General features: G+C 35.9%; 12 protein-coding genes and 2 non-coding genes across 33 annotated transcripts; 5 read left to right on the forward strand and 9 right to left on the reverse strand.

Moving 5' to 3' along the window:
* Positions 1-5,959: 5,959 nt before the first annotated feature.
* LOC136234204 (uncharacterized) lies at positions 5,960-10,730 on the reverse strand. Its single transcript, XM_066023993.1, has 10 exons — positions 10,357-10,730; positions 10,201-10,262; positions 8,524-8,667; positions 8,284-8,394; positions 7,948-8,152; positions 7,736-7,794; positions 7,085-7,143; positions 6,779-7,001; positions 6,488-6,596; positions 5,960-6,371 (listed from the first exon to the last, which is right to left on the reverse strand). Exons 1-10 carry the CDS (start codon positions 10,580-10,582, stop codon positions 6,109-6,111), a joined length of 1,461 nt encoding a protein of 486 aa, XP_065880065.1. The 5' UTR covers positions 10,583-10,730; the 3' UTR covers positions 5,960-6,108.
* Positions 10,717-10,789, forward strand: TRNAA-AGC (transfer RNA alanine (anticodon AGC)). The gene has a single exon. It is a non-coding gene; the product is annotated as a tRNA-Ala (tRNA).
* A 4,077-nt stretch (positions 10,790-14,866) lies between these two features.
* On the reverse strand, positions 14,867-21,248 carry LOC136232793 (signal recognition particle 19 kDa protein). Of its 4 annotated transcripts, none has more exons than XM_066022211.1 (5): positions 21,046-21,246; positions 19,528-19,723; positions 19,349-19,448; positions 17,228-17,410; positions 14,867-15,323 (listed from the first exon to the last, which is right to left on the reverse strand). In XM_066022211.1, exons 2-4 carry the CDS (start codon positions 19,705-19,707, stop codon positions 17,274-17,276), a joined length of 417 nt encoding a protein of 138 aa, XP_065878283.1. In that variant the 5' UTR covers positions 19,708-19,723; positions 21,046-21,246; the 3' UTR covers positions 14,867-15,323; positions 17,228-17,273. The 4 variants fall into 4 exon arrangements, with proteins under 4 accessions (XP_065878283.1, XP_065878282.1, XP_065878284.1 ...); XM_066022210.1 differs by having other exon boundaries at positions 14,867-15,328; XM_066022212.1 differs by lacking the exon at positions 14,867-15,323 and having other exon boundaries at positions 16,908-17,410; positions 19,528-19,742; positions 21,046-21,248.
* Positions 21,249-23,617: 2,369 nt separating this feature from the next.
* On the reverse strand, positions 23,618-26,667 carry LOC136233091 (uncharacterized). 4 transcript variants are annotated; one of them, XM_066022647.1, is made up of 11 exons: positions 26,340-26,667; positions 26,193-26,242; positions 25,916-26,072; positions 25,614-25,701; positions 25,430-25,498; positions 25,309-25,328; positions 25,159-25,211; positions 25,020-25,067; positions 24,851-24,929; positions 24,190-24,326; positions 23,618-23,973 (listed from the first exon to the last, which is right to left on the reverse strand). In XM_066022647.1, the coding sequence occupies exons 1-5, from the start codon at positions 26,563-26,565 to the stop codon at positions 25,447-25,449; spliced, it is 573 nt and encodes a 190-aa protein (XP_065878719.1). In that variant the 5' UTR covers positions 26,566-26,667; the 3' UTR covers positions 23,618-23,973; positions 24,190-24,326; positions 24,851-24,929; positions 25,020-25,067; positions 25,159-25,211; positions 25,309-25,328; positions 25,430-25,446. The 4 variants fall into 4 exon arrangements, with proteins under 4 accessions (XP_065878719.1, XP_065878718.1, XP_065878717.1 ...); XM_066022646.1 differs by having other exon boundaries at positions 25,588-25,701; XM_066022645.1 differs by having other exon boundaries at positions 25,159-25,328; positions 25,588-25,701.
* Positions 26,668-43,428: 16,761 nt separating this feature from the next.
* On the reverse strand, positions 43,429-49,136 carry LOC136232662 (uncharacterized). 10 transcript variants are annotated; one of them, XM_066021964.1, is made up of 15 exons: positions 48,961-49,135; positions 48,682-48,871; positions 48,376-48,486; positions 47,342-47,379; positions 47,035-47,094; positions 46,599-46,734; positions 45,765-46,002; positions 45,441-45,554; positions 45,281-45,349; positions 45,160-45,179; positions 45,010-45,062; positions 44,871-44,901; positions 44,690-44,768; positions 44,043-44,179; positions 43,429-43,826 (listed from the first exon to the last, which is right to left on the reverse strand). In XM_066021964.1, the coding sequence occupies exons 7-15, from the start codon at positions 45,937-45,939 to the stop codon at positions 43,770-43,772; spliced, it is 735 nt and encodes a 244-aa protein (XP_065878036.1). In that variant the 5' UTR covers positions 45,940-46,002; positions 46,599-46,734; positions 47,035-47,094; positions 47,342-47,379; positions 48,376-48,486; positions 48,682-48,871; positions 48,961-49,135; the 3' UTR covers positions 43,429-43,769. The 10 variants fall into 10 exon arrangements, with proteins under 10 accessions (XP_065878036.1, XP_065878035.1, XP_065878040.1 ...); XM_066021963.1 differs by having other exon boundaries at positions 47,289-47,379; XM_066021968.1 differs by having other exon boundaries at positions 47,289-47,379; positions 48,666-48,871.
* Positions 49,137-56,304: 7,168 nt separating this feature from the next.
* LOC136232938 (mediator of RNA polymerase II transcription subunit 21) lies at positions 56,305-61,908 on the forward strand. 4 transcript variants are annotated; one of them, XR_010690653.1, is made up of 6 exons: positions 56,305-56,592; positions 56,685-56,885; positions 57,455-57,532; positions 57,613-57,664; positions 57,797-59,239; positions 61,395-61,908. XR_010690653.1 is itself a non-coding variant. In XM_066022424.1 (5 exons), the coding sequence occupies exons 2-5, from the start codon at positions 56,688-56,690 to the stop codon at positions 57,871-57,873; spliced, it is 405 nt and encodes a 134-aa protein (XP_065878496.1). In that variant the 5' UTR covers positions 56,305-56,592; positions 56,685-56,687; the 3' UTR covers positions 57,874-61,908. The 4 variants fall into 4 exon arrangements, 1 of the variants encoding a protein (XP_065878496.1); XR_010690654.1 differs by having other exon boundaries at positions 57,797-59,218; XR_010690655.1 differs by having other exon boundaries at positions 57,797-58,261; positions 58,900-61,908.
* Positions 61,909-63,813: 1,905 nt separating this feature from the next.
* LOC136233460 (pectate lyase-like) lies at positions 63,814-66,388 on the reverse strand. The gene is made up of 3 exons (XM_066023129.1): positions 65,964-66,388; positions 64,316-65,465; positions 63,814-64,096 (listed from the first exon to the last, which is right to left on the reverse strand). Exons 1-3 carry the CDS (start codon positions 66,164-66,166, stop codon positions 63,872-63,874), a joined length of 1,578 nt encoding a protein of 525 aa, XP_065879201.1. The 5' UTR covers positions 66,167-66,388; the 3' UTR covers positions 63,814-63,871.
* A 5,539-nt stretch (positions 66,389-71,927) lies between these two features.
* On the forward strand, positions 71,928-75,206 carry LOC136232975 (auxin efflux carrier component 8). Its single transcript, XM_066022468.1, has 6 exons — positions 71,928-72,501; positions 73,744-73,924; positions 74,009-74,094; positions 74,187-74,344; positions 74,770-74,846; positions 74,924-75,206. The coding sequence occupies exons 1-6, from the start codon at positions 71,994-71,996 to the stop codon at positions 74,988-74,990; spliced, it is 1,077 nt and encodes a 358-aa protein (XP_065878540.1). The 5' UTR covers positions 71,928-71,993; the 3' UTR covers positions 74,991-75,206.
* Positions 75,207-81,217: 6,011 nt separating this feature from the next.
* LOC136233336 (mitochondrial outer membrane protein porin of 34 kDa-like) lies at positions 81,218-84,182 on the forward strand. The gene is made up of 6 exons (XM_066022970.1): positions 81,218-81,392; positions 81,481-81,548; positions 81,917-82,027; positions 82,650-82,736; positions 82,903-83,111; positions 83,644-84,182. Exons 1-6 carry the CDS (start codon positions 81,344-81,346, stop codon positions 83,942-83,944), a joined length of 825 nt encoding a protein of 274 aa, XP_065879042.1. The 5' UTR covers positions 81,218-81,343; the 3' UTR covers positions 83,945-84,182.
* A 765-nt stretch (positions 84,183-84,947) lies between these two features.
* LOC136232962 (hypersensitive-induced reaction 1 protein-like) lies at positions 84,948-86,456 on the reverse strand. The gene is made up of 5 exons (XM_066022454.1): positions 86,185-86,456; positions 85,971-86,091; positions 85,803-85,894; positions 85,636-85,732; positions 84,948-85,551 (listed from the first exon to the last, which is right to left on the reverse strand). The coding sequence occupies exons 1-5, from the start codon at positions 86,371-86,373 to the stop codon at positions 85,193-85,195; spliced, it is 858 nt and encodes a 285-aa protein (XP_065878526.1). The 5' UTR covers positions 86,374-86,456; the 3' UTR covers positions 84,948-85,192.
* Positions 86,457-103,058: 16,602 nt separating this feature from the next.
* On the reverse strand, positions 103,059-107,975 carry LOC136231867 (serine/threonine-protein kinase PBL34-like). Of its 2 annotated transcripts, none has more exons than XM_066020840.1 (6): positions 107,433-107,975; positions 106,417-106,754; positions 106,176-106,311; positions 105,123-105,262; positions 104,906-105,029; positions 103,059-104,099 (listed from the first exon to the last, which is right to left on the reverse strand). In XM_066020840.1, the coding sequence occupies exons 1-6, from the start codon at positions 107,635-107,637 to the stop codon at positions 103,582-103,584; spliced, it is 1,461 nt and encodes a 486-aa protein (XP_065876912.1). In that variant the 5' UTR covers positions 107,638-107,975; the 3' UTR covers positions 103,059-103,581. The 2 variants fall into 2 exon arrangements, with proteins under 2 accessions (XP_065876912.1, XP_065876914.1); XM_066020842.1 differs by having other exon boundaries at positions 105,123-105,259; positions 107,433-107,973.
* Positions 107,976-111,921: 3,946 nt separating this feature from the next.
* Positions 111,922-112,028, reverse strand: LOC136234550 (small nucleolar RNA R71). Its single transcript, XR_010691420.1, has one exon. It is a non-coding gene; the product is annotated as a small nucleolar RNA R71 (small nucleolar RNA).
* A 21,695-nt stretch (positions 112,029-133,723) lies between these two features.
* Positions 133,724-135,844, forward strand: LOC136233442 (AP2-like ethylene-responsive transcription factor At1g16060). Its single transcript, XM_066023098.1, has 8 exons — positions 133,724-133,965; positions 134,062-134,144; positions 134,276-134,284; positions 134,375-134,463; positions 134,548-134,621; positions 134,715-134,765; positions 134,840-134,916; positions 135,048-135,844. The coding sequence occupies exons 1-8, from the start codon at positions 133,748-133,750 to the stop codon at positions 135,590-135,592; spliced, it is 1,146 nt and encodes a 381-aa protein (XP_065879170.1). The 5' UTR covers positions 133,724-133,747; the 3' UTR covers positions 135,593-135,844.
* A 1,427-nt stretch (positions 135,845-137,271) lies between these two features.
* On the reverse strand, positions 137,272-139,520 carry LOC136232958 (uncharacterized). The gene has a single exon (XM_066022447.1). The coding sequence runs from the start codon at positions 139,438-139,440 to the stop codon at positions 137,407-137,409; it is 2,034 nt and encodes a 677-aa protein (XP_065878519.1). The 5' UTR covers positions 139,441-139,520; the 3' UTR covers positions 137,272-137,406.
* Positions 139,521-142,732: the final 3,212 nt, after the last annotated feature.

Below are 142,732 nucleotides of genomic sequence, written 5' to 3' on the forward strand. Positions count from 1 at the left end.
GACCAAGGTTGCTTTTGAGCCATCTTACCTACGGTCCACGACCGAGGTAATTTTTGAGCCATCTTACCTACGATCCACGATCGGGGTAGCTTTTGAGTCATCTTACCTACGATCCACGATCGAGGTAGCTTTTGAACCATCTTACCTACGGTCCACGACCGAGGTTGCTTGTGAGCCATCTTACCTACGGTCCACGACCGAGGTTGCTTTTAAGCCATCTTACCTACGATCCACGATCGAGGTAGCTTTTGAGCCATCTTACCTACGATCCACGATCGAGGTAGCTTTTGAGCCATCTTACCTACGGTCCACGACCGAGGTAGCTTTTGAGCCATCTTACCTACGGTCCACGACCGAGGTTGCTTGTGAGCCATCTTACCTACGGTCCACGACCGAGGTTGCTTTTAAGCCATCTTACCTATGATCCACGATCGAGGTATCTTTCGAGCCATCTTACCTACGGTCCACGACCGAGGTAACTTTTGAGCCGTTTTTACCCGCGATCGATTTGAAGACTAGGGTCGCTAGAAAGAGCTGTTTACCCGCGGTCGATTTAGGCTAGGATCCTTAAGGAAAACGTTCGCCGGCAGCCGATTCGAAGGCAAAGACGGAGGGGATCGAAGACGAAGCTGGAGCGCGCAGCGCAGAGATCAGGTATTCTTCCTCCTACTATATATTTCCATTGCATGTGCCGTGTTAGCAAAAAACGTTTTCAAAACACACACATCACTATCAAAATAGAAAAGTAGGGGCAACTGTAGACACCGAGTCGGAGGACCTGTGACGAAAACCTGTAACAAGACGGTCGAAGCGGTTGGTTCTGGAAGTTTTAAAACAAAAATATATAATAAAAAAGGAAGAAGTTAATAGGAGTCGCGGTCGTCGAGTGGACGGCTCGCGAGTGCTCAGCGACGTGGTGCGAACGCCTAGCGGCAGCCGACGCGCGTCCGATGACAGTTGGACGCGCGCCCGGCAGCACAGGACACACGCTTGACGTCCGCTGGGCGCGCGCGCCCGACGGTCGTTGGGCGAGCGCCCAACGTAGGTGGGGCGAACGCCCAACCAGCGTTGGGCGAACGCCCAACGACTGTTGGGCGTCCGCCCAACCAGGTTGGGCGTTCGCCCAACTAATCGGGCGTCGCCCAAAGTCTCCGGTGATCCGTGCCTATAAAAGGCACGGATCCCCATGCAAAAAAAGGAGGGAGGATTTTTGGAGCTTTCTTACTCTAGACATTTTTAGAGGGAGAAAGTTAATTTTTTTGGAGAAAATATTTTTTTTCCCAAAAAAATCCAAATTTTCCAAAGTTGAATATTTTATCGAAAACACAAAAACGCCGGAAAATCATAACTCGTGGAATCAAACGACTTCGACTGTCAGATACCGATCTTAAGGTATTATCCGAGGACTAGACTCGTTTTATTTTATTTAAATTATTTTTCTTTATTTATTTTTATGTTATAGTTTTTTATTTATTTAGTCTTTTATTTATCACGTTTTATTTATTATTCCGTATTTATTTAATTTTCGTCCCGTGTTAAATAAACGTTCGTTTTTGTTTTGAAATAAAAACCTCGTTTTAATATCCCAATACGAACCGTGATCCGATTCAAAGGTAGTTCGGGAATTAAAAAACGTTGTAATTATAAGTTTTTGAAAATATTTCTAAATAATGTTTTAAAAATAAAACGTCGTTTTAGGGATCTCCGTTATAGACTATGATCCAATTTTGGTAGTTCGGGGACCCGAAATGATAGAATAGATCTAATCTAAAGCTTTTGAATAAATCTGAAAAGTTGTGGACTGTTTCTGTAATTCTGTATTTTCTGTCACTAATAGCTGTTTACCGACGGATGTTCCGTCGGTAAATCTGCTGGAACCTTAAATATCCATTTTTGAACCTTTTTTCTTACCTTTTTGACATTTCTTCTTAAATATATCTCTATTTAGTTATGTAAAATATTTGATAAATATATTTTTGGTTTATATAATTATTATCTACATATTATATATCTACTTATGCTATGTTAAAAATTGAATTCATATTGATTTGGTTTTGTAAATTATATATAAGTATATATGTGTAGTTTTTGTGACTTTTTGGGATGATTAATTGGTTTTTGGGTTATGATGTAAATATTATTTTTGAACTAAAAGTTATTTTCTATATTTATGAACCATGTTCATCATTTTACATGTTTTAATTAAAATGAAAGTATATTATATCCAATATTATTTTTTATTACTACTTCTACTTCTTAATATGTGTTATTTTCTAAATTTTGTATTATTACTACCCTTTTTGTATATATGTATATCTATGTATATTTACTCTATTTTCATACTTATATATATATTCTTTCAAATGTATTTGGTTGGGTGAATTGAGATTAGATTGTTAATTGTTGTGATTATGTTCAAGTAAGGTTCAATTGAGTGAAAAAAGTGGAAAATAAAACCACAAAAAGAGAGTTTAATTTGCTTATTTAAACTTAAGTTTTCTAGAAGTTCCTAATGTAAATAACAGGTTTTCTTATCACTTTAAACTACTTCCTAAAACATCACGTATTAAAACCTTAATTCGTTCCAACGACGGATTAAGTGAACCTTGTAATTAAAATCGTTTTCCTTCTAAATAATAGAGTTTTGAATCGTCTTTCTATCTAAATGGTTTGTACAAAATAAATGGACTTGTATGCCTAATCACGTTTTTGGAGTTAAAGTTTTTATTCCACATTTTCAAAACACTCGAGTCGTTCCAACGGCGATTCGAGTCGATGCCATGTAAATTAACGGGGTTTTAAAACGTACCTAAATCGTTCCAACGGCGATTAAGGTACGAACCATGTAAATAAACTCGTTTTGGGGAATGAGATTAGCTTAGAGTTAGTGTATAATATAAAGCATAAATCACGTTGTAAACAAATCAATTCTTTCTTCTCTCCCTTCTCTCTCCTATGTATTTTTAATTCATGTAAATGGGTGATCCTTTACTAAAGTGGCTTTTAATGACATGCTCAAAACGATTTTCAAAGCGAGAAAGAAAAGGTTCCAAACGAATTTTAAACTTAAAGAAATATGCGATTAGTCCGTTATCGCCTAACACGCAGAGTAGGAGGCCGGTGGTTCATAACCGGACGATGTCGGGGTGCCTAGTAGCCTTTCTCCGGAAAGGAGCTAGCCTTCTCGGCTCGTACCTAAGTTTCTCGAACCCTCACCGGTCTCCTGCAAGGGATCGGTGTTCATTTTCCCATTCGTGGGTGGCGACTCTTCCATACTCCGAGCTCCGGTCCTGCCGAGCAGCTTGATTCCATGATTGGTTGCTTTTGGCGCCAATCACCGCTTACGTCGCCATGAGGTGTCCACCCCCCGGTCCGCCCGGGCGAAGCCGTTCGGCACCTTGTCTAACAGCAGCAAAGTCACGGCACACAAACCAGGGATACAACCAGCTCCAGTCGAACTCAGATAAGGACATTATCAGTAGCTAATGCCTTGTTCACAGCAAGGGAAATACCTGCAAATTCAGCCGCACCAGGACCATATCCGAGCATAAATAGACGACATCTTGAACCCATTCGAATTACAACCAAAGCACATGCAGTAGCGCATATTGACATATCAGAAGCACACCTAGCGGATGCCCAATAGTACGTAATAGCACACCAGCCAGCACGCCCTGCCCGAGCTCCGTCTATTTGGGCAACTCTGCCACCATCATTCATGAAGTGCAACACGGATGCTGCCAGGTTTGCCGACTCAATGCAAGTAGTAATGGGTGCTATTCTTCGAGATTCTATGGGACAGTTCATCACTGCACGTTCCTCACGCATACTCAGCCACCCGCGTGTGGATGAATGTGAAGCCATGGAGGTCCTACAGGCTATGTGATGGATTTGTACGTTGGGTTACCAGAGGGTTATTTTTGGAACAGACGCCAAATCAGTTGTGGAAACAATCAATTCCTCCACAAATAACATAAATGAATCTGGTGTAATCATATCCCAATGCCGGAATTTCCTTCTACAGAATGACACCTTCTCCGTCATTTTTGCAAGGCGATAAGCAAACGAGACGACTCATGCTATTGCTAGGTCTTCTCGCAACTATCCTTGTCCCATGATTTTTTATTATATTCTAAGTTTTTTTATTCCAAGTACTCGTAAATCCATACCTGAAGCAGTGTCAGACAACCCGTGATCTGCCCGCAGTCTCCTCTACTAGGAATACCTAAATGACGGTATAGATATGTTAGTGCAGCCGAACCCCATGAGAATCCAAACGCTCCAGCTGCCGAGTCCTGCACCTCCAGCAGGCAGGAAGGTCGAATGCGATCACCACTCTTGTCTACGAACAAGGTGGAACCGAGCATCAGCCACGTCCAAGCTCTAGCTTGGGCATCGGAAATTCGATCTCCTCGACATAACTCCATGACGGAAGCTGCCCGTATACCACCGGAAAAGTAGTGACCAACCATCAACTCTGCCTGAGTCAGCCCCAACAAGTCCATCACGCATGACTGCAGCTCCTCCGGACCGAGCTCAGCAGTCACCATAGCCCCATCTACGGGGATACGCAAAATCTGCCACACGTCATGCAACAGAATGCTCATCTCACCGAACGGCATGTGAAATGATGACGTGTCTGGCCGCCACCACTCCGCAAAAGCCGTAATCAGAAGTGCATCGATGTGGCCGTACATGATAGCTGGAAGATGGGCCAACCCAGATGACTCGATACGCGACTGAGGATGCCCCTAACACCACTGTGCTATAACACCAGCCTCCCGCAATAAACTAATCTGGTATGGCACCTGAGGATGCCCCTATCCTACCCGCTCCAGATAACATATGCAATATGTCCTAGAAAGCTCGGGATCACAGCTCCATCAACTAGACCCCTAGGGATCGGGGTCTTCACGACCCAATCGTCCTCTACAGCACTCCTCGAGCGTTTGCTGCTACCTGAAATTACAGTACACGAATTACAGAATATTCTTGTATTTCCTACTAATCATGAGTAAATCACATAATAATAACTAAATTTAGCTAATACAAGAACAAATATATAATGTAATTTTAAATTTCTTACTAGAAGACGACCCTGCTGCAGCAAAAAAACGTCCGTCTCGACCCCTCGTCACTACGCTAGGGGGTACTGGGACAATATCAGTACTCAAAGGAGGCATATAGTCATCTGCGTCCATCTCTACATCATCAGCCTCCTCCTGACGTCCAACACGTGCATCGTGTGCAGCGTGTGCCCTCTGGGCATCCCCCATCAATCTCTTCTCGGTCCGAATCCTCCGAGCAGAGGCAGTAACAACACGAGTGGATATATGCCGATGTCCAGAAACACCGTCAGCAATGTCAGCTTGTAAATTAACAAACAAACCAATTAACTAGATTTTTTATTTCCAATATTCAATTGTATGTTTTCAATTTTTTTTTACTATTTCGGGTCCGCCAACGGGATCGGCACCCATTCAGGCAAAAATTGCCGAGTTCCGTCTACGATTTCGAAGACGAAACTCGTGTTTTCGAACAAATTTTAAAAATAAAAACTTACCGGAATGCCCATGAAGCCTTTTCCCTTCCCGGCTTTTGGTGCCATTATGTTTTAGGTCGGGTTTTTGAAAATAAAAAAAATTGAGAGGATTTGAAAGGTTTGGGAATTTTGGGTTGAAATTATGAGAAGAGCAAAAATGTCAAAAGGGGGCGGTGATAAGTAATTTAAGGGCGGTAAATAACAGTTCACTAAACTAAAATGTATATAAATCTAAGAACTTGTTCACCAATGCAAGTGAAATGGGTCGTTCTACTTCTACCATACTCGTAGAGTAATACATCCTATCAATCAATTGGTGTCATTTGTTCTCTTTTAAAAGGTAGCTCAAAGGACCTAATTAAGCAATATGGTATATTTAACATGTCACAAAAAGTCTAATTCACTTTAAAACAGATCTTGAAATGAGAGGATTGTCTCCTTGTATAACATATCTAGAAACGAGAGGATTGTCTCACATATACAAAGAGTCAAATCTTATTGGATGGAAGTAGAACAAAATATTATAAATATGCAAATGTGAAACAAAACCTATTGTAGAATGAAGCTCACTGAAATGGGACTGGAACTCCTTGCTTCTTGTTCACAATAGCCATTGCCATATAGCGGGTTCCCATTCCAATCGGCGCCTCTTCATCAGCTTCCTCCCAAAACGGAGCTTCACCATCGCCCACCAGACGCCAGTATCCCGTTCTTAAAGACTCTGCCTGTTCATCTGTGCAGTTCTGCAATAATGCTTCCACTCGGAAATTTATGCCAAGAGAACCTAGAAACTGGGATTGAGTAATTGGACCATGCACACTAACATCATCTGAAAACATTTCAAAATCCAATTAGTTTCATCACGTTTTCTCTAATTAAGTTGTTTAACACCATTTCTATTCTATCTCTGCCTTTTCTTCTTTTCGAAAACGAAAATACACTTACCTGAAGCTTCCTCAGCAGAGCGTCTGATGGAAGGAAAATCAACGTAAACACTGAGATCAGCAGAGCCTGGATTGTCCAATATATCAACAAACTTGTGTTTCCTAATAGCCTGGATAAATGTTACCACAGGGGAAGTGTAATTGTGTCAAATAAGTTCAACACAACTTAACTACCTAACTTTATGAACATGCACCCTCAAAATTACAGCTATTCTGACTGCAACGAGTTTTCAAAACCTTCAGCGCTCATAATAACAGTCGGTAGATATAAAAGAAAAGAAAGACATCAGACCTGCAAGCTGTCCGAGACAACTCCATTTAGACCATAATCAATTATAAGGGCCCCTCCTCCATCAGAACTTATTCTCTTGGCAATTGAATGTGTCAAATCCATTGCTTTTGGGGAAACCTCAATTTGATTAAGCTTTTCTATTTCTTCAGCCCCAGCCCACTTGCACCGTTTCATTAGATAAAGGAGTGCTGGTGTTGGCCGAGGAGATAGAACAAAACGAAACCTGACAAACAGACAAATATGTAACAATTTACAATTTTACATAACTTGGAAAAGGACTGAATTTTGTAGATCAGACAAACAAACCCTTGCTTAGAATCTTCTGCAATATCAACCATTTTCTCACACCAACCACGTGAAGCCCTCTACAGCAATAGTCAAATTACAATAATGCAAACAAAAATTTAACCGCAAAGAAGAAACATATTATATCAAGGGTCAATAATAAATATCTCTGAACAGAAATGCATAACCAGACCAAATTACATGGAAAGACGAGAATTCTTTTTATCCATTGGTAGTTTATCAATGGGAAACAAATTAATTGAGAAATGAGGGTTATGATTTTCCTGTAGTGATCTTAAAGCTAATATGGCACACATTAATCAAGTCTCAAATGGCTTTGGGTTGAATGCTATCATGTTGTCATAATAATATAACAGTGTTTTCCTTATCCTCTGAATCAATAATTTCGAGACTACTAGTAATTGCACAAGCAAAATATGAACACGCAGGCAAGGCATGAATAAGGAGATCTGAGAGGCACTATATCATTTTAGATTCTTCATAAGATAGCAGCATGCAATGTAATCACAGAACTACATGGAGAAAAAGCAGGAACTGCAGATGATAATAAAATTATACGAATGATAGATATCATATAACTCTTTACAATTTATTCAAGTCAGATGGTGGTTATTAAGCTAGACACGTATAATACAACTCGAGTAGACAAACCTGAAACTGGTGAACAGGTAGGGCATCATAAAATTCATGGGCAATAATAATTGTTGGCACTGAAACATCAGCAAACAAAAAAATCAGATGAGTCACAGAAATCAGTATCCCAATGACATTTAAAATTTGAAATCAAAATTTAGAGTTCACGACTCAAAACACAATTCAAATGCAAGGTTTCATTGAAACAATTTTAAAGGATAACTTCATACATCCTGATGGAACCTGCTCCAGTGAAGTATACCATGATATAGGCGTTCCTGATAATGTACTGATTGTCTTCTTATCAACACTTTCAGAGGAACCATGTGCTTCAGTACATTTTAAGTTCTGATGTTGAAGCTTCTGTAGGACAGGACTGCATTCTACCATGTGTATATGCAAAGATTCTGTGAAGCTCTTAAACTTCGATGCACTCTGCATGCAAAATTTTACACTTAGTAAAGCATAACATTAAAAGATAAAGGACAAGTGTTGAAACCTAATATTTCTTCTGCATAACATAAGAAACCTGAGAAATTCTCATAATTAGAGTTGTGACATCATACACGCAGAAGATCAGCCATAAGAGTTCCCCGCCCTGGACCAAGCTCAACTAGGCTCACTTGTTTTGGTTGTCCCAATTGCTCCCATAAACACATGGCCCAAACACCAACCATCTAAGATTACATTAAACACGTAAACGTTAAGCAACAAGGAGAATAAAGTAAACAGTGAGCTTCTTCTTCTTCTTTTTTGAGCAATGGCTCCCCAAATTCCACATGAAATTAAAATATAAACAAAATTACCTCCCCAAACATCTGGCTTACTTCGGGAGATGTTATGAAATCTCCTTCAGCCCCAAACACATCTCGGTTAATGTAAAATCCAGCTTTAGGATTCGTCAGAACTTCTTCCATATACTCTGCTACTGTAATGGGGCCACCCCGGAACTGGAAACCATCATCACAAGATCAAACTCAACTAACAACAAACAAATCTTTGTGTGGAAAGCCAAGAATAGCAAAAAAAAACATACAAAATATTAGTTACCCTTCTAACAATAATAATCCAATTACAAAGGAAAAGCCTCTCTCCTAGTGTCCAGTTAGCACTAGGCTATAGCTAACTTTTACCCCTAACAATAAGCAATTGACAGCTGGATAACAGAAAATAGAATCAGTTCCCCTCTTTGCCCTTGCCCTTATTCCTCCTAGAATAAACCTTTAATTCTCTAGGTGTAGCTGAAGTTTGATCCAAATTGTTCCCCTCTTCCAACACATTCTATATCAGAGTTATCTAACTATAATTCTTTCTATGGCTTATTATCATGTAATGTTTCTAACTACAGTAATAAAATATCCATCAGTATAGAATTCACCAAACTTGGAGGAGGGTGATCGAGAGTGATATGAGTTTACTGGGAATTGAGGAAAATATGGTAGTGGATAGGACGGAGTGGAGGGAGCGAATTTGTGTCGCTAGCACGACTTGATTTCACGGTTTTATATGATGGTTCATGTTAGCCGACCCCGAATCATTTCGGGACTAAGGCTTTGTTGTTGTTGTTGTTGTTGTACTAAAAGCTTTCCCAGCTTCATAAATGAGTCGAAAGACATATTCTGAATTTTCTAAGTTGCTACATTTACTTATAAAAAGGTGCACTGTTTCCGAATGACCAAAAACCGAGTAATTTGCAATATGCATATCACCAATTATCTGATACACTGATCAACATTGTAACATGCCGACAACCCTGAGAAGAGACATAATTGGATCCTTCACTGGGTGAAGTAGTTAAAACAACAACTGTTACAGAAACCGAAATTAATAATTAATCTCAAAAATATATCGAAGAGCAAGACGAAAATCTCTTTTAATAATATTTATTTCAGTGTAGAATTCCAATTTTGAGGAGTATTCCACATTTGGACCATTTTCTTTTCTGAAAACAAGAAGACTACCACAGTATTGAATTCCAAGGTGAAGAGTAGAACATTCTACATTTCCATTTTCAGTTCATTTACTACTGAGATTTGCAATTCAGTTCAGATAACCTTTGCTTAGATGCGCTTACTTTATCAAACGTTCAGTTTGGAATTTGCATTTCATGTAACTTGAGTAAACTTCATTTCATAAATAAGACTACTAAATTGATCAGAAATCAGAAAGAAAAACTCAGAATCATTCAACAGTGTTTCAATTCTAACAAGCATGAGTATTTCCTAAACTTATTTTCTCAGACATTTCCTAGAGATTGAAGAATTATCCATAAGTACATGTCGTGTTTTCTTTATATTGTTTATCTGGAGAATGATCAATGACCCTATTTTCATACCCTTCTTTTAAAGTAAGAATTTGCAAATGGTCAAAAGGAAACATATAGGCATTTCAACAAACAGCTGAAGAACTTGCGCGAGACAATATAAAAATCATATGTCCACCCAGAGAAATTAAAATATAAGCACAAATAACAAATTTAGAACCTTGATAATCCCGTTGAGATGCTTGATAAGCTCCGACTCGGAAGCGGGTTCATGAGAATGCTCTGCAAATGATCATTAATAAATAAACAACAAGCTCTTCAATAAGTTGATAAACTCAAAAACAAGTACATAGAGAGAAAGAGATAGAAGTGCGACCAGGGGGATTGTGCAGGCCGGAACGGTCAATGGAAATGCCGGTGGTGGGTTGGGCATTTTGAATATCCACTTGTTCGACGAAATTACTACCGGCAAGGTCCGATTGGGAAGAAAAAGAGGAACGAAAACTGCTAAGCAAAGAATAAGAAGGAGATGTTGGTTGCTTTTTAGTTAGGAAATTACAGCAAGTAGATGCTTGTTTCAGCGCAACTCTTCTGAGCATCATTTCAAGGTTTCTCGCTGTTCCTTGCACTCTCACTATTTCTCCCAATCGGCTGAAAAGAAACTCCGACGACAAGCTGCGAGAATGCCGTACAACAATTAGATGATAAACTCTGAATATGCATTATTTATCAGCTTGGGGATGTAGCTCAGATGGTAGAGCGCTCGCTTAGCATGCGAGAGGTACAGGGATCGATACCCTGCATCTCCATCAATTTGAAAGATTTTTTAATAATTTTACATGTAAAATAAAAAATCAATTAATGTAGAGCTGGATAACACCTGTCCATTTGCATACTAAAAGGCGCTTTTCTTTTTTTTGTTAGACATTTTTTTCAAAATCAATCCCTTCTTATACGCTTTTAATTTTTTGTTAGACATATTTTTCAAATTAATCCCTTTCTTATAGACATATTTTTCAAAATCAGTCCCTTCTTACTAAATTTTCTTAGACAACCTCGTAACATATAAAAGGAGGTTAAGGTGCAAAAATACCCTAACGTTTTGGGTCAGGAGTAATTTTACCCCTAACGTTTAAAATGGTGCAATTTTGCCCCTAACGTTGAAAGTCAAGAGCAAGTTTACCCCTAACGTTAATAAATTGGATCAATTTCAGACACTATTATAAAACACAGATATTTTTGTTCCTTATTCAGCACCAATTGCATAACAATTCGCCCTAAAAAAAGATTTCATGTTTTTTATAATTTAATAATAGAATTTGAGATTAATATTTATAAATTTGGTGAATTTTTTGAATTTATTGTGTCTAATTTGTACAAAAAAGACAATATATTTTTTTTATTTTTTTCACGTCCCAACGTATGTTTATGATTTGTTACTGATAAAATGACACATGTATGAAGTGTAGATGACAAGATTCATGACCGAGAAGACAGTTTGATGAATTATTTCTCAAATTGACCCAATTTATTAACGTTAGGGGTAAAATTGCTCTTGGCTTCCAACGTTAGGGGTAAAATTGCACCATTTTAGACGTTAGGGGTAAAATTGCTCCTGGCCCAAAACGTTAGGGGTATATTTGCACCTTAACCCTATAAAAGGACTTCTATTTCTTTTATTACTAATTAATTTATTAGTTCCTATATTTTGACAAAACATACTGTTTAGTCCTTGTATTTTCAAAAACACATGGTAAGGTCTCTAACCTTTTTCTCAGTGAACTGTTTAGTCTTTCCGTCTGTTTGTTAGATTTTTTACTATTTATGACTTCGGAAATGACTAAATTACCCTTTACTGTTTACCTTCAAACTTTAGAAGAGAAAATCCAATTTAGAAGAAGAAGTTATTTGTATGGAGAACAAGAAAAAAAACAGACCCAATACTTACGAATTTGAACGATTAAGAAGAAAATCAAGAAGAAGAACACTTAAAGTTGATTTCAGATGCATTAGAGTTTAAAGAAAATGAAAATAAAGGAAAAGAAGAACGCAAATCCAAATTGACTAACAAAATCTTCATGAGAGTCTAACGGTAGGGTCTAAACAGTTCACCGAGAAAAATGTTAGGGACTAAACAGTTCATCGAGAAAAATGTTAGGGACTTTATCATGTGTTTTTGAAAATACAGGGACTAAACAATGTGTTTTATCAAAATATATGGACTAATAAATTAATTACCCTTCTTTTATTTTAGACTTAATACATAATTTTTTAATACATAATTTATCCTCTGAACTTGTCTAAAAAATTTGATTAGCCTCCTGAACTTTCAAAGTGTCCCGATAACCCTCTGAACTTGCATAAAATATTCAGTTAGCCCATTGAACTTGCATAAAATGTAATCAATTGATCACTCGGTCACAAAAAAGTAAGTCAAATGCAGAAGATGTATTCCACGTATCTTAGAATGTTATTACACATATTTTTCAAAATCAGTCCCTTCTTATTTAATTTTTTTAGACAACCTCGTAACATACGAAAGGACTTCTATTTCTTTTATTTTAGTGCCCCCTGAACTTGTCTAAAAAGTTTGAACTTTCAAAGTGTCCCGATAGCCCCCTGAACTTGCATAAAATATTCAGTTAGTCCCTTGAACTTCTATAAAATGTAATCAATTGATCGCTCAGTCACAAAAAAAAGTAAGTTAAATGCGGAAGATATATTGTACAGGTCTTAAAAAAGGTAAACGACCAAAATCGGGGTGTGCAGTTCTAATATTAGAGAAGACAAGTTATATAGTTGAGCAAGTAATAACTTCATTTTTTATTACATTCTAAGATACGTGGAATACATCTTTCGCATTTAACTTACTTTTTTTGCGACCGAGTGGTCAATTGATTACATTTTACGCAAGTTCATGGGGCTAATTGAACATTTTATGCAAGTTCAAGGAGCTATCAAAACACTTTAAAAGTTTAGAGGACCAATCAAGTTTTTTGAACAAGTTCAAAAGGCAAATGAGTATTAAGCCTTTATTTTATTTTTGTTAGACAACATTATTATTTAAATTCGTTATTAGCTATTGATATAGTTAAATTAATTAGTTAAATTACTGATTGTAATTAGGTAAGTTAATCTTGGATTAGGTAAATGTCATAAAGTACTGTTAGCGATATTTTTTAAATATTGCTAATTTCAACATTCTTACATATGGTTAGAGTATGCACGTGTTAGAGAAGTTACTTCTCAATTAATGTGTGTTAAGTTTATAGAGTTCGCGCTCCAAAACATGAAATCTAAATGTATCGATTGACGGTGTCGTTATAAACTTTACTAGATAATTAATATTTGTAAGCTATTGCGGATAAATACAAGACAATTAAGTATAAGAAAACAAATGTACGAAATTAACACAATATTTGATGAAAATTGAATATTTATTGATGTAGACAAAGGTCTGAATATAGGGTAAATTACATACGTGGTGTACAATCTTTACCTCAAATCACACTTTGGTGTACAACTAAAATTTTGTCACACTAAACCGTCCGAACTTCAGGTAACCTTTCACTAAAGTGTACAGCCGGTTTTTATGACCGGTCAACGCTGGTCAACTATGTCACGTCAGCATTTTTCATTGTAGAATTGAAAAAAGTAGAACCCACTCTTTATGGAATGACTAATATAACCTTATTCTTTATAAATTTACTAAAATACCCCCATCTTCCCCTCTCTCCCATTTCTCTCTCTACATTTTCTCTCTCCCAACCTCTTCAACCCTCTCCCATATATGCTAATGGAAACAGAATTAAATGGAAGATTTTACGACTTACCTTTTCAAAAAAGAAAGAAAGAAAAACTGTTTAAATGAGACAGATCACTACAGCTCAGGAATTAAATTAGATTGATTACTTTCCTCTTTAAAACTTTTCTCAAACAAACAATTGATTGATAGACAAACATAAAAATTGAATATCTCTTCAATCTTCATCACCAGAAGTACTGAGTCTCACCCAGCCAAAAAGAAAGAAAAAAGAAATAATTTTTATGAAATGTGAGCACTCAAGAACTCAAATAAAAAACCCATTTTTTAAGCCCACTCGTCTATAGTCCTTTCTTGACCAGCCATCAATTTGGAGAAGAGAAACAAACAAAGGAAAAAGGTAAGAGTTTCTTCTTGTTTGTAGAAGACTACATTTGATTTGATACGAAGAAGAGAAGATTTGAATCAGTTTAAGCCATGGTGGATTAGCGAACTGGAGGAAAAACACTAATTGGAGCAACAATTTAGAGGATTGTGATGATAGAATTGGGAATACATTCTTCTTTCTGACTATCACTTTCTATCACTTAGCCGACCATATTAACCATTTATGAGCTTCATACTGCTCTTTTATTTCCTTTACATTTTAAAAATATTTAACCTTTCCAGAAATATACATTTCAATACATAAAAATTTATTTATTTTTATTATGGCGTTTCAGCATTACGATTTTGTTTATTAAGAATTATCTTTTTTATTATGGGTTAAAGAGATTGAGAGAGAAATGGTAGAGAGAGGAGTGAGAGAGAAATGGGAGAGAGGGGTTGAAGGAAGAAGATGGGGGTATTTTAGTAAATTTATAAAGAATAAGATTATATTAGTCATTCCATAAAAGTGGGTCCCACTTTTTTTAAATTCTACAATGAAAATTCTGACGTGGCATAGTTGACCAGCGTTGACCGGTCACAAAAACCGGCTGTACACTTTAATGGGAGGTCACCTGAAGTTCGTACAGTTTAGTGTGACAAAATTTTGGTTGTACACCAAAGTGTGATTTGGAATAAAGGTTGTACACCACGTATCTAATTTACCCTCTGAATATATATGCTTGCGGACAAATAATTACAATTGAAATAAACTTATATTAATATGGTTAAATAATTGCAATAATTAAAATAAATACAAATCAATAACATGTGTAGTAATTGAATTGCAATATTCACAATAAAAGAAACAGAATTGAGAATTCAAACGACAAACTTAGAGCCACAGTTGGCTATCTCGGCGAGGCATTGAACTGATGTTAGCTTTGGATTCACGAACACCACGATCAGTCGATCAAGGAAAGGAGAACACTGGAGCTGATGCACTTTTTAAACTGCCAGCAATGGAATTTGCAGCCATAACTATTTCTACACTAGTGGGAAGTCTGCTTCCAGGGGTTGGGCTTAGTTGGACCAAGGATCCCCGCTACAGGTTATTATCAAGGACTTACAAGTAAGCACACCTTACAAGGGAACATACATATGGCGAGATTCTTTACTTTGAAGGAATGGAAGACTGGTAGTAAGGAATGATCCTGCACTGAAAGCTAAATTACTTTAGATGACACATAATTCAGCTATTGGGGGGACAGTCAGGTGTTTAGGCTACAACAATTGTTCTACCAGAATGGAATGGAAAAGAATGTGAGGAATTACATAAAGGAGTGCATGGTATGTTAGGTTCGCAAGTATGAAAATGTTAGGAACCTAGACCCGTTTCAACCACTCTCCACGCCTAAAGGCATTTGGTCTGACTTAAGCATGGATTTCATTGAAGGGTTGCCTAAAGCTAATGGAAATGAGGTTATTTTAATGGTGGTGGATAAACTGCGAGAGTATGCTTATTTTATTAGTTTGAGCCATCCTTTTACAGCTTTAACGGTGGCTCAAGTGTTCTTGGATAATGTGTATAAGCTTCATGGAATGTCTATTACAACTATTTCAAACAAAGATCGAATCTTTTTGCGCCCACAGATAGATGGACAAACGAAACTGGTTAATAGGTGTGTAAAGACCTACCTAAAGTGCATGACTGATGGAAACCCCAAACTAAATGAAGTGGTTTCCATTGGCAAAATTGTGATACAATAAAAGAAATTTCACAAATCAATCCAGATGACTCCTTATAAAGACTCTATAGAATATCACTCACACTGTACTTTCCTTATTTTCCTGGTGATTCAACAATAGAGTCAGTTAACCAACTCATAAAAGATAGGGACGTAACTTTGCAGGTTATGGAGTTTCAGTTTGAGTGAGCTCAACATAAAATGAAGCAACATGCGACAAATAGACAATTTAAAGTTGGTGATTGGATGTTTATACTATTGCTCATCGACCCAACCAGAAGTTGGCAACACTCTACTTTAGGCCTTATTTTCTGCTTAAGTGATTGTCTCAACCAATCTCCTTGATAGTGAAGTTTCACCCCCTATTCTTGTTGCCGTGCTAGATAGGAAGATAGTAAAAAAAGGAATCATGCAGCCAACAAAGTCACGCAATAGTCTGACATAGGCCATGAGGATGAGGAAGGCACCTGGAAATTCGCTTTTAATATTCAAAAGAGATTTCCCCGTGTGAACCTTGAGGTTTAAGATGGATGGATTAATATGTGAAGAATAAATGAAGTTGTAGTTACACGTTTCCTTATTTGGTGAAGTTTGTTAGCATCAGTCTCTACGTGCAACTGATATATTTTGTATTTGCTTTGGGAAGATTCACACTTCTTAGATCTAACAGGAACCGACTAAATTCACTTGGTCAGTCACTGACAAGGTAAAAACCACATTGCAATTGCATACAGAAAAGTTCTTATTCTTCTGTTAACTTCTTCCTTTCTCTGTGATTCTGGACTTTACCTGGTATCAATAATATAGCAGAACATGGAATGCATTTTTTTAAATCGATGCAAATTGACAATGACTCTAAAATTTCAAAACAATTCTGGATTAATCATATAAATCGTAAACAAAAAAAACTGACAGTGTAGGCAAGATAAGGTTTACATTAAATCGATAATGAAACAGTTCCACATTACAAAATCATTTAAATTAAAATAAAATAAAGAGCAATGAATGGCATAATTTATAATTATCGATAATTGACCATTAAAAGAATAATGTTTTAAAAATTTAAACTTTATAATGCAATTTTTTGTGATTTATGGTTCATGCTTCAAAGGCAACTAACTGGAAGCTGCACTGGAATTCCTTATTGTTCATTGTCAGCCTTGCAGTCATAACATAAAACCTCATATCAAGTTTTCCTTCTGATACTATTTTACTAGCCTAGTAGTACTAGGATAACTTATCACTTGATTTGTTCATTCTCAGTTAATAGATATTTTCATTCTTCCATAAAGTACCAGTAGAAGCTTCTCAAAAGTGATCAAAACAATGTGAAATTTGAGACATGGCAACAACATCACCGGAATTCTAACCGTTAAGTTCGATAAGGAAGCCTAGTAAGATGATCTGATGCAGATTCTATTTCTTCTTTTTCCCACCCTTGCCAGACTTGGATGTTCCTGCAGTTGAGGATGATGATGGTGCAGGCTCCTGCTTCTTAGTCCTCCCAGGATGCCTAGGCACTAACTCTGCAACATGGAGCATCAGCTGTTTTCCTGCAGTATAATCATACCATACCATATATACATAAGTACCCATACAATCTCGTATAATAAATCAACTAATCTCACATTTCTTCCTCTCTTTAACATCCTTTATTATCAGTTAAATATGAAAACACAACTCTGCATCAAGTATATCGCTTTCAATCTTTCTTTCAACTCATTCGGAGTGAACCACAAAATTGAATGATGATTTCTTTTATCAGAATAAAATAAAGGAATTTTATTGATAAAAAACCACCACAACAGGGTCCACAACAATCCAACTAAAACTACTATTAAATCAATCCCATCTAGACACTAGAAGCAACTTTATGAACAACAGTATTTACATCAAAAGTACACTGCTGAAACGCCAACTTATTCCTTGCTTGCCAAACTTCATAAGTACTAGCAGCATCCAATAATCTGTTCCAATCCAATTGGAACGCATCTTACTCCAGTCACATCTCTCCATCATCAAAATGATGATTGTTTAGGTGAGAGATCAACTTGATGTGCCTACAATTGTTGCAAGTCTCTAGCATATAAAAGCTGGTAATCCTAGAATGAAGTTTGGTGAAAATCCTAGAATAAAGATATAGTGTAAATCTTGTATAGTCCAATAATAATCCATGCCCCAATGTGAGCACAGAGCGGTGAAATTTCTTTTAGCAGAAATCAAATAGAAGGGAAACAAGTAAAGTATTATTTGCCTATTTCTTTTGATTAAGTTGCACTTGCTGGTAACAATTAACAAACAGCACCCACACACTCAAAAACTATCATCTTTTTCCCAAACAAAGATTCAAGAAGAGAATAGATAAAAGAACAAAGCTTCATAATGCAGGTGTCAACCCCAGAAAAGTATGCCAATAAACCAACAGCAGACTTCTATCTCACAAAAAGGAACTTAGTTTACCTAATAAAAGAAAGGAACAGAATGTATAAAATTATTAGAAATGTGTATTCTAGCGAATGTATGTACATGCTAAACCACAGAAGGCACAATAAAATTAATGAATCACAAACTGAAACAATAAACCAAAAATGTTACACTCCCATCACTATTAATTTGTTAAACAAAACCCTGATTATAGCTATGAAGCATGGACTCTTCCCATGGGTCGGAGTGTCGGTGTCGAACTCACCGGACATGGGGACACAGCCGGATTCGCACCCGACACGGCAAAAAACAGTGTCACATGAGTTTTTTTTAAATCGGACACGGCATGGACACGGCGGGACGATTCCTCTTCTAACTCTCTGCGATTCCTTCCTCCTGGTGGGATTCTTCTCTTCCTCCTGGTGCGATTCTTCTTTTCTCTTCCTCTGTGCGCAGTCTCTTCCTCCTGGTGGGATTCCTTCTCTCCTATTTTCTTCCCAATTATTCTCTGGTGTGATTCTTCTTTGCTATTCAATAGGTTATGTTATAGAAAAAATTGGGTTATGATTCTTCCTTGCTGTTCAAATAGGTTATGTAGAAATGATTGGGTTATGTAGGTTCTGCATAGTGGGTTATGTAACAATTGGATTATTATGTAGGTTATGCTTATGTAGAAATAATTCGGTTAATTATAATTGTGATTTATCATGTTTTGTAATGTTATTTATATATTTTTATATGTAATATATATAATTAATTATATAAAAATTTTCCGTGTCCCACCGCACCCGTCTCATATTTTTTTAAAATGCCGTTTGCCGCACCCAAGTTGGTGCTTCATATGGATTATAGTAATGTACCAAATCCACATGACAAGTCCTGCGTACGCGACACCCATCCCAGTTATCTTAACAACTTAAACCAACCAATAACAACCAGATTACAGATACAACTACATTCACATCATCACATAGTGAGTTGACTACAAAACTCTGAATTAGAGGCTGCAGCTTCGAATTGGAAACATGTAGAATGATGGAAACAATAAAAAGAGAAATTATACTCACTCGTAGCGATTGCTGGATTGTACAAAGTTCCATCTTCCCTCTTCAGCAATACCCTCACCCTCCCAACTTGCATGAAATCACGGGGATATGCTTTGTCAATCTACAATATGAAACAAAATGATAAGGTATCAACGGCCATTACACCCATAAGTGCAAGCAAAGATATTGTGGATTTAAACCTCAACGGCTTTAGGCAGTTTAAGATGAGTGCAGCAATCATTAATCTCAAGACAAGTTGGATTCTCACAAGCTTTGGTCACACAGATCCGCCTGCCCTCTGCTATGGTCTTCTTAGAATTTATATAAACAGGATACAACACTACCCATTTCTTTATATTGGGGACACTTCCGTCTGCCATCTCACTAGTTGAATTTCTGCAGGAAGTGGACTCATCTATGTTCATTCAACGGTTGCAATAATTATTCTTAGTGATATGAGAAAGTGAAAGAGGTAAAGCAAACAGGGAAGTTTTTCCTTATGTGGAAAGCTTCAAAATCTCCATTAAAAAACAGATACATTAAATGTATTACTATTTTATAGACTTAGTTTTATATATGGTTGCTTTATGGACTTTTCAAAAAGAATCTGCTTATTCTGCAAAAACCAAAACCCAACATCAAAAAGAAAAAACGGAAAGTCTTGCATAAATATGACTAAATGGCTTTGTACAGCTTGTCAAAAAGAGAAAAAACTTAATATACATACAATTAATTGAATGGCTAATAATAACTTAGTTATCAGGCCTTATTAAGTAGCTAGTGCCAATTCCCTAATTATATAAAATGAATGATATCCATTTCGATATCAACACAACAAGGCTTTATTTCTTAACTTAATAAACTTAATTAATCCCTGATCAGCACATTATTTGGAACATTTTAAACCTAAAGTTACTCTATTATTTGGATTCGTCCAAATTCCACTGCCACTACATATTCAGTTTTTTTTAAGGAATCAAATTCAACTTTAAATTCAATTGCCACTATATATTCAGTCCAAATTCAACTTCAACTCAACCAATTTGTTTTCCAACCATTTGAATTGGCTACAAGAATGACTCATTTCAATGTTTATTTTGACAAAAACTGAACGTATTATTTAATGGACTAAAATAAAAACCTGTAGCCACCGGCCACCATGACTGTCAGGGAAACTAAAAAGCAAACCCAGATGGTAAGATTAACATTCATTCTGCTAGTCTTAGATGTAATGCTTTGTGTGCTTCTGTTTATGTTGTTCAGAAACAAGGAATTTACTGTGTTTTCAACAGGTTCAACCGGATATTAGGAAGATGATTAGTGAGGTGATTACCAGTGGCGGAGGCAGGATTTCCGAATAAGGGGGGCTAATTTAAGCCCAACATTCAAAAAAAAAAAATCTTGCATATATGAAAAAAGTAAAATCAAACAATACAAAATGTTAATTGTATTGATAAATAAATGCTAAAAAAGTACTTGTTACATATACTATAAGGGTGGAAAATATACCTATTTTTTACAACAGATTAGCTATCGATAAATCCCCAAATCAAAACCCTAAATTAAATCCCCAAATTAGCTAAATTAATAAGTTTAAAACCCCTAAATTAGATCTCCAATCAAAACCTTTAATTAATTTCACCTAAATGAACAAGTTTAATTCATATCCCTAAATTAATTTCACAAATTAAAAACCCTAAAAAAACAAGAGAACTTACCTTGTTGTGGTTGTGGCCAGCGGCGGAAATTGAAGGAAGAGATGGTGGCCGGCCGGAAATTGAAGGAGGAGAGGAGGGGGAGAAGTAAAATTAAAAGAAATGGGGGGAGGAGGTGGGCATACACTCTCTCAAAATAGAAGAGAGCTGGGAAGGAGAAGGGATTGGGATCGATCTCCTGATTTCAATCCCTTTTTATTTTTCAATTTGCCCAGATACAAAACGACGTAGATTTAGTCTGGGGCAAATTTAAAAACGCTAAAAGAGATTTTTTAATTTGCCCAGCCCAAAACCACGTCGTTTTGAGTCTGAGTCTGGGCAAATTAAAAAGGGGTAAATTACAAAACTGGGTCAAATGGGAGGCCTATTTACATTTTAAGACCCATTATCAATCAACTTACATATATAGACTATGCCCTTAAAGCTTTCCGGAAATACCCTTCATATATATATTAGAACTTTTGCATTTCATCCCTAAACAATTCGCGAAACTTGAACGACGAACACCAAAAATATCGAACGACGAACATCTTCAACTCCTCCAATCTTTACATTTCTTCTTCAAGCGACTTCCAACCGATTCCAATGGCAAGAACCAGCAAGAAGGTATGTTATTGTGTGATTTCTGTTTAGGTTTTAACGTTTCTATTCTTATACTAAGGTGATTTTACTTCTGGAGATTTAGAAGTAGGTTTGCAAATTTATTGTGTTTTTTCGTTGGTTCATAGCTTCATTTTGTTATAATGATACTTAGAAATAGTTAAAATCAGTTGGGGGGACCAAATTTTACAGAATCGACCAGTTCGCGAATATGAGTTTACTTCGCGAAGAGCAAAATCTGCGAAGTAAACTCATGTCCACGAAGCAGTCGATGCATATGCTATTGTTCCGCATATGCGAAGTCGCGAATGCGCTTGTCAGTTCGCGAATTTCGTATGCGCGAAGTGAGTATTTACTTGACTAATTTTATATACTTTATGATTTGGAAGGGTGATCATTCTAAGTCTAATTCCAAAAAGAAGAAGAGGACATCAAAGACACTTAAGAAGAGTATCAAAGACACGTTTAGGTACCCCTACGCCTATGATACGAGAGCTACTATCACAGTTCGTTCTGATGCTGAGGTGATGAAGAAAGTGAAACAAAGATTATCCACAGTGCAGTTGGCCATGTTCAGGAAAACATGTTTTGGTCATTTGGTGGACTTCGAAGTGTAATCGTTGTCCTCTCCTCTATGCCATGGGGTTCTTACAATGGAGATCAATCCGAAAGAGGGTAAATCCGGAGAAATGTGGTTCCAAATCAATGATGTTGAAGTGAAATTCGGTCAGCGTGAATTCGCACTCGTAACCGGATTGAGACTAGGTGATCCGTTACCAATTTTTAAACGGATGAGCAATTATAAAAGGGAAAACAGATTGAGGAATCTCTATTTTGGAGGTAGAGAGAGCATAAATCACAAAAATATATTCGATACCTTCTTAGAGACTAATTGGGAAAAAAAAAATAACGATGATGCGGTGGCAATGGCTATGTGCTGGGCTGGACTTAATTAACCTATCTCCTTCTCCACAGAGAAGAAGGAGATAGGGCATGTTCATCTCCGGGGGGGCACGCAGCTCCGGCGCCGGGGGGCTCGAGCCCCCGGGCGCCAGGCTGCGTCCGCCTCTATCTAACACTACGTAGATATTATTTGCTTTAGTTCAAATCCAACATATTGGACTTGAATTCACGGTTTTAAAACGTGTCAACATACATTAGAAATCTACCAAATAAGCACAATCACTCTTTACATTCCCGATGTGAAATTTAGATCATTCCTTCTCACTTCCATCACAGTGGCAGCTCCTTACTCATATCTCATATCCCAGCCCGACACCATCCACTCCGAACCGAGTCATTATAAATTCTATTCTCTTAAAAGGAACACTAACAATTGTATTTATAAAGGATGAAAGTATCAAAATCTTGGATAAGAAGGAGGTGAGATTATATTTTGTTCTCTACAAAACAATAAAATCTAATATAAGCTTTGTTTCTTTTAAATGGTATAAAATATAAATCATAAACTGACTAAGAGTGCTATCAAGCTGAAGAATAAATGATGGGAGCAAACATTTAGCACAACTAGCAGTAGCATTTATAAGTATATTTCTTACTTTCCATATGAAGTTGAAAGAAAAAATAGACCTAAGGTCTCTTCTGCTAAAAACATCATCATGGCCAAATCTCCTTGCATCAATTTGTTTTCATGTATTAAGATTAGAGAAGCATTTTACAAAACATACATACTTCCTTCATATAATTATTCTACCTTCTCCAGTGCCCCATTGCCACTATTATCTGCAAATCAACCTCTGGACCTCGAAAGTCACCACATTTTGAAACATCTTCATCTTCATCTCCATCACATCAAAAATATAATATACTAATTTCCATCCAGGGAATCCAAAATAATCTGATGTTGCGACAAACACAAATATCTCCCTGAATTTTTCCCTGGCTTGTATTTCACAAAACAGTTTTGAACTTTTAAGCCACTTACATGGAAACATAAGCTTTAAGCAGACAGGAATGCACAAGTAAATACGTTTCCATAATCATTCAATCAACATTGTTACAACCACACATCCAAATCCAATGCTACGGAAATACGCGAATAACACAAGGACAGCTTTGCAACTTAAGATGTTCAAGCATTCACATTCACATAATAATAAAAAGAAACTGCTGAAGGTGGATTTTGTGATCTGATGTTCTCAGATTCAGAACATCAAACTGACTCCTCGGTTAGCAAAAGATCCAGATCTAACAAAACAATAAGCTTGGTGTTTGGTGCATCAGGCCACCCTTATTGAAAAAAGTTGGAACATGCTACTGTTTCTCACTAGCTGACACTTCATCCTCTTGGTGTGGCTTCAGTGACGCCTCCTATGGGAAAAAACAAAGAATATCTTTATAGCCTGATCATAGTTAAATTTCTATATATTGATCCCTCAATGAGCAAGGCCATCAATACAATAAACTATTGACAGCTAACTCACTCTCGGATTGGTCAAGCAACTAAGTGTTGCAGTTCCAGCGACAAACTCACTACCGACAACAAAGATGAGAAGAGAGAAGAGGATTGAAAGTCGATTCACCTACCTTAATACAAATATAAATATAATGGACATCAGGGTTCTTTCCCAATGCTGCTTCCACTGAGGCACCATCATCGTCATCAAGTGGAACAGGATTTGTCAATTCCCACTTTGGATGTTCAGATACTCCCACTCGCTTTTCTGCATATTACCATCAACATTCAGAAAATTTCATATTACAGTTCAGTAGGAAAAGGATTGAAATTTTAGAAATTAAGCAGGAATCGTCTAAGCCTAAAAATTTCACTGACACACACACATCTCTATCCCATTTGTTCATTTCTCAAGGGTGTCTATTTCGTGTGTCATGATTAAGAGGTTCCCGTTGAACCCAGGCACTCAATGATACTGCATATAGAAAGCCATATCAGAACCGCGACATTTTACCCACTTCCTCCCACACTCTTCTAAAATGTACCATGTTTATTTATTTTCCTTTCTCACTAGTATCAAATGTGAACAAACACACCCACCCACCAATACAGACACATACATAAACACAAATGAGTTAAGAGGAGAGAGAGAAGAAATGTCAATATGAGGGAAACAAAAATTATCGTCAGGACTATTGAAATTGCCAACCAGATTTTACCTTAAAGAGGGCAACACAAGATGTCTATTAATGGGACAAGCAACTAACAAGTGATAAAAGAAACATATTGTACCTATAACATGAAGTTTCGTCCTCCATAGGCATGAGTCTCTCAACAACCTAAGGCGATAAATGGGAGCTCCATATGTGACCTGCAACATTAGCATGGCTGGTAAAGGCATGCAAGAGACAAACAATATATCCCATCCATGTTGTAACTGTTGAAAAGTAATTGTACTTACTAAGATATACACTCCTTGATCCTTGAGAACCCTATAGTTTGTTATCACCTGCTTCAATATATGATGAACAGATCAAGAAGAAAAATAAAAACAAAATTGTGAAACAACTTCCATAGTTGTTTATAGTTTATTAGTTTACCTCCAAACCTCTTTGAGCATCTTGACAGCATTTTGCTCGGAATTAAATCCACACTAATAGAACAATGCATATCCAAGCAAGTAAAAGCTGATACTTTAAGTAATCCAATATTGGTAGAGTCAGGAAGAAGAAAACATAAGCAGCACTTACCAAGAGAGAGTCTAGAGTTCCTGAAACCCAAAATCAAACAAGCATGAGCAATCACTTCAATAGCTTCTTTTTGACATATTTAACTCGATCAGTGATGAGGAAAACCGAACCAAAAGGGTACCTTTATCAATAACAGCATCAAATGAACCTTTTTGAAAAGCACTCATATCTCGGACATCCATTTGATTGTCTGCAAATTCATTGCTGAAATGAATATACAAGCAACCAAAAAAAAGAGAGAAAACTCCCAAAACTGAAAAAACAGTTAATTTATAATACATTTCAGTTGGGGAGTATTAGCATACTTCTTCTGCATAGCTTCAATAACCACAGAGGATATATCGATATTTACCACATCATCATATCCATCATTCACCATACCTTCGCTAAATGCTGCATTTACATTTATTTCATAAGTTAACTTAACAAAGAAAAACAAAAATAAGAGAACAACTTTATGCATATAAAACAACAAAGAATCTGATTCAACTCGAATTAACAATACAACATGATTACAAAGTAATTGACAGTTTCATAAAAGGATCTGAGCCTCTGAGGCAAGAAAGGAGGTCTTAGGCTTCTGTGATGGAGATCACAAGAAACGTACCTGAATTTCCGCATCCAGTGACAAGGATTTGATGGTGGCGAGGGATGTAGAGATTGATGAGAGGTGCCAAAGAAGGGTATTTCTGATACCAATCAAAAGACCCTGATTGATTAGAGTATCTGTCTTCCCAATACCATGACTCGCCATATGCGTATGCCTGCGTCAATGTTCCCATTGTCATTTCAACAAACAGCTGAAGAACTTGCGCGGGACAATGTAAAAGTCATATATCCACCCAGAGAAACTAAAATACAAGCATAAATAACAATTTTAGAACCTTGATAAGCTTGATAAGCTTCGACTTGGAAGCGGGTTCATGAGAATGCTCTGCAAATGATCATTAATAAATAAACAGTAAGCTCTTCAATAGTAAGTTGATAAACTCAAAAACAAGTACATAGAGAGAAAGAGATTGAAGTGCGACCAGGGGGATTATATAGGCCGGAACGGTCAATGGAAATGCCGGAGGTGGGTTGGGCATTTTGAATATCCACTTGTTCGACGAAATTACTACCGGCAAGGTCCGATTGGGAAGAATAAGTGGAACGAAAACTGCTAAGCAAAGAATAAGAAGGAGATGTTGTTTGCTTTTTAGTAAGGAAATTACAGCAAGTAGATGCTTGTTTCAGCGCAACTCTTCTGAGCATCATTTCAAGGTTTCTCGCTCTTCCTTGCACTCTCACTATTTCTCCCAGTCGGCTGAAAAGAAACTCCGACGACAATCTGCGAGAATGCCGTATACTGATTACATGATAAACTCTAAATATGCATTGTATACTGACTACGGGATAAACTCTAAATAAACTCTAATTAAGATTTCCATTAAAATAATATTGTGTTCCATTCTTTTAGTTTGTATATATTCTTTTTGTCAAAACAATGATTGAGGTTTCACACTTTCAATAATGCTATTAAAACTATTTTTAACGATCTCAAAATGAAAATTTTCAAGAATTAAAGTTGTTTAATGTCATATTTTTTTATGGAACTACATTTTCGATTTTAGAAAATCAAATTTTTTTGGAACTCTCTCTCTAAACATTAACTTTCTCTCTCTTTACCAAACATCGTCTAAATAATTTCGAAATAAAAAAGTTGAAGAATTAAAGTTGCTTAGAATATTAGTAGTTCTTAAAATATGTCATTTTTGAAGTTGTTAAAGGTGATTTTAATAGTATCAATCGAAAAAGTCCTTATTTTGCTAAAGTTGAAAACCTAAGTCCTCGTTTTGATAAAAAGTAAATCACAGTCCTTTATCTGAAAATTAGTGAAACCACAGGAGTTTTATTTGAACTTTACCCTAAAATTTAGGAGTTATACAATGATTGATGAAAAAACAAATATAAGATTTTAATGGACAAAAATACTAATTAATTGTATTATAATAAATAAAAAATAGAATTAAATAAAAAGATAACATATAAAGTTAATAGAGGAAAGAATATAATATGATTAATTTAATTATGACGTTTAGTTTAAATTATATATATTTTATAAACGTTAAGCTTAAATTCGTATTATTTTATAAACGCTAAGTCTATATTTGTGCTATTTTGTACGTGATGTCTAAATTGATGCTATATTGTAAACGTTAAACTTAAATTGATATTATGTTGTAAACGTTAAACCTATATTGATGCTATTTTGAACGTTGAGCCTAAATTGGTACGTCCCCAAAAAACCTTAGACCTATTTTGGTACCTTATCCCTAAGAAATTCAATTAATCCATTTGCAATCCTTTTTTTTTTTTGTTAGACATATTTTTCAAATCAGTCCCTTCTTATAGACATATTTTTCAAAATGAGAGTCCCTTCTTATTTAATATTTTAGACAAGGACTTCTATTTCTTTTCTTTTTATTTTTGTTAGATTTATATTTTTTCAAATCAGTCCCTTATTATTTAATTTTCATACAACCTTATTATTTAAAGTAGTTATTAGCTATTGATAAGTTAAATTAATTAGTTAAATTACGGATTGTCATTAGGTAAGTTAACCTTGGATTAGGTAAATGTCATAAGGTACTGTTAGTGATATTTTACGAATATTGCTAATTTCAACTTTCTCACGTATGGTTAGAGTACAGACATGTCAGAGAAGTTACTTCTCAATTAATGTGTGTTAAGTTTATAGAGTTTGCGCTCCAAAACATGAAATCTAAATGTATTGATTGGCGACTCACGTTGTTATAAACTTTACTAGATAATTAATATTTGTAAACGATTAAGTATAAGAAAATAAATATGCGAAATTGACACAATATTTCATGAAAATTGGATATTTATTGATGTAAACAAAGGTGTGAATACATATGCTTATACTTAAAGACAAATAATTACAAAGGTGGTAATAAAACCGTTTTTATTCCTAACTTAGATGAGTTCTTCTTGAAAAAACTCTCTATTATAATTGAGAGCTTCAAAGGGGATTCCCTTGCCAAGTCTATCCAGAAAAAAGAGGTTCGTTTAGTGGGATGGAGCAAGCCGAGAGATGGAGTTGTGAAATTGAATACGGATGGCTCCTGCCTTATCAATGGTAAGATTGCTGCCGGAGGTGTTCTTAGGGATGCGGGGGGCGCCTGGCTTTCTGGGTTCACCCAGAATCTGGGGTTGGGCTCTTCCTTTTCTGCAGAGCTTTGGGGTATTCTCTCCGGTATCAAGCTTGCTAAAAGCCTGGGTGTGAAGAGGTTATCTGTGGAGTCTGATAACAGGGAGGCCATCGAAATGATTTCTGATAATCATGCTCCTTGTCTGAATAGCCGCAACCTTATTAAAGCTATTAAAAGGCTTTGCTCTTCTTTTGATTTCTTAAAGTTCAGTCACATTTTCAGAGACCAGAACCGTGTTGCTGATCGCTTGGCTGCGGCTGGCCATGAGGGGTTGTTAGGTGTTACTACCCTTTCTGATCCCCCTATCTTTCTCTCTTCTCTCCTTTTCGAGGATAGGATTAGGGTTAGCTTTCCTAGGCTGATCCCAGGATAGTTGTTTTTGTTTTTTTGTTTTCCTTTCCTGTTTCTACCAAAAAAAAAGACAAATAATTACAATTGAAATAAACTTATATTAATATGGCTAAATAATTAAAATCAATAAAAATCAATAACATGTGTAGTAATTGAATTGCAATATTCACAAACGGAATTGAGAATACAAACGACAAACTTAGAGCCACAGTTGGATATCTCGGTGAAGCGTTGAACTGAAGTTGGCTTTGGATTCACGATCAAGGAAAGGAGAACACTAGAGCTGGTGCACTTTTTAGACTGCCAGCAGCGAAATTTGCAGCCTTAACTATTTCTACACTAATGGGAAGTCTGCTTCTAGAGGTTGGGCTTAGTTGGACTTCATTGAAGGGTTGCCTAAAGCTAATGGAAATGAGGTTATTTTGGTGGTGGTGGATAAACTGTGCAAATATGCTTATTTTATTAGTTTGAGCAATCCTTTTACAACTCTAACGGTGGCGCAAGTGTTTTTGGATCAATTGTATAAGCTTCTTGGAATGCCTGTTACAATTGTTTCAGACAAAGATCCAATCTTTCTGAGCTCGTTTTGGACATAACTTTTCAAACTTTAGGGATAGAATTACTCAAATCCACGGTTTATCACCCACAAATAGATGGACAAACGTAGGTGGTTAATAGGTGTGTAGAGACCTATCTAAAGTGCATAACTCATGGAAATCCCAAACTGAGTGAAGTGGTTTCCATTGGCAGAATGGTGATACAATAAAGAAATTCACAAATCAATCCAAATGACTCCTTATGAGGGCTCTATAGAATACTACCCCCACTGTACATTCCTTATTTTCTTTGTGATTCAGCAATAGTCAGTTAACCAACTCATAAGGGATAGGGAAGTGGCTTTGCAGGTTATGAAGTTTCAATTTGAGTGAGCTCAACATAGAATGAAGCAACATTTATTACGTGACAAATAGACAATTTAAAGTTGGTGATTGGATGTTTATTAAACTGCAACCTTACATGCAACAAACTATTGCTCATCAACCCAACCAAAAGTTGGCAACACTCTACTTTAGGCCTTTTTTCAGAAAACAATATGCTTAGGATGCTCAGCCACGGCTACACAGCTTTCCTGACTCAAGTTCATCAAGCTACAACAGAAGTCACAGAAGTTCTAAGGCTTCCCAAGGAACTAAAACCATTGTTGGAGGAGTTTCACTTCATGTTTAATAAGATCACCTCCTTACCCCAATAGAGGTCTCATAACCACATAATACCCTTAGTGGAAGGAGCTTCACCAATCAACATCAAGCCCTATAGGCTTTCAACCTTGCAAGAGGATGCTTTTCAGAAAAGGGTACATGAATTGTTGGACAATGGCACGATAAGACACAATGTTAGCCCTTTTTCATCTCCCAAGTAGTGCTAGTCAAGAAGAAGGATAACACATGGCGTATGTGCATTGAGTACAGAGAATCGAATGGCAAGACCATTTAGGATAGATCCCCAATTCCTAGCAGTAGAGAACTTCTGGATGAATTGGATGAAGCTATAGTATTCACCAAAATCGATCTTCCTTCGGGATATTATCAAATAAGGATGCATCATGCTGACATCTAAAACATTGCTTTCACAACCTATGAGCGCCATTGTGAGTTTGTGGTGATGCCCTTTGGGCTTACTAGTGCTCCCTCAACATTTCAAAGCTTGATTAATAAGGTCTTTAGACCCTATTTGAGGAAGTTTGTATGGGTATTTTTTCATGACATTCTAGTTTATAGCATTGACATGGAATCTCATGTACATATCTTGATGGGTGTTTATCAAGCTCCAAGAGAACTAATTGTTGGTTAAGAGGAGAAAGTATACTTTTAGTAGCAGCTTTGCGAAGTACCTAAGACATGTGATACATGAAGGAGGTCTTTCAAATGATCCTAGGAAGATTAATGCATTGGCTAATTGGCTGATAACATCGTGATATTAACCCGAGGACTAAAAGGGATATTCACCTCAAGAACGCCGCGTAGTGATCCCCAAAGGGGAGCTGGCAGGCGGATCTCTACAGATCTGTTCTGAGAGATCCGCTGGCGGACCTATGAGGCGTGTCTCTTCATTCACCTGATTCGCCATTATAATGGTTGGCCGCCGACTCGGCCATAAAGATCATTAATGAGTTATCAATTAGCTAGCTGCCAGGTTAAAGATAACTCGTAACCGCCATTAATGGAGTATTAATGGAGACTTTCTAGTTACCTGAAGGTTACAACTTCTCAGCTATATATAGCCTGATTCCCTGGGTTATCAAGGTACACATTCTCACAACCTTTGTCAATTCAGTTTGTTTCCTTGAATCATCTCACTGACTTTGGCATCGGAGCTTCCCCCCGTCGAACCCAACGACGCCCCCACAGGGACGGAAGTTGATCAGAATTTCTCTACTTGTTATCAATTGGTGCGGTGATCGTGGAATCCTTAACCAAACAAAGGGTTTTTCGTTCACACTAAAAAACTATGACAAACGGAGATCAAAATCCCTCCTCAGGGATTGAAACACCATTAGTTACACCATCTAGTGCTGGCCGCACTGATTCAACTGCTCCTGCAACGCACGTCAAAAATAGTATGCCTCCAGATGCTTTCATCAATATGTGTGCCCAAGCAATTGGAGAACGGTTTGGAACCGAGACAGGGAATCGCCTGCGGTCATTTATGACCCTCCCTCCACATTGGAGCATGGCGTCCACATCGGCCGTATCATCTTGGCCTTTGTTAAGCTTTGGACCGGGCGCCCAAAGTTTTTCATTCCTCCAAGCTCACAACACGGATTCTATGATAACCACCACGACGTCGACTGGCGAACGGCAAATCAATCGTGAGTTATTTCCTGATGGCGCTGAAGGAAGTCAAAGAAATAATTCATCCTTACCGGGTGGATCCGCGGGACCTGGATTAAATCTGGACGGACCCAATATTCCTAGGCATCCACGGACGAATCTTCCCCCTGGCGGATCCAAAGGGCGAACACACAAAAAGCATAGAAAGGAGAAAGGCAGGCGGTCCAGGTCACCTTCGCCCCGACGACCGAGATCCTCCCATCGTGGTAGATCGCCCCCATCTACTGGTCGTGGACGGAGTAAAAGGCCAAGAGAGACACCCCATCCAAGTGGACCACCACCACCACCACCTTCGGGAACTGTTGGACACATCACGTTAGGAAGCCAGGGAGGGGGAAACGGGCCGGCTCCCCCCTGGCGGAGGAGGCGGAGGTGGAGGTGGCGGAGGAGGAGGTAGTGGAGGAGGAGGCGGACGCGGTAATGGGGGAGGGCGTTCGCCATCAGATCCATCGTCTGATTCAAGTTCTTCTTCTTCTTCTCCAAGCAGATCGCCACGAAGAGGTCGTCCCAGGGCGGATCCAGAAAATTTTGATGATAGAGTTAGGGCCTTGGTGCTCCGTATGAATGAAGAAATGCTAGGCATAACCCGTTCGCCAATAGGGATTCGCCTTTCGCAACTTGGATTGAGGCGGAGGAAACAGACAGAGCTTTTAAAATTCCCAATCTTGCAATATACACAGGAAGTGACAATCCAGAAGCTCACGTTAGAAAATATCGAATATTGCTTAGGCTCAACCGTGCCACCGAGCCCGTGCTCTGCAAAATGATTGTTACCACGCTGGGGGGCCCAGCCTATTTGTGGTTTCAATCTTTACCTCCAGGCTCGATAAACAGCTTTGATCAATTGAGCAGGGAATTTTGTGCTAAATTCGCCGGCTGTATTCCTGCAGTGGTGAAATCTGGGAAGCTTTTTGAGTTAAAACAGAAGGCGAATGAATCCCTTCGAGAGTATGTGGACAATTTCAACCAGCTGTGCATACAAATCGTTGATGTGGATATCTCCGTAGCTGTGGAGTGTTTCGTAAGAAACACCACCTGTAAGAGTTTGCAGGAAGATCTCATTCGAAAGAAACCCACCAGCAAGGTAGAGTTGATGGAGCGTTGTAAAGATTTTATAGAGGTGGATGACATTCGCCGAGGATCACCGTCGTCGCCTAGAAGGGACAAAGGCGAATCTCGTCCCCGAGATAGAGATAGGGACAAGCGTCAGGACTCTTCCTCTAGAAACCGGCGAAGAGATTCTAAGAGCAAATCAACGTTTATCACCTCTTTCACACCTCTCAATGCTTCTAAAAGTGAAGTCCTTATGTGGATCGAGAATAGTCAACACAAACGGAGCATTTCATACCCCGAACCGAAGGGAGGGGAGTACACCAATAATGGTAAAAATCCTAAAAACTATTGTAAATATCACAGGAAAAATGGCCACGACACTGACGCATACTGGGAGTTAGCTCGAGAGATCGAGGGTCTCATAGAGAGGGGCAAATTGGATCAGTTCATCCAAACTGAAGGCAAAAAAGGAGATGGTGATAGACCCAAGGAGGACCCAAAGAAGAAAGGAAAGGGTACCATCAATGTCATAGCAGGCGGACCTGGATACCAGCCAATGCTAAAAAAGGCAAGGACTGCGCCTTTGACAGGACGTCATTAAATCGCCCCTTTTCCGATGTAGGTCCTGAAATATCTCCCCATGCGGATGCACTGGTTGTCACTATGATGGTGGAAGGCTGGGAGATGAAAAGAGTAATGATTGATACTGGGAGTTCATGCAATGTCATCACCAGAGGAGCTTTCGCCAAACTCATGATTGATCCCGTTCAAGTAGAGCCAACTGTGGTCGATATCTTGGGAGTGACGGGACATACTATCCAAACAAAAGGCCAAGTCACTCTGGATTGTGAGCTTACAGACGATGATCAGGTCTGGAAGGGTGATCTGGAATTTTCTGTCTTGGATGGTCAGTTAGCTTACAATATCATCCTCGGACGGCCCTTTATCTCCGAAGTTGCAGCCCTTATCTCCATACGCCACTTAATACTTTACATTCCCACGGCCAAGGGAGGTGTAATGATCAGAGGTAGCCAAAAGGTGGCCCAGGAGACATATTCGGCATCACTAATTATTCGCCCACAATCTAAGGAGGAAGATGAAGAGGAGCGCGTCACAATGGCCTTGGGCGAGACCGAAATGTACCTTATGGCGGATGAAAAGCAGGTGCGAATGGCTAAAGGGCTCAAAGGCGAAATTAAAAATGCAATCACCAAAGTGCTCTGTGAGGCGGAAGATATCTTCGTATGGAAGGATGAAATTCTCCCCGGAATCAGTCCAGACGTGATCACTCACAAGCTCAACATTGATAAAGATGCAGTTCCCGTGGCTCAGAAGCGGAGAAATCATGGCCCGGAAAGACAGAAGGTGATAGAAGAAGAGATCACTAAGCTCCAGCGGGCGGATGCCATTGAAGAGGTGCTTTACACACAGTGGTTGGCGAACGTCGTTTTGGTGAAAAAAGCAGGCGGATCTTACCGCATGTGCATTGACTTTACGAATCTCAACAAAGCTTGCCCCAAAGACAACTATCCTTTGCCATGTATTGACATGCTTGTAGACGGAACTGCCGGTCACGCCATGTACTCCTTTACTGATGTGAAGTCAAGTTATCATCAGATCCCCATGGAGCCCTCAGATAGAATCAAGACCTCGTTCGTAACACACCAAGCCACTTATTGTTTCAAAGTTATGCCCTTTGGGCTTAAGAACGCGGGTGCAACTTATCAGAGGATGATGAACAAGATATTCGCAGATAGTAAAGGCGATAACTATTCTGTCTATGTGGATGACATGATCATCAAAAGTACGACCATAGAAAAGCATGCGGATGATATAAAGGAGGTACTGGACGTACTCCGACTCCACAACATTAAGTTGAACCCGGAGAAGTGCACTTTTGGTGCGACGTATGGAAAATTCTTAGGGTTCATGATCAACAAAAAAGGAGTTAGCCCAAATCCTGACAAAGTTAAGGCTGTCCTAGAAATGCAAGCACCACGGAATATCAGAGAAGTACAACGCCTTAATGGGCGTATCATAGCCTTGGGCAGGTTTATCTCTTGTTCAGCTCGCAGATGTCAGCCCTTTTACGAGGTCATTAAGAAGCAAAAGGCATTCGAGTGGAATGAGGATTGTGAAAGGGCCTTCGAAGGAATCAAGCGGTTCCTCACGGAACCACCCATGATGAGTCGACCTTTGAAGGGAGAGGACCTCTACATGTATGTATCGGTTACGGATAAAGCCGTATGCACGGTCATGATACGAGAGGAGGATGGCCAGCAATTTCCGATTTATTATGTGAGCAAGGTTCTGAAAGACGCCGAAACCAGATATTCCAAACTTGATAAAATGGCGCTGGCTGTTGTCACCACGACAATCCGCCTTAGACCATATTTTCAGGCGCATACTGTAGTGGTTCGAACAAATATACCAATGAGAAAGGTATTGCAGAAACCAGACACTTCGGGAAGGTTGATGGAATGGGTGATTCGCCTAGGCGAATTCGATGTAAGATATGAAAGCATGTCAGCTTTAAAGAGTCAGGTCCTGGCAGACTTTGTGAATGAATTCACTGATGAAGGGATAGATCATCCCAAGCCTCCAATAGAGGAATGGACAATGTACACCGACGGCGCTTCCTCGACGGAGGGAGCTGGTGTAGGCGTTGTGATCAAGGGTCCCCAATACATAAAATTACGGTACGCAGCAAAATTAAATTTCCATGCAACTAATAATGTTGCTGAATATGAAGCTCTGATATTGGGATTACGCCTACTCAAAGAAATCACTCCTGAGCGGATTGTGATCTATAGTGATTCTAAGCTAATGGTCAACCAAGTAATCAAGAATTACGAGGTGAAAGACGAAGTTCTAGCCAAATACGTAGCGGAAGTCAAAAAATTGTTGGATCACCTTGAGGCTAAGGAAACTAAATGGGAACTGATCCACGTACCAAGGGAGTCCAACACAGAGGCGGATTATTTGGCCAAAATGGCCTCTTATGAGGAGAACTGGACAGATCCGGATTGTCCCTTCGAAGTTAAAATAGCTCCAGCCTTCGCCTCAGAGGAAGTATCCCTACTCGCAACAGTAGAAGATGATTGGAGATCAGTCATCCGCCAATATCTGCTAAATGGAACCTTACTTGAGGACAAAGAAGAGGCACGGCGGATAGTTAGGAGAGCGGCTTATTTCTCCATGATCAATGACGGCCTTTACAGAAAATCCTTTAGCCATCCCTGGTTGAAGTGCATTCTGCCGGAAGAGGGACAACAAATCCTCAAGGAGCTACATGAGGGATCATGTGGGGCTCATGAAGCATCCGTCGCCATCTTGAAGAAATCCAGGTTAGCGGGTTTCTACTGGCCCACGGCTGAATTGGATGCCCAAAAATTGGTAGAATCTTATCATAGTTGCCAGATTCATGCGAATGAATCACATACTGCCAAACATATCCAGAGGCCCATCATAGAAGGACGTCCATTTGCCCTTTGGGGAATAGACATTGTTGGCCCATTTCCTCCGACTCGCCGACAGAGGAGGTACGTGGTAGTGGCGGTGGACCATTTCACCAAATGGGTAGAAGCCGAAGCTGTTTCCTCCATTACTGCAGAACGAATGGTGGAATTCGTCAAAGACAACATCGTGGGTAGATACGGTGTTCCACATACCATCATCACCGATAACGGAACACAGTTCAACTGTGGCGAATTCAAAGCTTTCTGTGAAGGGTTGGGCATCCTGAACAGATTCGCCTCCGTTTATTATCCCCAGTCCAACGGGATGACTAAAGTTACCAATCGGACGATCGTAAAGGGGATAAAGAAGAGATTGAGAGAGCATGATAAGAAGTGGGCGGACCAGCTGACAAGCGTTCTATGGGCTTATCGCACCACCCCAAGGACGACCACAGGGGAAACACCATTCGCCCTATCTCATGGTGTCGAAGCCGTGATCCCAGTCGAAATACAGGTCCCCAGTGATAGAGTGGCCTTTTATTGTGAAGAGGACAATGGTAAACGGCTAAGGGAGCATCTAGATCAGATAGAAGATCGCAGGGACCAATCCTATGTGGGCATGGCGGCATATAAACAGCGGATCGTAGCTTACCATGATAAAAACGCCAAGCTTGTGGATCTAAATGTGGGTGATCTTGTGCTCCGAAAGGCTGACAAAGTCCAGTCTCGAGAAGGCAAGGGCAAGTTAGGGCTCAACTGGACGGGTCCATATCAGATAGTGGACAAGATTGGATTCGCCACATTTAAAATCCAAGACATGGAGGGCAACACACTGCCACGCACATGGAACCTCCAAAATCTTCGCAAATATTTTGTCAGAAAATAAAGTGTACACACGGTCTTGAGTACTCTTTTTCCTTTAATAAGCTTTTTCCCATGTGGGTTTTCTTATTAAAGGTTTTAACGAGGCTCACCTATAAGACCTACTTGCTGTAATAAAGCATCTCTCCCATTAATAAACATCATTTGTTCTATTATCTATGTTCTTTTTAAAGTTTATTGCAGCAATATCAATATTCCAGTCTTAAAAAGAAGGGGGGCATCCAACGCTCTCCACATTTACAACGTATCGCTATCTTATAGCTACTTTCTTTTCGCCTTAAAGACATAAGAACATCAATCTTATGGGTGGATCCGTCTCTAAACGGATCCCAATCTCCAATAGAGTTAAAACGATCCTTGGACGCAAGGTCTTTACACTCTCTTATCCTTCCAGAGAAGGATTCACAAGTCCTACGGGCGGATCATTTCACCTCAAAGATAGGTAGCAAATTGATCCCCTGGGCAGCTTTACTTCCTCTAGAAGGAATAGAACAACTTCTAACCTTCACAAAGGTTCATACAATGGAGTATGGCTGGCCACCTACTCCAAATCCTAGATGCCTATATATATTTCCTTACGCAAATGTAAAGGTAAAATAACATAGCTTCCATAAAGGATTAAAACAAATTGTACTTAAAAGCGTTTTTACACTGTCACAAATAAAAACAAACTAAGTAACAATGGGAGCATCCTCCTTTGCGATTTCCTTGCTAACGGCGCTTGCTTGGGGATCTTCCTTCTCCACATCCACAGATACGCCAGTCGGAGATACCTCCTTATCCACAGAGGATGTGGGACCAAGGGGAAGAGTCTGGTCAAGAATCGGACCTTCATCCGCCTTAGGGGGCACCTCCTCAAGCTCATCTAACGTGATAGTAGTGGACGGCTTGGTTTCCTCCATAGGCCCCTTCATCCATCTCCGAACATAATCACGGAGGTACTCCTTAGCATCTGACATTTTGTTGAAATTCGCCACATCCTCTGGTTCGGGGACGGCGAATTGTGGATCTGTGAAATTAGTCTCAGGATGCGCCAGTGAGAAGTACGCCATGAGCATTTCGCCGTAATAAAAGGCTTGCTCACCCGCCATATATTCCGCTTCTCCAAGGGCGTCCTCGTGATTTTTGGCATTAGACACGATCTTTGCCTTTAACTTCTCAATTTCTGCGTCCCTAAGAACCAAGGCGGCTGTGGCGGAAGCAAGGTTTGCATTAGCGGAAGCGAGGTTTGCATTAACAGAAGCGATATTCGCATTGGCTTCCGCTACCTCTTTCTCTAACTTCTCGATGGTTGCCTTATCCGCCACATTTTGAAGGAGCTCTGTTTCCATGGTACGTATGCGAGAATACAACTGTCAAAAGCTCAACAATTCACTCAAAAAGCAAAAGGGAATGAAGGACCAGTATTTTCTGCAAAACGAAATCCTTGCTAAAGGAACTCACCATGAGGAGCTCCGTTTTCCCCTTTTGCGCATGAATGGAACCAGGAATCTTGTTATGGTTCCTCTGCACTTCGCCCACCTGACCCAAGGCCTCATCCAAATCGTTTAGGATGGATTCATTCTCGAAAGATCCTTGGGCTCCAAATTTGGCGGACCAGTATCCACCAATATCGGGCTTCGCCGTCTACACAAACGTTCAAAGATCAGAACTCAAGCCCAAAACTTGATGAACAAATAAAAATAAACGGTAACCTACCTGTGCAATCTCCCCAGCAGGCCTGGCGGGCCTCATGGCATCCGCCATAAGCTTAAGGCCTCCAGTGGTGGTAGTCTTCCTCCTCTTTAGTGGCGGCTCAACCACTGTTTCTGCAGGACGTTTTCCAGTATCCGCTTGAGGATTCTCCGCTTGATCTTTCTTGCGTGCTTCAGCCTCCAGAAACTTCTTACGCTTCTCTGCAAGAGCGTGATTGGCCTTAGATAAACCCCTGCCAAAGAAAACATTAAAGTAATTAAAGTTCACGAAGAAATGAAAGGTACCTTGGTCAAATTGCGTAATCTTTGAGTAAATGAATTGATCCCCTTCCCGGCGAATCAATGGAATATCACTCATCATGAAAGCTAAGGCATCCGCATATGTCCATGCATCCGCCTTGATCTGCTTCATGAGCTCCGCCACCTTCTCATCACTATCCGTTAAAATTCGCATATCGCCCGCCATATGTAACGGCCTGGGATTCCAAAATGAAGGAAAACCCAGTGGTTCGCCATCTTTTATCTTCACGTAGAAGAATCTCTCATCCCAGCAATGAACATTGGACATTTTGTCATTAAAGGGCGAATACACTCCGAATTTGGCGAACGAAAGATAGGATTCGGACTTCTATTTTGATGGTTTGTGAAAAGCTCTAAAGATACGACCCGTATATACTACTCCTAAATTTGAGGCGAGGTAGCAGTCTAAAGCGATATCCAACCAGCAGTTGGGATGTAGCTGGCTAACCGTGATGTCAAAATAGGAGAGGATGTCCGTCATCATCTTCGGAAGAGGAAGTCGGAACCCTCTCTCCACGTGACTACAGTATACTGTAAGGAAACCGCTAGGCGGACAGGAAGGACGTTGATGAGATGCGGCAAGCTGAGTCTCATAGTTCTTGATCCAGGGGAAGCGATTCGCCAGATCCACTAGATCCGCGGCGCTCATACGAGACGGAGTAGACTCCGCTCGGGGATTCTTTTTCTTAGGAGGAATTGAAGAAGAGGCCATTGTCCCCGGAAACCACCTAGATGCACCGGCCGGAGCGGCACCGGAGACAGAAGTAAAAGGAGTCGGGTTCCTAGTGGAACGAGTTTGGTAATGATTACGCGCCGAGTTACTAAACCCAGCTAAATCAGAGTTAATCGTGCCCTCGGAAGAAGAAGAGTTCTCCGATGACGAAGTGGTCCAACTAAAATCAACTTCTATTTCAGGAGAAGGGGTTGAATTAAAAAGTTCTGAAGTTGATCTAGAAGATGAAGACGAACTTCTAAACATCCAGAGAAAAGTTAAGCAAAAGAAAATGAACTTACATGAGAAATCGGAAGCTTGGTGCGAAACTCTGAAAAATTCCTGGAAAAAGCTTCGAGCAATGGAGTAAAAACGAAGAAGTGAAGAAGAAAGGGAAAGCGAAAGAGGAAGAATAAAGTTTTCTCCTTCCTGGGACAGTGCGACCACTACACGTGTCATTCATCCATTGGCATTGAACAGTGTGCTCATTAATGCAGGTGTTTATGACGGCGCGCGGGAGCTCAAAAGCCCTAAAGGACTTTAAGGGCATTTTGGGGGGGCTTCTGATAACATCGTGATATTAACCTGAGGACTAAAAGGGATATTCACCTCAAGAACGCTGCGTAGTGATCCCCAAAGGGGAGCTGGCAGGCGGATCTCCACGGATCTGTTCTGAGAGATCCGCTGGCGGACCTATGAGGCATGTCTCTTCATTCACCTGATTCGCCATTATAACGGCTGGCCGCCGACTCGGCCAGAAAGATCATTAATGAGTTATCAATTAGCTAACTGCCAGGTTAAAGATAACTCGTAACCGCCATTAATGGAGTATTAATGGAGACTTTCTAGTTACCTGAAGGTTACAACTTCTCAGCTATATATAGCCTGATTCCCTGGGTTATCAAGGTACACATTCTCACAACCTTTGTCAATTCAGTTTGTTTCTTTGAATCATCTTACTGACTTTGGCATCGGAGCTTCCCCCCGTCGAACCCAACGACGCCCCCACAGGGACGGAAGTTGATCAGAATTTCTCTACTTGTTATCATTGGCCAAAGCCAATTAATCTCAAACAACTCAGGGGATTCAGGGTTTAACATGATATTACAAGAGGTTCATTAGACAATATGGAGTTATCAACAAACCAAAAGACTTTTTTTTAGATAAGGTAGGAGTTGTTTTCCAAGCCTTGAAGATGGCATTTACAATTACACATGTTCTGGCTTTACCCACTCCTCACAAGTTGTTTGTAATTGAGACGGGTGCTTGTGACATTTGCCTTGGAGTTGTACTGGTGCAAGAACTTCATCGCATTGCTTACATTAGTCATGCATTAGCCCCAAGACACTAATGCTTATCAGTGTATGAGAAAGGCCTTCTAACACTAGTTTATGCTATCAGGAGGTGGGATCACTATGTAGCTCATAGGAAGTTCTTGATTAAGAAAAACCATAAAAGCCTTAAGTTCTTGCTTGAGCAAAGGATCACAACAAGTCATCAGTAGAAGTATATAGCCAAGTTGTTTAGGTACGACTTTGAGATATCTTACAAATAATGAAAGGAGAACATCGGAGCTGATGCACTTTTTAGACTGCCAACAACTGAATTTGCAGCCTTAGCTATTTCTACACTAGTTGGAAGTCTGCTTCTAGGGGTTGGGCTTAGTTAGACCAAAGATCCCCCACTACAGGCTATTATCAAGGACTTACAAAAAGGCACACCTTACAAAGGAACCTACATATGGCAAGATTCTTTACTTCGAATGAAGGGAAGAGTGGTAGTAAGGAATGATACTGCACTGAAAGCTAAATTACTCCGGATGACACATGATTTAACTGTTGGAGACACTCAGGTGTTTAGGCTACAACAGTTGTTCTACTAGAAGGGAATGGAAAAGGATGTGAGGAATTACATAAGGGAGTGCATGGCATGTTAGACTTGCAAGTATGAAAATGTTAGCACCTTAGGCCTGTTCCAACCACTCCCCGTACCTGAAGGCATTTAGTCTGACTTAAGCATGGACTTCGCCTGGACTTCATTGAAGGGTTGTCTAAAGCTAGTGGAAATGAGGTTATTTTGGTGGTGGTGGATAAACTACGCAAGTATACTTATTTTATTAGTTTGAGCCATCCTTTTAACAGTGGCAAGTGGTGTTGGATAATGTGTATAAGCTTCATGGAATGCATGTACAATTGTAAACTTTAAACTCAAAATTGGAAGTTAATAAAAGTAATGTAAACTTTTCAACAAGAGCTAACGCTTTAACTCTCAAACAAAATTAACTTTTTAATCTTTTATTTCCATCACTTTCCTTTCTGTTATCTTCTATCATATGTATTAACATCCACTCCCAAAACAAGGGCTAACATTCATTTAGTTGTAAACAAAGTTTATTTTTTAAATTGGTTAATTTAGATAGTTAGTGGGTGTGTAAGTTGGAAAAAATAATATGAATCTACACATGTTATAAAAAATCTCACTATTATATTTTATTAAGGTAATAATATGTGTCAAAATGTGTATGACAGTCTTCAGTATGACATGGAGGACTCGATGCTTAATATAAAAACTCGTAAATTGAAAGGAAACAAAAGTAATGACCGACACAAACTTGTCTCCAACCTTACACCATAAGATTTGTGTAACACATTCATCTAACACCACATACATATTATTCACTTTAGTTCAAATTCAACGTATTAGGCTTGATTTCACGGTTTTAAAACGTGTCAACATATATTAGACATATACCTATTAAGCACAATCACTCTTTACATTCCCCATGTAAAATTTAGTTCATTCCTTCTCCCATTTGCATCACAATGGTCACTCCTTGCTCATGCCTTATATCTCGGCTCAACACCAACCACTCTGAACCGAGTCATTATAAATTATATTCTCGTAAAAGGAAGACTAACAATTGTATTAGGTATAAATAATAAAGGATGAAAGTATCAATGTCTTGGATTAGAAGGAGGTGAGGTTATTTTTTGTTCTCTACAAAACAATAAAATCTGATATAAGCTTGGTTTCTTTTAAATGGTATAAAAAAAATATATAAATCACAAACTAAGAGTGCTATAAAGCTGAAGAATAAATGATAAAAAGAATATTTACTTTAACAACAATGGTACAGGGAGCAAGCATTTAGCACAACTAGAACTAGTAGCATTTGTTAAGTAAATTTCTTAATTTCTATAGACCAAGGCTTGGTTTCTTTTAAGGTCTCTTCTAGAAACATCATCATGGCCAAGGCTTTTTGCACCAAAAAGATCTATAAAAATTCATTCAGAAGGATCATCATGTATTAAGATTAGAGAAACATTCTACAAAATAAACACACTTCCTTCATATGATTAATCTACCTTCTCCAGTGCCCCCATGCCACTGCATATCAACGTCTGGACCTAGAAAGTCATCAGATTTTGAAAGGGAATCCAAAATAGTCTGATGTTGCTACAAACACGAATATCTCCCTGAATTTTACCCTGGCTTGTATTTCACAAAACAGTTTAGAACTTTTAAGCCACTTACATGGAAACATAAGCTTTAACCAGACAGGAATTCGCAAGTAAATATGTTTCAATAGTTATTCAATCAACATTGTTACAACCACACATCAAAAAAACTCAATCAACATTGTTACAACCACACATCAAAATCCAATGCTACGGAAATACGCGAATAACACAAGGACAGCTTTGCAACTTAAGATGTTCAAGCATTCACATTCACATAATAATAATAAAAAGAAACTGCTGAAGGTGGATTTTGTGATCTGATGTTCTCAGATTCAGAACATCAAACTGACTCATTGCTTAGCAAAAAATCCAGATCTAGCAAAATAATAAGCTTGGTGTTTGGTGCATCAGGCCACCCTTATTGGGAAAAAAAGTTGAAACTTGCTACTGTTTCTCACTAGCTGACACTTCATGCTCTTGGTGTGACCTCAATGATACGTCCTACAGAAAAAAACACAAGAATATCTTTATAACCTGATCATAGTTAAATTTCTATATATTGATCCATAATGAGCAGGGCTATCAATACAATAAACTATTGACAGCTAACTCACTCTCGGATTGGTCAAGCAACTAAGTGTTGCAGTTCCAGCGACAAACTCACTACCGACAACAAAGATGAGAAGAGAGAAGAGGATTGAAAGTCGATTCACCTACCTTAATACAAATATAAATATAATGGACATCAGGGTTCTTTCCCAATGCTGCTTCCACTGAGGCACCATCATCATCATCAAGTGGAACAGGATTTGTCAATTCCCACTTTGGATGTTCAGATACTCCCACTGACTTTTCTGCATATTACCATCAACATTCAGAAAATTTCATATTACAGTTCAGGAGGAAAAGTATTGAAATTTTAGAAATTAAGTAGGAATCATCTAGGCCTAAAAGTTTCTCTGACACACATCTCTATCCCATTTGTTCATTTCTCAAGGGTGTGTCATGATTAAGAGGTTCCCGTTGAACCCAGGCACTCAATAATACTGCATACAGAAAGCCATATCAGAACCGCGACATTTTACCCACTTCCTCCCACACTCTTCTAAAATGTACCATGTTTATTTATTTTCCTTTCTCACTAGTATCAAATGTGAACAAACACACCCACCCGCCTATACAGACACATACAAAAACACAAATCGGTTAAGAGGAGAGAGAGAAGAAAGGTCAATATGAGGGAAATTTTTTTTATCGTTCAGGACTATTGAAATTGCCAACCAGATTTTTCCTTAAAGAGGGCAACAGAAGATGTCTATTAATGGGACAAGCAACTAACAAGTGATAAAAGGAACATATTGTACCTATAACATGAAGTTTCGTCCTCCATAGGCATGACTCTCTCAACAACCTAAGGCGATAAATGGGAGCTCCATATGTGACCTGCAACATTAGTATGGCTGGTAAAGGCATGCAAGAGACAAACAATATATCCCATCCATGTTGTAACTGTTAGAAGAACTAATGAAAAGTAATTGTACTTACTAAGATATACACTCCTTGATCCTTGAGAACCCTATAGTTTGTTATCAACTGCTTCAATATATGATGAACAGATCAAGAAGAAAAATAAAAACAAAATTGTGAAACAACTTCCATAGTTGTTTATAGTTTATTAGTTTACCTCCAAACCTCTTCGAGCATCTTGACAGCATTTTGCCGGGAATTATTTCCACACTAATAGAACAATGCATATCCAAGCAAGTAAAAGCTGATACTTTAAGTAATCCAATATTGGTAGAGTCAGGAAGAAGAAAACATAAGCAGCACTTACCAAGAGAGAGTCTAGAGTTCCTGAAACCCAAATCAAACAAGCATGAGCAATCACTTCAAGAGCTTCTTTTTTGACATATTTGATTCAATCAGTGAAGAGGAAAACCGAACCAAAAGGGTACCTTTATCAATAACAGCATCAAATGAACCTTTTTGAAAAGCACTCATATCTCGGACATCCATTTGAATGTCTGCAAATTCATTGCTGAAATGAATATACAAGCAACCAAAAAAAAAAGGAGAAAACTCCCAAAACTGAAAAAAACAGTTAATTTATAATACATTTCAGTTGGGGAGTATTAGAATACTTCTTCTGCATAGCTTCAATAACCACAGAGGATATATCGATATTTACCACATCCTCATATCCATCATTCACCATACCTTCGCTAAATGCTGCATTTACATTTATTTCATAAGTTAACTTAACAAAGAAAAACAAAAGGGAACAACTTTATGCATATAAAACAACAAAGAATCCGATTCAACTCGAATTAACAATCCAACATGATTACAAAGTAATTGACAGTTTCATAAAAGGATCTGAGCCTCTGAGGCAAGAAAGGAGGTCTTAGGCTTCGTTGATGGAGATCACAACAAACGCACCTGAATTTCCGCATCCAGTGACAAGGATTTGATGGTGGCGAGGGATGTAGAGATTGATGAGAGGTGCCAAAGAAGGGTATTTCTGATACCAATCAAAAGACCCTGATTCATTAGAGTATCTGTCATCCCAATATGATGACTCGCCATATGCCTGCGTCAATGTTCCCATTGTCATGTCTGTCCCGACTCGTTGGTGTGTGTTCTTCACTTCTCCTCCGTGATCAGATTAACTACTTAGCTGCATCAGATGAAACATAGACAAAAAATGTCACTGTGTCAGTCATTGTTTGGAGTGTACCTCGCACCAATATCACACTATCTGAAGTTGCCTGAAGAAAGAGAAATGATTGATGACCCATTTCTTGGAATGCTTATGGAACTGAAGAAACTGTCACTATTCCACCTCTCAATTGCCTCAGAGATGGGGGAGTCTGAGGATGTCAAAGAGGTATCCTACTATGGTCGCTAGCAGGGGTGGAGGGAGTGGGTGCATGGGGATTGTTGTCCCCTTGGCCCATCACCAATACCTGAGGTTCTGGCTAAGGAAAGGCTGCTTTAGCACCCTCAACTATGGCTGCTTCAGTCCCGCATCTCCTTCCACACCCTAAGGATTTTTTCCTGGCTAACCTTGGTTACTAGAGTTCATTTTTAGTTCTAATTTAATTATAGACGTACTAGTTTATTTTGACATTTATTTATAGGATATTGTTATATATAATGTTAGGGTTTACATTTATGTTTTATGGCAGAGTTTTGATTAACCGCATAATATGCTATGCCTGGAATGAAGCGACGCATGAATCTCAAAACAGGACAGAACTGGACACTTACTACCTGGTTTAGTGAGAAAATTCCTGCTGCTTTCAGGCTAGGCCTGGATCACAGTGGTACTAACCAACTGCTCGTTTGGCGGCGAGATGAGAAATACCAGTCAAGCATAGTGTTGCGGAACGGGAATTTAAATCAGCACCTAAATTAACAAAAAGAAATTGTATAAATAATTTCAGGTTTGTTTCAAATAAGGATGAGAAATACTTCTCATACTCTATCAAGAACATGACTTATTCAGGTGGAATTTGGCCACAACAAGTACAATTAAAACTGTGAATATACTTTTCTCAAAAAAAAAAATATGTGAATATACTTTGTGGCCAATTTGCAAGATAGCTACCAATAGAGCACAAAACCAAAAATTTAAATAAGAAACGTTCAGTTCCAAAGCTAATACTTGAAAATTGACTCATGCTTATAGAAAGAAATCGAAACATACTCCCTTGAAATTGTAAATGAGCAGAAAGTCAGTTTGGGTGTAGTTCTCTAATCATCATAACTACGCACAGATAAAAGAATTGTACTACTGGTAAGCAAGGCTCAGAAAGCACAAGAGGTTAATTTTAAAGCAGAAAAATGATATACATCAAATTAAAGCTATAACTAAGAGGTAAAATAAATAAAACTATAAAAGTACTCTTTAACCATATTTACCATAGAACTTCAAACATTAGCCATTAACTACAAGGTTACCCGATATGGAAGAACACAGAGTCGAATTAGCAAAAAATAATGAGCAAAGTTACATTAGCATGCGGCAGAGCAACATTATCACCAGGGATACCTAGATTAGTGATCAGAAAGTCAGTTTGGGTGTAGTTCTCTAATCATCACAACTACGCACAGATAAAAGAATTGTACTACTGGTAAGCAATGCTCAGAATGCACAAGAGGTTAATTTTAAAGCAGAAAAATAATATACATCAAATTAAAACTATAACTAAGAGGTAAAATACATAAAACTATAAAAGTATAGAACTTCAAACATTAGCCGTTAACTAGAAGGTTACCCGATATGGAAGAACACAGTAGCAAAAAATAATGAGCAAAGCTACATTAACATGTGGCAGAGCAACATGATCACGAGGGATACGTAGATTAGTGATCCTTGAGTCCTAACATAAAAAAATATGCGAAAAAACTGCACTTTGGAAAACATTTCAATAAATCAGATTGCTTTGAGATAGTTCCTGGCAGTGACAATGCACCATATCTTTCAGAGTTAGCACAAAGATTGCAGGTTACAGATCATGACAACAATAAACATAGAAGATGAAGGATCGTAGATTCGTAGCTCATGAATACTATGAACTCGAATTTATACTCAAAGCTAACACTTGAGAAACCGAATGAAGAAAACATTTCAATAAATCAGATTGCTTTGAGATAGTTCCTGGCAGTGACAATGCACCATATCTTTCAGAGTTAGCACAAAGATTGCAGGTTACAGATCATGACAACAATAAACATAGAAGATGAAGGATCGTAGATTCGTAGCTCATGAATACTATGAACTCGAATTTATACTCAAAGCTAACACTTGAGAAACCGAATGAAGAAAACAAACCCAAAAAAAAACAAAATTATCAACACATACACTAAAGCATGAAGAATCTATAAAAAAAATTGTATAATTTCTAAGGCAGTGATTGATTGATCACACTTAAAACAATTAAGCGATGCATAATCAAAAGTCACACCGGTCAATCATGAATTGAAAAAAATAAAACAAGAAAAAGAAAAATTAAAACTGAAATCCAAATGGAGAATTAAGACTTACTGTCAAGGGCAGATGTCTTGAGGTTTCAACTGCAGAATCTGTTGAAGCAGCAGCTTACATCTCACCCCTACAGTCTGAGTCAAAATTCTTCTAAAATTGTTTCGAATATGCCTGCAAAAAGGCCATCAATTAAAAAATTGATTTATTAAAATTATTTATCATGCAAGATTATTTATCATGCAGAATAGATTTCAAATCCAAGAAGAGAACGAAAAGAGTAATAAACTCAAAATGACGGTGCAAAGGGAATGCATGAGGAATTGGAGGGAGGGACAGAAAAAGGAAAAAACCGTTCAATTATTAAACCTTCTGTGATCAATACTTGAGGAGCTCACGTCGCCGATCTCTGTTTTCACAACAAATGAAGAGGAAAGGGGAGAGAGCGGACGAAGAGGAGAAAAACAGATCGCTCCTTGAAGTGCTTATCACTGTCGCCGCCGTTCTCCTGTTTTGTTTATCACGGTCGATAAAGGTCAAGGACTCAAGAGTAGCAAATCTGGAGAAGATCTTCATCAACAAACTAATAGGAAAAAGAAATCGGAACAAATTGGGAAGAAATACCAGAAATGCAATATCAATTCAAACCTGATCAAGCAAATGACGGAGAAAATCTTGTCCCCTGGCCGTTCAAACCAGAGAAAGGTAAGGCAATAGAGAAAAACAGTGATCGGCACAAACAGAATTACCGAAATAAATTTTAAACTTGATGTCTAATTTTTCCAATAGTTTATAGGGTTCTTTACATACACGTTACAAAAACCTATAAATATCTAACCCCTACAACATAATCATTATTTGAAGTTTGGAAGTATTAAATAAATATATAAATTGAAATTTTTTAATCTTCTTAATAATTTTATATTATGCATATTTTAAATTAAAATATATTTTTTACTCATAATTCAAATAAAATAAAATTAATTTTAAAAATAAAAATTGATAAAAAAAAGTATAGAAACTTAATTAGAGATCAATAATTTATTTATTTTTAAAATCCAATTATTTGTCCCTACCAAAAAAACTAATTATTTGTGTTTTTTTCATAATTTTAATATTTAAATTTTCTATTTATAGAAATTTAATTAGAGATCAATAATTTATTTATTTTTAAAAACCAATTATTTGTCCCTAAAAAAACCAATTATTTGTGTTTTTTTTCATAATTTTAATATTTAAATTTTCTATTTATAGAAATTTAATTAGATATCAATAATTTATTTATTTTTAAAAACCAATTATTTGTCCCTACCAAAAAAAACCAATTATTTGTGTTTTTTCATAATTTTAATATTTAAATTTTCTATTTATTTTAATAGTATAATACATTTTATATTTTTCTAATTGAAATTTTTAAAACATAATTATCACGTCCGTTAGCTTTTGCCTATTTATTATACAATGGAAATAACGTCTGAATGATAAATATCACATATTTTATACAAGTTATCAGATTACCTATTATAACACGGATAACATTTGATGTGAGGGGGGAGGTGACGCAATATAGAAAGTGAGTGATGCAGCCGTCATCTTAGGTTATTCTATATATATTAGGTTAGACAACTTAATTGTCTATTATTATAGGAAGATGATAGGTTAAAATTGTAGCCTTATTTTCTTTCTATTTGGGTTAGGCCCACTCTATATATAGGCGGGCCTCTTATTCGGTCCAAACTCAAATAAGTCCAACATCTCCTATTTCGCATGTAATAAAACGTAATCCAAGTTTTTCTTTATCTCATTTCATACTTTGCAAATAGTTCATTCGATCTGCATACACCCGAGAGTTGTAGTGCATATACTCGTTGGAAATATATAACGTCTCGATGGGCATGTTTTAAAGCAAGTACTATACACTCATTGGAGATATATAACCTTTTGATTTGAACGTATATAATGACAGGTGGTACACCTTATCCCAGAATTCATCTCACAACCATATGTAAAACTTTGATCTCAATTATAATTTTCTATTCTCACAAATATGCACATAGTATAAGTGTCTGGATAGTGATAAACAGAAACTAAATGTGATCAAATGAAATTCTTTCCCTTTTACTTTGCTTTTTCCATCATGATCCAATTCACTTTAATAATCGGGTTATTTTACGGGTATGTATTATCTCATAACCTTCAGAACTTCCTTCCAAGATAAGTAAAGTTAGATCATACTTTCAAAATAAGTTAATGTCCTGGGGATAAAGTAATCAAGAATCCATGGCTTCATGATTTGAGTCTCACACTAGGAAAAGTTGAGATCCATTATGATTAATGTTTTTTCATCTGTGGTCGCTAATCACACATTATATGAAAACATGTGTTATGATGCTATATCCTTTTATTTTGAAAGGAGAGCATATCTTCTCAAGAAAAACCATATATAAGTTTCAGTTAAGATGTTCTAAAACATCTAACTTCAGCCTACAACATACAATGACTACTTCCAGCGGTAAAAACAGAGTATCTCAAGTTACTACTAACTTATGATCTTTATTACCATATAACTTTTTAATATGTCTATACGTTATAATATATCTATATATTACGTCTTATACTTTCAATGAAACTAATTTCATTCTTTATGCAATAAGACTTACGTTTATTGAGCTAGCTTTCGTTCTCTAAAAAACAACCTTATTCTTACTCCTTTTGTCATCGTTATGACAAAATATGGGCAAACACTCATGTGGATGAGCTATTTTTGTATTTGACATGCATTATATAACAACAAATATCAACATATATAACATTTTCATGTATTGAAAAAAGTTTCCAAAAAACTGTATTGATAATCATGTTTTTACAAGTATATGAGAAAAAATATGACCATACACAATCATTGGGATCTAATATGTTTTACATAAATATCTCTCTTGACATGTTTATTAAGCGGATCAATTACTATGTCATGAGTAGAAATATATTTCACACTAAATTTTCCACATGAAATTAATTCTCTAACAAAATGGTATTTGATCTTTATGTGCTTCGTCTTGCCATGAAACCTTTGATCTTTGGCAAATGTAGTAGAAAATTAGCTATCACTATTTATCATGACTAGAGTATCAAAGGTAGTAAGATTCCAATGATTCATAAATCAATTTAGCCATACTACCTCTTGTGTTGTAGATGAGTATGACACATACTCCGCTTCTATGATGGACAATGCTACACATGTAAAGAACAGAAATCACACCACCTTCCTAAATAAAGAACAAAGTGGAAATCACACTACCCTCCAAATTTAGTAACAATGTTGATAAGCAAAGAGCTCAAACTTAGAGAAAAGTGAAAGAAATCAACATAGTCAAATAAATCGCTTATTTATAATTGATCACGGAAGACCAACCGTCACTCACCTTATTAACCTTCATTAAATAAAAATGACAGATGCTTCAAAAAAAATGAGCCATTATGCCTAAAAAAAAATCCATGCATAAGACACATGTCTAGATGTGCTCTTAAAAACCATCAAACAACTACTCCACTCGCGCAAGACACGTGTCTAAAACTCGACATTTCATAGTCACCTTGCAATCGCAACCTGCAAGATATAAAAACAACATAAGAACTGAAGACCCATCATCCCTAGAAAGACTCACACCCATTGCCTCGTTACGACCAATCGAGGGGGGGGACTACTAATGGAGCATTTAAGCCTCAAGCCCACTGATAGTGCACCAAAAGTGGGCGCCTAGGAATAAATAGACCTATGAACATGATAAGGTACCCTCTATAGTCGCCCTAAGACCCAACTGAGGTGTCGTAGTCTGAGATAAGCCAAGGGCAGTAAGGTATTTCTCGATCCCCAAATCATGCATATAAATATGGGCGCCTCACTCCATAATAAATGATATTTTCTCTCTCTACTTTAAGCATATTCTCTTTCTATCACTTGATTACTAACTTGATCGTTAGAGCATATTCCAAGGATCCTCCCAGCATACGCGGACTACATAGGAAGGTAGAACACTATTCGATCCCAACATCTCATCAGTGGTTACACTATGTAATTAACAAAAATGAATTTAATAAAATTAATTCCTCATTAAACGAATTAATTCTTGAATGAGTTGAAGAAAATATATTATAATATTCTGGCTATAAGAGTGATTTTTGGCTCATTCAAGACAAATAGATAGTTCATTTGAAAATTTTCTCTATGCCAAATTTTATCAAGGTCTCCAAACTCCTGTTTCGATTCGTTTCTTTCTTATTCCTTTGTGTTTTGGTGATAATTCGACACACATAGTTAGAGTTTTACTCATTGTGGTAAAATCTGTGGGTAAATTATATCAATGGTACCTGAACTATATCCTAATTCACACTTTGGTACCTGAATTAAATTTTATTACAAAAATATACATCAACTAAAGGTAACTGGACAATTTAGTACGTTTAACCGGTCAACACGAGAATTTGACTTTTTTTTTTTTAAAAAAAAATTGACCAAATTTTTTCTTCCATTCTATCTCTCTAATTTCTTTTTCTCTCTTAAATTTTCTCTCTCTATACAGCCATGGAAACCACTCTTCTCTCCTCTTCATCTACTTCTTTGCCATCTCAATCTTATTTCAAAACAAGATTCAAAAACCCAATTTCTACAAACCCATTTCAATCTAATCCACAATTCCTGTCAACAAAAAAAAATTTTCCTGGCAACAAAAAAAAAAAAAGAAACCGAGAGGAAATCTGAATTTGCTACAATTATGGAGTTAAAATAGCATTTTTTTTATCATTTGGTTACAAAAATCAGGTTCACAAATCTGAATCTCTCTCCTCTTTCATTCTCTCTCTAATTATTTTCATCCCGAATCTACGATCGGCATTGGAGAAGACGCAAGAAACGTCTCTGAACTTCTTCCATCTCCTCATTATGAACAAAGAATCAAACAACTAAGAATTTGAGATTAGTGAAAGATTGAATAGCAAGTAAAGAAGAATTTATAGGTGTCGTTAGAAGGCTAGTGGCGAGTTTATTGGAAGAAACATGGAGATGATGAATAGAAGAATAGTTTTCTCTCTCTTTCTTTCTATTGACTTATCTATTTTGGATTTACCTTTCACACCTTCACCTACCTTTTAGGATTAGTGGTGAAAACGAATTTGTAATGAAAAAATGAATTTGTAATATAGAGAACTAACAGTGAAGATTTCATTATGTAATTTGTACAACATCTGGCATCTAAAAAACCAGCAGTTGGAGAAGAAGATTCATTGGAGAGAATGAATTTTGAGATAAAATTTAGTGAGAGAGAAAATCCAGTAGAGAAGAAACGAAGAGAGAGAATGGAAGAGGAAGAAGATGGAAGGAGATGGCAATATTGTAATTTTTTTTATGTTATTTAAGTATTTGTGGGTCCCAAATTTTAATTAAAATGGTCAACCTTCACGTTGACCGTCAGTGATCGGCAAAACGTACTAAATTGTCATGTCATCGTCAGTTCAGGTATATTTTTGTAAGAAAATGTAATTCAGGTATCAAAGTGTGAATTGAGGTATAGTTTAGATACTATTGGTGTAATTTACTCTAAAATCTGCCTTAAGAAGACTGATTTCATCAGATCTTATATTTTTATTTGTGGTTTGCCCAATTTGTAAATAGAGACATATGGTTTAAAAGTTACAAATAAAGGTCTGTGGTATGTTTTATTTACAAAATAAAGTATTACAATTATACGGTTAAGTTCTGATTACAATCAAAAACATTTTTATCTTAAAAAAATTATTCTTACATATCAACAAAACATAACCTCCGAAAAAACAATTTTTTAAATCAAAATAATAAATAATATGGTGGAATTTTACGTTTTTTTTACTAATATGACAGTTTATAAATTAAATTGATATTTAAGTTTATTTTACACGGTTGCAATTTGATTTTGATCTGTCTTTTGTCAATATATAAATGTAATTGAAAAAAAAAATTAAAAAATGATATCGATTGTTATCAATTACTTAAAATTTTAATTTTAAATACTTTGTTTTGTAAAAAAAGCATAATATACTTCTATTTGCAAACTTTTAAACCACGGACCTCTATTTGCAAATAAAGCAAACAATGAGTATTTTTTTTCGTACTTTGCCCTATTAACAAAATCAATGTTTTCTCTTTGATAATCTATTAACAATATATAAAAGGTAGATGATTACCACAGAATTAAACATCATTGATGAAATTCAATGAAATTAATATTCATTATTAATTCTATAAAATGTTTTAGTGGTTACATTATTATTAATTCATTGACACGAGTAAGATGACTTCTTCATTAAATGAATTAGTTGGAGGAAATCATTTCAATAGTCTTTCTATAAGAATTATTTTTGGCTCATTTGAAATAGGTAGCCAGTTTATCTGAAAATCTTCCTCGGTACCAAATTTTTGTTCAGCTACTAGAACTTCTGTTTTGATACGTTCATCCTATTTCTTGGTTTTCTAATTGGAGTCTCTAAAATACTGGAACCGCCCCAAAGAAGAGGATAAGAAGGTGTTAGAAAAATCTAGAAATATTTACTATTCCACCAATTTCAAACAAATGACTTTTTAAAGAAATTATTTTATTTAATAATACATGATGTTTTAATTTAATCCATATAAATTAATTAATTTTTTTTATCAAATATATATTTATTTAAGTTACTTTAAATGAATAATAAAATTAATATAAAGATAATAAAATCTTTTTAGTTAAAATATTAAATTAATTAATAATTTTTTTAATTATTAGGTATCTTTTAAAAGGCATTTGTTTAAAAGTTACTATCTATTATAATTAGGGCAAAATACAAAAAAAAAATTCTCGTGGTTTGCCTTATTTGCAAATAGAGGTATGTTGTATGTTTTTTTTACAAAACAAAGCATTTAAAATTAAACTTTTAAGTAATTGATAATTAACAATCAAGAGCATTTTTTAAACTTTTTCAATTACATTTATATATTGACAAAACACAGATCCCAAAATCAAATTGCAACCGTGTAAAATGAACTTAAATATCAATTTAGTTCATAAACTGTCACATTTGTAAAAACGTAAAATTCCACCATATTATTTATTGTTTTGATTTAAGAAGTTATTTTTTTCAGAGGTTATGTTTTGCTAATATGTAAGAATAATTTTTTTTTAAGATAAAAATGTTTTTGGTTGTAATCAGAACTTAACCGTATAATTATAAATAAAACATACAACATACTTTTATTTGTAAACTTTTAAACCACATGCCTCTATTTGCAAATTAGATAAACCACATATATTTTTTTCATACTTTCCCTTGTAATTATAATGGGCTTTATTATCGGGCCGGTATTTGAATATAAAAAACCTTTCGAGTCAATCAGCTCGGCTTTATTTCATTTTCAATAGAACCCGGACAGAAAATAGAGCCACATAAACCGAAAAAATCTGTTCGATTTTATTTTTTTATTTACAAGGATTAAGGAGGATTAGTTACACTTTAAATATAGAATTAAAATAACTAAATATTTTTTTTAAAGGAAAATTACAAAATTAGATAAAATGGAAGACTCATTTACATATTTAGCTCATTTACTCAACCTATTACCTATCTAGACTATATTTTTATGACTTTTCAAAAATACCCTTCATATATATATATAACACTTAGAAATTTCTTAGTCTTTTTCTTTCTCCTTCCGTCTGACTTCGCGTATGTAATAAGTTGAGTAAATGAGTTAAATATGTAAATGGATATCCCATTTGATCCAGTTTTATAATTTTTCCTTTTTTAAATCAATTGGAAATTTGCCAAAAAAAAACAAATTTCTACTAATAATTAATTAAACTAAAACTAAAAACGGTAAGACTTAAGTATTCACTTTATTTAAAGAGTTACTAACATTTATTGATAAGAAAAACATAAAAGCACTTGCATAAATTGTAAAATTAAATTTTCACGTAACTTCCTATCCTGGATCAGGTCCGACAATATCCGGATCCTAAAACAGACTGAGCCGGCCCGAGCTGAATATATTCTCCTCTCCTCAGTCGATTCTTGTTCACCTGCATCCTTCACTCCGCCGTCCACTTTACCGTCGATTTTTCAGGTCCAACCGCACGGGCATTATTGTCTTACTGAGGTTCAGCTTCCGAATCTTTAAACGAAGTGGGAACTTTCACTTAAAATCATAGATCCAGGACCATGGCGTGCAAGATTTGAAGGTATCGAAAGAATTTCTGATTGTTTCTCCTCCGTAAGGTGAGTTATGATTTCCTCCAATTTATGCTTCTCTATGAGTTCAATTTCTGTATAAATGTTGGAGTGCTTACTGGGTTGTTTTTTGGTCGTAGATAATGGACATAATCTCCCAATTACAAGAGCAAGTTGATATAATAGCTTCGCTTGGGTTTAATACGATCGGAACACTGCAAAGAGATGCTCCTCCGGTGCGTCTTTCTCAAAATTACCCTGAACCACCAGCTAATACTGCGGAGGATTTTGCTGAGCAACCCAAGCTAATGAGTGCTGCTCTCGTCAAAGCTGCAAAACAGGTTCATATCAAATTTATAACATAACACTCAGTCATTATTGATCTTTCTAATTCGAAAATTCTGTCGCGCTCTATTTTTCTTTTCCCCCTTTTTCCTAAAGAAATTTGTAATAGATATAATTTTGCTTAATCGAAATTAAGCATACGTTTGTTCTAAGAATCATTCTAATCTATGCATAAACGATTGGTAATCCGTGAGGATTTTGGTATTAGAGTCTTCTGAATGAAACCAGACTCGATATTCATTGCCTTGGAACTTCGATAGATATGATGCAGGGGTGGCAATTTCACATTTGGTGTGAAAAGTCCTGTTATGTTACATATGGTTATATATGTTGTCTCAGCTGGGTTGTCTCTATAAATCGTGTTGTCCTATAAAAAATTGTCACTCTGCATCTGTCATATTAAGCATATGTGGGCGCCCAACTTGATGTTTGATTTGAAGTGGAAGTCTTGTTGTCTCCAGCCACATTCTATTCATCCAATGCTAAAGTTGATTCTTTTAATACGCAATCAGTTATTCTGGGTCTTTCATAGACCAACCACAATGAACTAACTGCTGGATATTAGTTTGATGCATTGGTGGCGGCCCTTCCATTGGCTGAGGGAGGTGAAGAAGCTCAACTGAAAAGAATTGCAGAACTACAGGTATAGAGTTAGCATTCTACAGCTCTCTCTGCCTAACTCAAGAATTGTTTTGAAATGTTTATCTGGTATCTGTGTTTCAGGCTGAAAATGATGCTGTGGGACAGGAGCTTCAAAGGCAACTGGAAGCTGCAGGTGAATTCCTTATTGTTTATTACTGATAAGATGAAATCTCATATCAAGTCTTCCTTTTAATGCTATTTCGCTAGGATTCTCCTATCTGTTTAAAGGTAAGTGTCCATCTTGACTAGTTTTTGGTGGTTGTAGAGAAAGAATTGAAGCAGGTCCAGGAGCTGTTTAGCCAAGCAACAGATAATTGCTTAAACTTGAAGAAGCCAGATTAATGATAGTAACAGTTGGTACAGATGGTTCCAAGGGGACAACTGATGAGGACGATCAAGTTCAAGCTCAAGCTCAAGCAGTAGCGTTAATAACTTCAAGTTTGTACTAAGCTTCTTGATTTTTCCCCGATATTCCTAGGAGGATACCTATTGTACAATCTGTTAAGAGTCAGTTGAAACAGAGATGTAATCTTGTGCGCATAAGTATTCTTTGAAAGTCGAAATCATGTCAGACCACCCCTTCGTTTAAACCATTGCACCATGATGCTTGAGATGAAATTGCTATTTTGGATTCATTTGATGCTTCAAGTGACAGGAACCACATTGATGAAGGAAGTTTTCACAAAAGCACTACCTAAAGACTGATTTATGAAAATTCGACAAGTTACAGGTATGAGTAACCCTTGTTAGCAATAATATTACATTGTCTTGTGTAATATTTCGCTGTCTCCCAATTCTACCAGGATTCTGAGTTCCGTTATTGTCTTCATTTGTAAGTTCTACTGTGTTTAGAATAACACTCTCTATCCTAAATACTTATTTTCCTAGTGATTTTATCATTAATCCTGCCTTTCGTACATGGAAGCAAAATGATCCGCGTGTCAAAGCATGGATTGTATCCTCATTGATCGAAGAGGTTTTTCCTGTTATCACCAACTTGGACAATCCTAGGGCAATTTGGTATGCTCTTGAGCGTACCTATGGTACAGTTTTTAAAAACTGTCAAATGCAATTGATTCTTGAACTCTTTGAGCTTAAGCGGAATGATCAGCCTGTGGCTGAATACATTCAAAAAGTTAAAGCAATTGCGAATGAGCTAGTTGCTGCGGGCACCCCTCCATCCTCTGTACACCTCACAACTGTTTTGTTAAAAAATATGGCCCAGAATATCACAACATTATAGCACTCAATGTCTGGTGTGGGGCTTCTGTTGTTATATGATCAATTAATTCAACAATAAATTCTTTTGAAAAGCTCACAGATGTTTCCCATGATTAACTTTGCCCCTAAGTTTTGATGACTCCACAGTCAAGGCTGATCCAAAGAATACAAAAAAGAGGGGCTTCTGCTATTCGTGTGGCGGTGCAAGTCACTGGGCAAATAAGTGCTCGAAAAGAACCAATTGTGAGGGTTCGTCGCTTCAATTGCAATCAACCTCGTCCTCAGGCTAATTTTGCATGTAACAATGCCTTCCCGTGATATCCTGCCTTCAACAATACCTCTGATGCTGCTCAATCTTGGTATTTTGGCACTGGGGCATCACATCACCATGACAAATGAGAGTATCAGTTACAGCAGGTCATGCCCTATCAGGGCTTTGACAACATTCATCTCGATAATGATCAAGGTTTGCCTATCTCTCGCTTAGGTAACTCTGTTTTGCGTAACTTTCAACTCAAAGATATATTGCTCGTTTCCAAACTCACTGAATTTCTTTAATTTGTTCAAAAGTTCACAAAGGACAACTTATGTTATTTTGTAGGCAAAAAGCATATTTAAGCCCCTGAACTTTATCTGTTTTAAGGATCAAGCCCCTGATCAATTATTTTTCCACATTGAGCCCCTGAACATTGATTTTGTTATGGTTTAGGCCCTTATTTAACTTTTCTGTCGAGTTTGGACTGCATACATCGTTAGGGCGATTCGGCTTGTTGACATGGACAAATAAAAAAAAGGTTTCTTTGACTAGGAGAGATAAAAATTAAAAATTAAAACGAAATTATAGAAACTAATTTTCAGTATATTCTTCCAAACTTGATTTTCTTCTCTCCCATTTTGTGATTTTCAACATTAGAATTGCCAAATCGATCTTCTCATCTCCTAAACTCGAAAAAAAAGTTAAATAAGGGCCTAAACCATAACAAAATCAATGTTCAGGGGCTCAATGTGGAAAAATAATTGATCAGGGGCTTGATCCTTAAAACAGATAAAGTTCAGGGGCTTAAATATGCTTTTTGCCTATTTTGTATTTTGGCCTTTTATTTTTATTTTTTATTATTAAGGATCAGATCAGGCAAGAAAATCCTTTTATCATGCCCCCTGCACTAAAACATGCCCTTGTTAGAGAATTTTTATTGTTTGATCAGTGGCATGCTCTTCTTGACCATTGTCACCCTCACATTGTTCATCCGAATCAATTACCCTCTTTCAAGTCACCTGTGGCGTGCTCCTCTTGTCCAATGGAAAAATTATCGAGATTTAATTTAATGTATATTTCCCGTTCTAGTAGTTACTTATTTGAAACACTGCATTTGAATGTTTGGGGGCCAACTGCTATTTTATCTCATCGTTACTTTGTTATTTTTGTTGATTAATTCAGTCGATCTACTTGGATTTTTTTGTTTAAAAAATAAAAGTGATATTCAATTTGTGTTTCTTAGCTTCTATGCAATGATTGTTCTTCGGATTTTTGGGATGAGTTTTAAAGTTATTTCTTACAAATCGACATGTCTTCACACACACGAACAAAATGAAAATTCGGAACGCAAAATCAGACATATTGTTGACGCTACTTTAAACCCTCATTTAGGATTGTAATTGAGCCTAGTCAAGCCGAGTTTTAGCCTGTTCAAACTTGGCTCGTCAGAAAATTGACGAGCTTGAGCTTTAAATTTTGTTCGTGAAGTTCGCGAGCTTGTTAACGAGCTTGTTCAAGAGTTTTGTTCGTAAGCAGCTCGTTAATTTAGTTCATGAACTTTGCTCGCGAACAACTCATTAATTATGTTGATTTAAAAGTTCTTTAACACAAAACTACATAGTTTTGAAATCTATAAAACTAAAATTTAAACAAAACTAAGTTGTTTTACATTTCGCCATTTACATAAATGTTATTATTAAAAAAAATAATCGAACGGAGAATAATCGAGCTTGTTCATGAGTTTGTTCATGAATCTATAATCGAACCTGCTCACGAGCTTTCGAGCCAACCTTCGTCGTGCTCAAGCTCGACTCATTTATAAATTGAGCCGAACACGATTGAGCTTTTATCGAGTCGAACGCTGAACCGTTCATGAGTGACTCGGTTCATTTACAGCCCTATACTCACTGCTCACCATCCTTACCTCCTAAGTTTTGGAATTATGGGGTTCATCCCAGTGTCAAATTGATAAAAAAAATTACCCACAAGGACTATCAGCCTAGTATCTCGACATGACAACTCTCCTAGTTTTCTTGTGTATTCTCAGCCCCAACTACACATCGACATAGTCCCGTCCTCCCACTGTCTCTACGCCTTCTAGTGGAACATCAATGATGTGTGATTTGATGTCCATGACTGTCCTAGTTTGTCAAGAGCCTGAAAATATCCCTACAATAGCAGTAGATACGGTTGTCGTGCCTTGTTGTCGCCCGTTTTCACAGTAAAATCGAGTCATAATTTCGTTCAAACTTTAGTGTTAATTTGTGTTAAAATTCACTCCAATTCACAATTTCACACACTGTCATGTAATTTTAACTTAATTCACGAGTTTTTGGTTAATTTTTACACCCTCACGAGATTGACAATATAACGGAGTGAGTTACAGGGCAAGAACGAGGATGCATTACGTGAAGAAACGACAAAATGGCGATTTTTGGACAGTTTGAGCCAATTGCAACAGATTTGCACAGAAGCGTTGCAATAAGCTGGAAGAGCTGAAATTGCTCCAGGGCAGGTCTCGGCGAGACCTGCTGTCTCCAGCCACTTGCACCGGGCGGCTTCTCTTCTCTATTCAAGTCCATATCTCTCTTCAATTTTGACTTTTCAAGGACATTTAATGAACAAATTCAGTATTTGGGAGGCTACTAATTATCAAATTCAGAAATTCATCTTGATTGGAGCAAGATTTAGCTTATAAATAGATGAGATTTTGGAAGCCATGACACACCTTTTGCACCTTTTTATATAGTTTCTCCATTGTTGTTGTAGCCAAGCTTTGGACAATTGTCAATACTCTAGTTTTAGTTGATTTTTGTAGTTCTCAAGTACAATTTATTGCTTCAAAGTCATTTCCTTTTAGTTTTGTAAGTTGATTTCATATCTAATCAAAAGTTTGTTCATCTTCCGTTTCTTCATCTTCTATTTTTAATAAGTTTCACTTTATTTCAAGTTTTGTTTCCCCAATGACCATGAATTAATTTTTCCCTACTAGGGATGAGGGGAATCTTTCTAAGTTAGAAGTCTATTAGATAAACACTTGAAAGGAATTCGATTTATGTATTGTATAATACTAATTAAAAAAAAAAAGACAAAAAACCATTTTAGACGGAATTAATGCTCAATTTAAAAACAGGATTCCATACTCATTTCGTGTGTAATATTTTGGTCAGAAATGAGCTTCCTGACGGAATTAGTCTGCTGAGACTTTATTAAGTCTCTCATTCCATCAAAAATCTAGACAAAACAAATGTCTTAAATTTTGCCAGGACATTCTATGTACTGTTCCATCTGCCTTGCTGACGAAATGTCTTAAATTTCGTCATGTTATGTAGCACATTCCATCTGGAAAATGTCAGCAAATTTAGCATCGATGGTTTTAACCACGTTTTCTAATCAATCTCAATTTCGTGAATAAATCGACGGAAATAAAGCAATTAACGGAAATTTCCATAAGAATTTAGGTTTTTCTAGTAGTGGTTTAACGAGTTCTTATATTAAGCACCGGGTCTTCCATATCACTTGGAGGACCCCAATTCACATTTGGACACGTGTATTGTGACCCCATGTAATAATTAAAATAGTGGGACCTCTTATAATATATGTGGGTCCATGTTACACGTGTCATAGTATGTGTGGAAGGTCTTCCATTTGACATGGAAAACCTGATGCTTCTAATAATTTACCGTGGTTTAACAGGTTTCTTCGGTCATTTACACTTTAGTGGAGGTAAAAATTATAATTTTATTCGTATTTTCATTTTTTGACTTCCTTTAACGCTTTAGATGTTTTTCCTAACCCATATTTCACTTACCTTTTCTAGGTTGTTGAACATATTTTTTTGCCATTAGTTATTTTTTTGTTCTAAAAAGCTTCCGCCTTGAAGCTATAAATTTTTTCTTCTGAGATTTGAGAGAGATGTATAATATTAATAAGAATTTCGATTTTTACAATTTTAACGAACTCGGATCTATGAACGATTTTAATTTTTCTTGAGATATAAACAATTTGGATGAACTTAGATCTACTATGAACTTTTTTTTTAAATATGAAAAAACTTTTTCATTCTTTCTCCTCATGTTCTACCTTAGAATTTGCAATGGCAATGCATAAAACCAAATTTGTCATAAACCCAAACTAATGAGACAAATCAAACAACAAATTAAAAGAAAAGAAGGGTGCGATATAAACGAAAATAAAAAATAAAAATCAAGGAAGGATGGAGAAGAGAAAAATTAGGGATTAATTATTTTAATTAACCAAAAGAAGGAATTCATTATGTTATGTTTAGTCAGGGATTCATTATGCTAGAGCAGGAGGTCTTATTAGGGAGTCTAATGGGAGATGGATGAGTGGTTATATGCTTAATCCGGGGTACTATTCCTCTACTTTGGCTGAAATTTGGGGTCATTTCTTCGTGCTTCAGATGGCTTGGGATAAAGGGTATAGGAAGATCGTTCTGGAGCTGGACTCTCAAATTAAGAAATTGGAAAAAAAATGTGGCCGATATAAAATTCTTTATGTCACTTCACCATTTTAGTGTAATATAAAATTCCTGAGTTCTGTAAAAATACAAAACATAATCCTCGTTTTGCAATAAAAAAAAATTCACATATATCGATTTCATAAAACTTATAATCACATATTAAAGTCACAATAATTAAGGAAAAGAATGGTCAAAAAGGAAAATTGGGGTTATAAAAATTAGATGTTTTCCCCAATTGGTTTACAAAAACAACAAAAGAAAAGAATAATAAAGGTTAATATATGTTGTTGTGAATATCGATCCTAACATGATGTGAGATAAATGAAATAAAGTTCGGAGACTAAATAAAAATACATACATATATATATATAAAATTCTAATTAACATTTTTCTCGAGGTTTGCATTTAAGAGCACCCGCATCTCGGGTGAGCTTCGTAGCTTCATGGCCAGGCTTAGCTTTGATCAAATATTTCTTATGCGGTGTCATATGCACGTTTGGAGTCCCTGATTGCACAAAGAATGCTCCATTCATCATTGCATCTCCTTCTGATCTCCATATCCAATTCTTCCATTCACTTGGTTGTGCGTAATCTCTCTTCGTTACCTGTCCGAACCAAAACAAAATACTCGAGCTCAATTGAATGAAACCATTAGGACCGCTATTTTACCTACAGATTCCGTAGCTAATGCTATCCGTTTGAGATTTTAAATACACTGAAATTACGGACGAACAATATAATTTACCGACGAACCAGAACCAAATACCTAGAGATTTTTTATTAGCGACAGATAATTTCATCGATAAATAGCGAAATAGAATTACCTCTTTAAGAAATTGTTCGTCAGGCGCAATAAACCTGTTACCCTGGCTGATAATGGTAGGGTGCCTGCTACCACCAATGGCATACAACTTCCAGTGTGTATAATCATTGTTAACGACGTGGAAGAAACCCCATCGGCATCTCGGCATTCGCTGCACTAATCCCTGACCGAAATGGTTAAAAGCAACGGTTACTTGCATAAATTGATCTCCGGCAAAGCTATCACTTGCACCGAGCAACATCACATCATTATGGTGTGTGAAATGGCAATTTGAAATTGTAATTCCAGTTGATCCTTGAATAACATCAATCAATCCATCGGTGCAACGAGACATCGAAACATGATCAATCCACACATTAGTAGCTCCGAAAACCGAAATTCCATCACCATCACTCGGAGTTCTAAACCCGAAATGGTCAATTGAATCCCTTATAATCCCACCATTGGTAGCAATAATGTGGTGGATTTTCAGGTTGTGGATTATAACATTTTTGGCATACTGAATAGTGATACCGGCACCATATGATATATGCACATGTACTCCTCGCCCGTCGATTGTCTTATCGCACGCAACAAGCAGCTCATTCGTCAATTTTATGTTCATATTTTTACCAAATATGATCCACAATGGTTCCTTTTGGATCACCGCGTGCCTTAACGTCCCCGGAGCTGGATCAACGACGTTGTCGTCGGTGTTATCCGTCACTACATAGATCCGACCCTTGAGTCCGCCGGTGGTTTTCCTACCGAAACCAAGTGCACATTTGGCAAGACGTTTACGGTCTTTCGCCCAATTTTTCCTGCAGCGCCAGCATCGGTCTATGGGATTATTGGCATAACATGGTCCTTTATGTTTTTTTTTTCCTTGCCTCAGGATTCTCCTGTTTGTGCTATTTCCTGCTGCTTGATCATTGCCATCATCCTCCTGCTGCCCATCCTGGTCATCATCGTTGTCATTGTCATTGTCATTGTCATCATCGTCATCGTCGTCATCATCATCATCGTCGTCGTCATCGTTATCGTTATCATTATCATTGTGGCCATCCCCTTCCGGAGAGGATGCCTCTGAAGGAGAGGGTGCATCATAGCTACCAGATGGAGATGGAGACAGTGCAGAATCTGCAGTAAAATTGTTGCTCCATTCCTTGTCCCTAAACCCATCACATGAATTCATATATCAATGTGAAAAACTCAAAACATCAAAGGTTAAAGTGGTTTCTGGTTTTTGCTGATCGGTACATGTGGTTTTTTTTATTACAAAACAAATACTGAAGTTGACATCCTTACCCATTTTAGGTTGACTTTGCCAAATTTAGCAGATAATGACAAATTTGCTAACGATGTTCTCAGAGATTAATTGGGCCTTAACTATCATCTTAAGCTATGGTTTGTTTTATAAAAAGGCGGCCCGGTACACTACGCGTTCCCGCTAAGCGAGAGTCCTGGAAGGGGTCCCACCACAAGGGTGTACTGAGGGCAAGCCGCTCTAAGACTCAAACCCATAACCTCTCGGTCACACGACAACAACGTTTACAGTTGTGCCAGGGGCTCACCCTCTACATGGTTTGTTTTGTAATATAAAAAAAAAACCCATAGATACCGATCTGAAGAAAAAAAAAAAAAAAAAAAAAAACAGAATTAATAATTACAGGATAACTTGATCATTGAATTGATGAGTGACTTCAAGAGGGTCTTGAACATAAGTATCCAGCATATCCTTCTTGGAATCTTCAGCTCTCTTTTCCCAGACTTCATCAAACACTGCAATATCTGCTTTCAAACTTGGAACAATGGAGGCTAAACAAAACACCAAAATAACCATTACCATTACCTTATCCATATCCATATCCATTTTTTTTTTTAATTTTCTACTCTCTTTCTTTACCCAAAAACACCTAATAGGTACTTTATTATATTTTTTCCCTACAAAAAAATAAAAAAAGTCCCCTGGAGAAATGGGGGTGGTCTAGGGGGTTGAACCTAAGTGCTGATGAAGGAAGAAATGGGGTTCAGACCATACTAGACCAGAATTAAATAATGAACTGGACCTAAGTAAAATTTTGAGATATCAGAATTCCCTAAAGGTCCTGTTGAATTTTGCTTTTCAAACCATAAATATGTTTAAATACAACCTTATAACCTGTTTGTTTACTGTTTTCTATAGTTAGCTTAATTTACTATAATTAATTGGATTTTCTCTTTTATATCTGGATGCTATATTTGAATGTTTAGTGAATGGTTTATCATTTAATTCTAATTGGAGACTTGTTATCACCACAGGGATTTTGTATGGTTGTTGTTAAATTAAATTAGTGTTGGAGATTAATTTAATTCCCCCCTTTTAATAGGAAACAATCATTTAATCCTCTGGCTGTTATATGCGTAATGTTGTTTTTTTCTGACTAAATTTAATAATACAAAAATTTAAGTAGATGTTGACAAGTGTATTTCAAGTGTTTTTTTGGGTAAATAATTTAGGGAAAATTCTAATGGTTTAATTGATTTGTAAACAGAGAAAAATGTGGTTTTATTTTTTATTTTTTTGCAAAAAAATATGTGTTTTACAAGGTTAATAATAATAATAATAGAAAAGTTGTTGGTTAATGGTGTTACTTTTTTACAACATATGGAACTTTAATAATATGGCACGATGATTTGTTGGTTTTGCTGGTCGCGTAATGAAAAAATAATTTTCGCTGACATGACATTATTGATTCGGTAACATATCATGTTAACTAGATGATGTGTTTAATGACATTGTTAATTTGGTAACATATTATGTTGACTAGATGATGTATCAAACAGTGGTCAATTTTTTTTTGTTAATTTTGTAAAACATATACCTTCCTTTACAAAATAAAATAAAATAAAACTACATGTATACTTATAAAATTGATGAAACATATGGATTTTTTTTTGTATTTTTTCAATAATTTATTAGCACTTATGTTTTTACTAGCTACACTAGTGAATCTCTATATATATTTTAATTCTTAAGTTTTATCTTAGTCAATTTGTTAGTTCGTTCATTTCTTTTTGCATATACAAATACAAAAAATAAAGGTTTAAATCATACGAAACCTCATAAAATGGTCTATTTTGGTGACTTTGCCTCGAGACAACCCAACCCATTGACCACTCAAATTCTCTGAAAGTGACATAACATATCCCTTATTTTTACTCAGCTAGAGAAGAGTTTAACTACTTACCTTTTGATTGACTTTCCATATACAATGTGGATTTTTCCTTCAAACTTCTTTCATCCTCTTAGAGCATATTTTGCAATAGCATATCTAATCATTCACACTTTGAAATACCATCCCAAAAGACCATGTTGTAAATTTTTATGAAAGAAAAAGTTACATTGCATGTGAAAAGTCACCCGAAAGACGAGTGGTCCTCACGGGTCAACACCTTCTCCAATTGGAAAAAAAAATAAGGGACACATTAATTACTTCACTTTTAGAGAGTTCGAGTGGCTAATGAGTTGTCCTTTAAGTTCGGATGGTAAAGTGACCAAAATGGATAATTTTAGAGAGCTCCATATGGCTTAGACCTTATTTAAATATAAAGGTTGTTTTTTAGTTTTCATGTTTAATTATAATATTTTTAATGAAGTGTGTGTAGTATGTATACACATATATTTCTATACTTATTGATAAATAAGGTAGATTTCTAGTGGTTGGATCACATATATTACCAATCACGTTTCAATTATTTTGAAGTTAATCGGAAAAGGAATCGACAGATCCACAAACTAAGAGAGATTGCACGTGAGATAAAAAAAAAAGGGGGCGGCACGAGACACAATGGGAGAGACGGGGTAGATTTTTCTACTTCTCAACTTTACTGGAGTGCTTAGGGTTAGACAATAAATTGTTTATTTGTAGGGAGTGGTTGGAGCAAATCCTAGTCTCATTATCTCTTAATGGATCCGTTTATTCCATTCCGGATGGACTTTATATTCTATCCATATTTGAATATTTTTTACAATTCAAAATGAAGTTTTTATAGTTTTTTTATATCCACATTATAAACAATTTATTTTTAACCTGTTAAAATTATAATTTTTTCTATGAATAAAGCTTTTGTAACTGAGTTATATAATAGAGGAGGGGTTAATACACATATTTTCCTTTGTAAATTTACGGAAAAACAGATTTGCCCTTAAATCAAATAAAACCACAAAACTATCCCTAAATTTTTCATAAACCTGCAATTATACCCTAATCTAACAGAGTTGTTAAATGACGATGACATCAAACCTTCTTTGTCTCCAAAAAAATTGGATGACGACAATCAAAATTCATTTGGTTTCTTATTGTTTTCTAATGTTATTGCTTTTGGATTAATTAGGAGGTTTAGATGCCATTTTATTAGGTTGATTAACCTTTTATGAAAATGAATTTTGACCAATCTGTTCTTCTAACTTGCTTTTAATCGAAATTGAATGTGCATATTTTTTTCTGTTTGTGATTGGTTGTTCTTTTCTGAAGTTTTTCTAGAGACAAGCAGGTTTGATGTGAACGTCGTTTAACAGCTCTGTTAGATTAGAGTATAATTGTAGGTTTGTGAAAAATTCAAGAATAATTTTGTGAGTTTATTTGATTTAAGGATAAATCTGTTTTTTTTTTTTTTGAGAAACAGAAGGACAAATATGTGTTACCCAATAGAGGAGTGAATATATGTTTGTAAATTGATTGAGTTGATGGTATGGTATTTTGCATTAATGTTTGTAAGAGTAATAGAATATGGCGCACGTGGTAGGTTGGAGTATAACTCTAAATAGTTACATTTTTGGTGTGAAAAAATGAGCCACTTGCAGCTACTTGTTACTTTCAGTGTTCCCGACATGTTTCTTGTTCAGTCAGAGAGAGCATTCTCTTGTCTTCATTTGGAACATTAATACAACACCAATTTTATATAAATAAATATACAAGAATCCTATCCTATCCTTTGCTTCACCTTTTCTTCAACAACATTAATTAACATATAGTAATTTTCACTTGGCCGCTGATCATTAGGTGAATTTGATCAATTACACTTCGATATAAATGTATCAGAATTTTATGGTGAAATTAAAATTATAGTAAAATTTAAATTTATTGAGTCTATAGATTAAATTTGGTCAATCACTAAACATGTAAAAACCATACCACCCTAATTATTTAATAAAAAAACCACCCTAATTACATATATGTATACATTTTTATATATGACGAACGCTTACAACTCACTCATTATATATATATATAACCAAAAATTTTAAGGAGATTATTGGCTAGATTGGAGGATTAGGTGAACATTTTGAAGGGGTTAAAATCTTTCGTGTCCACCGTGTTAAAATGTATTTTGGGTTGACTAAGGGCAGTGTCTATCCACCATGCACTTTATATATGCCATACCAGCATCTTTTTGCTTTTTATACTGCTATCATTTAGTCACTATCATGCAATCTTTAAAAAGATGAATATGTTCTTCACATATAATTTCATCAATCACCCTTGCCATTATTATAAATCTTCAATTTTGATCCTTTCAGATTTTATGAGAAAAATAATTACAAGGTTTGTGGTGGAAGTGGAGGGCGAATTCTGTTAAGTGGAGCAATCCTACTAAGCTGGTTATGTAAATGCGTGTTTTAGAGTTTGATTGATCATTTTTTTGGAAGATTGATTTAGCTTTCACATTCAAAATAGTAATACAATTTTAAGTTTTATTAATGGAAGATAATTTTTTTTTTTTATGAATTGAAGATCTATAATTTCAAACTTTATTGAATTGTCAAATGTAAGAGGTTAGAAAATAATCAGGACATTGCATCTAAAAAAATCATTTCTCGTTAATAAAATTTGAAATCGCCCAATTTATCATCTAAAAAAAGCATTAAGTGAATGTTACTGTGATAACCATAACTTTAAATTTGCACCCTATAATAAGAAATATATTCTTTCTTCTACCTGTGGCATATGTAGAATTGATAACTATCCAAATCTTAGATGTTTGTTGTTTATATATATTTTTTCAATAATTATATCTTAGCTAAGTGATTTGAATTTGTTTAGATATTTTTATAGGACACCTTTTCCGATTTAAAATACTTCAAATCTCTAATTTAATTGATTAGATATGATGCCTATTATTAAGCCAATTTTACCAAATTTAGGAGGTGTTTGATAGTCCATTTTCATGCTCGTATTTACATGTTCACTTCAAAAATGAAAGTTTTAGGTGTTTGATTAGTGACCTCATATTTGCTTTTTACCCTTGAAAAATAGTTTTTTTTTTTTATGAAAATAGAGAATCCTTGCTTTTTGGAAAATCAGTTTTTTCCAACCGCAAAAAGCAAACCGTAACAGCAAACAACAAACAGTATGTAAAACAAACGAGTCCTTAATCAGTGTTTATTTTCTTTTGTTTGCGGCCTAACAAATACAACAAAAAAATAATTCTATATCTCTCCCATCATAATTAATTTTTTGGAATATTTACATAGAAATTATCTACACTTAAGTCAAACATTTATTTAAATTATGTCAAAATGAAAGATACATCTTTTCTAATTTGGCTGTTACGTAGAGGAATTCCTTCACTACGTTTTCTAAAAAATTAGGGGCCACTTTTGACATTTACATGATAAATTTATCATTTTTTATAGGCAGTGGATAGAATTTTTTAAATATGATTAATTTGTATTTATTTGACTATTTATGAATTTCCTGTAAATAGCTCTAATTTTTTTTAGTAAGTATACATAGGCAGTTGTTTATACACAGTAGCGTTCGATCAAATGAATTTGGTCACACCTTTAGATCTAATGATCATTCACGGTCCAGATCAACGCTTTTATGTTTATATATAGTAATATATATGCAAATATTAGTGATATACATAAAGTATCTGTTAAAGTTAATACAAAATGCAAGGCAGGTGTTATAGGCCAAATTTCATATTTTTAAAAAGTGAATTCCCCATTACACTTATTCTCATACTTTTGACCTTATTAACCAAAAATTCTTCCTCACCACTGTCAGAAATCATTTTGCAGTATTTCAATTACTTCTCTTGCAATTTACTTCTTTATTCCTCCCTCTCTTCTACCTCATAAAAATAAAATCATTGAACTCCTAATAGGTTTGTTAGAGTCGTTAAAAGTCAGCTTAAACTATAATTTTAAATTCGCTTAAGCTGTAAACTTTAATCGAGAGAGAAACCACTTAGAAAATTCCGGACTTATAAAACAAGATGAATAAAGTAATTACTTTCTCGGAGACCTAGATGATATAAAAGATAAAGGGTAGTGTAGTGGGGATGTTCTTAGAGTTTAATGTGTCAGCCTATATAGCTCTCTTTTCCCAAAAGAAACCAAAGAACCACAACACATGACAAGAAGTAAATGTTGGAATCTAGCTTTAGATTATTAGATAATTAGATGACCAAAATACCCTCACCTCTCAATAATGACAAAGATTTTTTCTCACATTTACATGGTCAGCATTTGTACAAGTACAATCATGTTAATTATATACAAGGACAATCTGGGAAGTGAGAAATAAATGTACTATTTGAAGAAAAGCTTGTATTGATTGGGAAAAAATCTAAGTTTTGTATAATATGCCAAAGCATAAAATAACATAACAGATCTATCAGAATTGTGTATTGTATTGTGTAAATTAAGAATGATATCCTTAGAAGATGTGTATCATGTGGTGAGTGCAACAGTTCCATTATATTTTTCAATGATGTTAGCTTACATCTCAATGAAATGGTGGAGGCTATTTACAGCAGATCAGTGTGCAGGAATTAACATGTTTGTGGCTAAATTTTCAATCCCACTTCTGTCTTTCCAAGTTATATCTAATAACAATCCTTACAAGATGAATCTCAAGCTTATATTTGCTGATTTTCTTCAAAAGTTGCTTGCTGTTTTACTGCTTATGGCACTCACTAAAATCAGCTCTAGAGGGAGGTTGAATTGGGTGATTACAGGGCTTTCTTTATCAACATTGCCTAACACTCTCATTCTGGGGATTCCACTTGTGAAAGCTATGTATGGGGTTGAAGCTGAGGCTCTACTTTCTCAGATTGTTGTTTTACAAAGCTTGATTTGGTATAACTTGTTGCTCTTCTTGTTTGAGTTAAATGCTACTTATGCTGCTCCTGTTGCCCCTTCTTCAGATGCCACAGGTACACCCTCTACTTTTTCCTATCATAGTAGAAAAATTGTAGACTAGATATCTCGGCCTGATACGAAGCCGAACGTCTAAGACTGCGTATCTTTAGCTAGCAACAGAATGTATTCCATAGGAGGTGGTGGGATACATTCAAAACAAAGTAGAGACCTATCTCAAGTCTGATTGTTTATTTAGTGAATGTTGATCTATCTCGTAGATTAGATATAAGTTGCTTAACTTTGAGGTTTAAGAGTCTATTATATACAGTCGGATTCTTCCTACTTGGCGCTGACTAAGAAATGATTGACTATCTTAACTAAGAGACGGACTCTTTAGCAGAATAGAAATATAAAAGTCCTACAGTTTAGGATGTTCGTTATCAATTTCTATTTTTTTTTCGGTTGTGGAAAAATTATATTATACTTCCGGTGCAATATATCCGTCCAATCAAATAACGACACTTGTACCTATTTATTTCTTTAACACCTATCATCTTCTATAAATAAGTATATATCTATCCCCTTTCGAGTTAAATGCTACTTGTGCTGTTCCGTTGCCCCTTCCTTAGATGCCACATGTACACCCCTTTCAAAAACTCTACTTTTTCCTATCATAGTAGAAAAATTGTAGACCAGATATCTCGGTCTGATATGAAGCCGAATGTCTAAGGATGCGTATCTTTAGCTAGCAATCAAATGTCCTCTATTAGAGATGGGAGACCTGCAAAACAAAGAGAAAAGTCAGTCAGAATAAAATAATAAACAAAGTAGAAATCTATCTCGAGTCTATAGTTATTCAGCGAATACTGATCTATCTCGGAGATTAGATATAAATTGATTACCTTCGAAGTTTAAGAGTCTGTATAGCCAGTCAGATTCTTCCCGCTTAGTGCTGACTAGAAAATGATTGACTACCTTAACTAAGAGACGAACTCTTAGTAGAATAGAAATATAAAAGTCCTACGATTTAAGACGTTTGTTATCAATTTCTTTTTTCTTTTCAATTGTGGAGAAATTCTATTATACTTCTGTTCATACACTCGTCCATATGCTTATTTTTTAACTCCAGTCATCTCCTATAAAATGGTATTCATCCTTTTTTGAATGGTGGGATGTATTACAACCAGTGTATAGTAGAAGTTCTTTCGGTTGCGTTATTTCACTTGAAATATCCTTTTATTCCAATTGTAAGTGCAAAGTTTTATGGATTTGAAGTTGATTAAAAAAATGTGCATGGGTTGGTTTTGTGATGTAAGATGAGCAGGATGCACCTCAAGAGACACAATCAAAGCAAGCAGAAGAGGAAATACATAGTACCGCAAGAAGAAGAAGAGTGAAAACAGTGCTGGTTCTGATGACAGTGGGGAAGAAACTACTAAGAAATCCCAATTTTCATGCTACTTTGATTGGTCTTATCTGGGCTAGTATACGCTTCAGGTATATCTATCTTACACGGGTTTCTAGTCGCTTAAGCTAGGTCTATATAATCGAATTAAACAAGGGTTGAACCTGTTTTATTAGGTGGAATATAAAACTGCCAGACATTGTGGATAAATCTATATTGATACTATCAACAGGAGGGCTTGGTATGGCAATGTTCAGCTTAGGTACTTATATGTTGATTTTCATAATTATCAGTTTGTTTATAAATGGAACAACATAAAATTCTGAAATCAATTTCATTGGATTCCAAGAACAGGTCTATTCATGGCATCAAGGCCCAGCATAATAGCATGTGGGATCAAAATGGCAGTGATATCTATGGCTATCAAATTCATTGCAGGGCCTGCCTTAATGACTATTGCTTCCTTTGCCATTACAATGAGGGGCACTGTCTTGAAAGTGGGAATTGTGCAGGTGCATTCCATCAAATAGTAATTAGAATCAGTCACGGATCCAAACAGTGACGGATTCAGGATTTTCTCGTGATTTATAGATACTAAATTGATTTTTTGGTGTTTTTTATATAAAAAAATTAAAAACCCGTATACATTTTCATAATTTTTTTAGCATTTTCTGGTCATCATTGGATGCTCAAGCCCCCATCTGGATCCCTCCCTGGATCTAGAGGTTTTGTGAGGTTTGAGCACCTATTGGTCATCTGGAAAACACCAAAAATTCTATGGAAACTATGTAGTTTTTTTATATGAAAATACTTTAAAAAATATATCAATTTAACATCCATAAATCACGCATAAACACTTCATCTCAGTGAATCATGAATCTGTAAGAGAGGATTAAGTGATAATTAAACAATAATAAGTGTGTTTTTGATATTGCAGGCAGCTCTACCTCAAGGAATTGTCCCATTTGTGTTTGCTAAAGAATATAATATTCATCCAGACATTTTGAGCACAGGGTAATTATTTTTTTGCAATGTTTCAATTTTCTAATTACTCTAGATTATGAAATTAATGTGTTGGTTTATTGTAACAGGGTAATTTTTGGGATGCTAATTGCACTGCCAATAGCATTGGCATACTACTCCATTTTAGCTTTGTGAAATTGAACAAGGGGGTAAAAATGTTAATTTTTCATTTAGGAAATTCATTCCCTTTTTACATTCTGATTTTCATTTGAAATGTGAATGTATTATAATATCACACAATTTTTTTTCTCTATCAAGAAAGAAAACATAGAATGTATCCATTAGGAAATTTTAACAAACAACCCAACTCTTTCATGTATTTTGATTAGTATAAAGGGAGCTCTTTAGTGATGTTTGGTAAGTTGCAATTTTTTTTAGAAAGTTACATATTTCTAGTAGTGAAAATTGTGAAATAAATTTATCGGGTGTTATTGTTGTTGAGAGGTGGTGATTGAAAAAAGAGAGAGGTGACCCATTATTCCATTTTAGCAGACTACATTCTTGTTTTCTATATATGATTACTATTAAAATCATATACGACATAATAATTCTTTATAGATATTTTTTTACCAATTGAGATCTCAATAATTATTGTAATTGAAATAAGTTTTGGATTGAAAGCCCTCCTTAATAGCTCGTCAAGGCTGGCTCTCCTAGAGTTAGCTCTGCAAATACAATTACAAACAACTAATAGGGTAAAAGATCATAATTTTAATTCAATTTATGCAAGCAATTACGTTATTCCTAATTCATACCCACTAATTTCTTTTTGATACGGACTAATCACGAACAAATTAGTTTTAATCGTAAACTAACAAAGAAGGAGTGAATCCCATATAGAAGGTAGAAACCTTGCTCTTCAATAGAGTTTTTGTATTTTGATTGAAAAATATGAGTATTCTTATAAAAGTTGGAGTTTAAATACCTCCCATAATTTAAATACAAAAGACTATAATATTCTAGCTAGGGTTACAACTTACAAAGAAATTAATATGGGTAAGTTGGGGTGAAGTGGTTAAATGGTATAGAGTGGTAAATAGGCCTAAATGGCAAAACATTAATATTATGGTGGCAAAACAGTAAATAAGAGCAAGTAGGAATCTGTCAGCTTTGGTCTCCTTACTAGCTAATCACCTCACACGGCGTGTGGAATGTTGACACGCCGTGTGGCTAATTTCTCTGGCCGCTTTCTTGTCCGAAGATGCATCCTTCAATGCCGCTCTTCACCAGGTCACACGACGTGTGAGTAAAGGCCACCAGCCACTAGCCCACACAGCGAAATTCCAAGAGCTTCAGCCACCAGCCCACACGCGGTGTGGTCCCACGACACGCGGTGTGGCTTCTTTCTTCCCGTATCTTCAAACAACACTTGCCTCACACGTCGTGTGGCTAATTACACACGCCGTCTGATAACTAGAGATGTCTGTATCACTTTTTGTGCTAATAACCTTTTTAGTCTCGCTAGGGAATGGTCGAATCTAAACTCTGAATGTAAGGACCTATAAGGCTCATTAATATGAGTTTGGATAAAGGCAAGGCAATTGAAGAACAAATAGAATTAAGAGACAAGCAAGCATATAATCAACCCAAAAGACAAACCAAAGAAAATCAAAATATGGAATTGATATTAATCGGCGTGAACACCTGACACATCATAAACTTCATGCAGAGTTTAAGCAAGTACTATAGGTCCTAAGTGTTGGGTTTTTCAATAACTTTTAATACCAATTAAAATGCGTTTTGATATGGTATTAAATAGTGTCATGGGCTTAACCGAATAAGTCCAACCCACTGAATGCTATATCAGGCCAGTCCATCCATCAAGAAGAACCTTTTTGGAACTAATAAAGAAAATGAGCTTCAGATTTCAAAATAAACACTCAATTCAGTACATTAAGGAATTATAGGTTCCAAACCAATGATATGTTGACACGTGTATGAAGGCACAAACCAAGATGTAAATGATTGTCTATAAATAGCATGGAAATCATCATCACAGGTACACAATTCCTTACTACACATTAATACCAAACTGCTTCCAAGTTATGTATTCTCTCTACTGACTTAAGCATTAGAGAGGGTTTGCCGGTCTCCAGCCCTTGTCTGACGGTTTTCTTTTCTTCCTTCTCAGGCGACTTAAAGCTAGCAAACAGAAAGTAATCGATATTCCGATATCAATTGGTATGGTGAACGTGGATTGAATCTCGTGCAAGATGGTTTATGTTAACTCTTCCATTATTCGTCCCTCAATTGAGCCTGTCCTTTAGCAAATTACTCCATAAATCATTAAACCGGTTGTTCATTCTACAGCTCCGTTCAGTTAGAGAATGGAGGGCTTACTTAGTTCTTCAGCTACTCATAATCGTGGCTTGCTTGATTTCGGCAATCATCTGATTCCGCCTATCTTTGTTACACCAGCTCTGGATCAACGAATTGAGGCTTGTTTGGGTTCATTGGATCCGGAGCAACGTTGTTTCATGGATAACCTTATGAAGCAATTGATTTATAACATGGGCTTTGTATAAGAGTCAATGAACATCCTTCGTGCGGAGCATGCTTTACAGATGGACGTTATACGTTTGGAGCTTTTGGAAGCAAAGAAGGCTGTGGGATATGAAGAAGGAGGCAGTTCCATTGCCTATCCTACTAGACATCATACAATGAAAACATGTCCTAAGAAAAGAAATCTTTTCGAAGAATCTCACCCAGAGGTTGGAAGGGGCAGGTCTAGGGAAGGGGCGGGTGGCCCTCAATATCGAGGACGTCATCACACACCTTCTCCGGTTAGGACGAAGCTGCTGACAAGAAGAGGAGATTCAAGGTCCCCGAAGAGATGAAAGAATGATTGTCATGATTCTACTAAATCTTTGATTCGGCACTATGAGGCACATAAAATAAATCCAGGAGTTCCAAATCCCCTGATCGCATTGGCTTAGAGCGCTCGAAGCAGAAGGAAAGGGAGTTTTCACGGAACAAGGAGGTTTTGAGTCTCATCAAGGGAGAGTTTTGGCAAGCAATGAAGGATGAAGGATTTCACACTAAGAGTTCAGTAGTAATAGAGACCAAAACTCCGTTGAGTGCTGACATCATGTGCCAACGAATGCCCGATGGGCTTAAGTATCCTTTGTTGAAGGATTATAATGGGATGACCGATCCTACTCTTCACGTCAAAAATTTCCCAAGTGCACTCCAGACCACTATTGCTACTGATGCACTCATGTGTAGACTCTTTTCAACAACCTTGAAATATTTGGCTGCTTATTGGTATGATGAACTCTTACCTGGATCTATTCAGTCCTTTAAGCAGATGTCTCAAGAATTCTGTGATTTCTATTCCCGAAAGCAAAACCATCTAAGATCTGAACTATTTAGTTCAAGAACCAAGTGAGTCACTGAAGGAATGGGTGGAACGTTTCCAGAGAGTAGAGAATTTGGAAACTGATTTCCCATCGGTTGAGGACTACATTCAGTTGGAAAGTAGGCCATGCGCTTATAATTGTATGCATTCAGTTGTCCTCCCATCATTAACCCAACGTGAGGATCATGTATCCTCCACCTCAAGTTGTGATGTGTTCCGCAGTCATGCCTTTTGATACTCCCCTATGCGTTTCATGGAACACGTTTCTTGGATTCAAACAAGTTCCCCGATATTAAGCATAATGAGGGTTTGAAACGAGTTGTTGACCGTTATTCTAGCCATAATGCTAATAGGTATATGTGGATTAGCATATGTGGAGGTCCATTCACTTTGTTCATTTGAGTTACTATCTTGGTAAGAACTGTGGAAAGAGTATATACATCCCCAATCTCATAACATAGGTAACCCTTTGTAGGAATTTTTCATTGGGATTTTGCTCGTGCGGCCACATGTGTTTTAATATTGAGAGTTTCATTAGTGACATTTTCCTTGACAATTCCACTGCTAGTAGTTTCTGGTTAGGAACTGATGAAATTATGATTTTCTCAACTCCACCATCACCGCACCAATAGTACATAAGGGAGATTTTCTGGTGACCGGACGTCTAGTTCTTCCTCTAAATCCAATTGCTTCCTGCAAAATAAAAGAGTCGTCGATGGTTGACATGGGACTCTCCGATGCGGAAATTGGTAGCTTTCTTAAAACAAATAAATAATAAAGTAAATATATATGTAAAGTATCTAAAATTCGATGAACCTTGAAGTTCTCTTATACTTCACTTACTATATTCTCAATTTAGAACTGATATCGTAAGCTACCACTTATGCACACCACCTCTCAAGAAATCATTACTAGCAAAGATTTTCAAGATTTACAACTCTCTTTTTCATAATGGGCCTGAATCCTTAACATCATGGCTAAAATAACATTTGCATTTGCAAGTTATCATTTGGTAGTAATGTTGAGAGTTGAATAAAACTGTTCTTTTTAAGATGAAACAACTGAATAAGATAGACATGGGGGTATACAGGGGGGGCCTGGGGGGCCCGGGCCCCTTCGGCCGCCGGAACCACCATGGTTACGAGTAGTTTCGGCCCCCTCAAATATTAGTGTATATACACTATGTGTAGTAATATTTCATTGTTTTAAGGTAGATGAGATGGTTAAAATACTTGCTTTTTTTTTAAAAGGTCCTGGTTCAATTCCTCCTAACCTCAATTTATTTTAGAAATTATTTATTTACTTAAATTTTATTTTTCTTTTTTTTTGGTAAGAACTTAAATTTTATTTTTCAATAATTATAAAACTATATTACCATTATTAATTTATTTATTTAATTTCATAACACTTTTGAACTCATTTTTATTATGTCTTTTCCATTAAAAAAATTAATTTTTTATTTTTGAGACTCAAACAACTTAATTTCTAAATTAAAATTTAAAATTTTAAAACTAAAAATAAAAAAATATAAAAATGTTATAATTGTTTTTTTAGAAACTAGTATTGAACTAATAAAAAAAATTAAATATATCCCATTACGTGTTTGGCTTGTCCAAAATTCAAAATTTCAATATTTTAGACCTATTAGGTACTACATAAATCCAAATTTCTAATATTTTTTTTGGCTTGTTAGGCTTTTCTAAATCCAAATTTTTAATTTTTTTTTTGGCATGTTAGGCCTTCATAAATCCAAATTTCTAATTTTTTTTGGCCTCTTAGGTCTCCTTAAAATTGGTTCTTGATCATTCAAATTATAACACGCATATATACAAAAATTATTAAGCAAGTTCGAATTAGCAAAAAATATTTCCCGAATGCACGTGTAAAATCGGCCCCCTCAACCGACTAATCCTGTATTCGCCACTGAAGATAGATAAACTATAGCTAAAATATAATAATAATAATAATTAAATTATTAAATAACAGTAACAATTATTATAACAAAATGATAATCTTACCAAAAAAAAAATTATAACAAAATGATAATACTGATTACATTTTATTTGAAATAAGTGCAAAAATATCCCTAACGTTTACAATCAGTATCAATTTTACTCCTAACGTCTAAAATTGTGCAATTTTACATTTAAAGTTAACAGCTAAGAACAATTTTACCCCTAACGTTGATAAATTGGATCAATTTGAAAAATAATTTATCAAATTGTCTTCTCGATCATTAATCTTATCATCTACATTTTATATATACGTTATTTTGTCACTAATTAGTAACAGATTACAAACATATGATTAGACATGAAAAAAAATCAAAAGAAAATTAAAAAATATATTGTATTTTGTACAAATTGGACAAAAAAAATTTCAAATACTCCACCGAATTTAAAAATATTAATATCTAATTCAATTATTAAATCTGAAAAAGTATGATTTTTTTTTAAACGACGGATATGCAATTGATGTAGAATAAAGAATAAAATGTGTGTATTATATAATAATATCTGATATTGACCCAAAGGAACGACGGGAATTTTCTCTCTCATAATGGCGAATTTACTCTCCTACACTTCCATCACTCCCCGTTTCAAATCCCACCATAACAACAAAGAAATAAAATTGTATCATTTTAAACGTTAAGAATAAATTTACTCCAAGATATAAACGTAGAAATATTTTTACACCTAATCCTTCGTTTTGTTTTAAATTTGGATCATGTGGTTAGAACTTAGATTTAGAAAAATATTCGCTAACACCAACTTACTAAAAAAAAAAACCCAATGCTTGGGGAAGAAGTCGACAAAAGAAATGCCCAGGACGTGAACAAAAAGAAAATTCACCTAATAATCTCCTAAAATCCTAATTAACCAAAGTTCAGATCGACGGCATATACTAACTCCTCGAATACATCCAACGGCTACCATATTTCTTACTAACAAACGGACACCGATTAAAATAAAATAAAAGCCACCGAACCGATTCGATAAGAAAGTTGAAATTAGGGTTTTTGGGTTCGTATAAAGCAGCTCCAGCTCCAAATTCCATTTAACATTATAAAGCTCCACTGGCAGCTCTGCATCTCTGGTTCTAATATAGCTTTTGTATTTTCAATCAAGTCATGGGAAAGGGTCCTGGTCTCTACACTGAAATCGGCAAGAAAACCAGAGGTATACCACCCATTTCATTTCTCTATTTATTTCTAGCTTTGTATAATCATTCAAAAAATTTACGTTCTAATTTTGTTTTTGGGACTAGATTTGCTGTACAAGGACCACCAGACGGACCAGAAGTTCACCTTCACCACTTATTCTCCAACTGGAGTTGTGAGTTCTCGTTTCTTCTCTGCTTTTTTTTTTCATCTAATATCCATTTTTATCTTTTACATTTGTTTTACTTATTGTAGTATTGAATAGAGCTAGCAAAATTTTATTCCAAAACATGATGCCTCAAAATGTTTTTTTTTTTAAATCAAAATGATTTTTTTTACGTGCTTCGCATAATTTTGCAGAAACGATCTTTTCATTTGAACCCGTATCCCTAATTGCCATTTGCATTATGAAAATAAGCAATGTTTTGGGGTCTGTTTGTTTCTAAATTCAGTTTTTCATGTTTATAATGCCTGATATATATAGCCTTGAAATGTTGCTAATCCTGGGTAACTAATTTGTTTTTTTGATATGCATTATGGTAGGCAATTACTTCCACAGGTTTAAAGAAAGGTGAGCTCTTTCTCGCCGATGTCAATACTCAGCTGAAGAAAAAGAATATCACAACTGACATTAAAGTGGACACGAACTCTAATGTAAGATATTTTCCATATTTGGTCTCTTTATGTTTTGTTCTTTCAAAGCATAACTTCCTAATTGTGTTTGCAAGCGCTCACATTCTAGCTTGTTTAATGTGCACTTGAGCTGTTCCTCGTGCTTTACACGTGATTGGGTTGTTGTTTGTTGTTATCATTGTGAATTGCTAAATATGTTGAGAATTATCTGGCTAGGATAGGACTGGAGGTATGGTTCTTTTTCTTCCTTTGTTTGATTCATCTCGGAAACAGTATGCCACAATAATCTAATATCCCATTGTAATAGGAATTAGAGTATCCAAGTTAGGCTTGTAGATCATTCATGGAAATTTGTTGATTTCAAAAGATGGGAGTAAAAATGAATCAATCAACTCTAATGTAATATCAGCTGTTCATCACTATCGTTAATGTCAATACATCCTTTTGTTGGTGTCAGATTTGTATATAGGCAATATTGAGCTAATATGTGATGGTATTCCATGGCAATTAATTAATGCCGTCTTCTCAAGGACTAAAAAAATGCATATTAACTTGTATCTCTTTATTCTTCTATGGCACTATGCTATTCCATTAAATTAAATGTGAACATATGGTTTCTTACTTCAGATCTGCTTTGTTTCAGCTTTTCACAACCATAACTGTTGATGAGGCTGCTCCTGGTCTTAAGGCAATTTTTAAATTCAAAGTTCCAGATCAGAGGTCTGGCAAGGTAGGATACAAATATAATTTATTCTCTTCTTTTTTGTACAAATTATCAAGGATAAAATTGTTTTCTTGGGGCCTTCCCTTTGTGGATGAGATATAACTTGGCTTCTTACCTGCATCCATTATCTAATCATTGTATGAACTGCCTAATCTGTTTGATGCTGTAATAGGTGGAGCTTCAATATCTGCATGACTATGCAGCTGTAGGTGCAAGTATCGGGTTGACACCTAATCCAATTGTTGACTTCTCTGGGGTGATTGGATCCAATATTTTCTCGCTTGGTACTGAAGTGTCATTTGACACCAAAACTGGAAACTTTACAAAATGCAATGCTGGAGCTACCTACACAAATGAAGATCTAGTGGCTGCTTTAACATTGTGAGTGTTTCTTTCATCAGGAAAACCAGGTTCATGCGCATAAATTTTTATTTTCCAGGAAATGCATATAATATCATCCATGTTCATCATCAAATAATCAACATGGCTACTGATAATTACCATAAGATATTGTTTGAGCGAAAAAAATATGCTTTCCAACAGATTTCTAGTGATTTTGTAAACATTTCCTTTTTAGTTTCCTAGCTTTGAACAAATGTTCTTGAGAACTTCAAATAAGGTTACCATCATCTTGCTGTTTTTGGAATATTCGTGATGGGAACACTTGGACATACTGACAAAGTAAAGGATGTTTTTCAATTGAAGATCATATCAGTAAATTTTAATCCTAATTCTGCTAAATCTAGGATAATTTTCTCTTCAATTTTTATTCGATCATTCTATGAACTTACAATTTTGGTACATGAATGACAAGGGTGGTTCCCTGCAAGCTTCCTATTATCATAATTTTAGCTAAGTTTTAGGATAAGCTTCTGTCGTAGTGATGCTTAATTCATAAATGTTGTTGTTACAGGAATGACAAGGGTGATTCTTTGAGAGCTTCCTATTATCATACCGTGAGCCCTCTGCACTCCGTTGGTGCAGAGGTCACTCATTCGTTCTCAACCAATGAGAACACTATTACAGCTGGTTCCCAGCACTCATGGGATCCATTAACCACCGTGAAGACAAGAGTGAACAACTTTGGCAAGACAAGTCTTCTTCTCCAGCACGAGTGGCGTCCCAAGTCATTCTTCACCGTTTCGGGTGAGGTGGATACCAAGGCGATTGAAAAGAGTGCCAAGATTGGATTGGCTCTTGCTCTCAAGCCATGAGCATGCAGCCTTATTGCATTGAGGGTAGTAGGTTGTTTTAGAAGTGCAGTATAGTTCTGTCTAGACTGACTTTTTTTTTTTTTTGAATTCTATTTAGTTCGGTTTTGTTTTTGGATGTAAAATAAAAAATTAAGTGGTGTCATGAACCCATGTCATTCCATTTTGAGTTTCAACAATCTTCAATCACTCCGAGTTAAACTGAGGAAATATACCCTTATTTTCAGAGGCTTTACTTTTATCCCAACGCCTTTTACATAACTCTTTTTGTGGTTCACAGCAGGGTTTTAGTTGATCTCTTTCTTATACTGTTGGATGCTTGGATTTGGATGTTTGATAGCTTTTCACATATTGTACATTGTACAAGTTTCTAGGCATCTTTAAATTGTCAATGTTTTTATAGCCTTAATAGGCACCTATCTCCCTAAACTTGTAACTTTTTTTCACCTGGCCCCCTCAACTTAGGGGACAACATTTCAACCCCCTCAACTCCAAAAACATCACGTACAGCCCCTTACACCCCTATGTTCGGTCAAAATATTGGCCCGTGTAGAAAACGCGTTTGATTGTTGACCACACCAATGTCACGTGTCATTTTTTTTTATTAAAGGTGGTCAACAGTCAAACGCGTTTTTTACACGGGCCAATATTTTGACCGAACATAGGGGTGTAAGGGGCTGTATGTGATGTTTTTGGAGAGTTGAGGGGGTTGAAAGGTTGTCCCTTAAGTTGAAGGGGCCAGGTGAAAAAAAGTTACAAGTTTAGGGGTTTGGGTGCCTATTAAGCCGTTTTTATATCTAGATTGAAAATATGATAATTTTTTTAAGAGAAACTTGTTAGTTTTTTACTTAATATGGTTATGTTTATAAAAATACTAACTTTTTAGTAATTTCTTTTTGTATGTATTTAATTTTGATAAAATTATCCCTTCAATTTTTATAAAATATTTTTTTCTTCAACTTCTGATCCATATATAATACTTATAATACTACACTAATGAACAAAGTTTTGCTTTACTTAACAAGTCACTATTTTTATTTTTATTTTTATAGTTTATTTGTTGATTAATTTAAAATATACTCGCATTACATTTTACATATTAATAGCAATACTAAACCCTAATTATCAATAGGGACATAAGCACAAGTAAATGAAACAATTGAAAGACAACTATAGTTGCACTTTGTACATGATCATCCATTTATTTAGATACACTTTAGGCTTAACACCTCCAAATGAAGACGTTTACTGTTACTGATGAGAGGTTGCCTGAAGCAATCCGTTTCGAATTTGGGTAGCGACGTCATTGACAGCACCGGGTCCATGGGGGATGAACACTGCTGTTGATTTACTGGCAGAGCCAATTTCTTTCAGAGTGTCAAAGTATTGGGTGATTAAAACCATGTCCAAAACATCCTTTGCACTAGTCCCTGGTACATTAACAGAGAATCCCAGCACACTGTCTCTTAGACCATCTACTATTGCCTGTCGCTGCCTTGCTATTCCGACTCCCGACAGATACTTCGATTCCGCCTCCCCTTCTGCTCGTTTTATCTGAACGATCTTCTCTGCTTCTGCTTTCTCATTTGCTGCTACTCTCATCCTTGCAGCTGCCACAGTTTCATTTCAACAACTTCAACTTTTGTTTTCTAAAGCTTGTTTATTTGAACCAACCAATCAAATCAATATCTTACCTGCATTGATTTCGTTCATAGCTCGTTTTACATGCTCATCAGGTTCTATATCGACGATGAGTGTTTGAACAATTTCAAATCCGTAAGCAGACATAGCCTGTAAAATCATTCACAAACACTTCACAATTTCATATCAAAACAAAGGCAAGAGATAACAAATGTCACACCTTCTCAAGCTCCTCCTCAACAGCCTTAGCAATTTCATTTTTTTGCTCAAATGCATCATCCAAGTTAAGTTTCGGAACGCTTGCCCTGATCACTGCATAATTGTATAAATTCCAATTGCTTATTTATATGTACTAATCATTTGGTAGTTTTTGTAGATACTGTCTTACCATCAAAAACATATGCTTGAATTTGGGCTCTGGTATTGCTGAGTTTGTAGAAAGCATCACTTTCTTTATGAAGTAGAGGGCGGTATTGAATTGAAGCCACAACAGTCACAAATACATTATCCTGCAACCAATAAAAATACACACAACCTGCCTTTGATTAGTGTTAATTCATTCATGTAGTAAAACTATGTGATGCTTAAAGATTAGAACCTGCCTTTGTCTTGGTTTCGCAACGGACATCGAGCTGCTGCAAGCGGAGGGAGAGGTGGCCGACAACCCGACTTCCGAGGAACCAGGGCATGCAATGGCATCCAGGCTGGAGTACATCATTATACTTGCCAAATGTCTCCTTGATGGCAACTGTGGATTGGTCAACTTGTACACAGCATATCAGGTTCCCCATTTCTGTTTGATCTTCTGAATTTGAGATAAGTTTATCCTAATTCTAACCCAATTATAGGCTGGTGGTTGAGTACATAGGAGAGGTTAATTTATATTATGATAATCAACTGGCAATAATTAATAGATGAAGAAATTTCCATACAATTGTTTTGATGTATAAGTGTTTATCATCTATGTACAAGTCAATGGAATAGGATAAAACTGTATCTATAATTAATTATGAAATGCCAAGTCAAATTATTTTAATAGAGCAAGAGAATAATGAAGGAGAAGAAGCTGCAAAGTATCTTCCATAATATTTACATAAGGGATATTTTGTTTGAATTCTAAGCATAAAGATTGAGAGAGAGAGAGAGAGGTTGTTGATAATATATTGCCAAATAATCTCCAATTTGCCAATTGGAGAATTTGATATCTGCATATACTACCTAATTAATTCTGCTGCATATTAATTCCAGCAAGCATAAGAATATGTTGTGACATTCTTGATGTCAACCAATAGTTTTTTTTTTTTTTTTGGTTATTTACAACTAGATGCCTGTGGTTACACGGATTTGCATATGGATACCTGTGATTTTCATTTTGAGGTCGTTATCTGCCAAATTTAGCAAAGTAAAAAAATACAAAGTTTTGCAAACCACAGAATTGCATTTGTAAGGAAAAATACCACATGTACCCATATACAAGCACATGACATCTACTTGTAATTAACCTTTTTTCTCTTTTTACTTGGTTAGTGGTACATGCGGATAAAATGAAATATTCATTATATATATATATATATATATATATATTTGGAAAAAATACAAAAATAACCGATTTGCAAAGACAAATTTTTTTTTTTTTTTTTCAGTTTTCAAATTCAGTCATTCCTTCAAAAATTGTTGTCTTTGACTATTTTCTCCAAAAGGGAGCGATGTGGAACAATTAAAAACCGATCTTGCAAATTATCTAAAATTGGAGATCTAACTTTGCAAATTAACTAAATCATAAGTATTGTGTGGTCGAAAAATTGACTCACATATCATTTGAACGCACTTTTTGAGGAATAAAAGTACACTTTTTACAAATTAGGAGAAATTTTTTGCCATATTTCATTTCAAATAAGTAATTAAACTAAAATTTTAAGCTTGATACTTAAAGTTTAAGAATGATATTATTATTTTTTATACATTTCCTCACGTAAATGTCTTTAGATTTGAAGCGTCTACAATTTACCATATGTTGAAATTTGATCAATAAATGTGATTGTCATGATTCAAATTTTTATCATTTGGTCTAACTGGTTATGATATCATACCAATGAATTAATGACTAAATTTATAGTTAAGACAAAAAGAAAATGGTCAATGGATATGACACGTGAAGTTTGGTCATCTCAATTTAAAGGGCTCAAAGCATCGAGGGGAAAAGAAGATGGTAAAAGACATTCCTTTCATTGAACATCCCGAGCAATTATCCGAGACATGTTTACTTGGAAAGCATTCAAGAACTAGTTTTCCCCCAACAATCAATCTCAAGAACTACAAAATCATTTGGTCATTAAGGTGCATGCATGTTCCTGAGCTTTCAGGCAGATTTTTGAATCCCATCAACCCATCATCTTTTGGTAAAAGCTCTTAATTTGTTCTCTTCATTGATGATCTTACATTGGATGTATTTTTTAAACACAAATCTGATGCTTTTGATGCTTTCATGAAGTTCAAGGATTTAGTTGAAAAAGAAAATATTAGTTTTCATAAATTCTAAGCCCAAATATTAATTTGCTTAGAAGGGATTTGCGGAATATTTTAGGGTAAATATATATAGTATATAACTTTTGTCATGTTTCGAATTTTGGTGTATAATTTTCAATTTTGTACATAAAATTATATTACTATCTTTTGGTGTCCTTCTATTAAATTGTACAGTCGGTAATTATGACAGGTCAATGCGAAGTCAATATACCATTTCAGCAATTTGGCATCCCTAAAAGTCAAAATTGCTAACGTAGCGCATTGACCGGTCAACTTTGACTTTTAGAATGGTCAAATTGCTGACGTGACGCGTTGACTTTGCATTGACCGGTTAGAATTACTGGCTGTAAACTTTAGTGGGAAGTCGTTGTATAGTTTTATGTACAAAATTGGAAATTGTACACCAAATTATGAAATAGGACAAAAATTGTACACCACGTGTATCATTTACCCGAATATTTTATACAAACAAATTAATATATCCATTTAAACAAGTTTTCAATTTAGAGCTCATTTTAAGCATGCCAATATACGAAGATTATCGTAGTATAAATATTTTTTTTTTTATAAATAAATTGATAATAATAAATAAAGAGTCTAGGATTAGAAAGATTGGACTCATAGCATAGCAGTGTTGAAAAACAAAGTGGTCTGGATCATCCAGGCTCCGTCTAAGTGTCCAAAATTAAGAATATGTTCCGATTTTTTTCTAATTAGTCTCTTTAGGTATTTTTTGGCCGTTTGGATCTCGTTTAGGCACCGCCTAAGCGACAATGAACAAAATCATTTTCTATTATTATTATTATTATTATTCACTTTTGCATGTTGGCTCTGATTGGTAAAGAGATTTTGGAGAGTAAAATTAGATGTTTGAACCACTTTAGAGTTTTTGAGTAGTTAAACATCTAATTGTGTTATTCGGTGAAAAGATGTTTGAAAGAGCTTATTGGATCCAAAAAGTTGGTTTTATGAGTTTTTTCAATTAGCTTATTACTCAATCTCTTTTGAATGATATTTTTACCCTTAATTACTACCCTTTAACTCCAAATAAAGGTTTTAACATGTTTTTATTATCATTTTAGATAAACAGCTATTAGCAATCATCTAAGTTTTAGCAAATAAGTTTACACAATCAGCTAATCAAATTAGCTAATAAAAAAAATGTAATCAGCTAACAACTAATGTAATAAGCTAAGCGGTTTTGATCATATGGACCTTAATGACCATGCAATATTTTGGTCATTCACTGTTAGATCTAGGCTTATTAGAATCCTAGGGTGGAGATTCAAAGCATCTTACGGCTTAGATTTAATAAGCCTAGATCTAACGGTGAATGATCAAATTTACTTGGTCATTAAGGTCCATGTGAATATTCCTGATAAGCTAATTATTCGTGAATCATGTTTATTATTTGGGAAAATTACAAAACTGGGTCAAATTGGAGGTCCATTTACATATTTAACCCATTTACTCAACCTACTACATATCTAGACTGTTTTTGTGTGACTTTTCCATAATACCCTCAATATTTACGGTGCGGCTGTCTCCCTTTCGTCTGACTTCGCAAATTCCAACATATGCGAAGCCTGCGAAGCTAATATTTAGTTTAGTTGATGATTTTAATTAGCATATGCGAAGCCTGGATGTGTTTTTAACAAAATTCGCTAAGTGGTATATAACAAAAAATTGCCAAACAACAACGAATTCTAACATTAAAATCATAACATTATCGAAATTTACAACAAGATTGCCACAATAACAACATTAAAATCATAACATTATTAAAATTTACAACAAGATTGACACAATAAACTCCTAACAAATCACTTCAAAATGAACCTGACTAATCTGGATGGAAATTTCTCCCTTTACAGGAAGTCCAGACTTTTTGGGATGAGAAATGGAAGTCCAGACTTTTTGGGATGGACGTGTCCCATGGTGCACACCAAGATTGGCACAATCTCTCCTAACGAATCACTTTAAAGTGAATGTGCCAATCTTGAGGGAAGTTATGTAAGAAAATAGACAAGCCTAGGCATAACGGAATAATAAAATTTTATCTATTTCCCTTTTCCAAAATCTGTTAATTGTTATTTCATATAAAGAGGGATAGAATGAAATACCTTGTTTGAAGAACTATCTACAGTTGCAAACGAAGTGCCCACAACTTCTTATATTTAATCCGTGAGCCACGAACGATTTGTTCAACATAGAAAACGATAACTATTAGTAATCAACCTTAATAATTAGCAATTGTAATGATTGCCTCTAACAGAATCGATATAAGATCAAAGAGTAAGAAAGAATGTAAATTAGCCGAGACGGAACGATTCCTCTTCCCTTGTATGTGTGTGTCGAAATTTGGGGTGTAGGGAGTCTATTTATAGACTTCTCAAAACCCTAACCCTAGTTGTATTAGTTAATTAATTAATTAGAATTTTATTCGGAATAGAATTATAATTAGATAATTAAATAAACACTTATTATTATCTAAATACTAACCAATTATATTTAGATAATAATACAAATCCAATTAGTTATTTAATTATTGTTAGGGATAATTAATTAGAGTTTCAATCACATTAAAATCTCTAATTAATATTATCAGATAATCCTTTAATTTAATTCACAATTATAATCTAATTATAATTATTAATCAAATTAATTTATCCCTAATTTAACTACAAATTTCGGTCCATATATAGTGTCATACTAATTACATTTTCGTCCTCTGGTTCCAAGTCTCATATGCGACCCATTAGGTCCTTTATTGCCACTAGCTGTATATATCCTTTGAAATTAATTCATCCTGATTAATTCCAACATATATATATAATAGAATACCGTCGCGAGCTGTTACTAGCAGAACCTATGATATTCCCCCAGAGCAATTAAGAAGTCAGGTTGATAACCGACGTTAACCTTTCTACATTAGGTACAGTATAATACGATCCTTCATCAACTATATCCTTTTGGTCAATTCCTTATAACCATGCAACGTGTCAAGGTTACATATAACGAAAAGTCTGTTTTACTTGTACAGGTTGAATTCACTCTGAAAGATAAGTTAAGTGAAATTTCTATTTTTACTGTTAACTATATCACCTTGCAAGGATTTCAGTTAATTCACCACAAGTGGCCATTTGGATATATCTCCCATTTATCAGGAGTGAAATTTCTATTTCTACTCTTAACTCTATCACCTTGCAAGGATTTCAGTTAATTCACCACAAGCGGCCATTTGGATATATCTCCCATTTATCAGGAGTGACAAATGCTCAATCTGACATTAACTATTCTGCAATTACTTTATGTGATACCCAACCTTGTTCTCACACACCCCAAGCTCTCACCTGTAGTGAATCGTGATCGCACAGAATCAAAGTATCACACTCCATAATCCAGACTCACTAATTAATGAATGTTTGAGTCTGAGGATTAGTTATACCTACTAATACCAATGAGATGAACAGTTGACACATTAGATAAATCAATCCATACTGTTATCTCAAGTCGGGTCCCAATCCTAATGAACTCCTTCACCAGATCCATGTAACTGTCTAGATATCTCTATATCTAAAGCTTGTGAGATCAGCTTTCTGTCTCGACAGAAAACACTGTTACACGAAAGTCTCAACAGTAATATGCCAACCCCTATAACATATTACTTGACTTGGGTTGATTTTAAGTTTATTGGTCTATTATAAAGTACAGTCTCACTTCATGCTTGTATGAACACTTTATAACTACTTAAATAAACTTAGGATTACTTTCTTTATGAAAGATTAGTGCCTTTATATATATATATATATATTTGATTAAACAAATGACTAAATAAATAATTTATTCATTAATATTTATATCCTAAAACAATTGTCTTTAGGACACTAAACTCCAACAAGTTAATCCCTATACATGAAAGAAAGTCATCTCCTCTACACCCCAATACGCCGCCTTCTAGAAAGGGATGTTATGTATTCAACCACCTTCAGGAAAAATTAATCATGTTAGGCAGAAAAATGATGACTTGGCTTCACGAAATGAGGATTAGCGAAGCATGCGAATGTAAATGTGCAGGGAAGAGGATGATTTTACTTAGCGAATCGATGCTTTCGCGAAGTTTGCGAGGTCTGAAACGTGACGATCTACGTCGTATATCGATGCTTTCGCGAAGTCCGCGAGTGAAATTATGAAATTTTCTACTCGCAGACTTCGTGAAATAATCGATTCACGAAGTAGATCGTCACGTTTCAGGCTCTTTCTCATCGCAGATCTTCGCAAAATCATCGACTACGCGAATTGATTTTATGGAAAAATGCAGAGAAAACAGTAGATACTTACATTTTTCGCGCCTTTCACCCTTAAAAGCGAAAATAACAATATGATAAACTGGGAAAACGATGGAAATAACGTAGAATAACCATTTCTTTGATGGTAACAAGAAGAAAGAAACCAAGTAACGAGCAGGAACAGGAAGATAAAGAACCATGGCTTCGTTTTCTAGGATTAGGAAGATGATGAATCAAGAGATGAAGAGAGGAAGAAGAGAAATACATAGTGATTTGGAGAAATGGTGCAGATTTTGTGCAATTTAAAGGAAGATAGGAAGACCAAAATTTTGAGAATCATTAATGGAAGAGTTACCAACCGTTTCGCGTAATCAATGAGAAGGGGGCGTGACCGTTCGCATAAGGGGGAAGAGGAAAGGTTATGGGTATTATGGGAAAGTCACACAAAAACAGTCTAGATATGTAGTAGGTTGAGTAAATGAGTTAAATATGTAAATGGACCTCCCATTTGACCCAATTTTGTAATTTTCCCTTATTATTTTTGGATATTTTGGTTTAGTTGCATTCTCTATTTGTTTTCATGATATGATTTAAGACTTTAAAGATGTGTTTGTTTTGGGGTTTCGGGAAAAGGTATGTGCAAGAGAATGTTTCATTCATTTTGTTGTTTGTTTGTTTCATTAATTCAAGTATTCTCTTTACCCATTTTTATCGTGGGTTTACTCCTAACTCCTCTAATCTCATTCCTCAACCCCCCAAAGTTTTCTATTCTCTTTCCCTACCTTGAACCATATCTCATCCTTATAATATAAGTTCTACTTTAACCTTTATTTTACTTTTTATTTTATTTTGTTTTAGTCTATATATTTAGTTATTTCTACCTTTTTTATCCTTAAATTAATTTCACTTTTGATCCTTAAACGTATATATTTTTAATTTTTTTCCTTAAAAAATATTTTTGGGTAAATTCCAAAAAAAAACCTCTGTGGTTTCATGTTCTTCCAAAAAAACCATTGTGGTTTGTTAATACAAAAAAAGGACTGTGGTTTGCGCCGTTACCCGAAAAACGGAAAAAGGCTTAACGGTGTTAAAAGTGCTGACGTGGCAAGGGGTAAGGTTGGAAATTCGAATTTTTTTTTTATTTTTTTTCCTCTCTCTCTCCTCTTCTTCTTCTTCTTTTTCCTCCTTCTTCTTCTTCTTCTACTTCTTCTTACTTCTTCTTCTTCTTCTCTCCTTCTCCTTCTCCTTCCTCCGTCTTCTTCTTCTTTTTTTCTTCTATTCTTTTTTTTTTAATTTCCGATTTCCAGATTTCTGGATTCCAGAAATCTGGAAAATTTCCGAAACTTAAAAAAAAAAGAAAAAAAAGAAGGAAGAAGAAGAAGAAGGAAGAAGAAGAAGGAGGAGGAGAGAAGAAGAAGAATGAAGAAGAGGAGAGAAGAAGGAAGAAGGAGAAGAAGAAGGAAGAAGGAAGAAGAAGAGAGAAGAAGGAAGAAGGAGAAGGAGGAAGAAGGAGAAGAAGAAGAAGAAGGAGGAAGAAGGAGAAGAAGAAGAGGAGAGAGAGAGGGAAAAAAAATAAAAAAATTCGAATTTCCAACCTTACCCCTGTGCCACATCAGCACTTTAACGGTGTTAAGTCATTTTCCGTTTTTCGGGTAACGGCGCAAATCACAGTCCTTTTTTTTGTATTAACAAACCACAATGGTTTTTTTTTTGAATTTACCCAATATTTTTTTACCAAATTTTACTTTTTGATTTTCCTTTTAATCCTTATGCTTATTTATTTATTATTTTTTATCTCTAAATTAATTTCACATTTGATCCTTATACTTATTTATTTTTACTTTTATTGCCCTGAAAATGATTTTGATCAATTTTTTCTTGGGTAAATTCTAAAAAAAACCCCTGTGGTTTGATGTTGTTCTAAAAAAATCCTTGTGGTTTGTTATTACAAAAAAAGGACTGTGGTTTGCGCCGTTACAAGGAACACAGAAATGGAGAAAACGTCGTTTAACTAAGTGACGTGGCAAAGGGTATATTTGTCTGAAAATGTTGGGAGACCTATATAAGCTCCAGAACTTGTTCTTCTTTCCCCAATTTTCTGCTTCTTCTCAATTTCTTCGTTCGTTCGAAAACCTAAAATCAAAATTCCTTCAAATCATGTTGAGTAATTAACATGTTCGTGTTTCTCTTGATGTTTCGAAGGTAAACCCCAAGATTTGGAGTTCCAATTTCGCCTAATTCGTGTAGAATTGAGTGAACCCTAAAAGCTTGAAGAGATGAGTTCATCGAATTCAGGGTCTTCTCAAATTTCATTGGGCCAGTGGCAGGAATCATACTGCTTCTGTGGGTTTAGAGCTCCAATCCGCCGAGCATCAATAAAGGTAAACAATGGAAGGAGGTTCGTTGGCTGTGCGAAATATCCTGATCGAGCTGCTTGTCGTTATTTTGAGTGGATTGATCCTGATGAGTTAGAAGTTTGTCGTGCTCGCTTGGATGAACTCGAGATGGAGTTACGGTCTATTTCTGAGGGTAAGAAAAAGGTAGAGATGGAACTCTTGCAGGAGAAGGAAGAAAATGGAAGACTGAGACAGGAAATTTTGCAGAAGAACGAAGAAAACAGAAGATTGAAATCAGAAAATGGGTGTTTAAAGAAGAAATTAATTGTTATTGGGATTGTATTGATAATTGGATTGATTGTGATGATGATTGCCAGCTTAGAACATGATAGTAGGGTAGATGGTAGATTTGGGTTGCCTTAGTGGTAGGCATACTACACTGTGTAGTTGGATTGTAATCCAAATTTGTAATGCCATTTACCTGTTTGAGTAAATGCTTGTGTGAAAAATGAAGTTGGATTGTAATGCAAATTTGTAATTTTGTCCAACTTATTGGCTTGTGATTTTTGTGCAACTTATTGGCTTGTGATTTTGATTTTGTGCAACTTATTGGCTTGTGATTTTGTGCAACTTATTGGATTTTGATTTTGTGCAACTTATTGGCTTGTGTTAATTGTTACCCAAATGAATTTGGCTTGTAATTTTGTGCAACTTATTGGCTTGTGATTTTGTGCAACTTATTTGCTCCTAAATGTTGGGTTGTTACTTGTTCTTACACAAAAATGTTAACAAGTTCATGTCACATAATATGTAAATTGCAAAGGACCTTAATTACATATAATGTCAAACAAAAGGTATTACATATAAGTCATTGGAAAGAACCTTAATTGTCAAACAAAAGGTATTACATATAAGGCATTGGAAGGTACCTATAATGCCAAACAAAAAGTAGTGTATGTATATATGAAGGGCATAAGTTGTGATTACCCTATACACAAAGTGGTGTACCATAAAGGTCACAATTCACAAAATATACAAAATGGGCAGCAAAAAGTAGTGTTCCAATATGCATATCAAACTTGTTAGTAGTCTTCAACATTTCCAATGAAATGGCCATGCCTCTTGGCTAAATCAGCAAGGTTTGCAGCCCTTCTTGATCTTTGTGGGACACTTGGCTCGGCTTCATTTGGGTTGGCTCGTTTCCTGGAGGTAGAAATTATTGGTGCCATGAAATTTCTGCCCCTGCCCTCTACCTCTGCCTCTGGCTCTCACCACTGGTTCAGTTTGACCTATTGCGGAAGGTTGTGTTGGGGGTGGCTGTGAAGCACTTCCTCTACTAACACCACCAACATTTGCTCGTGGTTGTGTTGGGGGTGGTTGTGAAGAACTTCCAACTACATGTCCTTGATGCATCATATTACATCAAGAAATAACTAAATTGCACTATTATTCCAACAATCATCAGGAAAACAGCAAATCCAACAAATCCAACCAACTTACACTAGAATGTACAGGGTTGGAAGTGGTTGCATTAGGGACTTTTTTAGGCCTGCCTACCTTTCTAGGTGGACTTCCCTGCAAATATAAGAAAAGAAATGTTACATGGCCATATAATGTTGATTATCCAAAATTTGTATAGACTTACTTGAACTTGGTTACCACTCCTTTTGTTGTTTAATTTGCGCTGCCTTCTTTGCCACGGGGTTTCACCTGTAACTCCAGCTTTGCAACCCCTAGCATTATGGCCAAACCGTTGACAAAGCCCACACTTCACACCACCTCCTATCCTCGAAACCTTATGAGGGTTCCTTGGTTCATCAGCCCTCCTATTCCTTCTCTTCTTTGGTCTTCCAGGTGGTTTAAGTACAATTCCAGAATGAATGTCAGGTAGTGTTGTCCTTTCCCATTCCTCTTGTGATGGCACAGGCTTAAATACATGTTGATATACTGCCAAATACGTTGTCTTCGAAAAATATTCATGCACATATTGCTCTGGTTATTCTCTTTGATACATGATGGCAGCCACTGCATGTTTACAAGGAATACCAGAAATGTCCCACATCCTACATGTGCATGTCTTATCCTTAAGATCCACAGCAACATTCTTTCCATAATGACTAACCTCGTACAATTGATCACCTGCTCGAGTGCAAAAACAGTTTCTACTCTCCACTTTTACCTTCTCAAGTATATCCTGGTAATTTGGGCACACATTCCCAGTGTAATTCTGCATACCAACGAACTTAGTATACTATCTCGCCATGAAGGCTTTCCTGATCCACTCCAGCAGACTAAGTATAGGCAACTCTCTACAAGGCAATATCATCCTGTTAAATGACTCACATATGTTGTTTTGAATTGCGTCACACTTGGTTCTAGGGTCGAAGTGACTCCTTGCCCATGTGTGAGGATCATGGTCCATCACCCATTGATGAGCCGCAGGGTCAAATGCTTTTAGTTTCTCCATATGATTCTCCCATAACTTTTTAGTACCAGCTGATGCAGCCTGCCATAAATGGTCTTTGTATTCAACCCCTTTGAATCTCATTTTCATGTTCTCGTATATGTGCTTGACACAGAAACGATGTTCCACATCTGGCATTAGCTCCTTCATAGCTTGAACTAGCCCCTATAAAAGAAGAACAAACCATAATTAGTCAATTATAAATCAACACTAACAAGTAAGTACTAAACGTGACTAACCTTTTGTTGATCCGACATGAAGACCCATCCAGTTTCTCTAACAGTTCCATAATCATCTTGCAAAACTTGTAGAAACCATGCCCATGATTCTTTGCAGTCAAAGTCAACAACAGCAACAGCAATTGGAAATAGGTTCTCATTGCCATCTCTACCAATTGCCGCCAACAACTGCCCCCCATCATTCCTTTCAAATGATAACCATCAAGGCATATAATTGGTCGTAGGCCAGAGAAGAATCCTTGTTTTTGGGCAGCCATTCTTACATACATGTGTTGAGACAGAACAATCTCCCTAGGAACATCATCACTTTCTGTGCTAGCAAACCCTGAAACAAATTCAAAGTCACTGTCCTCACTATCTTCACTATCCTTACTATCATCACCTCCAGCCACACCTACATCCACGTCCTCAACTTGGTGATCTCCATCCACACCTACATTCACATCCTCAACTGGTTCATCTCCATCCACACCTATTTCCTCAGCTACTTGAACTCCAACCATATCATCAACTAGAGTTAAATCCTCTATCTCCCCTACCATCACCAACTCAAGACCACCAACTTTAGAGCATAAGCTATTATCTGAGTTGGATGCATTGGACTCAGCTGGTGCATGTTCATCACCATCAACCAGATTGACAAAAACATCATCCCTAATCATTGACACGGGTTTAGGTAAAGCTTCAAAATATACATCCCAAGTATCCCAACCCCTATTAGCATCTGCCACGTTAAAACATGATTTATCATCTACGATCTCCCAATAACTCCATTCACCTCTAAGTCCTATAACATGCATCCACATCCTACAACCACCTGTATACTTTAACTGCCTATAATACTCCAACAATCTATAATACCCTAAATAATCTTTGTCTAATGTAATCTCAGCTTCATCTCCCCCTACATACTTCATGGAGTCATCAAATGAGGACCACTTGCCTCTATGGTGAAAAACCAGGGTCACATATCCAGCCATCTGCACCCCTTCATTCAACATACCAGCAACAAAACAAACAAACCAATAATAAATAGCTATTGACGACCAACAAAACCATAATATCAAACCAACAACAAACAACAGCCAACACTAATCGCGTAAATAGAAACAGAGAGATGTATCAAATGACACAAACGATAATATACATGACTCGATTCATCTAGAACCCTAACTATTTCAAACAAAACTCGACAAACGATAATATACATGCAATATAACTGTTGATGATTAATATACCCAACAAAAAAAAATCACAAATCCGATTATTAATCGTACAAAACAGAAAACCCTAACTATTTCAAACAAAACCCGAAACCAAGAACAGATGTAACATAAGAAAAAATCGATTCTTCCATGGATATTGTTAGCTTACCTTGGCTGACACGTAACCCCTTGGAGAGCCTTGAAATGTGGTTGCTCTACCCACTTCGAACAATCGATTCTAACGTCTATCTAATTTCCTCGCTTACGAAATCAAACCCCTTCAGTAGTAGAAACGATGATCGAAGTGCTTAGGGATGAGTTCTTCCTTAGCTGACACTTCGTATTCCGATTAGGAAATCGTTCAATGCAAGTGAAATATGGAAAGTCACTGAAGATAAACTCTGTTAAAACAAGTTCTGGAGCTTATATAGGTCTCCCAACATTTTCAGACAAATATACCATTTGCCACGTCACTTAGTTAAACGGCGTTTTCTCCATTTCTGCGTTCCTTGTAACGGCGCAAACCACAGTCCTTTTTTTTGTAATAACAAAACACAAGGGTTTTTTTGGAACAACATCAAACCACAGGGGTTTTTTTTGGAATTTACCCTTTTTTCTTTTATCATATTATTTAGTATTAGTATTTATTTCAGTTTTTTTTGTTTCACTGTTTTTTATTTTAATGGTTGAAGTAATTGATTTCAATTCTTATATTTAAATGTGATTAATTTATTAATGCAGATACATGTATATATAAAAAATTGTTGTTAAAAACAATCTACAACTGTGGTTTATTACCTCATTTGAACCAAACAGTTACAAAAGGAATCAGAGATAGTTGATTCCCTTTTTGGAATCGAAACAAACAGACAACTGTGGTTTATTAACTCATTTGAACCAAACAGTTGCAAAAGGAATTAGAGGTCGTTGATTCCCTTTTTGGAATCGAAATAAACAGACAAAGGAATTCAGGGTGATTTCTTTCCTTTTCTCGTGTTTTCCTTTCTTAATTCCATTCCGTTATCATGGACGAACCAAACACCCCCTAAGAATATTATTTCATAGCTTTTGGTGAATTATATTACTTGTGAACTTTATATTTTATTTGTTTGAGTTGTCCCGATGATATTATTATTAAAATGTTGATGTTTGCACATTTTTAAAGATATACATTATAAATATGTGTTTTTCTATATTAAATTATTTTATATTATTATTTTTAGATAGTATAATACATATTTTAATTGAATTTATATAAAAATTTATTTATTTAACAAATAAAAAATACAAAAATATAAATTTGATTAATCCCTAATTAATCTCCAACTAATCCCCAATTAATTCTCGAGTGCATATCTCCTCGGCTACCGTCTAACTTTTTTTTGCAATCTTGGTATTTATAAAGATTCTGTGACTCCAGCCTAGATCCTTTTCCCAAGAGCACATCACTTAAGAATTTTTCTAGATGTAATTCTTCAGGGCATTCCTGTACCAAAATGGTGTGTAGGTACTTCTTCTTGCACTGATGGCCAGGAGTGAACCTCTCGTCACACCAAAAGCACAAATTATTAGCTCGTTTATCAGCCAGTTCTGCCTCAGTTAACCGACGAGCTTTGGGTTGCTGATATTGAGGTTTAGTAATGTTTTGGTTAACTGGTTTAGAGGTGGTATGAGGAGGTGCTGGTAGTAATTTAGGGACATATGGAGTTGGTAGTAAAGGTGGGTGAGGTTTATAAGGGGTAATGGCGGTAGAAGTTCCAGCAGAAAATTGTGGCTTATTACTAACAATGCTTCTCCCTATCTTAACTGTATTCAAATAATTTTCATGTATCCTAGCAAGTGCATAAACTTGTTGCAAGGTTTTTGGACTGAGCATTTGCAATGGAAGACCAATTTCATCCTTTAACCCACTAAGGAAACAACTTAAAATGTTTTCTTCAGATAAGGTTACCTTGTGTGAGCAGGAATCAAATGCCTCCAGATAATCCAAGAGTGTTCCAGTCTGGGTGAGCCTCTTGAGATCTGCCATTGGATCCTCATAGACTCGTACTCCGAACCTACCTTTAATGGCGGTTAGATATTCATTCCATGGTGGTTCTGTAAGTCTTCCTCTGCTCCTTAGGAAGGACTGGTGCCATTCCAGTGCCCTGCCTTCTAGATGAAGCGAAGCTAGTTTCACCCTGGACTCAGCTGGGGTATTGTCAATCTGAAAAAAACGCTCACACCTGAACAACCAGCCTTCGAGTTCCGAACCATCAAAACGGGGAAAATCAACTTTAGCAAATCTGGTGGATAGGTGATAGGGTTGCTCTGAGTTCGGGCCTAAGTTGACTGTATGATTAGATCTAAGATGGTCTGAAGAAGAGGTGTTCACAGTGTTGAGAAAAGTCTTGAGCTCTTCAACAATGGAACCCTGCTGTCTCCTCCATTCGTTTGTTATTTTCTTCAATAAGCTGCTCCTGTCGTTTATTATTCTCGACAAACATGCTTTTCACCATCGATTTGAGATTGTCTTCAATCTTTTTAAGCTCCTGAGACCTAGTTCCATCTGCCATGAGAGAAGACGAAGTTTGGATATGGCGGGATAATTTCCACAGGGTAGGAAGGAAGCTCTGATACCAAATGATACCAGGCAATTTTCTAGAAGAAGAAAGGGAGATTTGAGAGAGAGAAAAACTTAGCTGATTTCATTCATAAGAAAAGTATGAGCTCATTACAGGGAATATATGACCCCTGAAACCTGGAGACCACTATAACGGAATAAAGGAAAATAGGACACCTGTAACTACATTTAACAGACTCTTAACTTATTCAAATACCCAAAACGCACAGCTAACAAGTAAAACGACACTGCTCTAATTAATCCATATATCATTTTTCTAGCAAGAACCAAGTATTTGTAATCCTTACAAACCTAAGCAACTACTTACGTGAATATCTACTCAATACTCACTTCTCTCAAGTTTACAAGGTACTTGCGAAATACTCCCCTCAACTTTTTATAAGATCAAATTGAGAAATTTATCACACTTTTCACATAAGATCAAGTGGAAAACTTATAAATACAAAGATTAGTTTATGAAAATAATGTTCTTCCTCCTTGTAAACACACTTCAAGCTTTTGTTAAGAGCATCTCCAACAGCCTCTTAAATTGATTCTTAAGTTAAAATTTGAGGAGGAAGAATGAAAAATCAGCTCCAACAGCCTCTTAGTGGCTCCTCAAATCATTAAGAGTCTCTCCATCCTCTCTATTAATAGAGAGCATCTCTCCACCTCTTAGTGCCTCTTAATTTATTTTTTATTAATAATTTATTATCGATGAGTCTCTCTCCTCACACTATTGGTAAATATAACAACGATTAATAATTTTAATGATAAAATAATAAATAAGGAGTGAATATAAGGAGTATTGTTGGAGATGAAATGTCTTAGTCACTCTTAAATCACTAAGAGTCAATCATTTATATTATTTTTAGAGAGTGCACTAAAAGTCTCTTGGAGATGCTCAGTCTTCAAAGTGTTTGAAGGTGTTGTATTTATAGTTGAAGATTTAGTGGCTCTTAGACCACTTATGCATAAATTACAAACAAATATATTCTTTGAATCTTCTCACTATGTTGAGTTTTATGAGCTTCCTGGGATCCAATTAATGCTAGTTGTAACCTTTGTGCAAGTAAATTTTAGGGAACTATGTTAAGATGTCATAGAAGTGTAGCAGGAGATTCTGTGAAACCGTCCAGTAGAATGGGGACAAATCGCTAATTCCCGACCCCTAATTGACTTATCTTATTGTCTTATCACAAGTAGACCCATTCACGGATCCGGATACCCATCCATGCTTGTGTCCCCTAGGTCCAACCCGGCTCTATAAAACCCGTTTATTTTTTGGACGGGCTTGGATTTATAAAAATAGCACGTCCGACCTCGTCTATAGTCGAATTGTGATTAAATCTAAGCCTTAGGATCTTTGAATCTACACCTTATGATTTTAGTCAGCCTAGATCTAACGGTAAATGACTAAATTCATTTGGTAATCAGGGTACATGTAAACATTACTGTAGAGTGAGAAACTTGATTCGGGGATGAACCAAATAAAATAAATAAATAGCTAAATGCAACCCAACAATAATTTGGTGGCTACCACATTCTATAAAAGAGCATGGGGTTGTGGATTAAAATCCCACCAACCCAAGTAATAAAATTATAATCATAATAAATAAATAGTAAAAAAAAGAAAAAACAATAGGTAATGTTTAGCTTCCTCATCAAGCATTGCCAAAATAAGAAAAAACATTAAAAAAAAAGGAAATATAATAACAACTCAACACAATAAAGAAATTGGAAAAGATATAAAAGAAAAGGCATGAATATGAGCTTTTCCAGAATAGAATAGGAGGAATAAGAAAAGATAATGTGTGATTTAAACAAGATCCCTTCCTTCCTTTAAATTATAGAAAAGGACAATATCCTATATTTATATACATCATTTTCCACAGGTTCATTCCATATGCAGATTAAAAAGTGCTTAACAATACAATGAGAATAAAGGTTAAATGTAAAAGCAGCAGCATCATCAATGGATCAACACAATTGAAACAAAACACTTCTATTTCTCAAATCTTTTCTTCCAATTGCTTCCATACTTTCCCCACTCCTTTTCTTGCAGTATCCAACAATGCATAAGAGACTAATCAAAGCTATAAATGGTCTTCAGAGAAGAGAATCCATGGTTACCAACCTCAATCTCAACATGTTCTGTCGTTTTCAACGGTACCGCAACCGATGAATGATAAAAAAAAAAAAAAAAGTCATCCCTCCTTGGAGAATGATGGAACCGCCCCACTCCGGATGCTATTTCTTTTTACTTATAAATATTTAACTGCTGAAGCTGCACAAACAAAGAAGCCAACTTCAAATTTACACACAAACTACTTCACTGCTATGATTTTTTTCCATTCGGTTTTGGTGACTGGTAAGGCTGGTTATATGGAGATGTGCGTGTATCGCTTAGACTCGATAAGCTCCTTAATGGCTGTCCATTCCTTGTTACAAATCCTCCTTGTGTTTTGACGCCATTTTTCGTATGTGTATTTGACTTACTACGTTCTGCCTGCATGGTTTGGAAATAATAGGAAGAGCTGGCCATATCCTTCAAGTTAGGCAAAGGTTTCAGTGTTTCCACAACTTCACTCATACGCGGTCTAGCTTTGGGGTCACGGCTAAGACACTGGGAAGCTAGCTGTATAGCTTTCTGGGCACCTTTTATTGAAAAGTGACCTTCTAGTCGAGGGTCTAGTAACCGGTAGAACCTTCTCCTATCTGCAAAATGAGGTCTTGCCCATTCTACTAGATTGTGCTCCCCGTTTGGACGGTTTTTATCCATGGATCTTCTGCCAGTCAGCATTTCGAGCAAAACTACTCCAAAGCTGTACACGTCACTCTTTGCCGTCAAATGTCCTATACCAATTTGCATCGAGTAGTAAAGCATCAGAATATCAGTAAACAGATTACATTGATAAGTTCTGCTGGTCAAAGTACTTCACCACAAATACTGCCAATTGAATATTCATGAACACAAAAAGTCAAACTGCAGTACTAAATAATGTGGCTCACTCACAGCACGTTAAATAATTTCTTGCGCTGCATATATAGAAATATGATAAATGACTAGTTTAGCAATCTCATCTGGCATGCACATAAACCAATTTTTATATGCCCAAATCCAATCCAGCCTGAAGGAGCAATTTCAGGGGTTGCAAAAAGCCAGCCAAAGCCAAAACTCAAGAGCATTCACTCAGATAACCTTAAAAAAGAGCTGAAGGTCAGAAATGTTCTCAGCCAAAATTCCAGCTTGGATCCTAGCTAGCTTAACTAGCTTCCAAGCCACAACACATTACAAAGAGCCCTCTTTTTGGGTTATTGTCGATAATTGTAAAGCATAAAGGTTCATAACTAGTCTTCTTATTTCTATTTTGCCACTTTTGAGAATAATGATGCACATAAGACTAGCAAGAACAATGGGTAAAAGATTAGTGAGGCTGGCACCCAGCAAACTCATGCACCTTTTATATACAAGAAATGAGAACTGATGATGGCTACAAATCAGGTTCGAACGCGTTTATTATGTATTTATGCTGGATGTTAGTTGCCTTTTCTGGTACTAGTGAGCTTCTCTGGTACCTTTTAGTTTTAAATAATATGCTGTAATTTAGTTACCGAAGTATTTTGCTAAGATGTATGAAAAGTAAATTATTATCACTTACCAGTCATAACATATTCAGGGGCAGCATATCCATATGTTCCCATCACTCGAGTAGATACATGAGTTTTACCACTTTCAGGACCATCTTTGGCAAGTCCAAAATCAGAGAGTTTGGAATTGTAATCCTATAACAGAATCAAGGATTACTCAGAATAATAAAGGAAACAAAGAATATTAGAAAAAAAAAATCAAAATAAATGCCTTAATGAGCTGCATACCGCATCTAATAAGATATTAGATGTTTTAAAATCCCGATATATCACTGATCTTTCAGCCTCCTCGTGAAGAAAAGCAAGACCCTTAGCAGCACCAAGTGCAATTTTCATTCTGATAGACCAAGGAAGAGGCAAGGACCCTTCTGCATGTAAAATGGTTGTTACCAGAGAACATTAAACACTGGTGATGAACATGCATATTTTCATAATTAGATCAAACAAGCATGCTCATTCAGGTGATTCCTAGGCTGGAACACTTAAGAATATAACAAGTAATAACTTTTTTCACCTTTTCTCATAGCTGGACAAATTCTGTAAAGCTTTTACGCGGTATTCATTTTAAATAAAATCACCTTCTGAATTGTATGGCAAAATACACTCTACAGATACATTAAGCTATTTAACACCTTGTATACCTGATGTCTGCAGAGTCTTAACATTAACTAACACAATGCTCTTACCTAATAAACTATGATGGCCAAACTATTAGTAGACAAAACTAAAACGAGCCTTCACCACTACTTCAGTATCTGAATTTATTGCATGCATATAGCTAAAGATAATATCGTTGGAGATATATACACAATGTTACTTCTCTCCTTTCTGGTGCAGATAATTTGATCTCACATTTTCCACTTAAATCACATTTCTCAAGCACACCAATCTCTTAAAGGAATTCATCAGTAGAAAGTATTAAGGATGAGATATATGAAGTCATGATCGTGAGACAGCATCACATAGAAAGCAGCACTCTTGTTATAAACTAGTCGAGTCAATAGGCTCATTAGGATGAATTCGACATCTTCCACTTCGCCAAATGAAAATTTCAATTAAAGGATGCGTAGTCTCAGAAATGAAATAGGTATAAGGTTTGATCTCTGCCAAATTCCAGTCACCTTAATATAAGTAAATCTAATGATCCCAGAAGTAAATACATATAGGTCACTAAATGCATCAACCTAGTTAAATCACTACGGTTTCAAAGTCAAAATTGACTGAATTATAATTCCAATATAGTAAAGAAAAATTGAATGCACAAATATCTCTGTTACATACTTCTGAAGAGGTGGTTCTCCAAACTTCCTCTAGGCATAAACTCATAGACCAGCAACCTCTGATCATCCTCAATACAATAACCAATCAATTTAACCAAATTGGGATGGAGAAGATTCCCAAGAAAACTAACTTCAGCCTGAATAAGATTGAAATGCATTATTAAAGTTCAATATTATGAATCCAAAAGAATCATCTCACACAAAAGAACGAGAAACGAGTCAAAAAAATAAAGGTTACTCACAAGCCACTCTTTATGACCCTGAAGTCCATCATGATTAAGGGTTTTGACTGCAACAGTAAGCCCTGTTCCAGGTTTCACAGGGCCAGTTCCATTCTCCTCAATCCAACCTTTGAAGACACAACCAAAACCACCCTCCCCAAGAAGACTTTCAGGCCTGAAATTCCTAGTTGCCAATTTAAGGTCATTGAATGCGAACTTCCGGAGCTGAGAAGCAAGCTTCAGTTCCTCACTAAATTTCGGTGTAGATGAGGTACTTTCTCCATTACTAGTGGTTGAAGAAAAAATTACCGGAACCACTGGTTGGTCTTTCCTCTTCTCATCAGTAGGTTTACTTTCCACTGAACAGACAAGTCATTGCAAAATATTTAAATTTAACTACTCAAACAGAGTTCACAATTACACAGGTGCAGCTGTTGTTACATCTACCAATTCATTAACATTGAACTATACCAAGACTAGACTATACATAACACATGATAATTCAGGTGCTGTTTCATTAATTAAACTTAATCATGAGGTAATATCATAAATTTATCATTATTCATAAAGATCACCAATCTTCAATAAAGCTCCTCTTAATAAATAAGTCTTTAACTGCATATAATAGCCCAAGTTCTGGCACACTTTTGACTGACTTTTCCCTTTATGGTAACAATCATTGACATCTATAACACAATCAAAGGCAATCAATTTAGAAAAATCTAATAGAGGTCCACATGCATGAGCTCCAAATCTTTAAACCTAAGAAAGGGTTGGTTCAATTCTCCAAACCAACAACAACATGAAGTAAAAGGAATGAATTGGGGCCCTGATGTAAGAGATGAATTTATTATGTAATCAATTCAATTCTCCACTTGAAGAAAATTGATGGTTTCTCTTTACCTGATTTAGTTAAAACTGAACTACAACAATATTAGAGGAAAAAACCATTTAACCATAAAAACATAATAGCTTTATTAACCATAGCTTGACCAAGAATCATCAAAAAAATGAATTAAAGAGAGAATCTTTATTACCATACTGAGCTGCTATGCCGCTTAAAGAGGTATCAACTTTTGATCTCGAAGGCATGCAATTTCCAATCAACTTGAACTTAGCCCAGCATCCAATCTCCTCCACCTCCTTGTTTCCCCTTTTATCATCTTTTTTCTTGTTGTTGGTCTTTGATTTATCTTCAAAATTCTTTACCTTTAGAGAATCAGGTTCAGGACCCAAACCCATCTTCAGAAAAACACAAAAGAAAGCTACAAAACTCAATCAAAACAAAGAGAACCCATTCCAAAGCATCCAACTTTCAATCATATAAAGGCATGAAAAACAAACAAACAATGGATCACAAGTTAAAACCAGTGATACCCAGTTGGGAAGTTTAGTCAAAAGGAGCTTAGAGAGAGGGAGAGAGAAAGGAGGTGCTTGAGAAAGAGGGAAAGTGTTGAACAACGGGCAGGTTGGGCAGTTTGAAACAGAGAAAAGTGGGCAGTTCGGGCAAGAGAGACAGAAAGATTGGTCATAACAGTAACCTTGGCATATTCTATTCCGGACAAGAAATCATATGATAAAATATATAAATGGAGTACTATTAATTTTATCAAAATATAAATAAATATCATAAATTAACCACCGAAGAACTTTGTGCAACAGTCTCCATTTTAGGACTGAAAAGAGTTGTTACCACTCAGCTTTTGCCACATTTCCACTTTCTCTAAATAATCCTACTACTCTCTTATCACTTCTTTTGCTCTAATATTATCAAATTAAAATTAAAAAAAGTTTGTGTCTTTTTCAGTTTATGCGCGATAATCACATTAGTAACTGTTTTCTTTCTATAAATATGATTTCTCATATATTACTTCATAAGCACATGTTTTATAATATCAAAATTATGGAAAACTTGAAATTTATCATCTAATTTAAATTTAAGAAATAGAATTTTTCTGTGGAATAAGAGAAACAATAATCAAAGTAAGACCGGTCACCGGCGCATACATCTCGATACCTAACTTGGCGGGAATTATTTAAGAAGATAATGAAACACACACACACAAAAAAAAAATTATAGAAACTGAGAGTAAGTAACTTGGTTGAATGAGGTTAATTCTATTTATAGTGCTTGAGGCCATTATAGAGGAATCGGTCATCTCGATGTAGTTGACTTATTGAATGAACGTAGAAATAAGATTGAGGATTGTCCTATTAGATAAGACTATACGTGGGTTTTACATGCACATGCGTTGTACAGAGCCAAGTGGGTGGAGCATTTAGGTGGGAAAAGTTGTCATTGAACCACCTGGCATAACTATTATTTCCTTTTTTTAAGGCTTTGATCAAGCTTTCTTTTGCAAAGGACCAAATGTATCTTCTTAGGGTCTCTTTGGAGACTGAAGGTCTGAATCCGTGTCACTTAGAGTTCTTCAATTCTAAAGCCGACGTATTGAGATGTTTGGCAAGCTTCTGTGAATGGCCCAAGATGTTTAAGATACATGTTTATTTATAAATAATTGAGAGGAAACAGTGGTGTTTGTTGTGATTTATGACTAGATGTATCGAGTATGACACATGTTAAGACTATAGGCAATTACATTAAACTAGAATTTTTATGGATAGTCGCCACGTGTCCCTTGTCTTGTTAGCGACTAAGGTTATGGGAGACGGTGAGTTTCTCAATTTTAAGTGGGCTTAAAATAAGGGAATTTTCAAGTATCATGCTTTGCAATAATTGCATTAATCGTCAATTCTTATTCATGTGCCCATTAACCTAAAAGAGGGTGTGATATACTTGGGCTCTTGCTCCCACTTTTCTACATTATTAGAGGAGAAAATGTATGGTATGTGGGAGAAATACATTGGCCTTCAAAAATTAGAGGAATTTCTTTCGTTGGAGGAACATCGAGCTCACACCGACATCCATAAGAGTCTGGCAGTGTTCGAGCTTCACATATAGGGCATAAGGTTACCCTTGCTAAAGTCAGCGGTTGAGATTTATAAGGAGTTCTGTTAGAGTATGCCTTAGTCCCAAGATATTATATCTGACGAAATCGTTAAATGTAAGGAAATAATCGGTTAAGTCAACTTACTTGTGCAAACTGACTAACATAGTATCCAAGATTAGTGATCTACTCATATTTGACGGGTTGGGGACCTGGTCAAGTGAAGCCTACTATCGTGGGAACGATAACTAATTAGAGACTAGTATGTGCTTTGATAGTAATGGTGTTTCACCGGTTACAGACATTGGATGTCAAATCAAGGGCATTAGAGTTTATGAAACAGTGAAGTCTGGATGATCCACTCTGAGAACACCACATGGTTAGAATAGTCATAGGCTGTTTGTTAAGCCCAAAATATACCTAAAATATCATCAATAATTACATCAATATTGCTACGAATTTATGATATTTATAACCATTTAGAAAGCTTTTACTCTCGAATATGTTTCTTTCATGCAAGGTACATAAATATTTGGTAAAATCCAAATAGGAGTACAAAGAGCTCAAAAATAGAAGAAAAGCCCTACAAAAGGAGTCGAAGACGATGAAAATTAATAACGCCAAGTCGAGGACACGAACGAGAGCGAAGAAGTGAAAAATGCTCCGTGCCGCGACCGCGGCCCCCACTATTCACGGTCGCGACACGTGTCCCTCAGCCTCTCCTTCCCTTCGTCTGAAGTACAATTGATGCTCCCCCATTCTCGGTACGAGCAGGAGATTTTAGAGGCCTAGTTACACACTTTCGTTTTCGACGAAACGCGATCGTTCGGGTGGATAAAGACGTCCTTTCGCAACGGACACGATCCTTCACAACGGACACGACACTTCAATCAAGACTCTTCAACATCTATAAATAAAGAGTTGATGGAGAGGTGAAAGATAGTGTGTTATACGTGTAGAAGAAAGAGATTAGTGTAGAATTTATGCAGAAATTCCGAATCAAGTGATTCAGAAGTTAGATTTCGATTCTGTTCAAAAGCAATATGATGTACACACATTGTTTACAAAATAATAACAAATTTAGTAGCGTTTAGACATTGTTCCAATTTAGTTTACATTTTGGTAGTGGACCGACCCAGTCTCTATTACGAAAATTCAACGAGAAGATTGAGTAGAGGATTCGCCCCTGAGCCTGACAAACTCTAACGAAACCCAAGGAAAGGATTGACAACCCGTTCACTTGCACGCCGTCGAAGAATTCAATGCTCCATGTTCTCTGTAAACTTGTATCAATTTATATTTCATCTAATAAAGTCCGTTCTATTCGATAGATTTTTATGCAGCACTTATGGTAACCAATCCACTAAAGTGACTGCTGGTGTTTTCATTAAAACGTAGTTTAATTCAAAATCTTTACAAGGAAACTTTGTTGAACACTTAGGCAAATTATTATCTCAGTAGAGTTTTAATTTGGTTAAGGGCAATTATCCCGGATAAGGGTTTTGTCGCATTCAAAGCCTATTAATTAGAGGTTCCGTCATTTATTTCATCTTTATAATTCGTACAAAGTTTAAAGTTGTTTTCTTTGCTTAATGCAAACAAATATACTTGTTTACTTTTCTAAAGTACTAAAACGTTCCTGTTTTGCAAATTCATTCTTAAATCAGATATTTTCTAACATCTTCATACTCTAATCTAATTCTTATTCTAGCAATTTTAAAACCAAAACCGATTAAATGATTTTTCCATATTATAAACCTAAAAGTAAATTTAATCGATTCAGAATAAGTTTTTGTTAAAAAAAAAAAAACATTCCCTGTGGGATCGATATCTTTTATTACTACAAGCGTATACCGTGTACTTGCGGAAATCGCACAATAAGTTTTTGGCGCCGTTGCCGGGGAATGCCAAAAATTTTGACAAAATTTTAAATTTTTCGTGTTTTATTACGAATCTAGGTTTATTCATACTTATTCAAACTTTTACATTTTATTTATTTTTAATTATTAACATATTTATTTTTCAAATTCTGTTTTGTAGGTAGTTTCGGTTCGTGCGAAATTTCAAGTTCATGCGCAGTTCTCGAAGTTCGGGCACGTCACCAGATCCTATTGACCCAGAAATTGAAAGAACCCTTAAAAAGAACAAGAAAGAAAAGAAAAAGAAAAACAAAACCCCAATAAAAACTAAAATTACCGAGCTAGAAGTTATGGCCACACTTATGGATTACGCTAGGCCAGGAGTGGCCAGTGTAACAAACAGTATAGTTAGACCCCAAATTAATGCAAATCAATTTGAAATTAAGCCTGTGTTGCTTAATATGTTGCAAAATAATGTAACGTTTTACGGGTTACCTAACGAAAATCCTAATACCCATTTGACAAATTTCTTAGAAATTTGTGACACTTTTAAAATTACTGATGTAACTGCAGAAGCAATCAAACTTCGCCTTTTTCCTTTTACTTTGAAGGATCGAGCCAAAGAATGGTTAACTTCTATGCCAGCCGCATCAATTGAGACTTGGGAGCAATTAGCCCAAGCATTTTTATCAAAAAATTTTCCTTTAGCAAAAACCGCAAGAGTCATTAAAGAGTTAACATCTTTTTTTCAAAATGATAGTGAAACTCTTTATGAGGCTTGGGAACGTTTTAAAGAACTTCAACGTTTATGCCCACACCACCAATTGCCCGCTGAACTTTTAATGCAAACATTTTATAATGGACTAAATCCTACAACTAGAGGTTCATTGGACGCTATGTCTGGAGGGTTATTCATGAAGAAAACATCTGCCCAAGCAAGAGAACTTTTGGAGGAAATGGCAATCAACAGCTGTATGTGGCCCACGGAACGTGGACACGTACCATCAGCAAAACCATCATCCTCAACTACTTCATCAGTTAAAGGTATAATGAATCTTGATCCAGTAGCGATGTTGCAAGCCCAATTTTCTGCCTTATCGCACAAAATTGATAGGTTTATGGCACCGTGTGATTCTAATGGTAAGCCAATCCAAACAGATGTAGATTACGAAGGTATGAGTGAAATTGAACAGGTAAATTTTGTCCAAGGGCAAAACCAAAATAATAACCCTTATTCCAATACATATAATCATGGATGGAGAAATCATCCTAACTTTAACTGGAGGGATAATAATAATGCTAATGCTAATCAAAATCGTACTACCAATTATCAAAATCAATCTAGAGACACGATTAGCACTTTATCTTCTAAAATCGACAAATTCATTGATGCTATGAGCGGAAAAATAAGTAATCACAACGATGGTTTTAAACGGATCGAGAATAAATTCGATCAGCTTATTAAAAACCAATCATCCAGCATCCATAATTTGGAGATTCAAATTGGACAACTCGCTAAATCAATTCCATCCCGCAAAGAGGGATGTCTTCCAAGCCATACGGAAGAAAATCCGAAAGAGCATGTTAAGGCTATCACTCTTCGTTCAGGGAAAAACTACTTAGGCCCGGAAATGCCCGGAAATTTGACCTTACCTGGAACTGATTTACCGACGCCCAAAGAAGATACATTAAAACAAAAAGATGCACCAATTGACTCTAGTACAAAAACTTTTGTACCCAAACCACCTTTTCCACACAAAGTCCGCAACAAGGACTATGATAAACAACTTTTAACATTTTTAGACAAACTTAAAAATTTGCATATTAATTTGACGTTTATGGATGCAATTACGCAAATTCCCAATTATGGTAAATTCCTCAAAGATTTAATTTCAAAGAAAATCAGTTGGGAAGGAATTTCATCCATTTCGCTAACTGAAGATTGCAGTTCGATTGTGTCAAGCAATTTGCCCACAAAACTCAAAGATCCCGGATGTTTTACCATTCCATGTAAATTGGGCGATATAGAATTTCCAAGTTGTCTTTGTGATTTAGGAGCAAGCATTAACTTGATGCCATTATCTATTTTTAATAAGTTAGGCTTAGAAGAAGACATCAAACGTACCAATATGGTTTTACAATTAGCGGATCAAACCACTAAAAGACCATACGGTATAATTGAGGATGTTTTAGTTAAAGTTGACAAATTTATTTTTCCTACCGATTTCGTTATTTTAGATTTTGCTTATGATGTAAATTGTCCGCTAATCTTTGGTAGACCGTTCATGAACACGGGACGTGCTCTAGTTGATGTGTCGGAAGGGAAAGTAGTTTTACGAATAGGAGATGATAAGATTGAGTTTGATATGAACCAAGCGATGAAATATCCTATGGAAGATTTCGCTTGTATGAAACTTGATTTAATTGAAGAATGTGTAAATGACATTGTTCAAAAAGAAGAAATAATAGAACCTATAATGAGTGAGGAACTAGAAGATAAGGACCCAGAACCTTTGATTCGAGAAGATGGACCAGTTCCGCCTTCAATTGTAGTTCCACCTAAATTAGAACTTAAAGAATTACCAAGTCATTTGAGGTACGCTTTCTTAGGCGAAGGCGATTCTCTACCTATTATTATCTCTAACAAATTAACACAAGTCCAAGAAGAGAAATTGAAAGAAGTTGTTAGAAATAGGATATGAAGTATGAGTTGGCAAATTTCAGACTTAAAAGGTATTAATCCAAGTATTATAATGCATAGAATTCATTTAGAAGAAGATAAGCCACCTAAAGCGGATAGGCAAAGACGCCTAAATCTGAACATGAAAGAAGTAGTAAAAAATAAAATTACTAAACTTTTGGACAATGGAATCATCTACCCTATCTCGGATAGTGAATGGGTTAGTCCAATCCATTGTGTACCTAAAAAGGGAGGCATAACAGTTGTAAGGAATGAAGAAGGTGAATTAATACCTACGCGAACCACCACTGGTTGAAGGGTTTGTATAGATTATAGAAATTTAAATAAAGCAACTAGGAAAGATCATTTTCCTCTTCCTTTCATTGATCAAATGATCGAAAGGATAGCTGGTCATGCTTTCTACTGTTTTCTTGATGGTTATTCCGGATTCTTTCAAATATACATTTACCCGGATGACCAAGATAAAACAACCTTCACATGTCCTTACGGAACATTTGCATATAGAAGAATGCCCTTTGGTCTATGTAACGCACCTGCAACATTTCAACGTTGTATGACTGCGATTTTTAATGATTTCATTGAAGATATCATGGAAGTTTTTATGGACGATTTTTCAGTTTATGGAGATTCTTTTGATTTGTGCCTAGAAAATTTGGATAAAGTTTTGTCTAGGTGTGAAAAAACAAATTTGGTATTAAACCGGAAAAAATGTCATTTCATGGTTGACGAAGGAATTGTTTTAGGTCACAAAAAATCTGAAAAAGGATTAGAAGTAGATATAGCAAAAACCTCAGTAATAGAGAAATTACCCCCTCCAACTACTGTTAAGGGAGTAAGATCATTCTTAGGACATGCTGGTTTTTACAGAAGATTTATTAAAAAAATTTCTGTAATTTCCAAACCACTTACTAATTTACTCATGAAAGATTCAACCTTTGATTTTAATGAAGAATGCGTTAAAGCGTTCGAAACATTGAAAACAGCTTTAGTCAGTGCACCTGTTATTGCTAAACCCGATTGGGATCTACCATTTGAAATTATGTGTGATGCAAGTGATTTAGCTGTCGGATGTGTTTTAGGTCAAAGGAAAGATAAGAAACTTCATGTCATTTATTATGCAAGTCACACACTGTCTGGTGCACAATTAAACTACACCACAACTGAGAAAGAAATGTTAGGCGTAGTTTTTGCATGTGACAAGTGTAGGTCATATTTATTAGGTTCAAAAGTTATTATTTATACTGATCATGCAGCATTAAGATATTTATTTGCTAAGAAGGATGCAAAACCACGTCTAATTAGATGGGTTTTATTGTTGCAAGAATTTGATATAGAAATAAAAGACAAAAAGGGAGTTGAAAACCTTGTCGCCGATCATCTATCGAGACTTGAAGATGAAAACGGTCCTATAGGTGAAACTACCGGTATACGAGATGATTTCCCTGATGAACACCTCTATCAAATAAAAAGTGCCATGTCACCATGGTATGCAGATATTGCTAATTATCTTGCAGCCAATATTGTTCCGGAAGGATTAGATTTCCAACAAAAGAAGAAATTTTTCTTCGATATTAAACAATATTTTTGGGAAGATCCCTTTTTGTTCAAGACTTGTGGTGACGGGATAATTAGGAGATGCGTTGGTGAAAATGAATATGAATCCATAATGTCGGAATGCCATTCTAGTTCTTATGGAGGACATAATGGAGTTAACAAGACAGCTGCTAGAATATTTGAAAGCGGTTTCTTTTGGCCTACGATGTTTAAGGACGTCCGTTCATTTATTACTCGTTGTGATAAGTGCCAAAGAACAGGAAATCTAGGAAAGAAAGATGAGATGCCCCTCACAACCATATTAGAATTTGAAGTCTTCGATATATGGGGAATAGATTTCATGGGACCTTTTCCCCCTTCCAATGGTAAAACTTACATATTAGTTGCCGTCGATTATGTTTCGAAGTGGGTTGAAGCAATTGCAACCCCGACGAACGATTCTAAAGTTGTCGTTAATTTTCTTGACGATATATTCTGTAGATTTGGTTGTCCAAGAGTTATCGTTAGTGATGGCGGTACTCATTTTATAAACAAGAGTTTTGAAACGCTTATGAAAAAATATGGAGTACGCCACCGCGTATCAACGCCATACCATCCTCAGTCAAATGGTCAGGCGGAGATATCAAACAGAGAACTCAAATGGATTCTCGAAAAAATAGTTTCATCTTCTAGAAAAGATTGGTCTTCTAAACTCAATAATGCGCTATGGGCATACCGTACTGCATTTAAAACACCAATAGGAATGACTCCGTACCGCTTAGTGTATGGGAAGGCATGTCATTTGCCAGTCGAATTAGAACACAAAGCCTATTGGACTATTAGAGAACTAAACTTTGATTTACGACAAGCAGGTAAGAAACGTTTGCTCAATTTGAATGAGTTAGATGAGTTACGTCATCTATCTTACGAAAATGCAAAGATTTATAAAGAAAAAGTGAAAAAATGGCACGATGCCAAAATTAAAGTTAAACACTTTAATGTTGGGGATAAAGTGCTGTTATTTAATTTACAACTTCGTTTATTTCTAGGAAAACTTAAGTCCAGATGGATAGGACCATATTTAGTCGTCAAAACATTCGATTATGGTTCTTTAGAACTGGAAGGTCCTACCGGAGTTCGATTCAAAGTTAATGGTAATCGATGTAAAATCTATTACGAAAATATTTCCCAACTAAGAATTGAGTTCGTAACAAGATTGTCTGACGTATAAATTACTCAGTTTTTCTTACACAGTTTATTTTGTTTTATTGTTTTTATATTTTTGTTCATTTATTTTATTTTATTTTGTTATATTTTATTTTATTTTATTTTATTTTTTCTAAAATGCCATTTTTATGATTAGATGACTTTATGTTATGATTTAAATGCGTAAAATATTTCTATTTCATGATTTTAGATTTAATTTTTAGGAAATTAAGATGAATTTGAAGTTTCAGGCAATTCTCTGCCGCGAATTTAGAATTCCCTGCCGAGAATCCTCTTTTTTAGAACAGTCCAAATAGGTTAGGATTTCTCTGTTCATACCGTGAATCGGGAGGTAGCTTAGACGCCTGATTTCCGCAAGGAAATCAGCGTGTCGCGACCGCGGCTTTGCCATTCGCGGTCGCGACACGCGTGTTTCCTGCACTATCAGGTCTGCAACACTCTAACCCTTTCGACGAACCTCTTGGCAAACGAAACATTAAGTTTCTTCATTTCCAAAAGGTGCAATTTATACCTTTTCATAATAAAACGATACCTCTTTTCATTTAAACTCTTATAAATTAATCCTAGAGGATTCAAGTTCTGTTACAATTCTTTTCATCTTTGTCAGAACTCTGATTTTCTTCGCAAACACCGTTCTTTACTAAAGTAACACAAACTTTGCACCATGCCTACCAAGAACAAACCATCTAGGCACAATACTGCCTCAATCAACAAACGCCCAGACTTATCCAAGCAATATGGGGCGCCTTTTCCTATCTTCAGTCACGATGAAGGTAGGCGTTATTGGAATCACCGTTACAAATTCTTCACCGGAATGTTGTATATGGATGAATTTCTTAATAGCCAATTAGGCATTTCTGATGACATGAGCCGCTATATGGAGCGCCTAGGGTGGACAAAATTCGCCCAAATGCGATTTCCAATAATAGGCGACTGGATACTCGAATTCTTCTGTACCGTGCGTTTTACTAATAAACGACGAATACGTCTCAGTTTTCGTCGAGAAGGCGAAATCTTCACTTTCGGCTATCCTGAGTTGCATGCTTGGTTTGGTTTTCCCCCGAGGGATACAATCAAACGTCATCCTGGACGAGATATGACATCCTCGGACATTTGGAGAATGCTCACTGGATTCTGGCGATTCAATTTAAAACTCGCCTATAATCACTCTTTTCGCTCCAACTCCATGTTGTATTTACACAAATTTCTGTGTCACAGTTTATTCGGGCACACATTCAGTAGTGTGGTCCGTGACACAGATTTGTATGTTCTTGGAGATATATTCCAGGGAAATGCAGTGGATTCTTCCAAAATTCTGATGGAAGGTCTTGTCGCCACTTCTCGATCCAAAGATAAGAAGATTGGGTTCGGCAATATAATCTGTGGAATAATTCTCGGTTCAAAGGGTACTATTGATATCCCTTGGAGTGATGATGAATTCTTTCCGACAATTGACTATGAATTTCTCGAGCACGAAGGACTTGTGAAACGTGTCTTTCGAGCAGGGCCTCAATTTTTGTCTGCACCGGAACGTGAAACTTTCGTGCAGTTTCAAATTGATCGTATTAAGGCTAGAAATATCCCGTTAGATAGAGATAAATATGTAGAATAGTTTATGTTTTTCATTCTATTTTTTGTATATATTTTGTTTTGTATTAATTATTAGTTTGTTTTCATTACTTGTACATATGTTAAAATAATAAAGATCTTATTTCATTCAATTCTTAATTTTTATCCATTTGATCCATTATCTATACTTAGCATATTTCATATGAGTAATTTCTAATTTTTCTTACTCAAATTAAGATAAAAAGGATTCACTTGAACTAATATGGTTTTCTATTTTTCCACACGTATATCTACATTTTATTTATAACTCAATTTCTTTTCAATGCATTAGGTTTTCATTTAATCAATTCAATTTATGTATTAAATATGTATTAACATGCACTTATTATGCATTTAATATGGTTCTCTTAACTTATATGCATAAATGAACATTTAAGTTTCATTAATTCTTCATAACCAATTTATTATACTTTAATTCAATTTATTAAGTTTAAACCTTTGGTTTTCCTTGCAATTAATGTCATTTATTTTAGTTTTTAAGTTCAGGAACACTAAATATTAAGTTCAGGAACCATTTCCTCAACAAAATTGCACAAACCATGTCAAAAGGCACCAAAATAGGCCATTTTTACCAATTCTAATAAATTCTCGGTATGAGCAGCAACTTTGGCAGAATTTCAGGGCGAAAATTGCCTGAACATCGCGTGCCGCGGCCGCGGCTTTGCCATTCGCGGTCGCGACACGCGTATAAATTGCCCTTTTCAATCCGATTTTGCCACTAAATTTTGCCTATTCCTATTCATATTCTACCTATTCACCTACCTATACAACCCTATATAAACCTACCTCTTACACAAACCTCACATCACCTCTATTTTTACCCAATCCCTTACTCTAAACTCTTCCCCAAAAATCTACTTTTACTCTTCCCAATTTATTCACTCCAATTTCTATCCTCTTTTCTCTTTCAATCACTTCCAATTCAAAACCCCAACCTCATCTTCAAGCTTTACTTTTTCTTCTTCTTCTTCTTCTTCTTCTTCTTCTTCTTCTTCTTCTTCTCACACCCTAAAAACACAAAACACCATCACCATGGTTAGAACTAAGCGTGTTGGTAACAAGCCCGCTGTTACGGAAGCTAATCGCCTTCGGGTTCAATGCGGAGCTTATTTTGACATCTATTCGGAGGAAGAAGCCGTTCGTTTCAAACATTTTTCTCAAGTCGACCGCCAATTTGTGGATATGCACTTCTTAGACTTCCATTCGGTAAGAGCATTAAATTTCTCTACTCGAATTGATGCCTTTATTGAAGCTTTGGGTTGGCAAGAATTCGTTAATATGCGTTTCCCGCGTATTAATGAATATGTAGTGGAATTTTTGGTCACTTTGACCATGAACAAGAAGAAAACTTCAATTTCTTTTAAGAATAATGGTATCCCTTACACCATTGACTATGAAGCAATGGGCAATATGTTTGGTTTCCCTACTTCTGATTTTTATGATAAGCCTAAGGATTTTGATAATGATGCGGTTTGGCAAACTCTTTCGGACCAAGACTATTTTAATTCGAAAAACACTTCAAGCAAGTTGATTAAGGACAATTGTGTGTTCTTCTTTCATAAGTATTTGAGTTTCTCCTTGTTTGGTCGTGTTGAGAGTTCTAAGGTTCAGGTTCGGGATTTGTATGTTTTGGATAGTTTGCTTAAAGGCTTGCGGATTGATAGCATTGGTATTTTATTTGATAATTTGTTCCGTGCTTCGAGGGCTACTACCATTCAAATCCCTCTTTGTAATTTTATCACCGCTATTGTGTTGGGAGCACGGGGTGAGTTGGCCGATTATGACATGTCCACCTACCGTGGGTATGTTCCGCTTTTGGACATCTCGGCTCTTGAGCGAGCTCATTTATTGCTTCCACAAGGACCTCCCATCTTTATTTCATATGCTACCCGAATTGCCCATCTTCGTGGCACTATGGGTGGTGGCGCTTCAAGTTCTCAATTTGTAGGTACCGAAGGCGGCGGAGAGGCGGAAGGCGAGGAGGATGAACCACCGGCTCAAGCACAACCCCAAGCACCTCAAGCGGCGGATGATCCGGTAGATTTGCGGAGGATTTTGAACCAAATCAATTCCAACAATCGTCAAATGAATTTAAGAATTGATGACTTGGTTGAAAACAATATGGTGATGAATGACAACCTCAACCTTTTGAGGCGTGAACATCGATCAACTCGGCATCGGATGCTTTCCTTTTTTCGACGCCGCAATGTGGAGACGTCACCTACACCTCCCGATTCCCCACCTCAAGCTTAGGTTGTTTTCTTTAATTTTATTATCTTGTTATAATTTGGTACAATTTTCATTTTCATATGTTTGGTACAATTTTCAATTTTTAATTTTATGTTGAATGTTTCATTTGCACCATTCCTATCTTTATTTCGTATGCTTAATTTTTGTGCTTTTATTCTTGATATCTCGCTTTTGCACCATGAGGACATGGTCCAATTTAAGTGTGGGAGGAGATACATCATTTTCATTTTTCTAGCACAAATAACAAATGCAACGAATCATTTATAACAAATGCAACGTATTTTGAAACATAAACTTGTTTAAAACGCTATTTTTATTAACTTCACATTTTCATATATTTTTAAAAATTAATCATAAGTTAATATGATTATTTTTAGGTTATCATTATCGTTAGAAATTGTATTTCTATACGGGTAATATTTTTTCAAAAATTTTCACGAATCTCCGATACGATTTTAAGTAAAAATTGTCTCGAGTGAATGTATTTTAAATAAAAATTCTTTATTCAATCTCTATTTTTATATCATGAAATCATGATACAATAAATCTTATTTTAATTTTCAATTAGGTTTATAGGCATTAAATTGAACTAACAATTTTAGCTCGGTTTGATTTCGTCTTACATTAACACCAATTGAAGTTTTTAAGGAAACTTTAGCCATAATACATGTTGAATTTTAAGTCAATATAGGATGAATGTGCTATTTTTCTTTTTCCCAAGTTACAATTTTATAATTCATATTAATCAATCAATTAGTTGAATTCTTAGCTTTTGGCCACAATTGAGACCAACCTTATCACAATCGAGGTATGAAAGGGAAGAAAATTAAGTACCGTTTACTTTTGGTCACGGTTGCGACCACCCTTATCACAATCGAGGTATGGAAGGAATGTTTAAAGCAAAAAAATTATAAGCGTGTATAAGTTTAAAGTAACAATTGCGTCCACCCATGGAATGGTCGGTACCTCTTAAGCAAACACAAAGCAATAAAATACGTATAAAGTTACGATCAAGACCACCCTTATCTCGGGCGTAACTAAGCAATAATTAACCCAAGTACTTATTTAAAATAATATATCTCATATATTAGTTTAGGTTTGGGAAAGGAAATTTTGTGCTTTGAAATGCCTTGAGACGAAAGACTCAATAACATGCGTGCTTACATTGTCCCGAATGCTTCAATTCCAAATTGGAAATACAAGACGAGTGATATATCGTATATTGTACTAAGTTAGTTTGATATTTTGCGTATAAATTTGCCATGCGAAGTTAGTCTTTTCGGCTTAACTAATTTAAAAGGTAATACAGAGATATATGGTTTATTTTCATAAAGAGATTAGTTAGAGAATAAATTCAGTGAAATTTTGCTCGGGACTAGCAAAAGATTAAGTGTGGAGATTTGTTAAGCCCAAAATATACCTAAAATATCATCAATAATTACATCAATATTGCTACGAATTTATGATATTTATAACCATTTAGAAAGCTTTTACTCTCGAATATGTTTCTTTCATGCAAGGTACATAAATATTTGGTAAAATCCAAATAGGAGTACAAAGAGCTCAAAAATAGAAGAAAAGCCCTACAAAAGGAGTCGAAGACGACGAAAATTAATAACGCCAAGTCGAGGACACGAACGAGAGCGAAGAAGTGAAAAATGCTCCGTGCAGCGACCGCGGCCCCCACTATTCACGGTCGCGACACGCGTCCCTCGGCCTCTCCTTCCCTTCGTCTGAAGTACAATTGATGCTCCCCCATTCTCGGTAGAGAATTTAATATTCTCGGTATGAGCAAGAGATTTTAGAGGCCTAGTTACACACTTTCGTTTTCGACGAAACGCGATCGTTCGGGTGGATAAAGACGTCCTTTCGCAATGGACACGATCCTTCACAACGGACACGACACTTCAATCAAGACTCTTCAACATCTATAAATAAAGAGTTGATGGAGAGTTGAAAGATAGTGTGTTATACGTGTAGAAGAAAGAGATTAGTGTAGAATTTATGCAGAAATTCCGAATCAAGTGATTCAGAAGTTAGATTTCGATTCTGTTCAAAAGCAATATGATGTACACACATTGTTTACAAAATAATAACAAATTCAGTAGCGTTTAGACATTGTTCCAGTTTAGTTTACATTTTGGTAGTGGACCGACCTAGTCTCTATTACGAAGATTCAACGAGAAGATTGAGTAGAGGATTCGCCCCTGAGCCTGACAAACTCTAACGAAACCCAAGGAAAGGATTGACAACCCGTTCACTTGCACGCCGTCGAAGAATTCAATGCTCCATCTTCTCTGTAAACTTGTATCAATTTATATTTCATCTAATAAAGTCTGTTCTATTCGATAGATTTTTATGCAGCACTTATGGTAACCAATCCACTAAAGTGACTGCTGGTGTTTTCATTAAAACGTAGTTTAATTCAAAATCTTTACAAGGAAACTTTGTTGAACACTTAGGCAAATTATTATCTCGGTAGAGTTTTAATTTGGTTAAGGGAAATTATCCCGGATAAGGGTTTTGTCGCGTTCAAAGCCTATTAATTAGAGGTTCCGTCATTTATTTCATCTTTATAATTCGTACAAAGTTTAAAGTTGTTTTCTTTGCTTAATGCAAATAAATATACTTGTTTACTTTTCTAAAGTACTAAAACGTTCCTGTTTTGCAAATTCATTCTTAAATCAGATATTTTCTAACATCTTCATACTCTAATCTAATTCTTATTCTAGCAATTTCAAAACCAAAACCGATTAAATGATTTTTCCATATTATAAACCTAAAAGTAAATTTAACCGATTCAGAATAAGTTTTTGTTAAAAAAAAAAACATTCCATGTGGGATCGATATCTTTTATTACTACAAGCGTATACCGTGCACTTGCGGAAATCGCACAACACTGTTCTCATGTAACACATGGAGTTGAATCATAAAACCAATGTTCAATGTGGGGCTAGATGGCTTGCAATTCACTTTGATTAATCGCCCAATGGGCCTGTGTTAAGGTGTCCAGTATGGGTTTAGTCATGTGTGTTGTGTGTCATGCTTAGAAGCCACGAGTGAAGCAATGGATTGTTGAATCTCATATCGAGATCATATATCACCGGTCACTTGACTAGTGGGACTGAGAAGCGTGGCCACACCTGAATGAGGCCATGTGTAATTGCTCATTTGAACTTATCAGCTCACTTGAGATCAAGAAATGTTTGAGCAACAGATGAGAGTGACTTAATTATGCCTCATACTGGACTTGATATTGAAAAGCAGTCGATTACTTTAAGACTACTATTAGGTTCTTAAAGGTTACACACAAAATTACTATCTGAGTTGGGTAGTCATAAAGGTCATCTAAAGCCTAATTATGTCTAGTAAGGCGAACCAAAGGTTCGGTCTAACCACCATCTTTAGATAGACTTATCAGGATCGCTCGCGAAAGAGACCGAGTGGAATAAAAGATTCCTCAAAATGTCTTATGATAACATGCAAATGATTATATGGATCTAAGAGCATTACAATGTTATATAGGTCCATGTGAACGAATGAATTCAATGGGATTAAAATCAAGTCCAACATGACCTAAGTAAATGGGATTAAAAAAATTTCAAGAGCTCGTCTCGGTGAGACAACCATTGGTCTCGCCGAGACCATGATCCAAATGGAAAAATATCTCATTTTCTAGGGGATTATCTTGGTGGGACAAGATGTGGTCTCACTGAGACCCACTTCCCTATGCATAAAAAAATTACATGTCTCATCGAGACTTCATTTTGTCTCGATAAGATGGGGTAATCAAATTCGGACCCCAATTAATGTAGGTCTCGATGAGACCTATATAGATCTCATCGAGATCTGTTGCAGACCCACAGTTTAAATGGGTTTTGCATTCATTTTCTCACAGTCCCTTCATCTCCCTCACTCAAAAAATGGCACCTCCTCAACTTCCATAACTCGCCATTAGTCATTATTTCGCTTCTAATTTCCCTATATAAACCTCAAATTCATGTCCTCCTTTATATTTCCCACATTTTGCATTTTCCCTAAACTTAGAAATTGGGGATTTCAACCTTCCATCCTCCATTACCACCAAATCCAAGCTTTTCATCAACAACGGCTTCAAAGGGAACATCTAAGCGGGTTAAAATGACAGTAACCAAACAAAAAGCCACCATTATAGAGGAAGATGACTCTGATTCTAACCCTTCACGGCCGCATGCGACCTCTTTACGGCCACCGGTCACCGGACGAGTACTAACACTTTCAAATAGGTATGGCCATCTGTTCTTACTTAAAACAGACCTTAAAGGCAAAAGGTACGAGTTCTTGTAAAAAGTCTATATTTCCGAGCCTTATTATTTTATATTCCTTGTATTGGAGAAAATCGGCAATGCTAAAACTCTACATTGGTATATATGTTGGTTAGGCTAGGATGGGTTTTCTTTAACTCCTTACTTTACTTACCCATTGTTGTTGAAGGAATTCTTTATGTCTTTTCGTGTTGAGGGCGAGACTGATGGATCTAAGAAAATCACATTCCGTCTGTTTGGGCAAGAGTTAGAAGTAACTGAATCTGTCAAATGTTGAAACTCGGTATGGGAGGGGTTGATGCCCTCCCCGAAAATGTCACATATAAGTCTATCTGGAACATTTAAACAGATCATGCACCTTATAACAAGAGCACTCAGAAAAGCTCCAAAATTGTTGATCCAAATCTGAAACTTTTGCACAAATTTAATTGTTATGCTATTAAGGGCAAAAAGGAAAGTGGATGAAAAATGATATCATTCTATTATGGTGTATCATGAATTGGAAAAAGCCCAACCTTCCTAGAATTATTTTTTGTGCCATGGACACCATTTGTTGTATCAAAGAGGGATTAAACGTATGTATCTTTTTGAAGAATTGTCTACTGATGCAAATGAAGTACACACGTGAAAATCAAAAACGTCTTTTATGAGCACAATGAAACAAATAGAAAAGCGTTAGTAATCAACAAACGAATAATAATGCATTATTCCTCCTTCAATAAGGAATAACAGTTAATGACATCAATTATAAATTAGGATGTTATCAGATTTTAATTAGTGTTATAATCATATTATATTTACTAATTAATTTAGGAACATTATTATTATATATATATATATATATATATATAAATCAATTAACCAAATAATCCCTTGATACACTACACATTTCGTCTGCTCCTTATCTCACTCTAAAATTACAATTCCGTCCTCCGGTTCCAAATCACATGTGTGACTCATTAGGTTCTTACCGCTACTAGCCGTATACAGTTATTGGAAACTAATTTCACCAAATTAAATTCAACTAAGTGTATAATGGAATGAGTGTGTGTTCTGTGAATAACAGAACCATAAATATTCCCCCAGAGCGATAAGAAGTTAGGTTGATACTGACGTTTAGCTTTTCATATTAGGTCCATTATAATTTGATCCTTCATCAGTTATATCCTTAAACGAATCTGTAACTATGGAATATGTCAAGTTACATATAATGAGACGTTTGTTTTACTTGTCCATGTAGAATTAACTCTGAATAGATAGGTTAAGTGAAATCTCCATTTCTACTCTTAACCATATCATCTTGCAAGGATTTTAAGTTAATTCTCCATAAGAGGCCATGGGTATATCTCCTATCTATCAGGAGTGATGAATATGCTCAATCTAACATTAACTATCATGTAATTACTTTGTGTGATACCCAATGCCTGCTCGCACACACCCCAGGAACCCTCCTGTTATGGATCGTGTTTAAACAGAGTCAAATCACACTCTATAATCTAGAATCACTAATTAATGTTTGTTTGAGTTTGAGGATTACTTATACCTAGTAATACTTTTGAGACGAAACATGTGACACTAGATAAATTCATCCATCCTATTATCTCAAGTCAGGTCCCCAATCTTAATGAACTCTTTCACCGGATCCATGTAACTGCCTAGATATCTGAATATCTAAAGCTTATGAGATCAGCTCTTTGTTCACAACAGAAGACATTATTATATGCAAGCCTCAACAGTATTATGTTAATCCCTAAACATATTACTTGACTTGGGGCATCTTTAAGTTTATTGACTTATTATAAAGTATAGTCTCACTTCATGCTTGTATGAACACTTTATGATTACTTAAATAAACTTGGGATTTCTTTTTATTTAACTTGTTTAGTTGTGATAAAAGATTAATGCCTTTATATAGTTAAACATATTATAGTTCATAAAACAAATGATAAAAAAATAATCCATTTACAATTAGTTTATATCCTAAAACAATTGTCTATAGGACATAAAACCCCAATAGAAAGGATGTTGGCCTTCGAGCATGTTGCAACTCGTTTTCCATTCATTTTGGCTTTATAGATAATTGTGAACTTTGGAAAAATTAGAGTTAAATTTTTTTTGACAAAGATTACTTAGGTAAGGCTAGTCGTTTTACTTTTTTACACAAACAAATGTTGAAAATATACAGGAAGAAGACAATGGAAGCAACAGAGACAGTGCACCAGCCAATGAGGAAGCAAAAGATCAAACTCAATCACCTTTCATCCTTAACCGTTTGCAGGGTATAGAATGGTCTAATGCCCAACTTCTCCTCTTTGCACATCAGAATACCGACATTTTGGTGAGAATGGGGCGATTCGCCTTTAAAGATCGAAGTTAGCTAGAAGCTCCCACCCTCCAGCTCGACGACTAGAAGTTCTAGCTCTCCGAGGTGGAGCCCCAAAGGCCCATTCTCCTTTGCTAAATGCCAGCTCTACGAGCTAGCCCCAAAACTGCTCCTTTTTTTACCCGATCTCGCCATATCGAATAGAGAATCCTGCAAAATCAAAGATGTAATCAATACAAACTATTTGATAGTTCATTTTTATGTTTGTTTTAGGTTTTATTTTGTATTTAAAGACCTTGGGTGTTCATTTCCCAGGCATCTAGAATTAGGCATATAATTCAAAAAGCTATCTAGGTTTTCATATTCATTTTTTCATTATTGAGAATCAGGAATTAATTATTGAGAAAGGTAGCTAGGATTTTGTTTTTCAGTATTCAATATTCAATTGTTAGCTTTACTCTTCCATTTGAGAGCACTATGAACTTCTACCATTCTCCATTTCCATCTATAAAAAGCTTCCAACCTCCATTGATACATAAGCGATCAAGGTTTCAACCTCCGATTTAAAAGGACGATGACTTGAGTCGAAATGTTCAAGGAAAATCTTCTTTTCCTTACTCTTGTTCAACTTGTACGATCTTTCTAGATTTTAAATTGGTTGTAATCAGTGACTTAAATTTCCATATTTAATATGAGTTTTATTCTATTTTCATTCCATTGTTTATGTTCTAACGATTAATTGGATTTGGGTTTGATTGAATCTTTCATAAGTCTGAATATTTTCCTCGAGTTCATATTGTGAGTCTTAACAGTTGTGAGCGCCCGATCCTTTACTTGAAAACGAATGTTTTTACATTACAACGTCACTTAATGTTTTTAAGGATGACGCTTAATGTGTCGCTTCTGGTGTATGTATTACTTAGCCTTTGTCATGTTTTAGGCTAATTCGATAAGTCGGAGTTGCCACCCGGGATTAATGTCCGGGAACATAAATTAGAAGACATACGAGCTCACATTATGCCATCTCTTCAAAGTTAGGTTCGTGAATTAAACGAGTTAAGGGTTTTATTAATAAATACGTAGACTTAACTTCTCTTAGAATATCATTATATAATCTAATTCATTTTCAGTTTATAATCATTTATCATATGAAAGCGATAAATAAATACTAAACAATAAATTACATTTCAACATTGCACAAGAACCTATACAAGCAGTCTAGCCCTACGAAATAAAGCTATTAAACCTGCAAGACAAATAAACGTTAGCTGCGAGATGTTGGGACCCGTCTTTCAGATTAACTATGACATCAGACTCGATCAATTAGGACTCATTCCAATCCTATTTTCTAAGCACATCAGCATGCGTTTCTATCTGTGAACTAAATCTATTTATTCTAATAGATTTAATTTTTATTCGTGAACTCGATCTACTTAAGGCCCAACACGGGACATCCAAATCCAGTTCTCACCTCACACTTGTGGATCATGCATGTCATTCCAGATCACCTCATAAATTGTAAATTTGTCTTTTTTTACCAAACCTACAAAGGCGTAAAAGAGGTATCCTTGAACCACTTAATGACTTATCTCTAAATTATTTACGGGAAAATTATAAAACTGGATCAAATGGGAGGCCCATTTACATATTTAGACCAATTACCCAAACCATTACCTCTCGAGACTATATATTTGTGACTTTTCCAAAATGCCCTTCATATATATAACCACTTAGAAATTTCTTACTCTTTTTTCTTTCTCTTTTCGTTTCTCTCTTTGATTCTTTCTTAGTTTGCGAACTTGGCACTTCGTTTTTAATTATCGACTCATATATACGTAAAATCTTTCTTCTTGCAAACTTGGCTCTCCGTTTTTTATTATTTTGTACATTTTTTCTAGGATAATCCTTCTTGAGTACTTGATTTTACTTCACATTTTTTGTAAACTGTGAAGCCTACGAAGGTAAATACTACTTTGTAGAATGACTTTTACTTCGCAGTTTTCGCAAACTGCAAAGCAAAATCATATACTGAAGTAGCATTTACCTTCGCAGGCTTTGCAATTTGTAAAAAACGCGAAGTGTTATATAACATTAAAATCATAACGACAAAAGATTGCAAAAATAATTATAACATTAAAATTATAACATTACCAAATTTACAACAAGATTGCAACAATAATTCAAACCCTAAATCCTAAACAATAATCATAACATTGGAGGGCTTCCAGGCTTTACAGAAGCAAGAAAAATCGGCAGCTCATACAAAATTAATGGCCTTTGGGAGGAAGTTCAGAAGCAAAATGAACTAGAATATCCTAATTACCCCTCACTGTGATTGATTCCTTGGCCTTCACCATCTTCATCACATCTCAACCACTCCTCACTCTAATTGATACCTTTGTATTCAAGATAAACGGATCACTATGATTGATGCTTTTGTATTCAACCTTCATAAAAATTAAGTCATTTTAGGAAAATAATGAAAGAAACGTTTCACAAAGAGAGAGTCTGCGAAGAAAAAGACACTTGAAAAATGATGATTTTTACTTCGCAGAAAGTGAATCTGCGAAGCCTACAAAGAGAAAAAACAAGCTAAAAATGATGATTTTGCTTCGCAGATTTGCTTTCTGCGAAGCAAAATCATCATTTTCTAGGTGAATTTCTCTTCGTAAAATGTGACACAAACTCATTTTGCGAATCCATTTTCTGAAAAAGGAGGAAAATGAAACAGTAGATACTTACCTTATTTACGTCTTTTACCATTGAAATCGACAATAAACAGATGATAAACGCAAAAGAACGTCGAATAACGATGCCTTCGATTCGCACAAAAAGAAAGAAACCAAGAGACGAAGATGAAACAGGAAGATGAAGAACCATGCATTCACAAAAATAGAGAGACAAAGAGAGGAAGAAGAGACAGGATGATGAAGAAATTCTTGGTGATTCGCACAATATAAAGGAAGGGGAAGATGAAACGATATACAAGAAGGGAAGATGAAACCGATAGATAGGAATGAGGAAGATGAAAGGTTTATGGTATTTTGGAAAAGTCACAAATATATAGTCTAGATAAATAATGACTTGAGTAATTGGTCTAAATATGTAAATAGATCTTCCATTTGGCCCAATTTTGTAATTTTTTCATTATTTACTTACTTTAGCATCTAAGCTTCCAATGATTACCACAAAGGAATCTCCTTTATGGACACTTCCGATTATTAGGGGTGTACAGTAAATTAATTTCTTGTATTTGGGTTACAATCTAACTCAACCCATTAAAAAAAATAATTCATGGGTTGGTTGTTAAAACCAACCCAACCCATTAAATAATGAACTTGAATAGGTTGGGTTGGATTGAATTGGTTATTAATTCAAATAATTTCAAATATAAATTTATAGTTATTAAACATTGGACTAAATTAATAAACTTACAAATATTTGTACCAAATAGAACGTAAATGATATTAATTTTTGAGTTAAATTTGAAAAAAAAAATTCATGCACTTTCATGTTTTCATAGATCGTTACATGTGAGTTTTTTTGCTACAAAACAAATGACTTGACACCATTAAAATAGAACGATATTTTTGAGATTTTTTAAGTCATTTTTTTTACCTTTTCAATGACTTTTTGATCCGTTTGTCTTTTTTTTGAATTCCAGATTTCTAGATTTTTTTTTAATTTCAAAATTTTCTGGAATGAATTTGAAATTTCTAAAATTTTAGAATTCCAGAATTTCTAGATTTTCAAAATTCCAAATTTTTGGAATTCCATAAATTCTAAAATTTTATAATTGTTGAAATTCCAAAAAAAAATTTGAAATTCTAGAAATTTGGAATTTTTGAAATTCCAGAAATCTGAAATTCTACAAAATTTTAGAATTTTAGAATTTCTGAAATTCTAAAATATTCTTAATAGGAGGCTTATGTTTTTTCTTTGTTATAATTAAAATTTCGAATCTGTTTTACAAAAGTTGATCATTTATTTGGATAAGGTTCAATCTATATGAGGATTAGATACAAAAATATCCATAACGTTGATAGTTATGAGCAATTTTATCATAAAGATGACAGTTATGACCAATTTTATTCATAACGTTGATAAGTTTGATATATATTATTAAAAAACACAAATATTTTGTTTTTAATTTTCAATTTCAATTGCATATCAGTTGATTCTAATTTTCAAATTTTCATGTTTTTTCGTTTTACCATTTTTCTTATTTTTTTCGTATTACCGTTTTTTTCTATTTTTCTTGTTTTCCCTTTTTTTTTCATTTTTCGCGACTTTTACATTTTGTTTCACTTTTTTTCTAACTTTCTAGTTTTTCTCATTTTGTGTGTTTTTAAAATAAATAAAGTTTCCGTTTGCACATACTTTAAATTACAATTTGTTATTTAACACTCTTAATTTAATATATATGAATTATAATAATATTTGTAATAAATTTGTTTTTAAATAGAAAATAAAAAAATAAAAAAATACATGCAAATATTTGAATAAAAATTCAATCCAACCCAATCCAATCAATCAATTCCTTACTTGGATTGGATTTTAACCCAATCAATAGATAAAACCATTAGAATGAAAATATATGGATTGGGTTGGATTGGATTGGTTATATTGATGGGTTGATTAATTTTTGTACACCCCTACCGATCATTAATAGATATATTTTACACCAAGATAAATTCCCATAATTATATGAAAAGAAAGTCGGAAATAAGTTTATTTCTATTTTGGAAAATTATAGAGTTAATCATTGGAAATGAATGAATAGGATTAACTAATTTCTACATGATTTATAATTCAGTAAATTCTGTTTATTCCCATTGAAATAAAAAGAAAATGAAACTGAATTGATGTACTTTAAAATCAATTTACAAAGTTAGATGGAAGTTTAGAACCTTAACCCAAGGTATAAAAAGCAATAAACATGAGGCAGATAGAAAACTGGAGAATTTTTGAAAAACATACAGATTCCTAACTGAATATTAACAAAGACTGAAGTTGACTTAAGCCTAAACAAATATTTTTGCTAATCTCACCATAAATTAAAATACCGTACAAAGAAATGTCAATGTCTTACTCTAAAACATAACCTTGAAATATATGCATCACACCAGATACAGCCAATAATTAGCATTTTTCTATTTTTCAATCATCAAGTGGTTATATAAATAAATGTGTTTATGTTAGAATCTAATCTATCAAAGTGATAGCTGAATTACACGTACTTTGTATTCAGTGACGGATCTAAGATTCACTTATTGGGTTGTTCGTGTTACAATGACTATGAATACTTAAAACAGGTTCAACGAAGTTTTCCGATAATCCCATCCTAGCTCCCCTAGATCCGTCTCGCATTTGATTGCTTAAAACAGGTCAAAAAATGTGAATGAGGTATCTTAAGTAGAGAATATTACAACAGCTGATTCCATAAGAAATACCGTAAGTGTTGAGAGTTTCAGGTAAAGATGAAAAAGGGAAGAATACAAGCATATGCTTACCGATGAATCCAACAATGTACACTGTCTTTTGCTTAATTCCAAGCTGCATATCTTTTGGAATGGGATACAACAAAATTCTATTTTGATTTCTTTCACAGCCCATTTTAATGCTCCAATCCTGTTCATGAACAGGATTGTTACAGTCTGAATATCAACAAAGCAACTTCTACTGCTACCATTTGAACAGAATCTTCATTAGAATATACAATCGAAATTCACCGATTTATATACTTTATAACAAAACTTAGGGATAATGGCCAAAGTTTACTCTAACCTATGAAATTGTGTAAATTTAACTCTAACGTTTTCAAACAAGATCAATTTTAGCTTAAATCGTTAGGGTTAAACGTTAAGATTAAATCTGCACTTTACTTTCACTTTACTTAAAAGTAGGGTTAAATTTAGCCTTTATCATAAAATATAACTCTTACCTAGACTTACAGAAAAGCACGGGGCATAGTGTGTCGGTGCATCCGGTCGACAAGAACCACCCCTATAAGAGGTGGTCAAGAGTGGTTCCGCCCTTGTCCACCCCTCCATCTTCATTTGCCGGAAGCTAATTGCACCTCAGGAAGTGAAGGGTTAAGGGTTGTACAGCTTTTCTTTTTTGCCCCATCATAAGCCAAAAACAACGCTGTTTTGGTCTCGGTAGGGAAAGAAATAATAACTTAACCCACCTCGTATAGCTGGATTTATTTTTTACACTTCAAGCAGTCAAAGACTGACTCCACCATTGTCCGAATCCAAAATTGCTCCATATTTTTTACAAAGTTAAAGAACAAATTTACCATTTCTTAAGCATAAATTGTATCCTTAAAAATAAAAAGACTTGGTCTTTTTTATCACAAAGCTGGTAGACAGAATACCGACATAATTTTGTCTCGCATTGGTTTGCCTTGAAATAATCGATTAACTTGTTTTTGACTGGGCAGCTACAAACAAACTACAATAACACCAAAAAAGGCACACAGTTTATATACACATTCATTGATACAATCACCACCCTGCATACACAAACAATTACAACACAAGAAAGAAGAAGCACAGAATTAAAGGAAGCATAAAATGGATATGATGATGGTAAAGAATGAACAAAACCTGGGAAGAAGACGTGCTTCACATGCACAAGGTGAGGTTCAAGCAACCCGTTGTGTTAAGAGACGACGCAGAGATCCAGCAATCCCTACACTTGGTGCTGCAGACAATCAAAGCCAGCAACAAACTGATCAAACTTCTGCTGCTACCACTGTGAAAAGAAGTTCGAGATTTCGCGGTGTCAGCAGGTCAACACAATACACACTCTGAGAAATGTCTTTTTGTTTTGGCCTATTGACTCTTGTAGTTCAGCTACTGATATTTATCAATTCAAAATTGAACAGACATAGGTGGACAGGTAGATTTGAAGCTCACTTGTGGGATAAACTCTCATGGAATGTAACACAGAAGAAGAAAGGAAAACAAGGTTTGATAACTATACAATCTCTTATTCACTTCTTGTTTCGTTTTTTGTTTCCCAAATGCTTACGAAATTTATTCAATTTTACCTTCTTCAACTGGATTCTGCTTCGAAATTGATTATGGGGGACTCAACAGTTTATCTTGGTGAGTAATTCTTAACAAGAAACAAGTTGTGTTCTTTAGCTGTTTGCCTATATAAAGGAGATAGTGACAAATTTGTTTTGAATCTGTCAGGAGCTTATGATGAAGAAGAATCTGCAGCAAGAGCATATGATTTAGCAGCACTGAAATACTGGGGGGCATCGACTTTTACCAATTTTCCGGTACTCTATTATAGTACAAGTTTTAGATAACCACGAGTCATGTATATCTGATCGAAAATAAATTTCGTATTTGCAATCCTGCAGACATCAGATTATGAGAAAGAAATTGAGATCATGCAAACTGTAACTAAAGAGGAATATCTGGCCTCATTAAGAAGGTAAGGTTGCATCCATTACATTTGTATCTTCCTGCTGCTAATCATTGAAATTTGCTTCTCTGACATTCCGTTCCCTCAAATCATTTGTTACAGAAAGAGTAGCGGCTTTTCAAGAGGCGTGTCAAAGTACAGAGGAGTTGCAAGGTACTTTTATCATCTTTCTTGCTTCAAAAATGGACTTGTCAAGAGTAACTAACAGAACCTGAAAATATATGCAGGCACCACCATAATGGGAGATGGGAAGCAAGAATTGGAAGAGTTTTTGGAAACAAATACCTATACCTTGGCACCTACAGTATGTCAACATCTAAATTGACTCTTTTTGATTGAATATTTCGGACCCAAAATTTGTCACGCCTATTCCAATTCCAAACAGCAATTTAAGTGAAAGTTGGAATTAACAATATCTGCGCTTTTCCATATCAGGTACACAAGAGGAGGCTGCTCGAGCATATGATATTGCTGCAATTGAATACAGGGGGATCAATGCAGTTACCAATTTTGACTTGAGTACCTATATCAGATGGCTCAAGCCAGGAGTAGCTGCCCAAGTTGAACCACAGCCAATTCCAGAGCCTCAGATGCTATTAAACGATAACTACAGTCTAAGAGAAGAATCTAAGCCATCATTCCTCAACACTATTCAGTTCAGTTCAGATTATCTTGACTCATCTCAGAAACAAGAAGCTTTCCAAAACAAAGTCCCTATTAGCCCTTCCAGCAAGACATCATCGCCGACTGCCCTTAGCCTCCTCTTTCGATCTTCCATATTTAGGGAACTAGTTGAGAAGAATTCTAATGCATGTGAGGATGAAAATGAAGGAGAAGAGGCAAAGAATGAGCCACAAATAGGCAATGATGACGGGTTCGGGGGTATATTTTACGACGGAACTGTTGACATGACGTTCCCATACTCTTCCAACAAAGACAGCTTGGAGTTGCAAGAAAGAGAATTTCACTTTGTTTTATGATCATACAGCCATCTTCACATGGTACAGCAATGTGTATATCCTTCATTTTGTCAGTAAGTTAGGCATTGCTTTCTGAAACATGTGGAGTACAGAGCTTCCTTGTGTTAATATGCAAGACCTTTTTAGTTTTACTTTTCCTCTTTGGTTCTGTACATATTTGTGTTCTGGAAATAAACATGTAGTTCCTGCCATTGCACATGGCAAAATGATCTGAAATATCAGATTTTTGCACTTGCAGCTAATCAAGAGCCTTGAACCATGTCATGTTATCTAATTTACTACACTTCCATCAAAATCTCTGCAGGCAGAGTAGAGTGCAGGCACCAAAGTTGCCTGGATACTAATGCTTGTATATCCAACTCAATTTTATTAAACAACTGCTAATCATCAGGCACTTCTTACTAATTTTAATTACACAACTGGCATCATTCACCATATATGAACCATTCTAAAAAGCTATCCAGTCTCAAATCTCAACCAATATAAATTTCTTATACCTGTGGTATAATTTGCTTTCTTCTTTGGACAAGAGAAGAAGAAGATGAACTTCAATCGCTATTCACTCTTGAAGCTAAAATCAGTATAATTGTCTATGTAGCTGTTAAAACAAAAGCTGAAGTATGCTTAAACAAAGTAGCAAGCGACAATAAAAACTGCGGCTCCTACTCAATACCGCCCTCGGCGAGTATGTTACCTTCACGGAGACCTTTTCTAGACTACCTACATATTATCACTAGCAACTAAATATACTGCGATTTCATGTAAAAAAGTAACGCCTAAAAGCCAAATTCTCTTTTCAAATAACCTCTACTTATGATAGTTGAGTATTAAGAAGTAAGTTACTGTGAAAAATAATCAAGAGGCGGAAGATGCCTATAACTTAAAGATGCTTAGGAAGGGAAAATTTCCTGAGTCCTTGGCAAGCACAGATATTTAATAGTTAAAATTGTTAGATCGAAATAAAATGAACTAAGATGTTCTAGACAAACTGAGCTGGTTAAAAACTAATTCTAAGGACCCCAGAAATGTAGACGAAAAATGCAGACAGATACAAAGAATAATGTATCTTATGCATTACCTGACAAGCATCTACCATGATGGATTCCCAAAGGGAATAAACACTGGTTCATCTCTAGAATAAAAAATTCTTCAAAAAATCCTAGAATAGGTAACACCTGACCTAATAGAGTTCATCAATTTAAGCATACTGTTGGGTGACATACCTAATTTCTGGAGGACTAGACTATCTGCTTGTGAAGTTGTGAACCTCAAAACTTTACCAGTCTCATAGATCTAAAAGTATATTGTATATGAACATTGTTAGTTACACATAAAATCAAATTTATGTAAGATTGAAAACTATTACAGATTACTTCAGCTTAAAAAGAACAAAGTTTGTCTCCATAGCAAGAACAGAAAATGGCAACTGAAACATCAAATCAATTGCACAGCAAGCACCCGAAAATTCCCTTGGTTGAATAAAAAATCCCTTCAGTGAATACGGCTTGAAGCATCCATTTAAAAGAGCATGTAATTACAGCATAAAATTTCAACAAGTAACTTAACCCATCAAAATAAATTGCATAAGAATCGTCCCAAACCCTCAATTAGATAGGGCCTGTAGCCAACTAAAAAGCATGTAACTAAAGCATAAAATTCAAACAAGCGACACAGAAATATATCCCAAAATAAATTGCACTAAGAAATTTAAGCAATTGAACACTAATTTCCGACTCAAAGGCTTATCTCTCTCACGGACATACAAGTGTTGTATCGAATTCAAATGATACAAAATTCTATTCCTATAGAGAGCATCAAAACTGCTTTCTTTTATTTCTAAAAAGTTTATCTCTTTTGACATAGGCATAAAAAAGTACAAAGAAAACTATTACAGATGTTGATACTGAACCCCATGGAAATGGTGGATCCTTGAAACAAACTAGTGATGCCTCCAATTCCTGGGATGCATGATAAACCAGAGAATGAATTGCATAAAGATCATAGTCAGAAGACCTCACATAATACAGTGCCATCTCAAAGTCCAAACGAGACATTGCAGAAATTAATTTGTCCAGCTTGTACTTGAACAGGTTCCATCTCTGAATGAATTCAACATGCTGATTCGGCTTGAGGAGATTCCTGGCACCACCATGGACTGCTATAGATTCAAGAACATCAATAGCACTTGTTATACTGTAATTCAGTGAAGTCAAAAGTACATTTCTTCGTGCTGCATCCCTCTGCACAAAAGACAGTGACGAAGTCTCTGAGAAAGGCCCAAATGGAGTCTGCCCAACACTCCAGGTATAATCCAACAAAGTATTATTATGCCTTGCACTCCATGACATATGAGTTGGTGACACTCCCCACATGCTCTGTAGAACTGAACCAACAAGCGATCGCTCAAGCTCCCTAGTATGAGTAAACACATGGCGTCCATTGCAGCTATAATCACTCACAGTCTGAGTCGTTTTTGTCCTCACAGCAATAACCATATCTCTAAATGCCACCGATTGGTGATAACGATCAAGCAACAACAGCGTGTTATAATCCAAATCGAAGACATAAACTGGAAGCACTCTACCATAATCCTCTTCAGGGATTCCTGCAATCCTCCTAAACTCATCAGCAGAATCAGACAATATTTGATGCAATCGTTTTGAGTCCACATACTCACTCACGATCAAAGTATAGTTATCAAACAAGAACCTCGAAGTGTACGAGTTAATCGACCTTGAAATTGCAAATGAACAAATGGAACACTCAGAAAATTTAATTCCATAATTCCTAAATACCAAAGACTGTTCCCCTAACAACAATCCACCCTCATCAGCCTCATCCCTAAAAGTCCTCTCAATAGCTCTCCAATCCAATCCAGCCAAATCCTTACTAGTCTCAGAAGCGTAAATATGGATAAACTCAACTATCAAAGAACTCTCAAAAGTCACAGGAATTCTCAAGGAGGGCACAAGTAGTACCTGATAAGCACTCGAAATCAACGAAGCCAAATCTGCAAGCAGCGCCTTTTGTGACTTAGGTCGGCCGTGCATTGCTGCAAGAGGGTGAAACTCTCCTCTGGGTAGAACTCCATCTCCCGATAAAGCAGGCCCGTAATCGACAGGTCCAGCAGAGAGATCAATCCAGAGATATCTCTCTTTTCCAGTCCAGACGGTTCCCAAGCATTTGGTGAATCCAGGAGAGGAATCGCCTGGGGTATAACTATAAGCATACTTTTTGGATTGGGAACCTAAAGAAAGCAAGTAAATATAAATCCCCTGTACGGGTTTTTCCTTGTCAAAATCTTGCTTGATAATTTGATCGATGGAATCATAAGGGACAGAGAGAAGAGGCGAGCGGAGGGAAGAAGGGATGGAGGAAATAGCGGACTTGAGAGCATCAGAGAGACGGGAAGAAAGGGAATGGGCAGAGTGGGAAATATCAAGGTGAGGAGAATGCTTGATAGCGAGGCGGTGAGAGTGCTGATCGTGGGGAGCATCAGTGGTGATGACATGGAAATGATCGGAAGTCTGAGTGGCGGAAAGGAAGGAAGTAAGAAGAGCGGAGGAATCAGGGGGGAAAGAGGAGCCAACAAGACGGATATGGAGAGAAAGAGGAAGAGAGAGGGAGAGAATGGAGGAGATCAGAGAAGGTATATGGGGATGAGGAGGGGATAAAGAGAGAGATTTTTTGAGAGAGGAAGGAAGCGAATTGAAAGAATCGTTAGTGCATTTAGGGTCTACATGGGATTGCTGGGAAAGAAATGTGTCCAGACCTGGAATTGGAGCTGAGATGATGGATGTAAGGAGCAGGAAGAAGACGGTGGTAGTGGCGGAGATGGAGGTGGGCATCTCGGAGAAGCTAGGGATGCAAGGAAGAGAGGGTTAAGATGAAAGAAGGAGATTTCTGAGGAACAATACAAAGCTTATAGTCATTAGTCAACACATAAACACACCATAGCACAGTAATTAACAATAATAATACACCATTAAAGCAAAATAAAATTAAGGGATAATTACTAATCTAGCCCAATGAAGAACCCCACTTTACATATCTAACCCACATTCCTTTCATTTTACCAAATTAGACAAATAAATCCATTTTGGACAAAACTACCCTTATTCTCATATAACAACCATCTCCTCTTTCCCTTTCATTTACTTTCACATTCTCACAGAAAAATTTATCAACTCAACCCAAGATCTAAAGATATTCATACCCCATTCAAGTTCATGTAAGTATCATTCCCTCATTTTTCATACATATTACTAGAAATACACAGTTGGTTTTCGAATACATTTGTTTGAATCTTGACATTTTCCGATTCCGCCATTGTCTCCCGATCTGTCGCATTCGGTGGTCAAATGCGACACAGATAATAAAATGCGACAAGGACTAATATATAGCTTGTCGCATTCATATCCATGTCGCATTTGCGGTCGCATTTGGCGGTCGCATTTGATGTACCATGTCGCATTTGGCAGTCGCATTTTGGTATAGCTTGTCGCATTTGAGTCGCATTTTGGTGTATCATGTCGCATTTGAGCTTCATTTACATATGAATTGGCTTTATTATGTTTTGATCACGTGTCCATTTTACTAAATGTAGAAGTATGTCAACCAAAGAGAGGTGTACGTGTTTTTTATCTTGGAACGGACAGTGGACTACAGAAGGAAAAGTGATGACATACGTGGGTGGTAAAGCGAAGTTGTTGGTTTTGCCAATAGATATTGACTTGCAAAAGTTGAAAGAGAAAGTTTATGGTGCACTCCGCATTGACTCAACCTCGTATGATCTCCAAATGTCAATGCAGGCGACATATGGTCCAAATAAACTGCGTGGTGGGATAGCAGATATTGATGACGATGGAGATGTCATGGGATTCATAGAGTACTGCCGAATGAATCCGACCGATTTGATTCCATTGTATGCTACTCTAAACATGCGAACAATACAAGCTTCAACATTGCGACCTAACAAGGATGGACATGTTGGTCAAAGCAAACCAACGGAAGTAGTAAGTAATGATCCCACCATCGAACTGGATGCTCCTATACATGGTAAGGATGACAACGATTGTGGAAATGGCATCGATGATTATATGAATAATGATAATCACGATCATTATGATGAGCATTATGATAATGATTATTGTTACGATAATGGTGATAATGTGGAGAATGAAGATACCACTCAGAATGAAATTCCTGTTAAAAGTGTTCACGAAACAGTTAAGCAATCTAAATGCGTCCAACGTATCCCATATGAGGATGGCGATGAAGATAGAATGAAAAGGATGACTGATCCATTTCGATGGTGTCCAAAGCCATGCGATGCGCCCGTGAATATGATTGCACCTAAACAATCAAACAGAGGTACTGCTTTGAGGGTCAATGATATATTTTCAAACAAAGTTGAATTGCAAGATTCACTTGGAAAATATGCAATTGAAAATAAGTTTGAATGGAAGGTTTACAAATCAAACAAGTCTTTGTTTGAGGTGAAATGTAAGGATGTGGGCAAATGCAATTGGAGGGCTAGAGGGATCGTCATTCCAGGTTCCAATTTGTTCAGGCTTTCAAGAATAGATGGTATGGACATGCATGCTTGTGGGAGAGATCAGATATGTCCGCACCATAGGCAAGCGGGGAAACGTGTTGCAGGGATACTACTCCGAAGCAGGTTTGATTTGGAAAATCGGGTGCATCGACCAAAGGATATTGTTTTTGATTTTGAACGAGATTTTTCCGTCAATCTTTCTTATATGCAAGCTTGGAGAGCAAGACACTGGGCATTGGAAGCACAAAGTGGTTCCCCGGAGGAATCGTTCATGTTGTTGTCGGACTACTGTGAGATGTTGAAAAGTACAAATCCGGGTACCGTGACACATATCGAGACAGATGATGATGATCAATTTAGATTTTTCTTTATGGCTATGGGTGCATCATTGAGAGGTTTTAAACTACATATTCGACCTGTCATTGCCGTTGATGGAACGTTTCTAAAAGGTAAATATCCCGGCATATTATACATTGCAGTTGGTGTTGATGCGAACAAAATGATCTTTCCTGTTGCATTTGGAGTTGGACCGAAAGAAAGTAATGAATCATGGCTCTGGTTTTTCAACAAATTGAAAGAGTGTCTGAATGATGTTGAAGATCTAGCCATTATATCAGATCGGAACCAAAGCATTATACATGCAGTTAGTTTGGTTTTTCCTAATGCTGTTCACGGGGCGTGCGCACGTCATCTGCAACAAAATGTTAAGGCCAAATTTCGTGGAATTCGTAAGATAGATGAGGCATTTTGGAAATGTGCAAAATCCTATCGGGTATCTGATTTTGAGGAATCCTTTGCAACACTTCGTTCACTACATTCTGGTGCTGCCGAATATTTACTGCAAGCTGGAAAAGAGAAATGGTCCCGTGCATTCTTCTGTGGTCGTCGATATAACATTATCACGACGAATGTGGCAGAATCATTCAACGCGTTAATGGTGGAGGCTAGACGTCTACCAATCACAATGTTGGTTGAGTTCATACGCATGACACTACAAAAATGGTTTTACGAGAGACGTACAGAAGCAGGTTATAAACGTGTATTCTATTTTATTTTATTTTATTTAGACATACGTAATTATTTACGAGATTAATATGTTTCTGCAGAAGAACGTGTGGGCTATTTGGCAAGGAAGCCGGAAGAAAGGATGATAAAGCGTGTAGAGACAGCGATACGTTGTTCATATTTCCCTGTGGATAATCACACCTTTCAAATCGGTGATCGGGTTAAGGGGGGACTTGTTGATTTAAATGCAGGAACATGTACGTGCAGGAAATGGCAACTAGCACAATTTCCATGTGAACACGTATGCAAAATTGCTTCCAAACATAGGATGGATAACGCCTATAGGTGGGTACATCGCTACTACACCAACGAGTCAGTTAAGTTGGCATGGGGTGAGTCGATATATCCACTTGGTCATCAATCAGAATGGAAAGTGAACGAGAATCCTATGAAAGTGCTTCCTCCTAAGAAGGAGGGACGGTCTGCTGGTCGACCAAAAGGTCAAAAAAGAAGGCCATCTGTGGGTGAAGACGTAATTCGCACAAGGTGTAGCAGATGCGGAAGCATCGGTCATAATC

Source organism: Euphorbia lathyris, chromosome 6 (assembly GCF_963576675.1).
Source record: "Euphorbia lathyris chromosome 6, ddEupLath1.1, whole genome shotgun sequence".
NCBI lineage: Eukaryota > Viridiplantae > Streptophyta > Magnoliopsida > Malpighiales > Euphorbiaceae > Euphorbia > Euphorbia lathyris.

Bases quoted from the DNA above. Each gene is read 5' to 3' on its own strand.
- LOC136234204 (XM_066023993.1), bottom strand. From the start codon at position 10,582: ATGATGCTCAGAAGAGTTGCGCTGAAACAAGCATCTACTTGCTGTAAT. The intron at 7,795-7,947 runs GTATGAAGTTAT...CTGATGTTTCAG, and splicing joins GGAGCAGGTTCCATCAGGAT to TGCCAACAATTATTATTGCC. The intron at 6,597-6,778 runs GTCTGATGTCTT...ACATTTATCCAG, and splicing joins TTGTCTCGGACAGCTTGCAG to GCTATTAGGAAACACAAGTT.
- LOC136232793 (XM_066022211.1), bottom strand. From the start codon at position 19,707: ATGGCAGACGGAAGTGTCCCCAATATAAAGAAATGGGTAGTGTTGTAT. The intron at 19,449-19,527 runs GTTTAAATCCAC...TTCATATTGTAG, and splicing joins AACTGCCTAAAGCCGTTGAG to ATTGACAAAGCATATCCCCG. The intron at 17,411-19,348 runs GTGAGTATAATT...ATTATACTGCAG, and splicing joins CAATCCAGCAATCGCTACGA to GAAAACAGCTGATGCTCCAT.
- LOC136233091 (XM_066022645.1), bottom strand. From the start codon at position 26,565: ATGATGCTCAGAAGAGTTGCGCTGAAACAAGCATCTACTTGCTGTAAT. The intron at 26,243-26,339 runs GTCGCACTTCAA...GATCATTTGCAG, and splicing joins CGGCCTATATAATCCCCCTG to AGCATTCTCATGAACCCGCT. The intron at 25,499-25,587 runs GTATTATAAATT...ATGAATTTGCAG, and splicing joins TAATACTCCCCAACTGAAAT to ACAATCAAATGGATGTCCGA.
- LOC136232662 (XM_066021969.1), bottom strand. From the start codon at position 45,939: ATGACAATGGGAACATTGACGCAGGCATATGGCGAGTCATCATATTGG. The intron at 45,555-45,764 runs GTGCGTTTGTTG...ATGTAAATGCAG, and splicing joins CACTGGATGCGGAAATTCAG to CATTTAGCGAAGGTATGGTG. The intron at 45,350-45,440 runs GTATTATAAATT...ATGAATTTGCAG, and splicing joins TAATACTCCCCAACTGAAAT to ACATTCAAATGGATGTCCGA.
- LOC136232938 (XM_066022424.1), top strand. From the start codon at position 56,688: ATGGACATAATCTCCCAATTACAAGAGCAAGTTGATATAATAGCTTCG. The intron at 56,886-57,454 runs GTTCATATCAAA...GCTGGATATTAG, and splicing joins TCGTCAAAGCTGCAAAACAG to TTTGATGCATTGGTGGCGGC. The intron at 57,533-57,612 runs GTATAGAGTTAG...TCTGTGTTTCAG, and splicing joins AAAGAATTGCAGAACTACAG to GCTGAAAATGATGCTGTGGG.
- LOC136233460 (XM_066023129.1), bottom strand. From the start codon at position 66,166: ATGGATATGGATATGGATAAGGTAATGGTAATGGTTATTTTGGTGTTT. The intron at 65,466-65,963 runs GTAATTATTAAT...TGATGGGTTTAG, and splicing joins TTCAATGATCAAGTTATCCT to GGACAAGGAATGGAGCAACA. The intron at 64,097-64,315 runs GTAATTCTATTT...TGGTTCGGACAG, and splicing joins ACGAACAATTTCTTAAAGAG to GTAACGAAGAGAGATTACGC.
- LOC136232975 (XM_066022468.1), top strand. From the start codon at position 71,994: ATGATATCCTTAGAAGATGTGTATCATGTGGTGAGTGCAACAGTTCCA. The intron at 73,925-74,008 runs GTATATCTATCT...CTGTTTTATTAG, and splicing joins TGGGCTAGTATACGCTTCAG to GTGGAATATAAAACTGCCAG. The intron at 74,847-74,923 runs GTAATTATTTTT...TTATTGTAACAG, and splicing joins CCAGACATTTTGAGCACAGG to GGTAATTTTTGGGATGCTAA.
- LOC136233336 (XM_066022970.1), top strand. From the start codon at position 81,344: ATGGGAAAGGGTCCTGGTCTCTACACTGAAATCGGCAAGAAAACCAGA. The intron at 82,028-82,649 runs GTAAGATATTTT...GCTTTGTTTCAG, and splicing joins AAGTGGACACGAACTCTAAT to CTTTTCACAACCATAACTGT. The intron at 82,737-82,902 runs GTAGGATACAAA...ATGCTGTAATAG, and splicing joins CAGATCAGAGGTCTGGCAAG to GTGGAGCTTCAATATCTGCA.
- LOC136232962 (XM_066022454.1), bottom strand. From the start codon at position 86,373: ATGGGGAACCTGATATGCTGTGTACAAGTTGACCAATCCACAGTTGCC. The intron at 86,092-86,184 runs GCAGGTTCTAAT...TATTGGTTGCAG, and splicing joins GTTGCGAAACCAAGACAAAG to GATAATGTATTTGTGACTGT. The intron at 85,733-85,802 runs GTGTGACATTTG...ATGATTTTACAG, and splicing joins TTGAGGAGGAGCTTGAGAAG to GCTATGTCTGCTTACGGATT.
- LOC136231867 (XM_066020840.1), bottom strand. From the start codon at position 107,637: ATGGGTTTGGGTCCTGAACCTGATTCTCTAAAGGTAAAGAATTTTGAA. The intron at 106,312-106,416 runs GTGAGTAACCTT...AATCTTATTCAG, and splicing joins AGGGTCATAAAGAGTGGCTT to GCTGAAGTTAGTTTTCTTGG. The intron at 105,263-106,175 runs GTATGTAACAGA...TTTTACATGCAG, and splicing joins GGAGAACCACCTCTTCAGAA to AAGGGTCCTTGCCTCTTCCT.
- LOC136233442 (XM_066023098.1), top strand. From the start codon at position 133,748: ATGGATATGATGATGGTAAAGAATGAACAAAACCTGGGAAGAAGACGT. The intron at 134,464-134,547 runs GTACTCTATTAT...GCAATCCTGCAG, and splicing joins CGACTTTTACCAATTTTCCG to ACATCAGATTATGAGAAAGA. The intron at 134,766-134,839 runs GTACTTTTATCA...AAATATATGCAG, and splicing joins AAGTACAGAGGAGTTGCAAG to GCACCACCATAATGGGAGAT.
- LOC136232958 (XM_066022447.1), bottom strand. From the start codon at position 139,440: ATGCCCACCTCCATCTCCGCCACTACCACCGTCTTCTTCCTGCTCCTT.